This window comes from Onychomys torridus, chromosome 9 (assembly GCF_903995425.1).
Source record: "Onychomys torridus chromosome 9, mOncTor1.1, whole genome shotgun sequence".
Classification (NCBI taxonomy): Eukaryota; Metazoa; Chordata; class Mammalia; order Rodentia; family Cricetidae; genus Onychomys; species Onychomys torridus.
In genome coordinates this window covers 10,386,064-10,499,164 of record NC_050451.1, presented here as the reverse complement: position 1 = coordinate 10,499,164, position 113,101 = coordinate 10,386,064, and the positions used below count along the sequence as shown (strand labels likewise).

The following is a 113,101-nucleotide window of genomic DNA, read 5'->3' as shown; positions in this document are numbered from 1 at the left end:
GTTTTGTTTTGGGATAGGTGTGTGTGTGTGTGTGTGTGTGTGTGTGTGTGTGTGTGTGTGTAAGAGAGAGAGACAGAGACAGAGAGCATGTGGTCAGATATAGATGGCTGGTGTTTTCCAACAGCTCTCCATTTCTTTATCTTTTCACTTCCATCTACTACCACCTCCTTCCAACTCTACCTACCACTCCCTACCCCATCTCCCTCCCATCCTCAAGTCTTCCTTTTTTATTATTGTTAATAAGCCTGAGTCCCATTAATGCAGCCTATGTGTCCACAGATGTGGGGCCATCCACTAGAGCATGGGCTGTAGTGGGTAGCTGTTCCAGCTTTGACCTTGAAACATTGCCCTTAGAGTGACAGGAGGAAAATACCTGCCCCTGGGGATGACCTGCCCTGGAGTGTGGCTGAGAGGGAGCCCCTTAAGACTCGAGGTGCATATTTGTTTGGCCCCTTCTGGATACTTCATGGTCCTGGAATCTGGATGGGAGACCAAGTCGGAGTTCTCTGTTGGATGGTACCTCATCTCTCCTGAATCCTGTAACCAACCCCTATTGGCTGTAAGTTATCTCAGAAATAAAACTCTCTTGATTACCAGATAAAATTATGTGGAATTGCCTCATTAAATACATATATATCTGGCACCCAACATGGGGCTCAAATCCACAACCCTGGGATTAAGGGTCCCATGCTCTACTGACTGAGCTAGCCAGGCTACCTACCAGTGGCCATATCCCCAAAGGAGAGTGAATCTTCCTTCCTCGGCAGCTGTCATGTGCCAGTAGCTCCTCGGCCAGGGGTGGAGTCTCAGGGCCCCTCCTGTCCATGCTGGAATTTTTACCGTCTGGATCTTACGCAGGAATTTCACAGATATAACTACAACTGCTAAGAGTGAATGTGGCAACAGCCACATCTGTCCAGCAGCTTTACATTTCACAACACTCTTTCTACCTGCCAGTTTGTGTTGTCCGTCCACCTACCTCTGTGATGCGCCATGGATAGGGAGAGGCTAACACAGGTTAGCCTACAGCTGAGCACTCAACACTACTCAGAGTGTACACTTCAATCAGTCGTCAGGTTGCATTAACCACAGTCCCCTGCAAAATGGAACTTTTCTGATCAAAGTTGAGAACAGTGTAAATCTATGGACATTTACCTGCCCATTTAAAATGCAACTTCAGAGCATGACTATTTAACAAAACAACAACTGGAGATTTTCTCCTGCAGGGCCCATGATCTCTTCACCCATGACAAGGTTTACAGTACTAGGCATGAAATCTCTCTTGGGGAGCAAGCCTAATAGCCAATCAGAAAGTGGTTGTTTATCCCCATACTGCTGTTTCACCAGTGGGCATTCATTGCCAAGCAGGTCAGTATTGCAGCATAAGTTACTGATGTCATTTCTCCTCCAGTAGCCTCGATAGCATCTTCCTGGCACTATGAAAGTAGCCATCAGTGAGAGATTCCTAGTCAGTCAAAGTTGATTTCTCTGTATCTTATACCAAAAGTGAGTGGTGACTTCAACAATAGGATATTACCCTAAAGTTATGGTGGGTAACTAAGGACAATAGCAATAGACCATGGTCTTTCAGGTACCTCTAAGGCCTCCCTGACCAGTAACTTGTAGGGTGGTATCCCATGCCTGGCACTGATATTTTCACTTCATAATGAAATGGGAGCAGCACCATGTACCATTCTAGGTGCTTCTACTTTTTTTGTGCTTCTACCTTTTAATACATTATATTTTTATATATTATGTTTTATAATATATAAACTACTTATTTTGTTATGTATACAGCAGGCCAGAAGGAGGCACCAGATCATATTACAGATGGTTGTGAGCCACCATGCGGTTGCTGGGAATTGAACTCAGGACCTCTGGAAGAACAGTCAGGGCTCTTAACCTCTGAGCCATCTCTCTAGCCTATAAACTACTTTTTATATATTATATTTTGTAATAAGTTTACAAATGAATGGAAGCACCTTAATACATCCTTACTTTTGGTTAACTCACCTGCTTCCCTCTCTCCTCCCTAGTCCCCCTAATTAAAAAAAAGAAAGAAAGAAAAAAGCCAGCATGGTGGTGCATGCCTTTAATCCCAGCACTTAGGAGTCAAAGGCAGGTAGAACTCTGTGAGTTCAAGGCCAGCCTGGTCTACAAAGCAAGGCTGTTACACCGAGAAATTTTGGCTCAACAAACAAACAAACAAAGACAAAACAAAACAAAACAAAATGGAAGTATTGGAAGATCATAAATTTCCATATAGCTTCTTCATAAATCTTTTATTTGATTATGCCTCTTTCCACCTCCTCTTTTCCCCATGCCCCCTTCATGTGTGGCTGGTATTATTTATCCCTTGTGGCCCATTGAATGCATTTATCCTACTTGTCAATATAAATTATCCCTTCCAGTATCCTGTAGCTGGCTTACTGTTCATAACTTCCTATGATCTGCCATTATTGTGGAAAGTTTTCATTCTCTTTTGATTTTAGTAGATAGTTTTGCTTGGTGCAATAGTTGGGATGGGTAGTTGTGATCTTTTGAAAGTAGGCACAGCAGAACCCATAAAGATGGTGCCAGTTTAATTTAAAAGACAGCCCCTAAAAAGAGAATGTATTTTTAGGTAGATTTTTAAGTAAATATAGCTATGGTTGACAAAGATTAGTTATTTCAAAATACTCATAGGTATACAAAGAAATGATAAAAGTTCAAGATGATGGATATGCCAACTATCTTGATCTGATCATTACTCATTGCACATATGTACTGCTGTGTTTCATCACATCCCTTTAAAGAGATACAATTTTGTGTCAGAGTTTAAAAACAAATACAAATAAATGAGTTCAAGATTATATGTATGTCTTCTCCTTTTCATCCTCCCTTTTCCACTGTAAAGGTTATAAATGACATACACACTCTATTTACCATGAAATAATATCAGCAACTCATCAAAAATAAATAAATATAACTTCTTTATAAGGGACTGATTGATTCAAGGGACTTGAAAATACACTTTTCCCTTTTGTTCAGTCTTCTTCTATACCCACTGAGTTGTTCACTACACCACAACCCACATATCTACATATTCTCATTCACATACCTTTCACAATGGCTTTCGTCTTTTTTCCCTCTTACAATCTTGAGATTTGAACCCAGAACCCTGTACATGCTAGGCAAGTGCTCTACCACTGAGTTACAGCCCAATAACAGAGATTTCTTTTGTTATTATTACATTATTTATTTAGGGGAAGGAACACCCACAGTCAGTTCTCTCCTTCTACCATATGGGTCCCAGGGGGCCAACTCAAACAGTTAGGCTTGGTGGCAATGCTATTACCCACCAACGCATCTCACTAGTCTCCAGTAGTGGAGAAGTATGAGGCTCCCCATGGAACAGAGAAGAGCACACAAATCAGCATTTCCCAGCACTAGGGAAGATGTAAAATTGTATACTATAAATTCTGTCTTCTAGAATTTTTTCAAAGTAGAGACCAAAAGCAATAAATAGAATCAAGGCTTACATTCCCACTAACTGCAGGCAAATGATGGAATTCATAGACGCTGCCACAAGCAGAAATTTCCTCATGATTGTTTTCCAACTTGCCTACGTTTTATATTCTTTTGCATTACAAATCGTATTTGTTTACATATAAAAGCAAACATTTTTCTTCAAAAATTGGTAAGTCAGGAAGGAATACCAGCTTCACCTCAGATCCATTCACCCTCAAGAGAGAAACCAAGGTGAGAAGGAAGCAGGGCTGAGCTTCCAGTTCTTCTGTGAACAAATGCTGTTGACTGTTGGTAACCACAGCCAGGGCATTCTGTTCTCTGTGTCAGTCAGTTTTACGTTGCTTCAACTCCAGACTAACAACTAAGCAATTTCTAAGGGCTGGAGGTTTGTTCAGAATGCTGCAGACTGGGAGGTCAAGGAGCATGAACCCAGCATCTGACCTGGGCTTCCTGACGAATCCTAACAGGGCAAAGGTCAGCATAGGGCAAGACAAAGCCAATGCACCACAAAGAACTCATAACAAGACCACCTCTTTGAAAACTGTAAATCCACTATTCATTAATGCATGACATAGTTATTCCATTCATAAGTGCAGAACACTTGTGATGCAACCATTCCAAAGGACTCACCTCCTCACACATCTGCATAGGAAGCCATCTTTCTAACACATTCAAACCACCTCCATGCCTTTCTCTCCTACGACAGTTAAAAAAAAAAAAGTGAGAGGTCTTGTGGGAAAGATTATCATTTATTACTGAAACTGGTTTTCATGCTGATAGCTACCATCAAATAGCACCCAAAACCCTGAATGGTGAGTTCAAAGTTCAGCGGTCCAGCAGCAGTAACTAACTCAGGATTTCCTGAGAATGATTATTTGAACCACAGCCTTCCATGATCACCAACCTCCTGCAACATACACTCTGGCAGGAGAATAAGAGAAGCAAGTTCAGTATGGGGAAGGCCTAGGAGCCTTTGGAAAGAGCTAGCTCTTCCCTGAATCAACCAGCCCCATTTTCTGAAGCTGAGTAGAGAAATTCCCAAAAACAATCCTGTATAAGCATACAGGGTGAAAAAGTCACAGGACTGAGGCCAGCAAGATGACTCAGTGGTTAAAGGCACTTGCCACCATGCCTGATAATCTGAGTTCAAGCCCCAAGACCCACATGGTAGAAGGAGAAAAGTGATCCCCACAAATTGTCCTGTGACTTCTATACTCATATTGTGACATCAACACACACACACACACACACACACACACACACACACACACACACACACACACACAGTAAATAAGTAATTTTTAAGCATAGGTCTCAGAAGGAGATTTACATCACATACATTGGTCTCTACCTGAACACTGGGGCTACTAGCAGGGTAATCAGGAAGCACCTTGGACTGGCCCCTATCCAGTTCCTGAGCCCTGAGGGACACAGAGAACAGGCTTGGCAGTGTCCACAGACAACAAACTTCTGGGCCATTGAAACCAGATGCAGTTAGAACCACAGGCTTATCACAGAACTTCCAGGCCACAGCTTAGAGTTAAACAAGTATCTTTTTAGGGGTGCTGTTAGATGTCACTGGGCCTGGTGGTTGGTTCCTGTCCCCTCTCAATTTGGAGACAATAAGGAAGACCAATGGTGGTGTGTGTAGCACAGAAGAAAGAGACAGGCTTCAGTATGTTTAAAGAGGCAAGTTATGACATGGGGAAGATAAGTGATAAATGAGTTAACTTATTGGAGGACAGGCTGTTCCTACTTTCTCCTCCAGACCCTCAGAGCAAGGTACTCAATCCTGACTTCACATTAAAGTGACCTGGAGGGATGGGCATAGTGGTGCACACCTTTAAACCCAGCACTCAAAAGGCAGGGCAGGCAGGTCTCTGTGAGTTCGAGGCCAGTCTAATCTTCATAGTGAGTTCCAGGACAGCCAGGGCTATGTAGAGAGACCCTGTCTCAATGAATGAATACATAAATTAAGTAAGTTAACTGGAGGTTTTTAATCCCCAGATTCCAGGCTAATTCTATTGCTTCAAAATCTCTGGCTGCAGGACCAAATTCAGGTTCCTAATGTCCACAAGCATCACCAACACACAGCTAAGGCATAGAAAGAAACTTTAACATCGTCCCAGGGTGTGATTATTTAATCATAAACAATGGCCTAATTTTAAAATATATATATATATATATTTATTCTGGATATAGTGGCATTCACATTTAACCCCAGCATTCAGGATGCAGAGGTAGGTGGATCTCTATGAGTTCAAGGCCAGCATGGTCTACAGAGTAAGCTCTAGGACAGCCAGGGCTACACAGAAGGACCCTGTCTTGAAATACACTCTTCTCCTCCCTCTCCTCCCTTCCCCTCCCCCTCCTCCTCTCCCTCTCCCTCTCTTTCTCTCTCTCCTGTGTATGTGCATGTCATATATGTGCAGGTACCTACAGAAGCCAGTACCCCCTAGAGTTAGAGTTACAGGCAGTTGTGAATTGCCTGATTTGGGTGTTGGTAACCAAACTTGGGCCCTCAGGAAGAGCTTCAAGTGCTCTTATCTATGAGCCATCTTTCCAACCCCTAAAATTTATACAATTGAAAAGAAATGCAAAGGAGATGCTCCTTGCCACAGGAAAAACTGATAGTGCTTAGGAAGAAAAAAAAATAAAAAGCTGTTTTATGCTTAAATCCCTGAAGAGATGAGATTCCTCGAGTGCACTGGTTATACATGAGTGTAAAAATGCATGTAGTTCACAGGAAGATATGGTAAGGTTTAGATGAGACGTGTGGAGGGCTCATGAGGGCAGAGATTCTGTATGTTCCATTCAACATCTAAAATCCTTGCCAGCACACGGGAGGCTCTCTGAGGTCCCCATTCACTAGTGACAGCAGGTGCTAATCAGCTGTGAGCTTGTGTTAAAGATCAGCCTGTGCAACCCAGCAATTTAGCAATCAGCTTGAGCTGTCCCAAAGTGGGGACTGACACAAAGACATCCGCTCAAGTAGTTGGTTTCAAAAGTGATCCCAGGAAGCCAGGGGGGACAACAGAGTAGGCTGGATTGGAGATTGACTGTTAGCATTGGAACTGTGAGTGTTGAAACTCACTCCAAGAAAAGTGTTATTCCAGTGTCCGTTGCTATGAGGAAATACCTGCAGCGTGGTAATAATGTTTAAAAGAGGGCTATTTCTATTTCAGCTCTAGATACTGAATGTCAAAGATCAGATAACTCTAATGATTAGCCCCACACTGAAGACCTGGTCTGTGGCAACTCACATGAAAATAATCACATGCTGAGACAGGAAGCCAGAGAGCAATTTGGGGACTGTGATTGCTCTTCTAAGTTGTTCTTGTGAGAAACCAACTCAGGGTCTCAGAAAAGAAAAACAAACAAACAAACAAACAACAAAAAAAAAAAACCTACCATTCTGAGACCAGGGCCTATTTCTTAAAAGTTTGCTATCTCTCAACCACACTCCAGGTGTTAAAAGTCCAAACACATGAACTCTTAGGGGACACACTCAAACAATATCCAAACTCTAGGAAGGAGCCATGCAGGAATAAAGACTCCTCACTTCATTTTCTGCCCCCGTATCTATATCCCCTGCCCCAGGTGGCTGCTGGCTGCAATAAAGCCAGTGATGCCTTCCCATTTCTTTCTCATTTGATACCTATGGTCTGAGCTCCTGGCACTTGGAGAAATAGCATAGCTAAGGCAGAAAGACCTGACCCCTAAGTGCTTAACGTTCAGGAGTTGGGGGTGGGAGAGTCTGCGCAAGAACTCGCCCCGCACAGCCCTGGAAACAGGTGGGCTGAGGACTATAGCAGGGGCCACCAGAGGCAGCTGCTCCATGCATCCTGAATAAATTAAGCATTAACAGGCGTTAACAATTTATGAAGTGCCCTGTACACCTCAGGAGACAGGCATGATATCTAATCACAGAACAATTTTATAATTTAAAAGGGATTTGATTCTCTTCTCTGTCTAGACAGAAAATAAGCTGAGAGAATGAACTCAGACCCTATGTATTTAAACAGAACATTCTGTGTGTACCTTAAGTTAAGATATGTTAGTCTCTAGTGTAGAAAGTCAGATTAATACACATTACTTTGCACGAAAACTAATTAAATTTTTCTATCTTCTTTGGCCTCTATCAATTAACTGTAATTTAAACTTTACCTGGGTCCTTCCACAGAGAAAATAAAGTACACAGCCAAAGACCTGAAGAGCAAATACAGTGTTCTTAGGGGGCAACGTAAAGTATGAGATAAAAGCTGAGAACCATGGTAGTCTAGAGTTCAACTGATTACAAGCTCTATTATCAAGAATGGTGAATTGGGGAGGGGCAGACAACTTAAAATATGCTGACCCCAATGATCTATTTCAAGGAGATACTAATGAAATTCATATTTTCCAAAGTAAAGGTAATCAGGAAGAGAAATAACTGAGTGGGTGTGCAAAGGGAGGCCCCAATTCTACAATACCATCACTTCCCAGGCTTCGGGGATTTCTTGTTCGTGCAGTACTGGACAAGGAGTTCAGGGCCTGTGTGTACTAAGCAAACATGCATTGAGCTATACCCCAGCCTTTTAGGAAAAATAAAATTCTAAATACTTCTTTAGGGTAAGCAAGGATTAGAAAACAGTGGTCAGAACTAGGACCCAAAGCTGTTCTTGAAACAGAATGGGAACTCCCCGCCCTCCACATCCTGCAGGAGCTAATGCAGACATGAGCAGACATAACTCATTTTTCAGGGCTGAAGAGATGGCCAAGCAGTCAAGAATGAGGATGGAGTTGGTAACCCTGCATGAAGATAGGTGGCTCCAAACATCTGTAATTCCAAACCCAAGGGATCTGATGCCCTCTTCTGGCCTCTGAGGACACATGCACACAATATAGTATAAAAACATAAATAAAAATAAAAATGCATTTAAATTTTTTCATTTTTCACTGGACCCTCCCAGACTCACTCTCTCTTGGAGTTCCCAGTTATACCCTGGGTGTGACTGTGAAAACACTGGCTTTTTGTGATACAGTTACTGTCCCTCTGGTATGAGATAAACCCCCACCCACCTCAGCAGCTAAAATCCTGGGATTTCACCACCCTCTACTAAGAGTAACAACATTACACAACGAGCTGGTTCCTGTCCCTCTGTGAGCAACTCAAGGCACTGTTCTTGGTTTTGGGGTTGGTTTTGTGACTCCAGGAACCTAACCCAGGGTTTTGTGCATATTAAGAAAGCGCTGTACTAATGAGCAGCAGCCCTGGTCCTACCTTACTCATAGATCCTGACAGTCTTCATCTACTGCACACACACTTCTTGCTCAAATCTCCTGTGAAATCCCAGAGCACAAACTTGAATAGCAAACACGTCCAAGCCTCCCAACCATCTCTGAGCTCTGGATGCTTCCTTCTTCCTTCAGAAGGAAACTTCCTTTCCCAAGAGGTATCACAGTCCCTTCCGGTATCCACAGGTGATCCTGAGTGCCCTCTCTAACACTCATGATAAAAGTAAGTGGGGCTTGTGAGGAGGAGGTTTAGTTTGGTTTTGTTTCCAGCTCTCCCTGTTTGCTTGGGGCAGAGGGCAGTTGTTCAGTTTTTTGAAAAGGCTCTCTGTAGTTAGAGTTTTCCTGCCTGGCCCACAGTCAGGACAAATCTCTCTCACCCGCCAGGCCCATAGACGCTCAAAACCAACCACGTAAACACACAGAAACTTACATTGTTTACAAACTGTATGGCCATGGCAGGCTTCTTGTTATCTACTTCTTCTATCTTAAATTAACCCATTTATATTCATCTATACTTTGCCACGTGGCTTGTGGCTTACAGGTGTCTTTACATGTTGCTTGTCATGGCGGCGGCTGGCAGTGTCTCTCCCCCAGTCTTCCACTTCCCATAATTCTCCTCCTCCTTGTCCCACCTACCCTATCCTTCCTGCCTGGCTACTGGCCAATCAGCACTTTATTTATTTTAACCAATCAGAGCAACACATTTGACATACAGAATGTCCCACAGCAGCTCTCACTATGTAGTCCTGACTAGTCTGTGACTCATGTAGCTGGAGTCAAACTTGCAGCAATCCTCCAGCCTCTGCCTCCAGAGTGTTGGGATTACAGGTGTGTTCCATCACACACAGCAAAGCTTGCTATTTAAGGCGTGGTTTCCATTACCCAATTGCTCAATTCACTAACTATAAGGGGTCATGTTAAAATGCAGACTGACCAGCAAGTATGAGTTGTGGTACAGTGACCATGAATAACAAGCCCTAGCTGATATTGAAGTTTCCACCCCTGGATCAACCTTTAAGAAATGGGGTTTGGGGGCTGAAGAGATGGCTCAGCAGTTAAAGGCTAGGCTCATAACCAAAAATATAAGAAATTGATTTAGGGATTTGAAGATAATAAGACAGAGATCCTCAGAGGTTGTACTTTGACTAGGAAAAATAAATGCATTCCTATATTATCAGCAGTACCAAGGAATATATGTATGAAAACAAATACCTAGAAAATGTCCAGAATGTAACCCATGACCAAACTCACATATGCATCCTTAACAGAACAGGTTCTCAAGCCTGAATGAGCATGAGAATCTCCTGGAAGCCTTCACAAGCACAGTGCCTAGCCACACTGCCAGAACTTCTTGTCAGGTTTGTCCTTTTATTTGCTTATTTATTTTGTACTTGTTATTATTATATGTATAATGTTAGGGGTGGAAAAAGGCATAGCAGTGCATGCATGTAGAGGACAGAGAGAAACTTTGTGGAGCTGGTTCTCTCCTCACATTTACATGAGTTCCAAGGATCAAACCCAGATCATCAGGTTTGCATAGAACAAACTGTTCTTTCACATACACACAATTGCAGAGTAGCCCAAGGCCAGCGATATTTGCCTCCTGCTATATGTCCCCTGAAAATATGTTTACAACAACCTTTTGACACTAATTTTTATGCTTTTACTTTGAGTCTACCATTGATTAAAATTGGATTACTTATGGACAACATATATTAGAAACTTATTTCTTACTTCACGCTCCACTTTGCAAACCTGCCTTCATTTAGTATGCTAAAATTACCTGTATTTAAAGTGACTGTTGGTATATTAGTCATGGTTCTCCAGAGGAACAGAACTTATAGAATGAATATAGAAAGGGGACTTTTACAGACTGTGGTCCAGCTAATCCAACAATGGGTGTCTACCAACAGAAGATCCAAGAATCCAGTAGTTGTTCAATCCACAAGGCTGGATGTCTCAGCTGGTCTTCAGTATACACTGGAATCCTGAAGAAGTAAGCCAGTGAAGGAATGGACTTGCCAGGAAGAGCAAGAGCAAGCAGGCAGAGAACAAGCTTTCTACTCCCATGTCCTTCATATAGACTGACAGCAGAAGGTGTGGTCTAGATTAAAGGTGGATCTTCCCACCTCAAAAGATCTAGATTAAAAGTGGATCTCCCCACCTCAAGAGATCCAGATTAAAAGTGGATCTTACCACTTCAAATTCCTTTTTTAAAAATATTCATTTATTTTGCATACAGTATTCTGCCTGCATCCCTGCAGGCTGAAACAGGGCACCAGATTTCATTACAGATGGTTGAGAGTCACCATGTGATTGCTGGGGATTGAACTCAGGACCTCTGGAAGAACAGCCAATGCTTTTAACCTCTGAGCCACCTCTCCAGCCCTCAAAACCTTTAATTAAGAAGAAAAACCCCTCAGGTGTACTCAATCATTTGGGTTTTAGTTAATTACAGATATAGTCAAGTTGACAACTAAGAATAACCATCATGGCATCTAAGTATCAAATTTGTGAATCTCTGGGTTGTATTGTGCTAGATCAGTTGAGTTTAAAATTTGCTATTTGAGCACAGAGGCCCAAGCCAGATGGGGTGCCAGTGCTGAGAGAGGGAAGTAGACATGAGCTCTCATACCTAACCAAAAGCTATCTTTGACAACCACTCAGAATCAAAGTTAGTTTTCTCCAATGGAGTCTCACCAGAAATACAAACCACAATTAAGGGTAGCCCCGTACCCAGCATTAGATGGCTAAGACAAAATGAACTCAATGGCATTTGGGGACATTTTTGTCTCACATTGCTTTGTTTGGGCATTTTTTTTTTTTTTTTACCTTTCTGGTCTTTTGCTTGTTATTGTTTCCAATTTTGTGTTTTGTGGGGTTTTGTGTGTGTGTTTCTAGCACTTTTTCTTTGTTGTTGTCATTTTATTCTGGTCTGTTTGGCTTTCTTTCTTTCTTTTTTTTTTTTTTTTGCCTGCTTATTTTCTAAAGAAAGAGAGAAAGAAGGCATAGAGTTGGGTGGGGGAGGGGGAAGGATCTGGGAGTACTAGGGGATGTGAAATCATGAACAGAATATATTCTATGAAACAAATTATTTTCAATTAAAAAATTGCAATTTGAGTTGCTGATTTGAGTTTCATAAAAAAAAATTGTTAAGTAGCTGGGCAGTGGTGCACACCTTTAATTTCAGCACTCAGGAGGCAGAGGCAGGTAGATCTCTGTGAGTTCCAGGACAGAAAGGTCTACACAGAGAAAACCTGTCTTGAAAAACAAAACAAAAATTGTTAAGTAAATTTTGTCTTGGGTTAAGGACAAATTTTCAACAGTATCTGAAGTGGCCCTTAACATATTTCTGCCATTTAACTATGTATTCATGTGAAACAGTGTTCTCAATGCTGACAATTATAAAACCCAAATATGATCAGCTCTGAAAAAATGCAAATGTTCCACATCTTACAGTATCAAATGATGAGCCAAGATTTAATTATGTATGTGAAAATAAACAAATGCATCAACTCATTATAGAAATTTGCTTTCATATTTAGTAAATGGTATTCTAATACATACTGAAAATTATTTTTTAACTATTCCTGTGATTTATCATGAGTAAATACTTGATTTATATACCTGTTTAATACACCTTATACCCAGGGTCATATAAAAATTTCTCAGTCAAAAAGGAATCAAGAGAAGAAAATATTTAAGAAGCCCTGCTCTAATGTAGACCACAAACAGTCAAACCCCCATATCTTTGGGTTACATGTTCATAGTATCAACCAACTATAGATCAAATATCACTAGGTAAATTAAGAATGTATCTGTACTGAACACATACAGACATTTTCCTTGTCATTATTCCCCAAGCAATACAATTAACTATCCATAGCATTTATATTGTGGTAGGTGTTATAAGTAATCTATAGCTGGTGGAAGTACAGGAAGAATGTGCATAGGTTATGTACAAGTACCGTACTGATTTACAGAGTGGACTTGAGAACCAGCACATTTTATATCTGTAGGGAATAGGAGGTTAGAAATGGAGCCAGTTCCCCAAGGTTAGGGATGGCTAAACCAATCTGAACCTTGGCACAGTACCCCTCCACATGTGGCCCAGGCAATCAAAACCACAGTTGCCCCATTTTTCTCTCTAGTCTTTTATGATACAGCTGTCACCTAAATTGTCTATTTGTTAGCAATTTTAATACATGCAACCATTATAATTATATGCTAATAATCACCTAATAAGTGTCACTATTATTACTGGAAACACCTGTCTTTTTTCATGGAGGATAAAAGAGCTGTTAACTTAAAAACTTAATTTAGTGAGACAAAAAAGGAACAAACAAATTTGCATAAAGATAAATGAAATAATTTCATTTGCAAGAGAATGAGTGGAACTGGATATCATCATGTTAAATAAAATAAACCAGACTCAAAACAGTAAAAACTGCATGTTTTCTATTGCCTGCAGACCAAGGGTTTAAATATAGATGAAAGTAAGCAAAACACACAATATTAATATACTCATGAAAATATCACAATAAAACACATTGTTTAGTACTATGAATATACACTAATTTCCAGAAAGTTCTATGCTAGCTGCCGGGGGAGAAAAAGCATCATTGGTCTTGTCATCACCAGACTTTGCATACTACAATACCAACCAGTCTGGAAAGATGTGCACATTGGTGTAATAGTGGCATCACAGCTATGGGGATAACCAACCACTTTCTGATTGAATTTGAGGCCTGCTCCCAGAAGGGGTTACATGCCTGGTATTGTAAACCTGGTCAAAATTTCCCATGACTGGAGAAATCAGAGGCCTTAGTGGTGGAAACTACTATTGTTTTGCTAAATGATCTTGTCTTAACATGTATGCTATAGTACACCAGGCTGCCCTCAAACTCAGAGATATGACTGCCTCTACCTCCTGAGTGCTGAGATTAAAGGTGTGAAACACCACTGCACAGCTTTGAGGAAGTTTTTAATGTAGGTGTGAGAAAGAGAGTATAGCCAGAGGTATCTGGAAGAGTCCAGAGCAGGGAGAGAAAAGTAATTAGACTAAACATAGCCAACAGACTGAGCCAGTCCATGAGAAGAAAGAGAAGTTGGGAGAGGGAAAGGAGAAAGAGGAGAGAAAGGGAGAAAAGGATACTTAGCGAGAGGACCAAGGGAGAGAGGCAAAAGGGCAAAGAGAACCAACAGAAAAGAGACAGCATGGTCGAAATTGTAGGGTTATATAGGAATGAGAATCTGGGAGAAGGGAAGCCCAAGAACTGGAGAAGTTTAACATAGGGGCAGGGTGAGAGCCAGGATGCCAGCAGCATGCACAGACTCTGTAACAGATATTTGAGATGCTGAGAGAGCCTGGAAGCCAGCAGTCACTTCGATTAGGTACCACAGTTAGCTACTGGCCCTGAGTTTCTTTTGGACCTGACATTGTCAAACTGCCTTCTAAATATTTATGTTTATACCCATGTTTTAGTGGTGCTCTCAACTTTGGACATAGGTACTTCTCTCTGTCGTGGATAACAATTAATGCAGAGACTCACAACTGGTCATGGTGAAAAGCATAAGAAACTATCAATGCTCAGCTGTGAATGAATCAATTGTCTATAATAACCTCACCCCATCCAAGACTCAAGGACCATCACAGAACAGTGAACAAAGAATGTAAGAGCTGAAGGATGGGGAGGAGAACTGTGAGAGGTTGACTTCTGGACATGGCTTGGCTGTTTTGCACATGATCAACTCATAAGATCAAGGCAGTCAAAATTCTACCTCCCTCCAACTGCCCCAAGGACCCACCCTTGATGGAGGACTTACTGATAGTTGAAGTCACTCTCCTCTGAGCACATCCCTTCTGGTAGGTATCCCATCCTCCAGTGGATGGGCCCACATCAATGAAATATGGGCAGCACTAACTGGGCTCAAAATTTATTAATAGCAAAAAGGGAAGGAAATGAAGTTTGAGGGAAACAGGGTGGAGGGCTCTAGCGGGAGTTAAAGGGAGGTTGTTCTGGATGGGTATGACCAAAATCCATTGTATAAATATTTTTTAAAAAAGAAGAGGGCTTGGAGCATAGTTCAGTGGTAGAGATCAGGGATGTAATATAAAGCTCTAGGATTAATGCTTAGCCAAAAGAAGAAAGAAAGAAAGAAAGAAAGAAAGAAAGAAAGAAAGAAAGAAAGAAAGAAAGAAAGAAAGAAAGAAAGAAAGAAAGAAAGAACTTGTTACTCTTTCTCCAATACTATTTTTATGTAGATCCACATTTTGGGGAGTTGTGTTTTTACCTATATCTTTTTCTTTCTGTTTAAACTCTCTTTTACAAAACATTTCTTACAAAAAAAGAGGTGATGGCAACAAATTTCCTCTGGCTTATTGATGACAGGAAATATTTCTCCTTGTCTAGAGAAGTCTACCTTGCTGTTGACAGAAATCTAGTTTAGTTGGTGCTTTGGCCAGTCCTTCAAGGTTGTGTTCACTCTCTTCTTGATTACACGCTTTGTGAACAGAAGTCCAGTGCAATTGCTGTCTTGGCTTTTCTGAGGGTCCCCTGCCTTTTCCACTGGTCCCTCTGGAGACTTTCTTGTCACTGTGGATTCTCTGCAGTATGAACATGATACACCTAGGTGAGGCTTTCTTGGGTCATTTAACATGCTCTGTACTCTGCACTTCCTGGAATTGTACTTTGTCATCTCTCGGTCTGCTCTTTCTTTTTCTGATATTCTAGTTACACATATATTATACCCTCATAAACTGTCCCTCAATTCTCGAGTGTCCTCTTATTTGTTTCAATTTTGAAATATTTTTCTTATCAGATAGTGGTGGTGGTGGACTCTTTTAATCCAAGCACTAGGAGGCAGAGGCAGGTGGATCTCTAAGTTCAACACCAGCTTGGTCTACAGAGCGAATTCCAGGACAGCTGGGGCTACACAGAGAGACCCTGTCCACTTGGGAAGTTTGTGTTGACAAATGCTAAGTTTATAGATTCTTTAGTATGGTTCCTTCTCAGGGGCTCATCAAAGCATTCTTAATTTATGGTATAGTGTTTTTAATTTCTAATAATTCCTTTTGACTCTTATTGTTTCCAGCTTGTTTATATTCTAACATGTTCTTACATATTGCACTGTTTATATGACAGCTTTTATCTTTGGAACTGGCCAGATTTCTCAGTGGTAAGGGCATTTGCTGCCCAGCCTGAGAACCTTAGTTTGATCCCTGGAACCCATATGAAAAGGAGAGAATCAACTCCCATGTGCACACAAATACACATAAAATATATAATGTAATTTTTAAAACATATAATTATAGTTATTTGAAATTTTCTGTGTAATGATTCCAAAATCTGCTTTACGTTTGAATCTGTTTCTGATGATCGTATTTTCAGACCATGTAGTATATTTCCCTTGTTTTACTATGCCTTGTGATTTTATGTTGAAATATAGATGTGGTGAATCAGGTAGTGAGAACTGAGCTGAATGAGCATCTCATGTGAGTGCTTATGGTCACCTGGTTAGTATTTAGGCTCTAGTTAATATTTGGTACAGCTGCTCAGAGCTTCGATTTCCCATAGTCTCTTTGCTCTGTCCCCTTGCTGACTTTAAGCTTGCCTAGGTGTTCCTCCTCAGAGTCTGTACTTGTAGTTCTTTGGTCTAAAGCCTGCTCTTAAAAATACTGATCTTTCTTGGTGTGACACTGCAAAAACTAGGAGATTGTTTGTTGGGGAATATTATTTTGTTTATGTTGCATTTGTTTAACTCTGTGAAGCTGTGTTACTTTGCCTGTCTAAAATACCTGATGGTGTAATAAAGAGCTGAACAGCCAGTGGCGAGGCAGGAGAAAGGATAGACGGGGTTGGCGAGCAGAGAGAAGAAATAGGAGAAATCTTGGAGAAGAGGTAACAGTAGCCAGAGAAGGAAGAGGACTCTAGGGACTAGGCACCCAGCTACACAGCAAGCCACAGAGTAAGAGTAAGGCTTACAGAAGTGGCTTTCTGCTCTTACCATTGCTTTGGACAGGGAGTCCAAGCTCTGAGCTTGAAATAAAGGCTCTTTGCTTTTACATATGGAATTCTGTGGTGATACATTGTGTACACCAATAAAGCTTACCTGGGGATCAGAGGACAGAGCCAGCCACTAAATTAGACATAGAGATCAGGCAGTGGTGGCACACATCTTTAACCCTATCACTCTGGAGGCAGAGATATATCTGGATCTCTGTGAATTGAAGGCCACACCAGCTACATGAGAGAAACAGAGCCAGGCAGTGGTGACATACGCCTTTAATCCCAGGAAGTAATATGGTAGGACACAGAAAGGTATATAAGGCATGAGGAACTCACTCTCTTGAGGCTGAGGATTTAGTAGAGGTAAGCTAGTAGCTGGCTGTTCTACTTCTCTTATCTTTCAGCTTTCTCCCCAATAGCTGGCTCTGTTTTTTTTTTTTAAATATAATACCTTTTAAGATTTATGTTACAGGATTTGGTCTCCATGGTGGTCTTTTGGGGATCCCCACAATCTGGGCATAACATTTGGGGACCTGTTCAGGATCCCGCAAGCCCACCCGGACCACTTGTAGAGCTTGAAGCTGGGATGCTTTGTGTGTCTGTTTACGTTCATGTTTACTATGCTTGCTTTCATTTGGATATCCTTCTGTTGCTGGGCCTTCTGTCCTGATGGATATCCTTCTGTTGCTGGGCCTTTTGTCCTGATGGATATCCTTCTGTTGCTGGGCCTTTTGTCCTGATGGATATCCTTCTGTTGCTGGCCCTTTTGTCCTGTTGGATATCCTTCTGTCCTGATGGATATCCTTTTGTCCTGTTGGATATCCTTCTGTCCTGATGGATATCCTTCTGTCCTGATGGATATCCTTCTGTTGCTGGGCCTTTTGTCCTGATGGATATCCTTCTGTTGCTGGGCCTTTTGTCCTGATGGATATCCTTTTGTCCTGATGGATATCCTTTTGTCCTGATGGATATCCTTCTATCCTGATGGATATCCTTTTGTCCTGATGGGTATCCTTTTGTCCTGATGGATATCCTTTTGTCCTGTTGGATATCCTTTTGTCCTGATGGATATCCTTCTGTTGCTGGGCCTTTTGTCCTGTTGGATATCCTTCTGTTGCTGGGCCTTTTGTCCTGTTGGATATCCTTCTGTTGCTGGGCCTTTTGTCCTGTTGGATATCCTTCTGTTGCTGGGCCTTTTGTCCTGATGGATATCCTTTTGTCCTGATGGATATCCTTCTGTTGCTGGGCCTTTTGTCCTGATGGATATCCTTTTGTTGCTGGGCCTTTTGTCCTGTTGGATATCCTTCTGTTGCTGGGCCTTTTGTCCTGTTGGATATCCTTTTGTCCTGATGGATATCCTTCTGTTGCTGGGCCTTTTGTCCTGATGGATATCCTTTTGTTGCTGGGCCTTTTGTCCTGATGGATATCCTTTTGTTGCTGGGCCTTTTGTCCTGATGGATATCCTTTTGTTGCTGGGCCTTTTGTCCTGATGGATATCCTTTTGTTGCTGCACCTTTTGTCCTGATGGATATCCTTTTGTAAGTGAGCCCAAAATCTGTAAGTACCTGCAGAAGGTCCTTTGGATGGGTTTGGATCCCTTAGGTTGATTTGTATTTGAATTTGATTTGTAAAGACAGGGACCAGCATGAGGCTGGCATCTTCCTTTTGGTTTTGTCTCCAGGTACCAGGAGATCTGTTTTATTGTCTTGTTTGTTGTAATTTTGTTTTTTTCCTGACTTATGAAATCTGTAGGCTCTTATTTTAGGATTTTTGAGTTGGTCAGCTGACACTGTTTCCCTGGGGAAAACATTTTATTTGCCTTTCTGTTGGAATGTCTTGCCTATAAGAACGTGTAACTGTGTGAGAAATGTGGCCACAAGTATGCGTGTTTTATGCCTGGGCTTGTGTGCCCATTGTGACTCCTGATAGAAACTGTACATGGACAGCCTTTGGGGCCAGGTGGCCAGCAGAAGGGACACAGGGTCCCTTTGGTTGAACTGGGATGGACTAAGAGTACTCCTACCTCCCAATGCTTCCTTGCTCTCTGACCCAGAGCACATGCAGTGGAGAAGCACACTGTTGTGGTGCCAAATGCATGCTGGGTGAGCAGCAGCCAGGCAAGGACTGTGGTCAAAGCCAAGGAGTGGCCTATAGGAACCCTTCCTCCCTATCCACACAGGGCCCAGGAGTGACTGCTTCTACTCTGCCATTCTCGTGCACTTGAGAATGTGGAGTATACAACAATCTTTTGTCTCATGCTGATGGGTGGGACTCCCAAGACCTGCTCTGGGAGCTACCCACTAAACCTGGCCAAGGTTTGGCTCCAAGGGTAGAATGGAGTATCGCTGCCTATGGTTGCTAAGCTATGGCAGCTATGTTATAATGCTGTAGCCAGGGCTGCTTTGATCATTTAGATCCAAGAGATTATAAATATTTGTCATCATTAGAGGGGTTGGTTACAAATATTATTGTTTAAAAAAAAACCTACTGCTAGCTTCAGATGTTTCACATTGGTATAGAGCTGATGAAAATTTAGAATTATTCTTGTTGTGGTATATGCATATATTTCTGTTCTTATTTAAAATGTTGTGGCCATAAAATATATTCTATACTACTGAGGGAAACCACAAGAAAGACAAAGTTTCTGTGTTTAAAAAAAATAAGAGAAGTAAAGAAAAAGACAATGTCTGAAGTAAATGTCTAAGGAACCAAAGGACTGGACTGAAAGTACATAGAAGGTTGTAGAAGGCCAGAGGGGATGTGAACTATGCTGTGGTTTCTCGTACCTGCAAATACTGAATTTGAAAGTTAGTTCTAGTTGGTTTACATTTTTTAAATAGCTGATGATTCTTCACTGCAAAATATTAATGTTAAAAATAGATATATACATATGTGTGTATATGGACATGTATGTGACAGATTTCACTCTGTATGTGTGAATGTAAGCTAGCTTTAACTCTGTATATGAATGTAACTTGGATCCAACTGTGAGTATGTGTGCACATAATTATTATTTAGAAAAACATGTTTTAAACAGCAACCACATGGCTTTCCTCCATCTTGGCTGGTGACCTCATCTTGATGTAGGCAGCCATGTGGCTGGCAACCATCTTTTACTAAGGTTATAACAATCTTTTCAGATTAACAAAAGCTAACTTAGAGATATACACCTAAGTATTTATGTGTTTGCCAAGTGTTTAACAGCAAGCTTCTAGAGAATTTAAGTAGATGCTACATGTGTTTAATAAATAAGGTATTTGATAAATATTAAAGCTGCACTTCAATGCTTTTAGACATAAGAACATTCCTTACTCTGGCAGCTAAACTTTGTAATTTGGTAGGTTATAGTCACCAGAAACTGACATGTTCATTTCTTGTGATGCAACAAGACAGTGGCCTAATGAAAGGGCTTGGGACAGCTTCTGACTCCATGAGTCTCAACACTTTGGGGGTTGAAAAACCTTTTTACAGGGGTAGCCTAGGACCACCTGTTTGTCAGATGTGTGCATTGAGATTTATAACAATGGCAAAACTGCAGTTATGTAATAGCAACAGGAAAAATTTTGTAATAGGGGTTACCACAACACGGGGAATTATATTGAAAGGTCAAAACACTGGGAAAGTTGAGAACCAGTGGCTTAGAGAATGTTTCTCCTTACTCAAGGTCTGTTCAGGCTTATGAATGTATGTATAGCTTCTTTGTCTTTGCTAAATTTGTTAAGCTTAAGCTATTTAGATAAACTGAGTCATATAAATGTTTTATATTGATACTAAAAGGAGCTTCAATTGAGAAAAAAATTTTAAGGCTCATACTTAACAGAGATAAAACTACATAGTCCTTTTCCCAAAGTCAGGCATTTAGATAAAGCTCCCATTCCCTCAGGGGCTTGGAGAAAGTTCCAGCTTGCAAAAAAAGGGAGTCACACTCTTTATCTCTGGTACAAGGAAGTTATGGCCCTTCCATTAACATGGCTATTTTGTTTTGGTTTCTTTACTGAACCCATATTTGATAGAGCCTCAATTCAAAATCATTGTTTTTAAGCATACTTATTTTATACTGTTAGAGAACACAAGTAAATAGTCAGTCATCTTATAAATAATCAAGTTTTTTAGTTGTAGTCAAACTAAGTGCTGATGTAATTAATTACAGGGATAAGCTTTACTTAGTCCCTTGCATATGTTTTCAGGGTTAAGTTTAAAACAGGTAACTAGAAACAAAGTTTTTTTATTCAGATATACATGGACAGCCCTCAAATTTTCAGAGATCTACAGAATATGGCATTTAAAATGTTGATTAAAAAGCTGATTATATCAGAGACTCCCAGATCCTAGCAGTGACCCAAGGACTCCAAAGAAGATTACAGGGCACCATGATGTCTCCACCTGGATTATGGCAGCACTGACCACAGGGAGAGATGCCCTGATGCAACACCTGCCACCAGGACCTAGCCCAGACTGTGAACAAGAATCAGGACATTGTAGAATTGATTGCACCCCTTTTGCCTAAATAAAGCAAGATCAGTCTTCCCCATGTCCCTCCTCTACAGCAAAAATTCTCTCTTATGGGTGTGATAGCTAAAGAAGATTGATACTGTTCTAACACTTGTGCCTCTAACATTATGGAGACCTGGGTATGGACAGGTCTTCATAATGTTAGAATTTATAGAATCAGAAGCTGCTTAGTCTGCACTCAAATTTATCCTTCTTAGATCTCTGACAGTATTGATGACTAGGATACCTATAACTTTGTCAGCTTGGCAGCATCAGACAATCAGACAAACCTTCCACAATGCTATAGCCAGCTTGTTAGCTCATTTTTAAGAATGTTTGAAGATATAAAAGTTTAAATAAGTCGCCGAGCTGTGGTGGTGCATGCCTGTAATCCCAGCACTCGGGAGGCAGAGGCAGGTGGATCTCTGTGAGTTCAAGGCCAGCCTGGTCTACAAAGCAAGTTCCAGGACAGCTTCCAAAGCTACAGAGAAACCCTGTCTCGAAAAAAAAAAAAAAAAGTTTAAATAAGTCATGAAGGTTTAAATAAGTGTCTGAAAAGAGGTTGGAAGATATGAAAGTCTATGCAAGTTTTGAGGGTCTAAGAATGTTTTAAGATATATAAAGATCTAAGGATATGAAAGCTTTGAGGATCTCAGAATGATTGAAGATATAAACACAAGTTGTGAAGATAAATGCTTTAAATTATTTAAAAAAAAAAAATGTTTCAGATTGCTTTTCCCTTCTATGATATAAAAGTCCAGAGCTTAACATTCAATGGAGTTCTGATAAGCTGGTAGAGCAGCGACTACTTACTGTTCAGTCACAAGCTCAACATTTTAGATTTATTTTCATTGCCATCTAAATATAAACATAGAAGTGCTTCTCATCAGGCCAAAAACAATCTCTGTTCAATTTATACCTGGCTCTCTGGACAGAGGGAAATGCACATGCTTTTGACACAAACCTGTGGTTTTTGCTAGGACTCATAAAAGGAATGAGTCCACCTCTGCTGTTTTACAGATACCCATTATCTGCTTTGTCTATGATATGGATTTCAGCACAGATTGGTAATACTAATGTATCTAAAACTTTTATGTCATTTTATAAGATAATTTATATAGGCCTCAGAGGATTAAAGGAGTCATAAAACTTAGATCCACTTCACAGAGATCAGAAGGACTCCAGATGAGTACAGTTTAAATTTTCTCCACTTGTCTATTGCTAAGGATGGTATTTTTTCTCTCTCCTGGTCTTGGGACTCCTGTCCTTCCCAATTACTATGACTAGTACTGTGGGCCTAAAAGTTCCAAACAAGTTCATAAATTTTAACTTCAGTTCCTAATTTAAAATTGTCTCACCAGGTTTCACTTGACTGACAGACACCTCCAAGCTTCAGTTGCTGACTACACTGCTCTGGATGACAAGCTCTGGACTTGCTAAAAGCTGATATGGACCAGCCCAGCCAATGTGATTGTTCCCTATCTCTACAGCTGGGTTAGATAACCACATGCTTCTGACAGATGCTGTATTGCCCTGCCTTTGACCAGCCTTTCATACTTTTTAGGGGCCCTGGAAACAATGCCCCAAATCAGCTCTAAGCAGTACCAGAAGAGAATACATCATCCCATGTTCCCTGCCCTGAATGGGCTGAAATACTGGGACAAAAAGGAAACTCCCTGGCATAGGGACAAAATAGCTAACTATAATGCCCATTGACATACCAGGAAAATGGGTTCAGAGTTGTCGATTGATAAATTTATTAACTAAAATGGTTCTGCAATAAGATAAGACACTTGATCTTCCTTGTGCAGAACCAAAGAGGTATTATATAAGATTATAATCCGGTTGTATTCAAAGATCAGAACTACAGGGCCTGAAGCATGGCAATTAAATGCAAGTGTTGCTGCCATAGAAAATTTTTTTAGTTAATGGTTCTTACATCCCAATACCCTTAAATCCCTGAGCAGATAGGACTCATGGTTGAGTCCTATCATTGGTACTTGTGAAGTGGGTAATATGTGGGGAGGTAGCAAAATAGCTTGACCACACAGCTGCCATGACAGACTTAGGGGCCCAGACCCAGCTTCTGTGACAGACTTACTGGCAGGCAACACCTGGATCCAGGAAAAGACATAAGCTAATACCTTCCAAGGATCCATCTAGGGATGGGCCAGTATCTAAGAAAAAGTACCTGACATCCCAAACATTCCAACCATTAGATAAGATCATCAGATATGCCTGAGCCTAGCATACTCTATTTTCCTTTTACAAATACCCCTAGACAAATGTCAGCCAACTGGGGTCCTGAACCCTAGAAATCCCCTCACCCCAACCTCTGCTATGATTAAAAAAAAAAAAAAACCACCCTGTCTGGGCTTGAGGCTCTCTGCTCTCACCACTGCCTTGGTCAGAGAGTCCAAGCTCTGAGCTTGAAATAAAGGCTCTTTGCTTTTACATATGAGTGAAAAACTATTTGTGGAAGTAAGAGAACAGAAAAATCCCAGAGGCAAAAGATAGACAAGGCTAATTTAAAGTTAAGGAAAGCCAGCAACAAACAAGCCAAGGTAAGGCCAGGTATTTATAAGTATGAATAATCCTTATTTATGGAGCTGATTTATTTGGGAGCTGGGTGGCAGGCCCCCCCAAAAGAGCAAAAACAAAGAACAGCAATTGTTCTATAATCTGGTTTAATTTCCTGATAATTTAGTTGTTTTTTAACAGATGCCATGAGCTTCACAAGTGTTTCTCTGACAATTTAACTCCGTGTCCACCTCCCCTGACCATATCACACACAGTTAGATAACACAGAAAAGTCAGAGAAGGCTGAACTGGAAGGAAATTGCTTCCATCATGTGGGACAAGCCCCTGTCAAAATCTCTACCTCTGTAGAGTATTTGGTGTGAAGACTGATTATTTTTTATGATGGTCGCTCTCCTTATGCCAGAGCTACAATAAGACCTTACTTAGGTAGTCAGTGTGAGATTATTTCAGTTGGTTCAGCTTTTCTTTGTGGTAAGAAAAGAAGTAACATCTTCCAAGGTCTTCTTGCATAGAAGATGAAATTAGAGGTCTTTTTGCTGTTAAGCCAAACACAAGAGTTGCATTAAAAAGCTCTTGATAAAGTGAAACATAGCCAGGTGTAGGGGCACACACCTCTAATCCCAGAACTTGCAAGGCTGAGGCAAGATGACTGTTGAGTCCAAAACAAGAAAAATTAAGTTCACGCTGCATTTTAAAACCTAAGCCATAGAAACATTGTCCTCAGAACCTCTATTAGAACATGGACTAGGCATATGAAATCCAGGTTCATCCTCAGCCTCCCTTCCTGCAGAAAGGCCTGTCTTCATCCCCAGCTCACTCTTCTATCTTAGTTAGGGTTACCATTACTGTAATGAAACACCATGACCAAAAAGCAAGTGGTTTGTAAAAGGGTTTATTTGGCTTACACTTCTACATTGTCCATCATTGAAGGAAGCCAGAATAGGAACTCAAACAGGGCTGGAACCTGGAGGCAGAAGCTGTTGCAGAGACCATGGAGGGTACTATTTACTATCCTGCTCAGCCTGATTTCTTGTAGAACCCAAGACCACCAGTGCAGGGATAGCACCATTCACAATGGACTGGGCCCTGCCCCGCCAATCACTAATTAAGAAATTAGTGCCCTACAGCCTGATCCTATGGAGGTATTTTCTCAATTGAGGTTCCCTCCTTTCAGATGAATCTAGTTTGTGTCAGGTTGACATTAAACTATCCAGCCCTAAGACAATACTTTATCATGATTGTATTTGAAGAAAACCAGTACCATGAACAACATGGTGGAAATACTAGAATAGTAAGTCATATTATAATCCCTTTATTACTAAAGACAATATTTATGATAAATTGGTAGAAATAACCTAGGAAGTATCAGTATTAGACAAAACATTTATAAATTTAAAAATTGAGGGCTGAGCAATTACCTCAGTTTTAGAGCTCTTGACTGATATACACAGGACCCTACATATCCCAGGCATTACAAAATAAAAATAAAAACAGATGCTTACATTTAGTAATATGTACAGACCCCCCCCCCCTTAATCGCTGAGTAAATTTTTCAGGTATGTAAATGAAGCTATCATCCATGTTCCAATATTTAAAAGTGTCATATTTGAGTGTCAAGAAAGACGAGAAAGCAGAGAAAAATAAATTAAACTAAGAATGAGGCATACTTTTACCCACATTTCATTCACAAAATGAGAATGTCCAGGAAAGGAGAGACCAGCAGTGAGAACTCGGGTGTGAAGGAACTTGGCCTTGAAGCTCAGATCCAGAGCTGAGCATAGTGATAACTCTTGGGAAAGTCACTTGACCAGTCATCTCTAAGCTTTGGTGTTCTCTGCTGGAAATGGGGGAAACAACAGAACCTGCTAATGCTGTACTACAACTAATCCATGAAAGATTAAGAGAAGAACCTACAGATAGTGGAAAGCACATACATTCAGTAATTGCCATGCCCAGTGTCCATGTTAGATACACTCAAAGTTTTGGTGCCGCACATGTGTAGTCTGTAACTAATACACATTGCTGAACTATTGCCTAACATGGCCTTGTACTTCACACCCTGTTTAGTTTCTATGACTCCCATGTTTCTTCACTCCTTTAAGTGTCTACCTGACTTTAGGCTCTTTCTTTTTATTTTCTATTTTCATTTGTATTTCTACTTGAAATTCTACCTATGGCTTAAAGTTTGGAGAATTTAAGCTTCACTAAATTTTTGTCAGCAGATTCCTGCACAGGACTATGCTTCCCTTCCAACTCTTCCCACCTGGAAGGACCCATCCTGCTCCACCCTGCTCAGACATCTTGGATTTCCAATCCAGTTGTTGGGTGACATTATAATCAATAAGTCCTCTTAAAAGGCAATATGAATAGGTGTGTATGAGAGAGGAGAGGGAAGGGGGAGGGAGGGAAAACATAATTTAAATGTTCATCTTTACACACCTTTTTGTCACTGTGGCAAAATATTTAACAGAAATAGCTTAAGAGGCAAGTTCTTATCTTGCCTCATCCTTTCAGAGGCTCCAGTCCTTGGTCATTTGGCTCTGCTGGTTCTGGGTCCACGATAAGGCAGTGGCAATAGATAGGGAAGAACTATTCAACTTATGGCGGTCAGAAAGCAGACAAAGACAGAAAAAAAAAAAAAAAAAAAAAAAAAATCAGAGACAAAAGACCCACAAGGTTTTGTGCCAGCGATGTACTTCTTTAGTCTAAGACCCACTTCCCAAATTTTCCATCATCTACCAAATATGCCACCTACTGTGGACCAAGTATTGTGCCTTAACTTGTGGGGGACATTTCATATTCAATGAAATACAATTCCCTTTGATTCAGTGAAAAATAAGTCTGTCTGGTGGGGGGGGGGGTTGGGGGGGGGGGGACACGGTGTCTATAATCCTAGCACTTGGGAGACAGAGGCAGGAGGACAGCAAGTCTAAGGCCAGTGGGAGATACCTATCAAATTCCAGCAAGTCTGTGCTCTAATACAAGACCCTATCTCAGAAAAAAAAAAAAATCTCAAGGGGAAAAAAGGGAGCTAGTGGCAAAAAAAGAGAATTCAAAGGGGAGGGGAAATGGTACAGGATGTAACATTTTCCAGTACAGCCTTATTTTTTATAGTGATAAACCAGAAGCAAACTAATGTCCTATAACATAGAAATGTTTAATTATCTTATTACATATCCATGCCATGGAATATTATTCAGTCATTTAAAAGAATAATTATAAACACTACATCACAATTTAAATTAATGCTCATGAGACAAATGAAAAGGCCAAGAACGAAGCAATATAATTCACATGATTGTAATTAAGTAAAAATATAGATGCATGAAGAAATATAAGAGAATATTAAAAGAGGATAGAAACTGTGTTAGTAGGATTAGAGACAGTTTTGTTTTCTGATTTCTACAAAATTATTTACATTGCTTTATAATGAAGAGAAACCTTTACAAATATAAAGTTACAGGTCCAAATTCCCCTTTCAGAATATCTTGTGCTTTTTAGCTCCAACAGTTTACAATCCAGGTTTAATTTCTCATGCTCACATGATAGTCTAGAAGCAAATAGTTTTCTCTAGGTAGAATAAAGGAAGCAATTTTGTTTGTGAAGGAAAACTCTGACCTCCACATTGAGAAACATTATACATTGGCAATATCCTTGCTCCTCGCTGAGCAGGGCATGTGTTTTGAATTGCTTTTCTCCTCTTGGGGATAGATTTGAGCTGAGCTATCCTCTCACCTTTCACCTCACTCTCCATTCAGCTGATGATGAAGTGTTTGTGGGGCCGGATCCCAAGCTTCCTGCTTTGCCTGGTCACAAGAAATGAATTGACTCCTGCACACACGGAGCCCTTGGCCAAATGTTCCACCCAAAGAAGCTAAATTGAGATATACCACTAATGTGAAATGCTTGGAAGTGGTTCTGGACCAAACAAGTGAACACATGCACTGATGGCAGGGTGAGAAGCCATCGAGAGAATTAGCCCTGCTGATGTCTGAAGTATAAATACTAGACCCGCAACCATAGTCTGTGTGTGTGTGAATTCGGAGGGGATGAAATAATGATCTCTTGAAAGATTACCTCCCATCCGAGCACCCCCGTCTCTTTTTCATCTTCTTCAGACCCATTGGAGGATTATCTGTACACACAGTCTCTCCTCTTATCCTCACAGGAGAGCACTGCAGGACAGTCTGCAGCTCACAGACAGGCCTAGTCACAAAATTATCAGAGCAGAAAGATTCAGAGCAAACCACACACAGCCTGGTGACTGACTGTCCTCTTGAAATTTTTCAGAATTTAAAAGCAACATGTCTGAGGACTCCAGCTTCTTGAAAGGGGAAGCAGCTGACCTAATCACCATAGAAAGCTCACAGCTGCCATGCTGTCCATGCCGGCCTTTTCCATGCAGACTTTCCTGAAAGTCAGGGTGCCAGTGTGTATTCCATACTCCACAGACACTCCCTCCCTTGGCCTACATTATCGCACTGGGTGATTTTTCTCTCCTTGTCTTTAAATGTTGGCTTCCTCACCTTGCTAGGACTTCTCTCACTACAAATTTTCCTGAGCAATGTCATCCATTTCCATGGTTCCAGCACCAACTTGTAAATTAATAACTTAAAGATCTGTACTTTTTTATACCAGGCCTCTCTTCTAGACCTTTCTTAAGGTCAGTTTCTTAGACAATCCTCCCTGTACACTCCACGGTCAGCTCAAACTTGCATATCCACAAGTAAATTTACTTTAGTTTCAAAAAAATCTTTATTCCAGCATTCCTTAATCTCAAGACAGAAATCTTGATACCATCTTAGATTTCTCCCTTTCTTGATGTGACCACCAAATTCTCTTGATTCAATCTTAACTGTTTCTCATATTGATTACCTGCATCTTTATTGCCCCACCAATGTTCAAGCCCTTGTGATTTCCACTATTGCAGTCTCTCTACTGTCTGTCTTGCTTCCTTTCAGTCTATCATCCATATCAGCACCAGAGTCATCCTATCAGTCCTCAAAACATTTAGTGACTCTTCCTTACAAGAACCCCAATTAACAAATATAGATGGAATTCTACGAATAGAAAATCACCCTAGCTAAGTTTAGGGCACATGCCTGTGTGCCTAGTATTTAGGAAGCTGAAACAGGAGGATCATGACTTGGCCTGGACTACATGACACTGTCTCAAAAAATTCACAACATAGTATACATTGTCACACACACCCCTTTTATACATTTATTTGTAGGGGCTGTATCATGATGCGGGTGTGCAGATCAGAGGACAACTTGTGGGAATCAGCTTTCCACATTATGTATTCTGAAATAAATCTCAGGTCATTAGATTTGGTTCACAAGTGCCTTTATTCATCTATCCTACTAACCCCATTATTTCATATTTAGGTATGCCACATATAGAGAGAGAAGAGAGGAAGAGAGAGAGAGAGTCCATGATCAGTTTCTTAATTTCCTTAATTTTTCATTAGTTAATATAGGACTAAAAATATAATCCCCGTAATTTTCAAATCCACTGGTGTCTCACATGATGATGTAAGATATTCAACATAGGACATGTCATAGATAAGTAAAAGTAATCTACTCAATTTTACCAACAGTTTAGTCAAAACTTCTGGCTGGGCCTGGCAGCTCATGCCTTTAACCTCAGCACTTGAGAGTCAGAGGCTGGCAGATCTCTGTGAATTCAAGGCTATCCTATTCTATATGTGACCATACATAGGCCAGCCATAGCTACAAAGTGAGACCCTGTCAAAACAAAAACAAAGAACAAAAAAGTAATTTAAAAAAATCTGGCAGGCAGCGGTGGCCCACACCTTTAATCCCAGCACCCGAGAGGCAGAGGCAGGCGGATCTCTGTGAGTTCCAGGACAGCCAGGGCTACACAGAGAAAATCTATCTTGAAAGAAAAAAAATCTGGCAAGTTGTAACACCCTATAATGGTGTACGTCACAAAGCAGAATTTGGAGCTCTGAACTCGTTCATCTCTAAGGTGAGCACTACAATCAATTTCCATGGTGGGCATCTTTCTGCACATTCACGATGTGCATACTCCTGCTCTTCCTCGTCTCATTGCTATCCTGTTTAAATCCTGACATGAAAAATGTACATCACTGTAAGGAAACTGTGGGTGCATACAAGACATAACCTTACCCACCTCCTTAAATATTCCCAGGGATTTGACTTTCCTATGACTCTGAGTGCCAGTGCCTATTCCCGTTACCATAAGACACTTCTTCCCTTGAGTTTCCTCCTCTCTCTTTATTTGCAGTTAGGAAAAGTCACATTAATATTCAGTAGTTCAAATGTATCATCCTAAATTTTACATAATTTCCCATGGGAGAGAATAAATTTTCTTGAAAATATTCCCAGTAGCTAAATGACTTTAATAACATGGCATCCATGAAGATGGCAAATAAAGGTGGTAGACTTCCACCTTGACAAACAGTTGAAATAGCTTTTCTTTACAGACAAATGTTAGCCCTGTTCGTTTCAGTTGATTGAGACTGGTTCATTTCTCTACATGTAAGTGTTGACAATTCTTTGAGTCCTATTGACCTTTAGGTTCCTGGGTCCCTTCTTGAAGGCTTTATAAGCAGATAGGTTAGTAAAGAGCAAAATGAATGCAGACAGATACAAGGAACCAACATTTCTCAAATAAAAGAAACATGCAAGGGCTGGAGAGGTGGCTCAGTGGCTAAAAGCACTGGCTCATCGTACAGAGTATCTGGATTTGGTTCTGAGCACCCACATGGCAGCTTCCAAGCATCTTTAACTCAAGTTCTGGGCATTCTGACCATCTCCTCTGGCCCCTGCAGACACTACATGCTCATGATGTACATATATACATGCAGGCAAACATTCATGCATATAAATAAACCTTTTGAAAAGAAAGGAGTGTCAAATGGCTCAACCTGACTTTATCCTCTCTTTCTTACTTTACAGAGGCAGAGATGAAGTTGACTTCTTTATTTTTTTTAACAGCAACTTGAAGTATCAGAAGAGAAAAATTCTTCCTCAATGAGAAAAAGAGCTACTAGAAGCCAGAAGAACAGGCAAGCAGACAAGTAGGGCCAGAAAGGACTTTAATCCGATAGAAAGCTTTTCTTCCCAGAGTGCTGGAGAGCACAGTGGAACACCCTGCAATTCAGAGCCAGGACCAGACACAAAATTGCTATGATGAAGTCCAACCAGTCGCACACAAGTCTCATGATTGACTCTTGCCTCAGAAATGGTTCACAATCGAGTAAATAATTCTTTTCCTTGAAAGTGCCATGTTGTAGTATTTGAGCCTCTTAAAGTGGGAGCTGCTTGTCTGCTTCCCAAAGTAGAAGTAGAACATAAATACTTCCACACAAAAGGATCTGAATCTGAACACTATTCTGTTTTACTCTAAATTCAAGAATTCCATCACATTAAGTATCTGAGCATGTTCTCAGAATCCTTGCTGAGCCAAGTCTGTGGTGTCATGGGTGTTGTGTCCAAGAGCCCCTGTTTAAATGTGTATTATAAATTTGAGAACAGAGGCTGGAGAGATGGCTCAGTGGTTGGGAGCACTGGCTGCTCTTCCAGAGGATCTGTGTTCAATTCCCAGTACCCATATGGCAGCTCACAACTGTCTATAGCTCCTGTTCCAGGGGATCTAATACCCTCGCACAGACATATATGCAAGCAAAACACCAATGTACACAAAATATAATAAATTATTAAAAACTACATTCTTGAACATGGGTCTCTCATTAAATAAATGATAATGTTAAATATTTATAACAAATAAGTGCCTGGAGCCCCATACAACACACCAGGAGAGGCACCTAAGATATACAGCAGTAAGCAAAGCCATCACAGCCTCAGAGAGTTCTCCTCAGATCTAATTTTAAAAACTTGAGAGCAGGCTCACTCAAAGGAGATATGTAATGAACACAGACTCATGTATTTTCTGCTGATAAGCACAGACATGTGACCAGTTAATAATATCCTCTCTGTATGTAAAGGATGCTGGAAACATAGTTATACGTTTCAGCTCCAAATTTCAACACCCAGCCTAGTTACTAGGGTAATGCTAGGTCATTGTCCTTGTACCTGGATAAATACATAGGCAACTTAATTCTATTCTTACTTATTGTCTTACTTAGGAGAACTGAAATGGAATGTATTCCACCTTCCAGATAATATGTTCCATATGATATCTGCTCAAAAAACAAGAACAAGAAGTAATAAGAGTATTTCTGGAATAGTGTTAGAAATATTTAATAAAAAAAATCTTTAGCCTGAGCATGCTGAGTGTGCATGTTGAAATTTGGTGAGCAAAGGTGGCAGGGAATTTTCAGCCACCTTCCACTGAGTCTCTGCAGAGAAAGCTGCTCTGTGATCCACTGGCAGTGACCTTGGGCAAGGGCCATTTTGGGGAAGTTTTATTGTATCCCCATTTTATCCAATCTCAAAACCCCAGAAACAATCACACAGGGAATGGCATCTATTAAATTCTCTAACCTGACACTGCAAGTTGTTTGTAAAGTCGATAAGCCCCGAAACAGGATAAGACACATATTTTGTAAGGCCAGGCTCAAAAATGAGAATATTAAATTATCAAGAATTGCAAGCGAGCAAAAACAGAACACTTCCTGAGCACAGAGCTCCCATTTCCTTGAACATGTCCCCTGCTCACAGAAATGTTACCCAGCTTCCAAAAAATCTGTGTCATATGCCATAAACTGGCTATACTTCTATATATATATAACATGATTGTCTGATCACTATCATATAGATGATGCATTTACATGATTGTGTGCATGCAGGTGTATGTGCCAAGAACCTCAGGGAATGAATATATTTTTTAAAGAAGGATAGAGAATACTGGCTTATTTACTGTCTTATTGGGCTTGCTTATTTATGTAGTGTGTGTGTGTGTGTGTGTGTGTGTGTGTGTGTGTGTGTGTGTTTGTACGTGTGTGCACGCGCTTGTGTGAATGCAGGTTCATGTGTTTGGGTATATGGGATATCAAAGGACAACCTCAGTTGTTAGTCCTTACGTACCTTCCACCTTTTCTTTGAAAGGATTTCTCACTCTCTTGAAACTTTGTCATACATGTACTCCAGGCTAGTTAACTGATAACTTTCAAGAGATCCTCCTGTCTCCATTTTGCTGGGATTACATGCGTGTGCAACCATGCCTGGCTTTTTGCAATTTTTAAAGATTATCTTCCCCTTTTTGTGTGTGAGTGTGTGTGTGTCTGTGTCTGTGTGTGGTTGTACACATACGGAGTTACATGTGGATACCTGCAGAGGTCAGAAGACATTGGGTCTCTTGGAGTTGGCATTATAGACTGTTGTAAACCACCTTGAATGGGTGTTGGAAACAGAACTCTGGTCCTCTGGAAGAGCAGCAAGAATTTTTACCTACTGAGCCATCTCCCCAGTCCCCATACCTGGCTTTTTGTAAGGGTCTGGCCATCAGAAATCCAGTCCTCACAATTGTGAGGTAAGCACTTCTCTGACTAAACCCCAACCTCACTGCTAGCTTTGTTTAGATCTGGGACTCACAGGCAAAGCTCAAGATCTTTACCTTCAATCTTCCTATAAATTATTTGCTGAACATAAAATACTGCCCTAAGCATAATAATATCAAAAGCTTACACTCGAAATAAAAAATAATATTGAAAATTAAAATGAGGCAATGCCAGATATAATGAAAAGGCTTCAGGGAGGTTAGACACAAAAAATCAAAATATGAAATACTGAAAGAGGCACAGCTCCATTATATTAACAATTAGCGTTCTGTGTTTAACCAGGTGCGATCAGCACATGATTTCTTTGAACTAAGCCTATAGCATAATAGATTCAGAATTACTATAAATAATGTGAGGGCTTTATTTAATGTTTGGTTTTCTTTAAGTGGAATAACCAAGAACACTGAAGATAGTCTCTTGTTGGCAAACCTGGTTGTATTCTTGGTTTTGCGGGGGTTTGTTGTTGTTGTTTTGTTTGTTTGTTTGTTTGGTTGGTTGGTTGGTTTGGTTTGGTTTTTCAAGACAGTGTTTCTCTATGTCACCCTGGCTTTTCTGGAACTTGTTCTGTAGACCAGGCTGGCCTTGAGCTCACAGATCTGCTTGCCTCAGCCTCCCAAGTGCTGGGATTAAAAGCTTGTGCCACCATGGCCCAGCTGGCAGATCTGGTTTCAGTGACCCATTTTAGTTAGTTCAGCATTTCTAGAACATTGCTTGGAGCTATTCTTTATATGGGAAAAATAAATACAATGAAGCAAAAGGCTTGATTGAGAGAAAGAATGCAAAGCAAATGAACATTCACTTTTTTTTTTTTCCAGACAAGGTTAGTGTTTTGCCCACTTTGTGATTTTAAAACGCTCAGCCGGCGCCACCTATAGGAACAAGCAGCAAAATGTCTGCCTTCCACAAACAGGCGCTCTGCAGTTACTGAACTGGTTCAAATGTCACAAAGAAGTGAGTCAGCATTTCGGTGGGAAATTCTGGGCTTCATCCAGTACACAAAGGGAACAGAGCCTAATGAGCCTCAGCAATAAGCCGCAAGAGATTTACAGGAAATGGAAATGTGATTTATTATCAAGGCCACTTCTAAGTCTTACCCAGTTACAAGAGAAAAACAAGAAGAAAGCTTCACAGGTTTGCCAGGAAAGGGATGTTATCAAGTCTTCTCTTATTTGTGTGTTTCTTCTTTAACTCGTTGGTTTTTGTTTGTTTGTTTGTTTGTTTGTTTAGGTTTTTTGTTTTGTTTTGTTTTTACATTTTTAAATATTAGAGGAATACCTACCTACTTTCTGCCAAGTACTTACAAGCAAAATACTCCTTCCTCCAGGAACGTAGGATCTGAGCGGAAAAATGCCCAGAGCACAAACAGTAGAATACAACGTTGGAATTGTCACAGTGTTAAGTTTGGCCTAAAGATGCCTCTGAATATATTGCAAATTTGGCCTAAAGGTTCCTTGTAGGTGCAACTGCACCATAATTTGATGTGTCAACGACATGTATCTTACCCAGGAACAAGTAGCAGAGACTTGGTGAGTCACAAGCAGATGAATTTCAAGGACTCAGGGACAGCCACCTGTGCAAACCAGATCAAAGAAGGCAGCTGTCAGCTTTCCCCCATGCCACCGTCTTTAGATCTCAGTTCTGTTTCTTGAAGTCACTTCTCTCTCTTTGTCTATAAATGTTATCCAGCCACATGGCAGCCTTCAGTGACTCAAAATTCATTCTGCCTGTGAGTCTTGTCTGTCTTCGGAACCATTCCTTGTTAGTTAAACTTTGTTGAATTTAAGGTCTATGGTTTTAATTTTAACAATATTATGAAGTGTGGGGAGATTCTTGTGGCACCAGAAGAAAGTATGCTCTGGAGAGGAAGTCAGCGATACCTCCAGTATGGAGGATCAGAAGCTACATGGAGAAGTCACATGGGAGCTGGACTTTGAAGGAGGATGGCTGTGATGGATAGAGACAAAGTGAGAAAATATACAGTCTGTGTGTAAAGAAAAGCAAACAGCTCAAACTGAAAGTAAGAACAGATATACTTGGGGAGCTGTCCTGGGAGCAAAGTATAAAGAATCCTGGGCTGCAAAATGACACAGAAGCACCTGGTAGTGGAACCCCGGTCTACATAGTTCCCATAGACCAACTCCTGTCATCCTCAGAATGGCCCACTGGAGAACAGTTTCGTGGATAAGAAACAGAAACACAGCAAAGTTTCATCCTTTCTCCAGCATTTCATCACTGAGAAGGTTTGAAGCTTGCTCCTAACCACACTCTATATTGCCTCTTGTTAATATAAGGAGTTTGGACTTAAATTATCTCTTACATGAGGAAAAGCAAAAACCTTCTGAAAAAGAAAAAGGAAATATAGAATTTCCCCCAGAGACCAGGAATGCAAGTGTCATTACACTATGTTCTGAAATCCCTCAATGTTTAAAGTAACAGGTGGCAACATATTCAAGAATGTAGAGGAGCTAGCTGGAGACAGGCTGCCCCAAGCTTGATCTCCACCCTTCTTCGGCCCTAGCAAGTTCTCCACCCTTCCCTGGCCCTAGCAAACTCTTCCAGATGTTCCAACCACAGGTCTTATCTACTGAACTCAGGATGGATGGCTACAAGCATTGCCCCAGTGTCTGCCAATCATAGAGTTGTTTTGAACTCTACTCCCGCTAGCTCAATAGTTTGAATAACACAGTAGTGCCCTTATTCCAACAGTATTACTGGCTTCTTTCTTCCCTTTGCAAAGTGAGGGGTACAGTGCTACCCCTCCTTTCCACTCTCTCCACCCTTGACTTTCTGTAACTTCATTTTCCTTCTACAGCACAAAGGCTGTCAACAACAGTCTCTGTGGCAACCAAAATCAAGACTTCTGTTCTTCATACTCAGTTGATTTTAAAAGCTAAAACCGATAAGCAACCTTTATGTTAACATGACACTAATTTTTACCACAAGGCCAAGTACAAAGGGAGGATTATGTTTCTCTTTTAACCACTCCAGTGTCAGTTCTTGGACCATGAAGAAGAGGGCAATCCTTCCCTCTGAGTGAAATGGGTTCTGGAACATTTCATCAATTGGGTTTAAATATTATAACATAATTTTTCCTCAAATTTAAATCATAATGACTTATGATCTTCCATGAGTTTTATTATGGAAACAGGTTTTAAATTTCCTTTTAGAGCCTTCTGGATTACTGTTCCAAGATGAGGGGCATATGCCTCTGACTTGTCACATGACTGCTATCCTCGATTTGCACTGCCTCTGTGGATTGAATCCCTCCCTCTTGCCCCTTGAGGCTAGGTATACCCTTTTCTCTCAAACTCTTTTTGTGTCCATCTAGACTCTAGAAATCTAGAACCTAGAGAATATTTCTACAGGTGATGCTAGATCCCCCACCAGAACTAAGTCACTTAGAATAGATAGAACAACAGAAGAGACACCAGGACGTTCGAATTCCACTACAGGCACAGAAAGGACTAGATTCCTCCTGTTTTCCCACTGTTAAAACCTAAGCAGCAGCCAGGAGGACTGGAGCCTGAGAAATGCAGTCTGTGGGCCCAGTTTCCTGTCATACAAAGGAGGTTGAGGAGTCCTTCCTAGAACAACTGAACTCTGAAATGGAAAACAACTACATACTCTCTCTCTCTCTCTCTCTCTCTCTCTCTCTCTCTCTCTCTCTCTCTCTCTCCATGTTTTAGGTGGCCCAACCCTTTCCAGACAATCCAGGATGGACATATGGACATGCAATGACTTCTTACATACTCACATGTGCCTGTGAGGTAAATAAATAAATACTTGTAGGTTCTGGGAGTTGCTGCAACAAGAATATTTCTCTCTCTCTCAATCTCTCTCTCTCTCTCTCTCTCTCTCTCTCTCTCTCTCTCTCTCTCTTTGATTTTTCAAGACAGAGTTTCTCTGTGTAGCCTTGGCTGTCCTGGGACTCACTCTGTAGACCAGGCTGGCCTCGAACTCACAGAGACCCTCCTGCCTCTGCCTTCCCAGTGCTAGGATTAAAGGCATGTGCCACCACCACCCAGCTGCAACATGGACATTTTCAAGGTGTCACAATTGTGCCTACAATGCCTACCTTTTGTCACATTCTCTGATTCATCATTCATCCAATACTGAGATCTCCAAGTCACCTACAAACTTCTTTTTTTCTATGATACTTAAATCACCTATCCTGAGGTTACACTCATAACCAACAATTATGTCCTCTAAAATGTGAAGTTCAAATACACTTTGCTTTTTATTACAACTTCATTTCATTGAAATCACCAAATCTAGGTACCTTTTGTTACTGTTGTTTTGTTTTGCTTTGTGAGACATCTGTTAGGTCTCAAAGAAACCTGTTGTGCCTAGGTCGAAAGACTACCACCAAGCTGATATCCAATGCAATCACACAGAGCTTCTTTAATGATGACACAAGCAAGCCCAGGACTTGGCCCTCACACATCCAACCCAATATCCCAACATCCAACACAGCAGGTGGAGGAGGATCCCCTCCCCCAACACTCACTTTAAGGGGTTTATATAGAAAAGATTTACGTGCAGTTTGGGATTGGACGAGGGAACTAGAGGTGAGGTAGTTCTTTGAAGTGTGCTTACTAATGGCTAACAGGATTCAGGGTATCTATAGAGACATAAATTTTTACTCCCTATGTCCTGCTTTTGTTGAACCCAGGATATATACATTCAGATTTATTGTTCCAGTCCTACTCTCCCCTGAGTTCAACTTCTGGTCAGTTGAGCCCATACTCACCATATCTTGTTTTGCCAAGTACAGGATACATAGATTTATTGTTTTAGCCTTATCTTCCCATAAGTTCAATTTCAGGTCAGTTCTAAAAGTGCTGGTCAGCAAACACCTTTAGAGGAGGGGGCTGAGGAGTGCCTCTCAAGATGGCTACTGATTTTTCCCTTTCAACTGAGGTACCTATTAACATATCAAAGTGGATGCTGGCTGCCAGGCTCCCACCAAGTACAAAGTCCTAGCTCCTCAGCACTTATCCCCCACTCCTACCCCCTACCCTAAACCTCTCCAACCCTCTCTTGCTCTTCCCTTCCCTTCTCTCCTCTCATGGCCCAGGTCAGTCCAAGTCAGTCTGGATCCTTCCAGCTGCTTCTGGCTGTACCTCCCTTATATCTACAATAAAAATCTTCTCCTTAACCATCTTTAGGAGTGGTCATGTTCTCATTTTCATTCAACATTGAGCCCAAGTTGACCTTAAACTTGAAATCCTCCAGATTAAGATTAAAAGGTATACCACCAACTTAGCTCTAGAAATCATGTAGATTCAAAGCCTTCTAATCTATTCCCCCACATTTTCCTTCCCTTGTCAACCTCCATCTTGACCCAGACAAACCCACAGTACATTATTATAATCTCTCTCATGAAAACCCTTAATAACTTTGCCCCATTTCACACTCACCTGGACAAGCTCTGTCCTTCGTTAAATCCAATTAAACTATTTAAACTCTTTCAGATGTGTGCTCTACAGGGGATAGACAAGCCTTTAGGGCTATCTCAGAAAAGTATACAATAGAACAAACTTATAGTGACCAGAATAATAGGAATGTCTACCCCCACAAAAATCAACCATTTGTAGCTATTATCAAACTATTTTCTGCATTATTCATAACACTACATAATATTTTTTAAAGCAGCTTTCACAATGTTGCCCAGGCTGGCCTGAAACTCCTGGGTTCAAGCAATCTTCCCATCTCACTTGTAAAAGCAGTAGCCCTACTGTGCCTGGATTTAAAGTTACACAATCTGGATGGCTAAGGAATTACAGCATCACTACTGTGGTGGTTTTAATGCAAATGGCCCCCAAAGGCCCCTAAGGAGTGGCATCATTAGGAAGTGTGGCCTTACTGGAGTAGATGTGGCCTTCTTGGAGGAAGTCGGGGGAGGGGGACTTTGAGATTTCAGAAGCTCAAGTTAGGCCCAGTGGCTCACTCTCTCTTCCTGCCGCCTGCTCATTCATATGCAGAGTGCTTAGCTACCTCTCTAGCACAATGTCTGCCTGTGTGCTGCCATGCTTCCCGCTATAATAGACCAAACCTCTGAACCTATAAGCAAGCCCCAATTAAATGTTTTCCTTTATAAGAGTTGCCATGGTCATGGTGTCTCTTCACAGCAATAGAAATCCTAACTAAGACACTGCTATTCATGTTTTAAGCACACACAGTTACAGCACTTTCATGTTCTGATATGTGGGCCAGAACAAGATTCTGATGGCAGTATTTTACAGTTCTAAACACCCCACCATTCAATAAGGCCAACTAAAAGCTAAAACATTTTTATTATTTGTTATTTTATTCAAAACTAAAAGCTTGATGCTTGAAAATTACATAGAAAATAGTATGAAATGCATGCTTTCTGATCATAAGCATTTATATACCAAAAAGAAACCCAAGACAACATACAAACATAGGATCAAAATGAAAATGATGTTGGGTCTCCTGTTTGACATTCTGAAACATGGCAGGTGAACTTCATCAGGGATATATACAAAATAATTCACTCAAGGGAAAAAACCAATATAAATCCATATTTATAGTGTAATGAGCTCAGAAGCACCTGCTCTAAACCAGTTAAGAAGGCACTATAAACTACTAAACTGAGACACTAATCAATATGATACACCAAGAATGGGGAGAGAAAGTATCACATTAACATAAGCAGATTACAAAGAGAATGTACAAAGGAAGGTGCCCTAAGCAACACTGCATGTATGATGCATGAGGCCTCTTTGGTTCATCTCAAGAAAAATGGCTAAAGCTGAAGAAAATAAAAAGAATCTAAAACTCATAGACACTATTTGTTAGTACTACTAATAAAATAGTAAGAGTTGTCAATCAGATAACCAAGTATTAGTGTTTATAAATGGTACACATTATTTTGTTTAACCATCATAGGAACCCTATGACATATGCATTATAATTATTTTTGGAGAAATAATGTATTAGTTTTCTTGAAATGCTATAACAAAATACCAGTCTCAGTGCCTTAAATAACAGAAATGTATCCTTGTTTTTCTGGAGCTGGAAGTCCACAATCATGTGTAGCAAGGTGGGTGGGTGGGGCCTCTGGGGCAGCTCTCTGCCTTACAGAGAGCATCTTCTCTTCTTTTCATGACCAGGAGAGAGGAAGTGTTAGATGTTCCCTCTTAATGGACACCAGGACCCTCACAGATCCAAAGGAAATGCCACTCCCCCAAATTCTGGCACCCTCCTCTCTACAAATGGCTATCTATTGTGCCTATTAACATACCAAAGCACATGTGGCCTCTAGGTATCCTCCATATCACAACTACCTGTGACTCTTCTCACCCCACCCCTACCCTAATCTTCTCTAGCTCATGGGCTTCCCTCCCTAGCTTTTTATTCCCATATAACCCTGCCATTTCACCCCTGTGCTCTCATGGTCCTCTCTTTTGTTTTCCTCTCTTGGTCTCCTTGGCCTGCATATTCTCTCTCTTCTTCTCTCCCTCTCCCCTACTTCCTCCCCCTCATGGCCTAGTCCATTCTTCTGGCAATGTTTAGTATACTACTTTCCCTGCTCTGGACTCTTCCAGATGCCACTGGCTGTACTCTTCCTCATATCTACAATAAAAACCTTCCCTTCAACTATACCTTGGAGCAGTCATTTCCTCACTTTACACAACCACCAGTAAGTAACTCTAGTTCCAGCAGAACCAATGCCCTCTTCTAGCCTCCATAAGCACCATGTGTGCACATAGTGCATATATATATGAAGGCAAAACACTCATATGCATAAAAGTTTTAAGTAAATTTAAGAGCAGCCACTCTATGCTACAATTGACAGAATGCTTGCCTCACCTACTGTAGTTAGAGTTTTCTTGGCCTATGGTCAGGACAAATCTCTCTCAACTGCCAGTCCCACAGCCACTCAGACCCAACCAAGTAACCACACAGAGACTTATATTACTTATAAACTGTACAGCCATGGCAGGCTTCTTGCTAACTATTCTTATATCTTAAATCAACCCATTTCTATTAATCTATAGGTTGTCACATGGCTCATGGCTTACTGGTATCTTAACATAATTCTCCTCTCTCCTTGTCCCACCTATACTTCCTGCCTGGCTACTGGCCAATCAGTGTTTTATTTATACAGATCGATATCCACAGTAGCCTGCAGGGAAGGACTTGGTTTGATCCCTAGGAGCAAATAGACTGGGTATGGCAATGTATACCTATAATCTCAACACTGGAGCGCTAAAAGCTGGAGGATCAGGAGTTCAAAGTCATCCTCAGCCACATGAGATTCTATCAGAGAGAGAGAGAGAGAGAGAGAGAGAGAGAGAGAGAGAGAGAGAGAGAGAAGGGAGGGAGGGAGGGAGGGAGGGAGGGAGGGAGGAAGGGAGGAAGGAAGGAAGGAAGGAAGGAAGGAAGGAAGGAAGGAAGGAAGGAAGGAAGGAAGGAAGGAAAGAAGGGAAAGGAAAGGAACATCCAGGTTCTGGGGCAGCCAACCAATACAGCCTTTAGCTGAGTGCAAAGTTAAGCCAACAGTAATAGGATGTGGCATTTATTTCTTCCTCACTTGGTCTGGGAAAAAGAGAAGCACAGCTTCCATACTCAAGTTTACATCATACTAAGAAGAATGCAGTTTCTGTGCCCACTTCAATAAAAACCACAATGATCAAGACTCAAGCCACCAATTCTTTATCCTTTTCCCAGTGTGCTCACTTTCCCCTTCTTGCAAGGTGTCCTATCCTCCCTATTAATGCTCCCTTAACCTTACTTCAGGTTTCTCTAGGGTTGTGTCTGGGAAAACCTTTAGGGGAGAACTCTCTAACCTTAAACCCAAAACCTAGGCGCATCTCCAGTTCTCTAAACACACAACTGATTAGCATTTCAAAGGGCCAAACAAGCAGCTGTGTGTTCCCAGCCTCCTGCTGTGCTTATCCAACCACTGAGGATTCTAGGACCCCAGTCAGAATGACTATCATTAAGCACTCCAAGGCAGCATGCCACTGAGAGATGCTCATACATCTATGTTCTCTGCAGCACTATTCACCATAGTCAATCATGGAATCAACTTACTTGTCTAACTACAGATGAATGGATAAAGAATATAGGGTGTACACACAATGGAATTTTATTCCACTGTAATGAACCAAGTAGTAGCCTGTAATAAAAATGATGTTGTATATTGAGCATTGGAATTCATAATTCACATCTTTTCATCTGCCTTAGCACTAACATTTTAGAAGCAGTAAATTCATTTTATACTTAAGTATTTCTCTGCCATCTGTACTTTTTCCTGTATCCTTTCTCTAGATTAATAGTATAATCATCCACACAAATTCACTGCATTCAGAACAGAGTGATTACTCGTCATCACTCTTCCTGACATGCATTCATTTATCCAGTATACCAATGTGTCTGTCATTAACCTCTCTGTCCTCTATTACCTTAATTCTAGCTTTCATCACCTTTTGCTTGCATTATTACAATTAGGATTTTTTCACCTTTTGCTTGCATTATTACAATTAAGGGGGTTTTTTGCATCTTTTCTTCTTCTTTCTCTTCTGTCTCTCTCTCTCTCTCTCTCTCTCTCTCTCTCTCTCTCTCTCTCTCTCTCTCTCTTTCTCTCTCTCTCTCATCTAAACCCTCAACCTCTCCCCACCCACACTGGCTGAAGAAAGCATATCTTCCTTATTATGTGAGCAAGTTGAATCCCTATTTCAAAATGTCTAATATGACAATACACACCTCAAATGTGAGAAAGAAAAATAGGGAAGAAAAAAACTTATTTTCTATACAAAGAAAAAGGTTTAATTAATAGGAACTTTGAGTCATTGACTTTTAGATTTTGTTTATTTCAGATACTGTGAATGTAGGAAAAAATATTTTCAATTGAAGGAACTAAACAGTGACCCTGTTTGTGAGCTACTCAAATTGGGTAACGATCTGAAGGTTAAATTGCTCATCCTCCATCTATGTTGCCTATAGTCAATGTCTTTGGTGACAGTTTTCTCTAGAGTTTTCTTGCCATTTGCCAGGTAAAGAGACAAGAACTTTGATGGTGTCAGACTGTTTCATTACCCATATAATGAGCAAATCACTTTGTCTGTCAAAATTCACCTGGTTAGATGATCATAATTCACAATAAACAATTGCTTAGGAGATAATAAAGGTTCATAAATTTTACATGTTGTTAATTATCCTATTTAAATTAGCAGACCTCTAGGGCTTTACCCATCTTCTTCATAGTACTTATTACTGTTAGAATTCCTAGCCACTCCCCCAGCTACATGACAGCGCATATGCTCTCCAGTAGCCAGGCAAGATGCTTAGTCATCCTAGGGCCTCATGTCCTATGTAATCTGTGAGCTGTGGGATCATGTAACCTGCACCAGCATGATCATGTAAATTGTGAATGAGTGGTGGAGCTATGTAAACCCTTATGTGCATGTTCAGAGGGACAGGGGGTGATGGGGGTGGGCCTATAAAAGCGGGTTCCACCTATTCCTTCTCCTTCTTCCTGCACCGGCATTCCATAAGCCTATGCACACCCTTTCTATTCTTTTTCCTTGATACACTCTTAGAGTGAGTTTTGCTGTGCCTCAAGGCTTCTCTTGTATGGTAAACAATACTACTTAATAAATAACAATTAATAACTAGTCTTCTATGATAGTCAAACTTATAGTCCTGTTAAGTTTTCTAAATATACATAGATATAATTCAATTAGGTAGGTAATCTTCAAACACTTCAAAGACCTACAGAATATGGCATTCAAAATGTTTTAAAAATGTAGACTTTCTGGACAGTGAGACATGTCTGCTCCTGGCAGCACTGATTTACTTCAGAAAGGAGGATGGGCATCAAAGACACTCTATATGGAGTTTATCTTCTTCTTGGCAAAAATAGCCATTTGGGAAAGAAACTGTTCTTGCCTGGACTGCTTAATCAACTGGACATACAGGACCCATAGGAAGGTGACCACTGAACTTTGCTTGACAAAATGGTCCTTCAGGTTCCTGTTTCACAGAGAAAATTGCCAGACATTCGACAGGACACTGAGAAAAGTGACTGAGAGACTCTAGACCTGTGGGCTGAAGACAGATGTCCCAACTTTACAGAGAAACTTTAGAAGACTATCCAGGTGCCAGCTGTCTCTGTCTACTCTCGCAAGACTCCCAAAAGTTGCTTGCATCCTTTCTCCCATTTCTCAGGTAATAGTACACACTTCTGGGGTCTTTGATGTAGTTAAAGACTAGATAGTTATAATTTCCTTAGTTTTTTTTTTTTTAAGATTTATTTATTTATTTATTATGTATACAGAAGAGGGTGCCAGATCTCATTACAGATGGTTGTGAGCCACCATGTGGTTGCTGGGAATTGAACTCGGGACCTCTGGAAGAGCAGTCAGTGCTCTTAACCCCTGAGCCATCTCTCCAGCCCAATTTCCATAGTTTTGATAAGAGATAAGTTAGATATAAAACCTTAGACTCACAAATACAAGATAGGATATCTTCTTTAATTTTGCCAAATACAAATAAACTAGATATTATAAATAGACTAAATATTGTAACTGTAATTCTTGCTTGATAATTGTTTTGTTATATATAATTTTACTATGTTAAAGTCAAAACCTTCCTTTACAAAAAAAAAAAAAAAAAAAAAAGGGAAAGTGCTGTAGATGATTGACTGATAAATAAAATGCTGATTGGTCAGGAGCCAGGCAGGAAGTATAGGCAGGACTAGCAGAGAGAAGAATTAGGGAAACAGGAAGGGCAGGGTGGAGGAGATGCAGCCAGTCACCACAATGAGAAGCAGGATGTAAAGTACCGGTAAGCCACAAGCCACATAGCAAGGTATAGATTAATAGAAATGGGTTAATTTATCATAGAAGAACTAGATAACAAGAAGCCTGCCATGGCCATACAGTTTGTAAGCAATATAAGTTTCTGTGTGTTTACTCAGTTTACCAGTCTGAGCAGCTGTGGGACTGGTGGGTAAGAGAGATTTGTCCTGACTGTGGGCCAGGCAGGACTGGAGAAAACTCCAGCTACAATCAATAGTTGTATATCAAGAAATAACTCTTGGGCTGGAAAGATACCTCAGGCCTTAAAGGATAGGCTCACAACCAAAAATATGAGAGAAATGGCTCCTTTGTAATAAATTACTACACACTGAAGCATTCCAGTAGCCTTCATAAAAACCCTTGGTAAGAGTGAGAGGATGCCAGGGTTGCAGCCATCTTAGAGAAAGGTTGGATAGTGAGCAGCAGGCTCTTGAACAAATTGTTACCAAAAAAAAACAAAACAAAACAAAAAACAAAAAAAAACGAACAAAAAAAACCACCTCACCAAAGGATGTGCTGCCCCTTTGCCCCTAGACCCAGACAATAAGGAACTACACATAAACAAATTCCAGACATTTCCTACCATAACCTAAAGAATATGATATGACATAACTGGCATATAATGAACAAAGCACCAGATATGTCCTGTGGGATGTTTCCTGCTGTTATAGACTATACACCATCGCTGACAGAGGGAATGAGTTTCCTGCATATAAAAATGGGATGTTTAACTATCAGAGGAAATGGGTCTGCTGGTGATATAGATGCGACAGCATAAACTGCCAGAGGATATGGCAATTCTCTTGCAGCTGCAGCTCTCCAATCAGTTCAAAGTAAGCATCTCTAACCTGAAGTAAGCACCAATCCTGAGCTTGTGACTATATAAGGTTGGAAGTCCCCCAGAACCCTAACCACTATAAAAACCCTATCCTGTTGTGACCTGGGGCCCCTCTCACGCCACCACTGTGATGGATGGATGGGGGCTGGGTTTAAACTCTTCGCTTTTGCACTCAAATGGTTTTCTTGGTGATCTTTGGGGACATGCGACTTAAGTGCAACAAGAGGCAGAGTAGCTTGGAAATGCTCTGTTGCACAAGGACAGCCTGAAGCTTGGGGGAAAGGCAAAACCAACCAACAAACAAACACTCTTGAAAGGTCACAAGGCAACAACAACACAAAAGGAAAAACTAGGAGGTAAAACCCTCTAGATTTCACTAATAACAGAATCAAGAATTAGCTTGGCTCTAATCAAAAATTGCCACATTTGTTGAGAATGTTTTTATGGCAATCAGAAAGTCCTGATTTTCAATTGTGGCACTATATTCTCTTGCAATTTCTTCCGAAACTGAGTCTCACTGTGTAGCTCTGACTGTTCTGGAATTCACTATGTAGACTATTGCCATTATTTTCTTGCCAAACCCCCAGAACAATAAATTCAGCCAATGAATACTTAGTTTTCAGTATATATATATTTAAAAAAAAAAAAAAAGTTAGTCATAAAAACTTAAACTTTAGCAGGATGGTGGTGGCACATGCCTTTAATCCCAGCACTTGGGAGGCAGAGCCAGGCGGATCTGTGTGAGTTTGAGGCTGGCTTGGTCTACAGAGTAAGATCCAGGACAGGCACCAAAACTACACAGAGAAACCCTGGGGGTGGAGGTGGGGGGAGCACGGACTTTAACTTTACTAAAACTCTCAAGTAAATTTTACGTATAAATACATTTATACCTAGTACATGTATTTTAATAACAAATGCAAAACACTGATTAGATGGATCCTTTCATCCCATAAATACAAAAGATTTTTGGTCCTGGGCCTTATAATTAATTGGAGGTAAATTAACACATGCAAAACTCACAAATCCCTTAAAATTCACATGATGAATTAAAAGGAGAGGATATCAAGTACATATCACATAGCTCAAGATATCCTGTCTAGCCACAGCTCCACGGGACCCAGCAGTGATGAAAGTCAAGCAATCAACGAAAGTTTGACTAAGTTATACCTCTTAGGGTTGGTAAATATCGTGGCAGCCGCCACGATCATACGATTAACCCAAACTAATTGTTCTCGATGTAAAACGTGTTTTATGATGACTCTCAAATAGAATTAAAATCCAACTTATACGTGAAGATTCATTGTTAAACCTAAATCCAACAACGAAAGTAATTCCAGGCTGGCCTTGAAATCACAGAGATCCATCTGCCTTTGCCTTCCGAGTGCTGGGATTACACCATCACATCCTTCTCTCATTGTTAACAGGGGCCCGCTGACAGTGAACAGAAAGGAAACCTCCGTTGCCCAGCGCTAAAATGGCCGCGTCGGCTTCGCAGCCCACACCCAAAATGAACGCTGACTGTGACGTTTCTGACCTCAAATCACCATTGGTCCCATCCCTAAGCCAAGACCCCGCCTCCCCCACTGCGCCCGCCCTTCCGTCAGAGGCCTGGCCTTGATTGGCTGTTTGGACTATTTGCCTCCTGTCCGGATATTGCGTCACGCAGTGAGCCGCGCAGCTGCGGAGGAGCGGGCAGAGGGAGGTCGCGCGCTCTCGGTTTGGCTGGCCCGGAGGGGAGCCCCGCGGTAGAGGTGACCGGAGCTGAGGTACAGTCCTCCTGGGCAGGGAGCCGCCGAGTCAGCCCCTCGGGCCCCGCGCGGCCCACCTCGTTGGCCGGGCTGAGGGTGCCGTGGGGTGGTGCGTGGACGCGGAGGCTAGCGGTGAGAGGGAAGGACCAGGCGCCCGAGCACCGGTGCGCCAGGAAACCTCAAGAAGGGCCGGCTGTAGTTCGTACAAAACGAGCCCAAGGCCCCGTTTCTGAAGTCCAGAACCCTCCCTTAAATAAGGAGGACACCACGTAAGGCCCCTCGGACTTGGGTCTCCGTGCGGTCAGTAGGCTGAGGAAGCGACAGGTTGAGATGATGTAACGGCATGAAAGTACCAGAAGGGCCCTCGGTTTTTTCTCCCCGCAAGGTCAGATGCCTAGAGTTCTGTGCACTTCATAGTTCCTGTGGAAGACTCTCGGGTATTTTGAAGTAACGGTCTTCACTTTGAAGATCCTGGTTAAGATTTCTTTCTCATTACATCCCCAGAGTTTTAAGGTAAATCTTGAGCGATTTCAAAGTCCCAAGGCTCTGCTTTGGTCCAGTTTTCTTGTATTTACAAATGGAGGAAAAGAGGTACCAAAGGATAGTTAGTTGCCTAAGATTCATCATATCTCATTGGCCAGAAATGTGCATTTAGCATTACAAAAGACTTCCGAGTAGGCATTTATCTGGTACAGTCTTCCTGGAGCTTAGACAATTGGGGGAGAACTGTTTGTTTACCCCGTTGAGGATACCAGGAGTCTTAACAGTAGGGAAACGTAGCTGGGCAATTATGTTTGTTTTGATCGGGTGTTATGTAGTAGTGGAATAAAATAACTTAATTAAATATGTCTGTCGTATCTTAATATTTGAAATATTTACTAGACATTTCACGTGCCTGGCTTCTGTAGATGTCTTTTAGTCTTGTACAGTTTGACCTCAAGTGGTTAATCATCTTTTCCTTGGATAATGTTTTTCCTGTGCTGAAAAATTTCACAGATTCTTTTAACTTTATTCATTGAGTGGTGGTATAAATATCAGTCAACACTACAATTATAAAATCTGTCAGAATTTGTAATTGTGTTAACATAATAACATTCATTCTGCATTGCATGTATCTAATTAAACTGGGATTTATATTGTTGGGTGGCCCATTCAAAATTGGATTTCATGAGTTAGAAGGAACAAGGGGCGGATTCAACATTAAGAGTTAATGAGGCTGCTCTTGTGGGGATTTGTTTTGTTTTGTCTTCTGCAGAACCTTGATTTGTTTCTTCTTTGGTTATTCTATTCCCTTCTCAATTAACTTAATTGTTTTCTCTCTACCTTTTTAACTAGCATTTCAGATCTGCTTAGTGAACCGGTGCGTCACCCACCATGCTGGTTGCAAGGCTCGTGTGTCTCCGGACACTACCTTCCAGGGTTTTCCAGCCCACTTTCACCAAGGCCTCCCCACTTGTGAAGAATTCCATCACAAAGAATCAATGGCTCTTAACACACAGCAGGGTAAAGAATGGTTTTTCAACATGGGTTTCCACCCCCATCCAGGTTTTTTGTTTTAGGATTTCTTTCCTTTTTTGATTGGTTAATTTGTGAGTTGCCTGTGAGATTCTCTGGTTGTGCTTAGCTTACTCTTTAGTGATTACTGTAACAGTGACTAAGTAAAGCAACAGTAAAGTTTCCAGTGAGCGTTCTCCCTATCGATTTACATTATTCCAGTCTCTCCTTATCACAGATGAGAGATTTTATACCTTATGTCTCTTGGAGTTTCTCACTCAGGAAACTGAGAGTAAACATTGGGAAATTGAGTTACATGATACAACAAAAGGATTGTAAGTGGGAACTGTAGTCAGATGCCTAAAACCCAGAGATATTACCGGTTGGTCCAGCTGATCAATTAGTTACTAAAGATGATGTTATCGTTTTTTGCTTAGATGAGGACAAAAATCTGTCAGGTTCTCAAGAAAGACCTATTTTCTTTGGCAACAGGCTTTTTCCTTGGAGACAAGATCTCAAGTCGATAGAACTAGCTGACCTCCAGATAGTGATTTCTCCTGCCATGTGCCGAGATTGCAAGCCAACTAATAGGTCTCTGACTTCTAGCATTTAAATGAGTATACTGTGTATGTTTTTAGGTATGAAGTAATTAAAGAGAATATATAGTAGTTAGAAGTAGATTTTTTTTCCTCTTAAAATAACTTTACTACTACTGGGAAAGAACTAGCTAAATTATTGAGTGCTTTCCTGCACTTCATGAGGTGTTAGGTTCAACCCTCACTGCCTGGGGAATATTGTATAATCATTTCAGAGATGGAGCACAGGTCAACCTACATCTAATTTTAGTTAACTTTTATACTGATACTGTATTAGTGTAAAAAGATCCTCTGTTTTATTGACATACTGTTGGTCTGAATGGTACATGTCTTTTTTGTATATGTCAGGAATATGCTGCCAAGACAAGAGTAAGGATCCACCGTGGGAAAACTGACCAAGGACTGAAAGAGGCAGCTTTGGAACCATCAATGGAAAAAATCTTTAAAAGTAGGTGTAAGTTCAATACTTAACATGAAGCTGCTAGGTGTGTTTAAGAAGTCCATGAACAACTTCCTGAAAATACATTCAAACATTTGTATGTGCATTTTCTGCAAGAAAGGTCACACTTCTAAGGAAATCTGATAATCCAAAAAAGAGTGGTGCTTTGTATTGGGTTTGATATTTGCTGGTTATATTAAGATTTACAGTTTTTAGGGGCAGGGAGACTATTATCATTATTATCTAAAATGGTAGAACCTGTTCAGGAAGTTTGTTTCAGGTTATTTAGAATCTTCATTCAAGCATGTGTTTGTGAATGGCTCAAAACAGATCTATCTTAGTGAAAGCTAACTCATTCAAGCAGAGTCTATGAGCTTTCCTAAGTCCTTTTAAGAGAGCACTGTCTTTTTAAGTTTATATTTATTCATGTGTATGTGTGAGTATCCACTAGGTGTGTGCCAATGCTCACAGAGGCCAGAAGAAGACATCACATATACTGGGACTAGAGCTATAGGTGATTGTATGCCACCCAGAGTGGGTACTGGGAACTGAGCTCAGGTCCTCTGAAAACGAGCAGCTAAGGGCTCCTTAATTAGAGAGTCCTATTTGCAGCCCCTAGGAAGGCATTATCTTAAGTCATTTTGATTCATAGTTTGGATCTTCGCTTCAAAGATTCTGAAACCAGATTGTTAATCTTCCCTAAACTATTTCAACAAAAGCACTGCTACTTAACAATCTTGGAAATACTGGGGAGAGCCCTAATACGTATAATGGAAAGCATTTCTTTCTGATAGAGGCTTGACCACAAAACAGATCATGATTTTCTAGTAACATTCTTAGTGAACAAATTTAAGTTGAAGGGAGTGAGATGTTCTTTATGAGCACCTTTCTCAGAGTTGATAAATTTTCAATATTTTAAAGCAAGAGTGTCTGTCCCTTTGTTGGGCACATAAACATTAATAGCATTTTTCTCTGTTGATTCTGTAGACTCACTTAAAGCTTCACCTGGGTTAATACCTAAGGCACATTGTGGAATGACTGATACCATTTTTTTTAACATTTATTTATTCATCTGGGATATGTTCTTGCTATGTAGACTCTGCTGGTCTTAGATTCATGATTTTTTGCCTCAGTCTCCCAAGTGCTTTAACAGTTACATGTGCCTCTGTACCAAAATGCTCCTCTATTCTTTGCAGTAGTTATTGTACGTTTGTTTCAAGAGTGTCCTTTCCTTCTGGTCTCCTAGTGTTGAGAATTCTCTATATCCCCATGATACTACTGTGAAGAAGCAGTTATGATTTGATCCCTTCCTGAATGTTTTGAATAATTAACCCCAGCACTTTCATTTAGTTGAAATGTGCTGACCCTAGCCTGTGTTTGGTGCTGTGCTTGCAGTTGATCAGATGGGAAGGTGGTTTGTTGCGGGAGGAGCAGCTGTTGGTCTTGGAGCGCTGTGCTACTATGGCTTGGGAATGTCTAATGAGATTGGAGCTATCGAAAAGGCTGTGTAAGTAAATTGTTCCCAAGCAACCATAATCCTTCCTTCAAATAAGGGGTCCCTTTTTTCCCTCATCCTTGAGGCTCTAGTCACTTTCGGAATGCCATGTCTGGTTTTCATTTTTGAATGTGCATAGTTATATAGTCTCTTTCGTTTATTTGTCATAGATTTATTCAAGCTTATATAAGCATCTTTTACCAAGGTTATGCTTTCAGACAAGGAGAAAATGTATTGCTTTTTATCAATGTATGTTTATGTCATTTAATCATAAATAGCTCCAAGATGTGAATATTTATATCATAAATTATTTCCATCATAATTAGATTGAGAACATTGAAGTGATTTATTCCAGAGTCTTTTGTGTCTAACAAATGATTTACTCAGAATTGACACCATAGTTCTGTGAACTAACCTTGTCATGTTTCTTACAGAATTTGGCCTCAGTATGTGAAGGATAGAATTCATTCTACTTACATGTACTTATCAGGGAGTATTGGTTTAACAGCTTTGTCTGCCTTGGCAGTAGCCAGAACACCTGCTCTCATGAACTTCATGATGAGAGGCTCTTGGGTGGTAAGTTAACTACTTGCTATTTTTCTGGGAAAGGTGGTGCTGCTGGGTGATTGGTTGTTTTTGTTGCTTTTGGTATAAAGATCAAAAGATTTCATGAAGTAGTACCATTAATATTTCAATGGTAAAGAACTTGCCTAGAATCTGTTGAACTGTAGGTTCAGTTCTTGATATAGGGAAGAAAAAGAGATTTGCTAAAATCTATATTGTGGGAAATGGAGAGGACATTAAGAATACTGTATTACTCGTTATCAGATGTGTGTTTTAATCAGATCAAAGGAGTTAAAAACTGAACTTAGGAGCAGATAGCAAACAACTTCTGTTTTGTACCCACTTGGTAAAAAATAAAGTAAATGTGCCTAGTGATGATGGCACTTGCCTTTAATCCCATCACTTGGGAGGCAGAAGTGGGTAGATCCCTGAGTTCCAGACCAGCCTGGTCTACAAAGTGAGTTCTAGGATAGTCAGGGCTACAGAGAAACCTTGTCTTGAAGAAAAAAAAAAAAAAACAATCAAAAAACAAAGTAAATGCAAATCCACCTTGAGATCAGTGTGAACTTCCTGTCTCTAAAGGCCAAGCTGTCTGCACTGTCAGAGGAAACAAGTTAACATGGTGCTGCTGCTACTCCTTTGCTTCCTGCCTTACAGGTGCTTTGTTCAGTGGATAGTTCTTTTGTTTTTGGTTGTTTTGTTTTTGTTTTGAGACAGGGTTTCCCTATGTAGCCTTGACTGTCCTGGAACTCGATCTGTAGACCAGGCTGACCTCGAACTAACGGAGACCCACTTGTCTCTGCCTCCCAAGTGCTGGTATGAAAGGTGTGTGCCACCACCGCCCAACAAAGTGGATGGCTATTTCTTAAGCACTTGCTGTTGTGCTAGCTAGCACTGTGTGCTTTCAGGTATGGATTCTGCTCTGGTGGAAGGTAGAGGAAATCTAGAGTGCACCATATTGGATGTGCAATAAGACATAGAAAGTTGAAAGTGAGGTAAAAGTCAGCTGAAAGACTACCTCAGACCATCTGGGCAGTCCTGTAAAAGAGACTTAGTTCTTTTTTTTTCTTATGTGCATTGGTATTTTGCCTGCATGTATATGTGTTGGGTTCCATGGAACTGGAGTTACAGTTGTGTGCTGCCATGTGGATGCTGAGAATTGAACTTGGGTCCTCTGAAAGAGCAGGCAGTGCTCTTAACTGCTGAGCCATCTATGCAGCCCCTGGTATTTAGTTCTTCAGGAGTGTTGCTAGCAAACATGTTTTGTTTCAGAAGAAGACAAGGCCAGTCCAGCAGGACAAAGGAGAAGAGCTAGGAGCTAGGAAGACCTAATGGGTAAAGTGGTTTCCAGTCCCATTCAAGTGAAATTTCAAGTGAGAAGAGATGCTTATAAAGGATATCTTTGATTTCCAAGCTGAGGCAAAGAACCTAACAGAGACCACTGTACAGACTAGGGTGGCAGAAAATGTGATTCTGTTTGAGTGTTAAGAACTAATGTGAGCCAGGCGGTGGTGGTGCACGCCTTTAATCCCAGCACTCGGGAGGCAGAGCCAGGCGGATCTCTGTGAGTTCGAGGGCAGCCTGGTCTACCAAGTGAGTTCCAGGAAAGGCGCAAAGCTACACAGAGAAACCCTGTCTCAAAAAACCAAAAAAAAAAAAAGGAACTAATGTGGGAGACACAAAGCAGGTGCACCAGCTGTGCCTGGAAATCTCAAAATGAGGGATTAAAACACAAACTACACTGAATGTGAGACTGGGTGAGGAAAGAGATGGAAATTAAGTAAACCTGTTTCCCATAGTTGGGAACCCAGAACTGTTAAGTTTGGAATCCAAAACATTTCCTACATTCTATATTCCAAGAGGAGCACTTAAGGTAATATAGACATTACATAGTCTTAAAAGCCATGCTCACCAAGAGGAAAACCATTATAGTACTATAGCCATTTGAACTTAGTCTAAGGACCATACTTATCAGGTGAGTATCCTGACTCTTCTAGCCTAGAGGTTCATGACAAAGAATAGGTGAAGGTGAATTCTGTCTAGGGAAGTCCATTTGAATCAAAGCAAATAGTTTAAAATGATGCTTAGCATAATAAACACAGGAGTATTCTGAAAGAGTAAAATGTACATAAAAATATAATACCAAAGATGACAAGGAAGCTTTATGGTGAGACCATAACCTCTGCATCAAAATGTCACTCTTCTGCTCCTAAGAATAGTTAAGAGAAATGGTTGAGAAAGCTAGGTAAATGTTACAGAAAGGAGGGAAGAGCCTTTTGGAGGTGATACAGATAGATAAGCAGGAAAGCACAGTTTTTCTCTAGTGCCTTTGGAACAGGAGGAGAGACATCTGCCACTATGGGGCAAAGTGCCTACTAGAAAAGCTTCTGAGATGAGTTTAGTCAGTCAGTCAGGTAGTCAAGTAGGGTGGGTGGGTTACTTGCATCTAGAGGTAAGAGCACAGCTTTATGGAATTGGTTCTCCTCTCCTTTGTAGTCTGAGGTTTGAACTCAGATCCTCAGGCTTACCTTTGAGGTTTAGCAAGTAACTTGCCATCTCCCTGGCCTGCTAGGATGTTTTCTGTTGGTTGGGTTGGTTTGTTTTGTTTGGTTGCTTTTGGGTTGTTTGTTTTTTGAGATGGGTCTTTGTATCAGCCAGCCCTGGCTGTCCTAGAACTTAGTATGTAGACTAGCCAGACCTTAATTGAGAGATCCACCTGACCGTGCCTCCCAAGTGCTGGAATTAGTGCATCCTTAAAGGCACGGTGGATACAATTAAGGAAACATTTATTCAGTCCTAGTTCAGTATCATAATATATATAAATGTAGAATGTGGAAAGGTAAAAAGCAAAAAAAGGATTTTTAGAGGAAAATATACAACTAAGATAAGATAAACAACTAGAAATTTCCGTGAACAAGGGATGTGTGGAGCAGTTTGTAGTAATTGTTACTTCATCAGAAAACAATGAAGTAGAATCCATTGTTTGTCAGCATCGGTTTTTCTTGTCCTCCACACAAAAGCAGCTGTTTGATTTTCCTAGGTTTACATCAGGTTGAAAATTACATGTGACAGTAGAGGGCACTCTTGCCAATGTGGTCTGACTAAAGCTGAAATGAACCAGAAACCTAGGTGTACTAGAGAAAAACAGGATTCTGTTTCTTATTCTTCATAGTGATTAATTGTACTTGAGTCTGTGGGCTTCTACTTTAAGGATTTGTTTGTTTGTTTGTTTGTTTGTTTTTAATATGTATTTTCTAGACAATTGGTGCAACCTTTGCAGCCATGATAGGAGCTGGAATGCTGGTACAATCAATACCATATGATCAGAGCCCAGGCCCAAAGCATCTGGCTTGGATGCTTCATTCTGGTATGTTCTGTTTCAAATTCTTATTAAACTGTCTCGTATAGTGTTCACTTTCCTGTTTGTTATTTGTTTGGTTTGTTTTATTTTGTTCAGGTTTTGAGACAGGGTCTTGACATGTGCGCCATACTGGCCTGCAGCTTGCTGTCTTCCTGCTTCAGTCCCTTGACCTTGGCCTTTTTTGAGTGGCTCTTCAGTTGTAAATGACTTGGTAAACCTCATTTTTAGAAAACAGAATTTTATGAAGTCATTGTTGGTGCATTATTGCCAGGCCTTTGCTTTAAATGTATTGGTATTGAAGGTTGGTATTAAGATAGCTCTGAGGTTATGCTGTGAGATACACTGTGTATAAGAAAAGAGCTGAGAGCCAGCAAGGTGCTCAGCTGATAAAGGCATTTGCTGCACAAGCCTGGTAACCTGTGTTCAACCCCTGTGGTCCCCACGCAAAGATAGAAGAGAACTGTAGAGTTGTCCTCTTGCCTCCACAACATGGCATGACGTGTGCCCACACACACACTATGTATACTTATACATGTTTATACAATAGTAGTTTAGAACAAGAGCCAGGTCTGTTGGTGTAAGCCTGTAATCATGCCTACTCAGGAGGCTGATTCAGGGAGATTACAAGTTTAAAGACAGCCTAAGTAGCATAGTGAGACACTATCCTAAAAGACAGATGCCAGGTTTGTAGCTTAGTGGTAATAGGCTTGCTGCACAACGCCCTGTCTTGATCCCCAGCACCATGAAAACTAGGGGAAGCAACTACATTATTTCTGAATTGAAATAATTTCATAACCTGGAATCTTCAGTTGGAGGGGTTCCATTTATGTTTGGTGATTGGCAATAACATATTCCTAAAATAGGTTGTTGTTTTGTTCCTGTTCCTGTAATAGGTTGTTGTTTTGCTCTTTTTTTTGTTTTGTTTTTGTTTTTTTTTTTTTTTTTTTTTTTTTTTTTTTGGTTTTGTATGTATGTGGTTTTGTTTTGTTTTGTTTTTTTCAAGACAAGGTCTCACTGTGTAGCTTTGGCTGTCCTGTGTAGACCCGACTGGTCTCGAACTCAAGGAGATACGCTAGCCTCTTCCTGGTACTGAGATTAAAGCCATGAGCCACTATGCCCACCTCCCCTGTAATTCTTTAGAAGGTTTTTTTGTCAATTCTGACAACTGAAGTTTCTTTCTATGCTCCTTATTAGGTGAGGCAAATCCAGTGCCTGCCTGGGAAGCCTCTACATTTCTGAGTTCCATCACATACTTCCTTTCAGTAATCGTGAAATCTAGTAGTGGTCTCATCAAAATAGTGACCTATACAGACTTTTACAAAGTTACTTGTGGGAGACCAGCTCCCACATTTATTTACCCCAGGGATTCTTGAGGAATGAGGGATAAGAGACTTAGGTAGAAATAAAGAGGGGAGAGAAACAGAAATGCAGGATAGACTCGGGTGGGCCTGGATCCTTATCCACCGGCCCAGAGCTTTATTCAAAAGGGCTTTTTATAATAATGCCAAGGTGAGGAGCCAAGGACCTCCCCCTTGCTAAATACAGCCAAGTGTAGACCCTTCTAAACACCTGGTACTCAGGCCCGTTGTCCAGTCAGCCTCATATGCAGTTCTGCTGGGTAAAGCCACTAAGAAACCTAGAGAGGCTCCAACAGTTACTAAAAATGCACACTACTGTTTGTATTTGAATTGTGACCCAGTGTTGATGTAGTAAAGAATTTGTATAGCCATTGATTGTATAATTATGGATGGTAGGGTAGAACTACCTTAACATGAAATTACTGTACTAACATTATTTAACACAAAGTACAGTGTTAAGATAATCTTCACAGTGACATTATCTCTTTGATGGTCATTTGGTAGATCTCTAACAAGACCTTGCTCTCTCCCCAGGTGTGATGGGTGCAGTGGTGGCTCCTCTGACATTCTTAGGGGGGCCTCTTCTCCTGAGGGCTGCATGGTACACCGCTGGTATTGTGGGAGGCCTCTCTGCTGTGGCCATGTGTGCACCCAGTGAGAAGTTTCTGAACATAGGAGCACCCCTGGGAGTGGGCCTGGGCCTTGTCTTTGTGTCTTCACTGGGTAAGCTGCTATGCTTTGAAGGGTTTGGGTTCCTGAAGCATTAAGATTTATTTTAAAAAGTTGTTCAAAAGATAGACTAATTTGATTGTGTTTATTTGACATCATAAAATCTTAGCTCATGGTTAAGTATTCATTTTAAATACGTCTGAAGTGATCAGCTGACTTAGAAATTACTCTAATGTTGGCACGTAACCCATTAGAGGAAAGGTGATCCATGAGATTGTATAAGCTCCTACTCAAATATCAGATATACCAAGGTAGCTTTAAATAATGGAAACTCTAAGTGCAGTTGCAAGAAATCCCTTTTACATATATATATATAAATACATTCTGTTTTTTCCCCTTGTTTCAGGGTCTATGTTCCTTCCTCCTACCACAGTGGCTGGTGCCACTCTATATTCAGTGGCAGTATATGGTGGATTAGTTCTTTTCAGTATGTTCCTTCTGTATGATACTCAGAAAGTAATCAAACGTGCAGAAATAACACCAATGTATGGAGTCCAAAAATACGATCCCATCAATGCGTAAGTAAACTTTACTGTTACTGCCATATTACATGGATATGGCTTTTTGGTTCTGGTTGTATTAGTTTCACAAGGTACCATCATAGTGAAGTAGCATAAGATAGGTGACCTAAAATTATTCTCCTCAGGCCAGGCATGGGAGGAAAAGGCAAACAGATGTCTTTGAGTTTGAGGCCAGCCTGATTTACAGAGTTACGAGATACTCTGTCTCGAAAACCCAACAAAAAAAAAAAACCTTTTTCAAGGCCAGAGTACTAAAGGTGTGAAGTGAACATGGTGGAGAACTTTGAAGGCCTTGAGAGACTGTATCCTCTGTCTCAGCTGTATATCACTGCTGGTGATCCTTGGCTAGTAGATACCCACCTTCATCTTCACCTGCCATTCTCCCTGTGCTGTATGTCTTTGTCTGTTCTCTTACTTTTTTAAAAGATTTGCTTTATTTTATGTGCATTGGTGTTTTGCCTGCGTATGTCTGTGAGGGTGCCAGATCCCCTGGAACTGGAATTACAGGCAGTAGAAAGTTGCCATGTGAGTGCTGGGAATTGAGCCCAGGTCCTCTGGTAGAGAAGCCAGTAATCTTAACTGCTGAGTCATCTCTCTAGCCCCATTTCTCTTATTTTAAGAAGGCCACCAGACATATCCTATTCCAATATGGCCTCATTCTAACTCACATTGTAATTGTTTCTGTTTTGTTTGTTTTTTTTGAGACAGGGTTTCCCTGTGTAAGCCTTGGCTGTTCTGGAACTTGTTCTGTAGACCATGCTGGCCTTGAACTCACAGAGATCTGTCTGCCTCTGCCCCTGCCTCCCAAGTGCTGGGGGTTAAAGATGTGCTATTACCACACACTTAATTCTTTGAGGACTATATTTACAAATAAGGGCACACAGGATCAGTACTGGGACTTCCAACAGGTTAAATTTTACTACTTCTGTTGGAGTATAGTTTGGGCTCTCTACTTAGAAAACTGATTGCATTGCAGCTGAGTATAGCATTCGGGTATCAGTTACAAGTAGTGTCTGTTAGAAGGCACATAATTAACTGGAATGTTTAAGGAGAGGAAACCAGTTCTGAAAATATTCTTCCTTGTGTTTGTGCTAGAGACATTCAACTTTAGTTGACATTCAATAATATAAAATAGTGTTTTCTCTTTTCTTGGATTCTGCCTAGAGTTCCAGAGTGTCTCTCACATTTTTAGTAATGCTTTCCTTTACTAAAAATAAAAAAATGTTTTTTAAAATGTTGCTATAACACTTGGAGTTTTATAGCAGCTTTCTTAAAGGGGATGAAATGAATATATTCTATTTGAAAATGCCAGACTGTCTTGCAAGTTTTTAAAGGTGTGTTTCTTTGATTTGTTTTGGTTATGCCATTGTCTAACACTCAGGTTTGATCCTCATAGTAGGATTTCAGAGAATACATAATCCTTTTAAAAATTGTGTTCTGCATTTAAAAGATGATTCTTCTTGAAGGAAAACTGAGCATTGATCTAGTTTAGGACTCTAGCTGACTTTTAAACATTGTATTTTTAGTTTCTATCTAATAACACTAGGAATAATGAGTATTATTTTTCCCATTTTTTTTGTACTAAGAAATAGATTGTCATCTTTATTATTAGAGTCACATCTTTCTATAATTTTCTTTTCTAGGATGTTGACAATCTACATGGATACATTAAATATATTTATGCGAGTTGCAACTATGCTAGCAACTGGAGGCAACAGAAAGAAATGAAGTAACCACTTGTGGTGTCTCTGCTCACTAATGCTTGCTTGCTTATTAGGAGCAGATAGTCATTACAGTTTGCACTAGCAGAACTCCTCTGAGGTGTGGAAGATAACCTGTCACCATGTTGAAAATGTTCAGTAATGTCACCCTTCAGGCTTGCTTTTTCTTTTAGAGAATAAACTCAATAGGTGTCTTTCAAATAAGCACATATATTTTTACCTGTCATATTTGAGTAATTTAAAAATGCTTTGATAAGTGTGGGAACTAAATGTGTTACAAGATTTCAAGTTTTTTGTTTTTTTGTTTTTTTAATTTATTGGATAGGTAAAATTTAGCAAATTTGTGTGTCTTCATATTTTGGGGAGATTGCAGATTATTTAAGATCAGAGGTTTTGGTATAGCGATCAGAGAAAGGTAAAAAGTCACCTGTAGTCATATTTTGAATGCTTAGGAGAGCACTGATTATGGTGAGCCAACGAGAGACATCTGAGATGTGGAAACTATTGACCACTGTTCATGGTCTGTGACTGAAGACACAGATTTTTCTTTCCCGTGTTGACTACTCATTGTCAGGATAGTCCAGATTGTTCATCCTTCAGAGACTCCCTGGTGGAATTATGTGTATATGAGTTTTACTGTGAAATCATATTAAACAAATGTCCTTAAAACTATACTCACTATTAACATACTCCAAAGCACGAGATTTGTTTTCAAATATATGGTCTATTTGTAGTTGCAGAAATGTGATGAGTGTTTTCTCAGTGTCTAATTGAAAGCATGCTTGCTTCTGTCATCACTGTTTTTTTTGACAGCTGTCAGGAAAGCCTCTTTGTGGCTTATGCTAAGATTGGGAGCCTTTTTTCTTCTAAAACTGTTGACTTCCTATGTTCCTTCTCAGGTAAAGCATGAGCAAACAAAGCCAACTTAGTTGACCTTGGGAAAGATTTGACTGGAACTACAATGGGGAGGCTTTAGCCTCCCTTAGCACTTTCTTTCCATGTACACCAGTGACATGTGTAAGGTTTTGATACAGGTCAGTTATGCGGGGGTGAGGGGGCTTCAGTGTAGTCTGTATGAATATATACACAATTGCTATTTTTGAGAAATATTTATTACAGTAATCAAGAAATGACTCGTTTCATCATTTTAAAGTACACAGAATGCTTATTTCTAAAATAAAAAATTCTAGCCAGATGGTGATTTCTGTACGTTTTTCTCTCTGAAACCTCCACCCCACTGGAGTCTTGGGTAAGAAAGCAACCTGGGCTTTTGCCCCTCAGTACCTACTGCAGTCTGGTAAGATGGGGAGACTTGTGGCTGGGTGGCCTGTCTCCATTTGGATCTCAACTCAAATTTTCACTGATTTCTTAATTGATGTGGGACAAAGTACCAAACCCAATTTCCTTGTCTGTAAGATGGAGACATCTACCCTGTGGGGTTAAGGCTAAACTCAGACAAGGTTGGGCATTGTCTGAAATTTAGCTGTTGCTGCTGTTTTTGTTTTTTTCCCCTTAAGTAAAAAAGACTAAATGCCTAATTTTTGTCTTTTAGTCTCCATAAAGTTTCACTGTCATTTTAAGTTTAAATCTTAAACCACCTAATTGTTTTCAGTTGCAGTTTAGAGCCCAAAGTTTAATCCTTCATTTTGTATAGTTACTCAATAAACAACAGTATGATTTCAACAGCGGTGTCAGGTAGAAATTGATAAGATCAAGGGTTCTTTTGCATGTGTGAGTATGCACATGTCATGGTGTCCTGTGAGCCTGTGATGATCAAGACAGCTTGAAGGTTCTCTTCCTCTACTATGTGGGTCATAAGGTTTCAGCTGAAGTCATCAGGCTCCGTAGCATGCACCTTTTACTCACTAAGCTATTTTGCCTGCTGTCAACTGTTTTACTTTATGATAGTATTTTATAGCACCTTCATTGCTGAGACAGTGAAGATTGTAAAATGAGTTATATAAAATGTGATTAGTTACGCAGTGATTCTGAAATGGTAATGTAAAAACCTGGTTTCTTGGATCTTGATATAATCTTGGTGGATGAGTAGGTATTTTCCTCACAGAATAGAATTGACCTGCAAAATAATAGATTTTCGGCAAAAATGGAAGTTTTGTGTCACTTGAAATCTTAAGTTATAACAAATAGATGGTTAAAAATCATAGGTCCTTGGGATTGCTTAGAAGGGTTTTGTTTTTTAATTTGTTTTGGCAAAGCTTGGAGGCATGTAATTGCCAAAGTAGTGTACATCAATTTGTTCCAGTCAATGGCAAACATGTTTGTTCTGTGCTTGGGGATTTTTGTTTGTTTAGTATTTGAAAGTTGTTTTTGTTTAGTTGTTTGGTTGTATGGTTTGTTTTCAGTATTTGAAAGTTTTATACATTTATCATAAACACTCACTCATTCTTCCCCCTAGTGCCCCACATCCTTGTGTGCTCCCTGTCCCTCAGTCCCCTTTTTTGGTTAATAACTCAGAGTCCATATGCATATGTCCCTGATGGAGAGTGACTCCCTCAGCTGCCATCAACTACAAACAATTTCTAGGAGGGTGGGACCTCAGAGGTTCCTCCATTCTGGAGTTTTGACTGGATGTGCAGGTAGTCATATGCTGTGAGTTGATGTGTGTAGCAGCCATGTTCAGAAGTCAGCATTTCAAAGCACTCTTTCCTACAATTCTTAATTGCTATAGGTGACTTGTCCACAGCTGAGCACTCAGTCACTTAGACAGTCAGTACTTTAGCCAATTATGAGTCTGCAGCAGCCACTACCCACTCCAAAGAGAAGCTTCTCAGCCAGGCATTGGTGGCACATGCCTTTCATCCCAGCAATTGGGAGGCAGAGGCAGGTGGATCTTTCTGAGTTCGAGGCCAGCTTGGTCTACAGAGCGAGATCCAGGAAAAGCACAAAGCTACACAGAGAAACCCTGTCTCCAAAACAAACAAACAAACAAAAAAAAAACCAAAAAGCTAAAAAATCTCTATGACCAAAGGTGAAAGCAATGTTAGGCTATGGGTATTGACATACATATTTGGAAGTTAACATGACATTTTACCAAAACAACATTTTATTCCCTAGGGTTTATGATCTCCTAAATTAAAAGTTATAGTGCCAAATATGAAATCCTTCCTGAGGCACAGACCATATCCAATCAGAAAGCACTTGGTTACCTTGGTTACCTTCATAACCTTCATGGAACACCTACCCACAAGTCAGTATTGTAGCATTCAGGGTCTAGCATCAAATACAAGCAGCAGCCTGCTCAACACCTTCTGGCACTATGTAAGTTAGCCAGGAAGGAAAGTATCCTGGCCAGTTTAAAGTTGATTTCTGTATGTCCTGAGCAAGTGTTTTGTAGTGAGCAGTGAAGAGCAATGGCAACAGCTTATTTGGGGTGCCTCTGGGCCTACCAGACCCATAACTCTATATCCGTACTTGGCACTGAGATTTTTGTTTAAACATGCCTTCTGGAAGCAACAACATCTACTCAGTTTTGTTCAAGTTCCTTTCATATGTTAGCTTACAACTTAACTGGTTTCCGTAATCTTCATGTATTCTTAGTTTTGTTAGCAACTCTCTTACCCTCCTTACACTGATCACCCTATGTTTATGTAGTCCCAAGAATCCCCTCTCCCCGTTTTTCCTGTAACCTGTATTCTACTGCCCCGTCTAATGGAGCTTTTTTCTTTGACTAGAAGATCCTAGATTTCCATACAGCTTTGCCATGTCCTCTTCCCCTTGGTTGAGTCTTCTGCCCGCCATATTCCCCACCCCCTCCATGTTTGAACCTTTCCACCACCTCTCTGCTTTGATTTTACCTGTATTTTACTAGCCCCTCCCTTAAGCATCCAGTCCCAATGGCTCATTTCCAGTTTCCTAGTTAAACCTTCAGGTTAAACATTAAAAATAAATAAATAAAACCGAAGCAAGGATTCACATATAAGAGAAAACATGGCTTTTGTCTTACTTTACCCAAGTAACTACTTTCATTTTGCTAGTTCCAATTACATGCAAATTTCATAATTTTGCGATACTTCTGAGTACTACTTAATCATTCATTGGTGCCATTTCCTAGCTACTACGAATTGAGCCTCATTCAGAACTGCCAAGATCAAGATATAAATGACAACAAATGCTTTCAAGGACACTGTTAAGTGTAAGCTAGTAGAGCCACCCTGGAAATCAGTCTAGGGGTTTTGCAAAAGCTGGACAGAACTACCATAACCTAACTGTATCATTCCTGAGCATATTCCAATAGCACTTTACATCCTACTGCAGGGAAATGCATCCATAATTGCCTTTACCTTTTTTTTTTTCCTTTTTGCATTTATGTATACAGTGGTGTGCCTGCATGCCAGAAGAGGGCACCAGGTTTCAATCTTATTGTAGATGGTTGTGAGCCACCATGTAGTTGCTAGGAACTGAACTCAGAACCTCTGGAAGAGAAGCCAACCCTCTTAACTGCTGAGCCATCTCTCCAACCAGCCTTTACCTATTTTTAATAAAGGTTAGAGAGATTGCTCAGCAGGTAACATGCCACAGAGCCTGATGACTTTAATTGGATCTCTGGGACCCATATGGTGGAGGGAGAGAACAAACTCGTGCATACTCTATAGCTTCTACATGTGTGCCTATGTGTCTTTTTTTAAGGATGTGGGGCTTCAGAGAGCATTACAAGAAAGCACAAGTCAGCTCAGTTACGTTCTGAAAGCATGTTGAATAAGTTGATCTTGGCAATGTAGAATGACTGAGTCTGAATGGTGAATGGAAATTGAGATCTTTACTGGTTGATGTGATCTGTGTTCAAGATTATTAAATTTGGTAGTCCTTGAATTCTTGGCACCAACTGGAAACAAAGAATGGCCTGAAAGCTTGCAACTGATCACCAGTAACCAGGAGAGGTCTAATAGTGTCAAAAGAAAGCAGTTGGCCCTGCTGACCTTGGAGCACACAGTGCTTACAGCAGAGGTGGAGAATTTTAAAGTCTTGACAATACTGTCCTTCAGATCTTGAGTCACTCCAGATGTCAGCACACCTGAGTGACTCATGAATCACTCTTAGGGGGTTGGTGTGTCTATTAGACACTCTTAAGTAATAGTTGGAGCACAATAAGTAATACTTAAGTGACTCATGATTATCCAGAAAATAAAAAAAAAAACGAATTATCCATAGTAATTTTAAACGAGTGCTGAGAAGTCTTGGTACTTCTGGGAAGAAGAAAGTCTGACCTCATATCCACAGGCAGCAGGTGGGGGAGGGGGTGCTGACCTACTTAGCAGAGAATTCAGCTCCACCCCAGGACCCTATCAAATCCTGCATGGTTTTGGAAGCTGTAAAGTCTGGAGGACTCTACTTGTGCTCCAAGTCAAGGACTGCCACTCCGGGTGTCTCAAAATAGAAGTATAATCAGCGAACTTGTTTAAGTAGAATAATGCATCCTAAAGCTGATATGGGGCTGGGGGTACCAAGATGACTTGCTGGGTAAAGGCACCTGGTGCCAAGCCTGATGACTTGAGTTTGATTCCTAGGACCCGTATGGTAGAAGGTGAGAACCAACTCCAGTGAATTGGCCTCTCCTTTTCATACAGGCATCACAGCTCATACACGGGTGCATGCATGTCCCTACACACACACACACACACACACACACACACACACACACACACACAAACACAGGCACAAAAGTAACATACTAAACTACAAAAATGAGATTTTTGTTTTTCCATTGATAATTTGAGTGAGGAAAATAGAGAGTTTGATATTTTTTAGTATAGCTCACTTGCCCATGGATAGTATTTTATATGTATGAGTGTTGTGCCTGCATGTATATATGTGACCCATGTGTGTGCTTGGTGCCCTCTGAAGCCAGAAGAGGATGTCAGAATTCATGGGACTGGGATTACAGACAGTTGTAAACTGCTTTGTGAGTCTGAGAGTCAAGTTTAAGTCCTCTGGACGAATAGCCAGTGCCCTTAACTGCTGAACCATCTCTCCAGTCCCTGGGTAATATTTAAAAATGAAAATCCATATATGAGAGACATTGAAACACACTTGATAGGGAGCTCCTGGAGAAATGGTCAGACCCACTGCAGTGCTGGCCTTAAGCCTTCAATCCTCCATGGCCTAGCATTCTTTGCTACCCTAATTCCTCCAGCTGAGTTGACTTTACCCCAGGACTGTCCATCTCCAGCAGCTCCACACAAATCTCCATTCTGTTCTGGGTCTTCTAGTGGTGGGGAAGCAAGGTGACACCTTCTGGGAAGGCTGCTATTGAGTAGCAAGGAACAGAACACACCAACAGGATCCATCCTGAGCCTTTTTGCAGCCCTAAGCAGAAACCCTTGTCCCTCTAGCTCTATCTATACCCTCCCTGCCAGTTCTCACATGGGCTCTACTTGTCCTCACCTTTATTAAAATCCACATATGCACTGGGTAGTGGTGGTGCATCCCTTTAATCCCAGCACTCTGGAGGCAGAGGCAAGTGGATCTCTGAATTTGAGGCCAGCCTGGTCTACAAAGCTCTAGGACAGCCAGGGCTACATGGAAACACTGTCTCAAAAAGCAAACAAAACAAAACAAAAATCCACATGTGCAAGTGTTGTCTGTCTCCTATGTTAACTGAGAAGGACCTAAAATTCAGTGTGTGTGTGTGTGTGTGTGTGTGTGTGTGTGTGTGTGTGTGCGCGCGTGCCTAGTGTAGCAAGAGAAAAGGTGCCTATTAAAGCATTTTTTCCATTTTTCTTTATTAAGAAATTTACTACTCACTCCACATGCTATCCACAGACCCCCCCCTCCTCCCTCCTCCCACCCTCCAGCCCTCTTTCCCAAGCCACCCCGCATCCCCACATTCCCCCTAATTAAGGTCTCCCATGGGGAGTTAACAGAGCCCAGCACACTGAGCCTAGGCAGGTCCAAGCCCCTTCCCACTGCACCAAGGCTGTGTAAGGTGTCACACCACAGGCCCCAGATTCCAGAAGCCTGCCCATAGACCAGGAACAGATCCCAATCCCCCTGCCTGGGTGCCCCCCAAACAGTTCAAGCCAAACAATCGTCTTCCATGTCCAGAGAGCCTAGTCCAGTCCCATGGGGAGACTCCACAACCACCAGTCCACAATTCATGTGCTTCTACTAGTGTGGCCGGTCATCTCTGCATGTCCTCCCATCATGATCTCTATATCACTCGCGTGCAGTATCTCTCCTCTCTCATCAATTGGATTCCTGGAGTTCAGCCTGGTGCCTGGCTGTGGATCTCTGTATCTGCCTCCATCGCATCAGATATCTTTTAACACGGGTGGCAGTTGAATACTATTTGGAGACTGGTTGTTATTGGAAAAGAAAAAGCTAGCCACCCCATTTCTGGATATATATCCCAAGAATGTGAAGTCAATATGTTGAAAAAATATTTGTGCACCTGTGTTCATCACAGCCCTGTTCACAATAGCCAAGGTAGAGAAGCAACCTGAGTGTCCATCAGTGACTGAGTAGAAAAAAGGTATCTGGTATATATGTCCAACATAATCCTACTACACCTTGAAAAGGCACAGGGCTGGGCGGTAGTGGTGCAGGTGGATCTCTGTGAGTTTGAGTCTAGCCTAGTCTACAGAACAAGTTCCAGGACAGCCAAGACTACACAGAGAAACCCTGTCTCAAGGGGGTGGGGATAAGGCACAGAAACAAAAGGAATGTGCGCTCTTATATGAACTCAAGCCATTAAACTCAAGCAAAGCAGCAAATGGAGATGGGCTGTTTCCATCAAGAGCACAGGGACTGGCATCCTAATTTCAACACCAACTTGCAGTGGCCGTGGAAGAGCAGAGAAAACAAAAAAAGTCTTCCTGCAAGCCTCTGTGAGCTGGTAGAGAACATGACATTCAGGAAACTTATCAATGGAGGAAACCTGAGAGTAGCTGCTTCCATGGAAAGTCAGGGTGGCCCCAGAATCAAGGCTGTGGGACAAGTATCTGGGGGCCCAGAGGTGTGAGTTAATAGTAGGACGATTCACCACAGCAGTGAGAACAGGCCAGGCCCTTGTCAAGGGCAAGGACTGAGGGAGCACCTCCACAGCCATACCCCAACCCCACCACATACACCATCCTTGCTATCAGCTTTGTAATGTCCACAGGCGGGCAAGACCAAGTGGATAGAATGAAGGCATGTGAGGAAGTTCAGTTCAGGTTAGCTGTAAGTAATTAAAACTATCTTGTTGGCTTCCTCCCCACTGTGCACGCACCCTGGAACTCTGAGGGAGAACAACAGCTTTGGAGACTGACAAACCTAGTTCCAGGGGAGAGACCCTCATGACTGCAAAGCCAATTGAAACTTTACATCCCCCGGGATCAAGTAGGGAAGGAATTCAGTGCAGAGATGAAAGCCTGGGACCTGGGGCCTCTTGTCACCCTCCATTAGTTGCTGCTCTGCAGTTGGCCAAGCACACAGGAGGAAGAGTCGTTTCTGGTCAACCACAAGGTCTATAAAGAAAAGGTAGGTGCTGCCTGAGGTGTGGAACTCAAGCCAAAGAGTGAGCAAACTGGGTGGGGAGGCTGCAGGCAGCTTCCTCCTCACTCTCAGAAATGACAAAGTTGATTTGAAATGTTTTTTTTCTTTCTTATAAACCCCCCTTGTTTTAGGTGTGTCTCCGAGAGATTCTCTTCTCAGGATGGCCGCCAAGTTTTCAAAATCATCCTTGGAAACCATTCAGATTTGGGTATTTCTTTTTTCCATACTAAAGTTGCATATGCTTGAGACTAACAGGCATCCCCATTATACTTCTCATTTTCACCTCTCAGCTCAACATGAGATTTTGAATATTCTAAAAAGCCAGAGGTGTTTCTTCCTTTTTTAAAGTAAGAAGTTGACAGTTATCTTTGAAATGTTAAAAGTAAGTGAAAATCAGAGAAGAGTCATTGTCCCTTGGGCTGAGCTTGGAGTTTATGTTAATACCCTGTACTATTTTAATTTACTTCAGTCAGTTTTTGTGAGCATTTAAAAAGCAGGCAGAATCCCAACATAGGACTCAATTCTTCCCCTGAAACTTATGACCCCAGGAAAACCTGCAAATGTGGGAAGTGTGTGCGTGTGTGTGCGTGTGTGTGCGTGCGTGTGTGTGTGTGTGTGTGTGTGTATGTGTGTGTATGTATGTATGTATGTATGTAAAAGCCCCCAAGATAGCCAATTCCCCCAACCATTAGCTGATACTGTCCTTGTAGCTTTTTCCTGTGATAAGGAACAAGCTGTGCTAAGAACCAAAAGCCCATTTCTGGTTCCATGATGGAGTGAGGAGAACTCCCAGGAGAAGGATGGCAGCCTGTCCCAGGGGGTCAGAAGGCCCAGGCAGCCCTTCCCTAAGCAGTCTACGTTCAGCAATAACACTAGAGCTGGTGCCCAGGAACGAGGTGGGCAGCCACTGTTGGAGCAAGGTGTGCATTCTCTAGAAGTGAAATTACAAGGAAAAGAACAACTGCGCTAGCAGGAAGGTAAGTACTGGCCTAAGGTGACCTACAGTCCGACAGACCAGGAACCTGAGCTAATTTCTGTGAGTGAACTAACTGAAGTATTTTCACCCTATAAAAAGCATAGGCTGCTGGTCAAGAGGGCCCTGGCCCATTGGTTTTTTGCACAGAACCATTTGGGGCACAAGTCTTCTCTGGCCTGACTCTGTCAACAGGGAATGTCTGACTTGTCTGTTCAGGGAGTTCCTGCAGGCTGGCCCACCTGGCAACACTTCACATTTCTTCTTAAGTCAGAGTCAGCTGCTACCCTGTGCCCACCCATATGGAGAGCCCCTCCCACACATGTTGCTTGCACTCTTTTGGCTGGAAGGACATTGCATGCTTCTCGGTCTTTTACCCCTTAGGTTCTGATCTGACCATATGCAATGCAGTCAGTTTTCCTCTTAGTTTAATCTCTTCTGGGCAGAGCCTTAATCTTCCAACCGTCTCTGGAATGACAGCCTGACCTAGGGCCTGGTGGCCAGGTGCCTTCAACTCTCAGCACAACCAAGGCATTGGAGAGACCTGTACCACCCTCAGCTGCCCAGAGATGCCCACGAATCACAAGGATGCCACAGGCCCACAGTGTCTGCCCTGCTCTTCTTTTGCTGTGTGGGTTCAGGCCGTTTGTCTCTCAGACCTCTGCAGCTGGAAGGAAAGAGAAGTCTGAGAACTAACAGTCAACACCAGCCACCATCACCACTGCAGTGGCCAGGAAAGCTGGGAGAGAAGATTCCTGAGCTGGGTCTGGAAGGAGGAGCAGGAGCTGGTTCGGGAGTCTAGGGCTTGGGTAAAGGCTCAGCAGGCTGGGTGGGAGTTGTCCATCCACTATCCCTCATAGGCTGGAGATCACCTGGCCCTTTTATCCTCAAGACTAGGGCCTGGTACTTGCTGAGATGCCCATACAGTGTTGTTAAAGGCCCCTGGTGCTTGCCTTGCCCAACAGGAAGCTGTCTTCCACTCACTCCCTAGGCTTCATAGACTGTTCCTAACAGAAAAAGGAACCCTAAGTGTCCAGCCATCTGTCTACCCAACCAAAAGACACCAGGCCTCTCTTTTTCGTCTTGGCCCATATAACTCCTCTGTTGTTCAGGAAGCCCACCATGACCTGACCTACCATACCAATCCACTGCTCTACCCAACCTTATCTACTCCATCTCTGCACAGCCTTCTCTCCTTCCTCCCCCATCTGTTAGACAACACCTTTCGTGGGCCTTTGGTATGGGATGGCATAGTGTGGCAGTCACCTCTTTGCACAGCAGTCTCTGGGGCCAGGCACAGTATTTTTCATGTCCTTGTAGTTTTGCTGACATCCCAGTGAAGGACCTATGTCTAAGGGATGGGTGACCTAGCCTCCTGCAACTGTGACACATTCTCTTACTCTTCCAGTCAGATTTTCCCCAACATCATGTCAGGCTGACATGCAGCACTTTTATCTACACACCTTGCCAATTGCCCACCAGGGGCTAGCTGTGGCCCTCACATAACCTCACAGTGACAGAAGTGCCCAGCTTGGTACAGATGACTTCTGGAGCATGTCATCAGGCAGCTCTGTGTCCACTTCACATATGGACAGCAGATTCAGAGACACTTAATGACAGCAAGTTCAAGATAACACTGCTGATAAACGTGAGAGAAAGGATTTAAACCTAGGCCGTTTGGCTCTCCCTAAGGCTTTGCCTTTGGTTTTATGGCCCCTTTCCCAGCCATATTTACAAGAAAGCAGGAAGATCTGCATTTGATGGAGTTATTGCTGACTCTAAAAGTTAACGTTCAACCCTGGACAGTGGCTTTTCCCTGCATGAGAGCTTCCTTCTATAACCAGCTCTCAGGGCTGCACATTTCCAAATCCCTGCAACAAGTCATCTAATCCCCTTGACTTCTTGAAGAGCTGGTTTTTTTTTATCCTGCTGGGAGGAGACTTCTAGGGCTGAGATGCCTTGCCTATAGGGAACGCCTCACTGTGTCACTATAAATGTCTTCAGAGGCCAAAAAGAGGCCTTCTGTGTCATCGCTCCCTCCCTAGCTGTGAGACTCCAGCTACTTCACTATGAGACTTCTAGCCCTTTCCAGTCTGCTCTGCATGCTGCTCCTCTGCTTCTCCATTCTCTCCTCAGAAGGTAAGGCTGTAGTGATTCCATGGTCTGGGAAGGTTCCAAACAGGAACTAATGGGGAGCAGGTCCCGGCAGACAGTCCTGAACACTGGAAAGAACTATGCAGTTACTCTATCCAACACAGTACCCAGTAGGTAGCTTGGGGACTTCAGGCTTTATATCTTCCTACGTGCAGTCCTGTATTCCCAAACACGCTGAGGGCATACTGTATAAACTAAGGGTTTGGCATGAGATGTATAAATTAAGGGTTTTGACACCAGGTGGATAAACTGAGGGATTTGGTATCCGATGTATAAAGAGAGGACATGACCACTCCAAGGTATGGTTGAAAGGAAAGTTTTTATAGTAGATATAAGGTAAGTATAGCCGGAAGTAGAGAGGAAGTAGTAAACTGAACATGGCCAACAGAATGGACTTGGTCGTGGTAGGATAGATGGGAGAGTGAGACAGGAAGATAAAAAGAGTTCCCAACAAAGGAAACCAAGAGAGAGGAGGCCAGGAGAGGAAGACAAAGGAGAGGGTCTGGCTGAAATGGCAAGGGTACATGAAAATAAGAAGCTGGGGAGGGAAGCCCATGAGCTGGAGGAGTTTAGGGTTGGGGCAGGGTGAGAGGAGCTACTAGTAGTTGTTCTACTGAGAGCTTGCAGAGCCTGCATGTGCTTTGGTATGCTAATGGGCCCCACAGACAAAACTAATAAGGAAATGGCTCCTTTGGTTGAGGAAAAGTGCAATGGAATTCCGGGGAGTGGAGTTTCCTTTGTTACCTGACACCTGTATGAAGCTGCTTTCTCACCCTGCAAACACAAATCCTCTCTGAGAGCTACTCACCTGAGTCTGGACTGGGAAGTCAGGGAGTCTCTGTTGCCACTTGTGTTGTGTTGGGGACAAAGTAAATGAACAATTGACGATCTGAACTTGAGTACCTCAAATCCTTATGGAGGAAAGCTCCATAGGCAGATGGAATGGGGTTATGCACGATAGAGGGTATGTGTGTGGGATGCTGCTGTGTGTTCAGATGTGGGGAACATACATGATCTTTTATCTCCTGCCTTTAAGATTCATTTTATTTATGTGTCTATGTGTGGATATGCCACATGTGTGCAGATACCCTCAAGGACCAGGAGAGGGTGCTGGGTTCCTTGGTGCTGGGTTACAGGTGGTGGGGAGTCACTTGAGTTCTTGGGACCAAATCTGGGTCCTCTAGAAGAGTGATAAGAGATCATAAAGCCTGAGTCACCTCCCCATCTCCTTATTAACTTTCTTTTTCTTCACTTTAAAAGCTGGGTAGCCGGGCGGTGGTGGCACACGCCTTTAATCCCAGCACTCAGGAGACAGAGGCAGGCAGATCTCAGTGAGTTCTAGGCCAGCCTGATCTATAAAATGAGTTCTAGGACAGCCAGGAGAAACCCTGTCTCGAAAAACAAAACAAACAAACAAAAAAAGCTGAATACTGGAGCCTTTTTCTCTTACTTAACCTCCAAATAATTTTTTGTATCAATAGTTATGATGATTTTAACACTTAGTAGACATAAAAGGTTTTTTAAAAAGAACACCCCTCACCATATTACTTTATCACTCAAAATACTGATGGTTGCCCTTAGTCCTGTACAGCATCATCTCTGAGTAGTAGGGTTACAGGAAGCACTTTGTTCTGGTGGTAGTCCTACCTCAATCTGCTTCCCCCATCTCTCCCCAAACCCTGCCTGACCTCAGAAGCCCACCAAACATGACTCCTCCCCCAGTGATGCTCAAGACCACTCGCACAGGGTATTTAAACTGCCTCCTAGAAAACAGACTTGTGGTTTTTCTGTCTCTCTTCCCAGTCTCCTTTCTGGGGGCCAGAAGATAATCCAGGAGTGCTTTGCCCATTAAGCCTGGGCTTTTTCTTAATTGGGTTTGATTTGGCCTGATTTGGATTGCTGCCTCATAGATGAGGCTTATGGGGTGCAGAAACTTTTCACACTTGTTTTTGGTTAGTTGGTTGGTTGGTTGGTTGGTTTTGTTGCTCAAGTTTCTGTGGTGAAAAGGTCAGCACAGCCCACAGCATGACTTTTATCAGACCACTATTTTTGGATTGTTTCAAGGTCACCAATAAGATTCTAATGGAAGAACAATGAGAATGAATTCTTTAACTGTAAACCTTCCCTCCATTCAGGACTGTGTCTGGGAGCTTCAAGCTATGGCATTACTCAAAAGACAAGTGTTGCCAACCTATGAGTGTTCATCCATGAATTCATGTGCTTGGACACACTATATGAACATAGTTTAAGCATAACATAGGTTAAGCATATAGTCACAAAAGCTTTGTGTATATAAAATGTTTCCTGTATTGTTTTCTTAGACTAAAGATCTGGTATATCAAGTCAGAATTCATGTCTCAGTGTAAAGACATTTCTCCTCAGTGCTATGCTTTTCTAAACAGCATTATGAAAAGGAAACATCTGCAGGGCACAGTGACCTCCAACATTGTCTTTATCTCTGAAAAGTCACACAACATAGGCCCTAGCCCCCAGCCCACCTCATCCTGTTTGTTTGTTTGTTTGTTTGTTTTGGGCAGTGGTTGTTTGTTTTTAATAAATATTTGTTTGTTTGTTTTTCTTTTTTTTTATTTCTCAACACAGGGTTTCTCTGGGAAGCCTAGGCTATTTTTGCTCTGTAAATCAGTGTTGCTTCAAACTCAGAGATCTACCAACCTCTGCCTCCCCAGTGCTGAGACTAAAGGAATGTATGACCACTGTTCAGCTTTTAACAAATATTCTTGAACTCTGGGTCTTCTCAGTAGAAGCCCTCCTGGTCATATCCCGGTACAGATTAGCCTGATGGTGGCCCTGGCCCACTAATTGGAGGATCTGTACCCTTTTACTTCTCAGGGAGAAGGCATCCTGCCAAGATCTCAAAACCCAAGCATTGCTGTAACCTGGTTTCTAGATCCAGACTGACAACCCAGAAAGGTAAGGAACCTCATCCTGTCTGGGCTGGGAGTGGGAAGATTTCTAGGTTGGCCATGGGACAGGCCAGGTTTGTGATCTACCCCAACCAGTGTCTTGTGGGCTCTAGTACAGATGACCCACAGTAAATCTCAGTCACAGAGGTTAGAGTTCTCTGAAGAGTTAATGACTTAGCCATTTAAAACTGAACATGTTCTGAAAAAAACTCTTAAGAATGGCATAGGGCCCAGGCATGATAGCACATAGCAATCGCAGAACTAGAGAAGCTAACAAACCATGATGATGAATCTTGAGACCAGCAAGGGCTTACACAATGAATTCAATGATCAAGGGCCTGGGATCTGGCTCAGTCAGTGGAAAACTGCTTGCTTAGAAAGCTCAGGGTCAAAACATGAAAAAAAAAAAAAAAAAAAGAAAGAAAGGAAGGAAGGAAGGGAGGGAGGAAGGGAGGGAGGAAGGGAGGGAGGGAGAGAGAGAGAGAGGGAGAGAGAGAGAGAGAGAAAGAAAGAAAGAAAGAAAGAAAGAAAGAAAGAAAGAAAGAAAGAAAGAGAGAAAGAAAGAAAGAAAGAAAGAAAGCGGGTCCTGTGTTCAATCCCTATTGCAAAAAAAAAGAGAAGAAAGGAGAAATGTGGGGAAGCACCCGTCCCTGGATGGGAGGCCTCATGGGAAAGATTAGGAACCCGACTGCAGATGATAGAGAATAGGAAACTGGTACAGAGGAAAAAGCAGGCATGAAGGTGTGGTGTGGGCAAGCAGGAGAAACAGACAGGGGAGCTATAGGATGGGAGGTGCCCAGAGGATTTGCAAACCATAGCCCACCTGGAGACCTAAAGCAAGACCTGTGTGAAAGTCTGCAGCCAGTGTTAGAGTATGTGGGTGCAGAGAACTCCAGGAGACTAGACAGTGCCGGAGATGTAGACCGTTAGGTACCCTGAGGCTCAGTTTGACAGCAGCATGGCCATGCGGCCTGAAAGAGCCAAGCTGCCCTCTCCCAGACCCGGGGGACCTGACAATGGGTAGTGACAAAGATCTGGACACCAGGTCTGGATCTCAAAGCACATAGAACCCAGGAATGGGACTCCAGGCCAGCCGCAGGCCAACGCTCTGAGCTGCTGGCCCAGGGTGGGGGGTTAGGATGGATGGAACCTTTCGACTTTTGTACAGAGAGCCCTGGAGCTTAGAGCAGGCAGAGATCTGTGGGAAGGAAGGCTGCAGAACTCAGACCAGACATGGCCTGACTTGAACTTAGGGCCTGTGTCTCAGCTCTCTGTAGCCCCAGTGCTAATTCTTGGGAGCCCAAGGCTCCAGCTCCCCTTGTTGCTGCAAGCTGTGGCACCTGAAGCCCACGACCAGCTACCAAGAGTGCTGTCTTCCAAGGACTTCCTGTCTTCCTGTGAATGAAAAGGGAGGCAGAATCAGGAAGACAGGATAGTTCCAACCTTCGTACCCCTGAGAGGTTGTCAGCCCCTCCTCCACATTGCCATCACACCCAGTCAGGGCTGGGTAAAAATAACCACTTCTCTCACACATGCCTGTGAATAACCAAGTGTGAGGCACCCGCCTAGGCAAGGTGGAGGGTGAGTGAGCACTGGCTGCCAGCAGCTCTGCTTCCCATAGGAGCTTGTGAAATAAGGTGCAAATGTAGGGGAGAGAGATGCCAGCTCCCCACTGAGGGTGGCTTGCTGGAACTTGTCCTCACCTCTAGCCCCTCCCTGCACAGAGGCACAGAGGCAGGAAAGAGAAACAGGGGGGGGGGGTCCGCACACACACTACACATGCCCATATACCCACACAATCATACAGATGCATATGCAAGTACATGCATGCAAACACATCCACACCACATAATTACACACTACACATGCCACACCACATCACACATGCATCTATACACATACTGTATATCATACATCTAGAGTCACAGACACACAAATACATGTGAATATACCACCTATTACATATATATAGCTACAAATACTATATACATATAGACATACAAATACATACACACACATATATATATACATATATATATATATATATATATATATACACACACACACATACTATATACAGATATGCACACAAACATATGCACATGTCACACACAGACGTAGGCACATAAATGCACATATAGACTATGTACAGAGGCATGTATAAACACATTTACCACACTCTACACACAGCTCCTAGAAATGTAGAACATGGCCAGATACACTTCTTGTGTCCAATACAAGAACAGCCTTTTGTTGGGTGCACAATTCTATGGGAGAATGAGCTAAGTCAGGGATCCTGTATTGAGACTGGGTTTCCATTTGAGGATATATTTCAAAAATTCCATGGCAGAATTCATGAGCAACTTAGAACAAGAAGACTTAAGCAGGCATCTTTACTGGACTTTAAAGGCACATAGTTGCCTTTAAAGCCTCAGACCTACCCCAGGGAGATCTTGTCACGATTACACAGATTGGGGAACTGAAGCTCAGAAGGACCCAAAAACAGAGCTAAACACCAGCATCTGTGGGTCTCCTGCACTAGAACAGACAACCTGGTCTCTGGAGAGAAGTTTTCTGCAGAATGTGAGCATGAAACCTCCTGGAAGGGAAGTGCCCTTGGGGGTGGGGTCCCAGCTCCAACACCTGCTGGCTCTGTGCTCCTGAGCAGGCTCCTCCTCCTCCGTAGTGTGTGGCTACAGGATCCAGCTTGCTGGTATTGAGAAGTCAGTAAGGTATGTCCACAGAGCACATGACATCGGTCAAGCCCATAACACGCTATAAACCTGTCTTGCTGTCACAATGGAGGAGGCTGGGCTTCCAGGGCAGATGCACCCACCCCAGAGCTCATGTGTAATGTGGATGGAGTTACATGGCACATAGGTGTTGTGTATGTTGAATTTGTATATGCATCTATGTACGTGTGTGTGTGTGTGTGTGTGTGTGTGTGTGTGTGTGAGAGAGAGAGAGAGAGAGAGAGAGAGAGAGAGAGAGAGAGAGAGAGAACCTCTCCTTCTTCCAGCTTCTCCTTTCAGTCCTGACTGCTGCTGATTACCCAACACCTAACCCAGAGAACATGTTTGCCCAAGCTTGATGCTTCCACCCAGAGTCTCCCGGGACAGACCCTAAGATCCAGAGAGAAGAAAAGAGAAGATGAATCAGGGTGTTGGGCAATCAACACAGGATTTCAGGGTGTTCTGTGTTCCCATAATCTCGCCTCCTGTACCTGCTTCACAGGCACGAGAGCACAGCCTCCACTTTCCATGAGGAAGGAAACTGATGCCAGTGAGACAGTAGAGGCACCCAGAGTGGCTGCAGCTCATGCCAAACCTTCCCTGAGCTCTGCTTTGGGTCTACGTGCTGGGCTAGGCCCACAGAATGACCCAATGTGCAAGGTGTGGGATTCTGGGCAGAAGTGACAAAAACATCTTTGAAAGTTAACAGGATAAATGACTAGCAGTCTGGCTGAAGTGAATGCACTTACCAGTTGACTAGGAGATGGGACAGGGTTTCTTAAAGCAGGCTTACAAACTGTAGAGCGAGCTACGTGGCAACACTGTCTAGGCAGCACTTTTGAAAGGAGCATTCAATACACTGACGCAAATGGTCTGAGTCAGACTCTTGGCTTCTTAGATCCCTCCAGATCAAAGTCAGGAGCTAGGAGCCTTTGTGAAGCCATCTTCTTTCCATGTGTCGTGAGGTCACCAGGGGAAGCTCTTAGGAGGCTGTGAGGATTTGCGCCACACTCCCTGTTTCAAAGCTCAGCAAAATGAGTTAATCCACAGGGAAAGGCTCAGGGTAGAAGTCTGCAGGACCCTCCCACGCACCCCCCCCCTCAGACACACCAACACTGCCCACCATGCATGCAGCTGTCTGTCTTTAAAAAGGGACTTAACTACAGTGGTAAAGGTCACCTATTGGGGAAGAGGGGCCACTTGAGGGTTCCAGGATAGCAATACCAGGGTGGACACAATGTATAGACCTAGAACAATAAACTCTAGGAAGGAGGCGGTGGCCAGTCTACTGCTGGGCAGTCCAATCAGAGGAAACAGTTGCCTGATCCTTGTAATTATGTTCACTAGCCTTGGCTACATAAGAAGCTACCCTCAGCTTGGGAAACCAAAGCGGTAGGTATAGTTCTCAGTGAGTTTGCATATCAGATAGGCATGTCTTTCATCATAGCCAATCACGCTCATTTGTTTGTTTGTTAGCTTGTTTGCATATTTGTGATAGCATAATAGGGTGTTATTTGTGATGGCTGCATGTGACTGAGGATGAATAAGGTACTTAAATTTGGGTTTTCATTAGTACTTACATCCACTAACACTTTTAATTGTTGAAATAATCCTGAAAATTATCTACAGTTAAGGGTTCTTATTTTACGGATGAGGCGGCCAAACAACAGAGACGTTTCAAGTTACTTGTTGAAGGTCTAGTCAGTTGAAAGCTGGTGAGTATTTCAGGCTTTGAGTCCAAGCAATTCAGCCTCAGATTCCATGCCACGGACTTCCATACCACAATGCAGATAGGAATAAACCTGAAACACAAAGAAAAATAATCTCATCGCCATTACTTAATAACACTTCCATTCTCACTCAAATAACACTTGCTCAGTGTTATTTTAATTAGTACTAGGAAAGGCCCTTTAGGTTCTGCTTATTTGATTTCTTTAAATTCTAATGCGTAAGAGTGAGTCTTAATCGTGTCTTGCTCCTTCTCTTCACTCTATTCTATCTATCCTCTTCACTTTGCCTTCCCATGCCCCTCCTCCTTCTCTGCTGTCACTCATCCCCAGGAAACCACACGAGGCACTGCAGACCATGCAAAAGCAAGCCACCATCCAAGTCATGGGTAGTACCTGGCGCTCTCCCACAGGTGTAGAGCTCCTGAAGCCTGGCTCCACCCAGATGAGACCTTCATGCCCAGATGTGGAGACACCGGAAACCTTGACTTGCCCCCTGCCAACTTTCCTGGTGGCAGTGAGCTGTGATACTGGGAGGCTTCACTTCAGACATCCAGGAACATTCCAGAATTCCTAGACCTGGTTCCAACGATGCCTCCAACCTTCGGAGTCACTATGAAGCCCACATGTCTTCATGGCTCCACAGGAGTGAAAGCCAAAGACTCCTCCTGTGGGAGCTACAATGCCAGAGACTTCCAAGCTGGCCAGAGTGCACAATAGCAAGACCTCAGTGTGATCAGCCAGGACTACAGCACCTTGGGCACCCACAGACAGCCTCACATTCCTAGCATTTAACCAATGGTCTCTGAACCAACTCCTGTAACTTCCTAATTACATCACCGAGAGAGCACCCAAAATAATAAATAATAAATTGGCTATGCATCAACAACCTTGTCTGACAAAATAATGTGGCCTGAAGTACAATGTTATGCTAAAAGGAAAGTGTCTGGAAAAACTTGGTGGCTACTCCATCACAGGACAACCTGACCCTAAGAAAGAGAGAGTAGTTAGGTGTTTGGGTCCCACACACCAGGACACAGAGCCTAGTCATGTCCAGGTTTCTCTGTAGGCTTGACAATTCAATTTTCTGTAAACTAGAAATGATAAGAAGGATCTACTTAGGAGCAAGCAGACAGGGTTAGGATCCCTGCAAAGTGCTCGGCTTAGAAAGGCTCAGCAGACACCACCCCCCCCCCAGCAGTGTTTATCACCACAGCAAACACCCCCCCCCCAGCAGTGTTTATCTCCACAGTGAGCAAAGGGCTCAGAGGAGACAGGTGGCTCAGGTCTAAGAGGCTTGTCTAGTAAAGCTCCCTCTAGTCGGATCCTCCAAGCAAGGTGAGAAGCCCCCTTTCCTGTACTACTCCCAGACCTGAGTGAGAACCCCAGGGCCATCAGGTGTGAGGCTGTTAGGCAGGGCATCCCTGAGGACAGCCATGCCCAAGCAAACCAGAGCTAGTGGCTTGTCAAGGGCCAACGTTCCACCTCCCTTTCATAACTGTTCACTCACTCACTCCTCCACTTACCATTCCCAGGGAGAAGAGTGGTCAGATTCTGCCCTGGGTCCCAAGGTTCAAATAACATGGTCTCTGACACATGAGTGGCTGCCGTTGCTGCGTTGTAAGCACAAAGTGAAGAGCAGGAGGTGAAGTGTAAGAGTAAAGCAAAGTGGGGCTGGAGAGATGGCTCAGAGGTTAAGAGCATTGGCTATTCTTCTAGAGGCCCTGAGTTCAATTCCCAGCAACCACATAGTAGCTCACAACTATCTAGAATGAGATCTGATGCCCTCTTCTGGCGTGCAGGCAGAACACTATCTACATAATAAATAAAGAAACCATTTTTTTAAAGAGTAAAGCAAAGAAGATAAGTAGCTGAGGTATGAACTCAATGAGAGACAGATAGAGAGGGACATGCTGTGCATGGGAGAGGTGGTCAATGGGCTGTAGCGTGTGTACTTCACTGTGCATGGTAAGTGTTGGTGTGGCATGTAAGTGTAGAGTGTGTATATGGCCCTGTGTGTTTTAGGATGATGTAGAGGTAGGAAGATTTGAGAACTGGAGCAGAATTCATTAACTAGATAACTGTGTTGTGTGCCAGAAAAGGAGCAGAAAATGAAAAGGACTCAGCATGTCCTTGGATTTGCCTTGAGGACAGGAAGGATAAGAATAGGGTAGAGCAGGAGAAAACGCGGGTAGCCGCAGCTGGAGTGAGCTGAGGTGACAGACTACAGGAGGCAAGAACAGGCTTTAGGGTGGCACTGTGTGATTTTAGGCTTCCCAAGCTTCCTGGGCAGTGGAGGATGCGTCCACAGTCCATTCGCGGTACTTTCAGACCTTATCAGGAGCTCCTTGTGTCTGAAACTACCTCATTGACAATGGGAGGTCTGGTAGCTTCTCTCTGCCATCCTTATATCCCCTCCATTCTCCCTTGAAAAAAGCAAAGACACACATGTATAAGACTTCATACATGTACTTGGATCTACTAGGAGAAAGAAGATAAGAGTCCAAGGACAAAACCCATGCCATCCTGAAAAGGGCACAAGGAAAGCACACATAGAAGCCTCAGGGTCCCTGAGGGAAAGGGACAAGTTAGTTAACATTAATAAATAATAGAAGGACACAGCTGATCCTTGGGAAAGAGAGCAGCTCTTAGGACAGGGGGTTGTAGGGACTGCAGTATCCCAGCTCAAAGCTACTTCCTGCAAAAGGTTACTATGAAGGTTAGCCTGCTAGGGATACCAGCCCCAGAGGAGCCCAGTTCATAAGGACTTAAAAAGGAACTACGATCTGGCACCTGCTCTTCCCCACCCAAACCCACACCTACCCCACATATGTCCTTTCCCCAGGGAATAAAAGAAATCCCAAGTCTACTATCTAGCTGGAACTTAGCTCACTGTCAGGCCTCACCAAGGCCCAACAACCCAGGAGGTGGGTGCTGATCCCCACAGACCAAGCATCTCCTTCTTCTTTCACTGGCTTCCAGCATCAGCACCATGGGCTTTTAAACATTCCCAGCAGTGAAGAGCTTTGAAGACAGGGAAACAAATTAATGTAGTTACTCATGCTTAGGGAGAAAACCCAAGCATATAGAAGTGACTGTAAAATAATAAGATTACAAGTCACATATTGGTGGCCTTTGTTAGCTCCTTGAAGAATCTAGGCATGTCATCTCAGGCAACCCACTCCCCTGTAAACTGAGATGTTCCTGGTTTTAGTATTAAAAGTCTTACATTCCTGGAAATCTCTAAGTTGTGGGTAAAGTCATGCAGATGAATGGCAGCCCTTCTAGCAGATCTTGTACATTTGAGGGCAGGGAAGCCTCTTTAAGGAAAAGAACATTAGGGTGTAAGTATGAGATTACAGTTCTAGAAGGACAGGTGAATGATCGAAGGGCCTGAAGTTTATAGCTTCAGTAGTTTTGTGACTGTGTACCTAAATCACAGAGAGTTTCAACTTGAAAGACAGCACAAACCAGATATGACTCCAACCTCTGCCCCTCGTTGACTGGGTGAGCCTATGTAGTGGTTTGAATAAAAATGTCCCCTCTAGGCTCTTAGGGAGTGGCACTCTTAGGAGATGTGTCCTTGTTGTTGTAGATGTGATCTTGTGTCACTGGGGTTAGGCTTTGAGGTTTCAGAAGCTCAAGCCAGGCTCAGTGTGCTGTGGGCTGTCTTCCTGTACGGTGTGAATATGTGTGGCTCCCTTGGCTAATAAATAAAGCAGCACTGGCCTATGGCAGGGCAGGATGGAGCCAGGCAGGAAAATCCAAGAGTCATGGTGAAAGGAGAGTCAGGGAAGATACCGAACTGCAGTCCAAGGAGCAACATGCCATGAAATATGTGGCAATACATAGATAAATCAAAGTGGGTTAATTTAAGATGAAAGAGGTAGCTAGCAAGAAGCCTGCCATAGGCCATACTGTTGGTAATTAAGATAAGCCCCTGAATGATCATTTTATAAGCAGCTATGGGACTTTGGGGCCGGGTGGGACCAGAGAAACTTCTGCTACACCAGTGTCACCCTCTCTTCCTGCTGCCTGCCAATCCAGATATAGAACTCTGGGCTCCTTCTCCAGCACCATGTCTGTCTGCATGCCACCATGCTCTCTGCCATGATGACAATGAGTTAAACCTCTGAACTGTGAGCCAGCCCCAATTAAATGTTTTCATTTATAAGAGTTGCCATGGTCATGGTGTCTCTTCACAGCAACAGAAGTCCTAACTAAGACAGTCTAGGTAAGTTTTTTCTTGGCTTTAAAACTTTCCTCTGTAAAGCATGAGCAATCACACCAGAAAGACTGTGCAGGCTAAATGAGACACATGGTTGAGAGTGTACACACACACACACACACACACACACACACACACACACGTTAGGTGGGCATGTGGACTATACATCTTCTCTGTCCCTCTCCAGTGCAGGTCCATTAATTGAATGGACTGACAGCAGAAAAGTCAGAGGCCTGAAGGAGCCTCTTAGGGAGGAGATGGTAGGCAAGATTCAGAGACAATCAGATCTTCTTAGCACATCAGCAAGATTCCTGCTTCAGGAACTCTTACATCTGAGCAAGCTCCAGCAAACCTATCTTGCATGCTCTGTGTGGGACCTGGCTTTGTCCCAGGATTTTGAAAAGCACAGATTCCCAAGTACCTGTGTAATGTGCTGTGCACATTTTCAGCCAAAGGCCCATCAGAGTCCATATAAAGGCCTTTGGTCAGACTTAACCTGGAATTTGCAGCACTTCCTAGGTGTCCTGATTCAGCTCCTCCCTGCTGCTCTCTGAATCCCTGATCCTTGCTAAGAGTTGATCAGGGAGGCCTGGCCCAAGGGGTATAGGTGCTCTGCTTCCTTGAAGTACCTTGCGAAGGGAGGATGTGAGAACTCCATGAAGCATATGGAGGTTCTCCTTTGTCTAAGGGCACAGCACCCCATGGGCCGCTTTGAAAGCAACATGGTTTCAATCTTTGCCTTACTTCTCACCCCTCCTGATGAATGACCCAACACGGAGAAGGGTACAGGGGATATCTCCGCTCACACCTAGTGTCAGAGAAGAAGAGTCCAAGCCAGGAACGCTCCTGGGCTTTCCTGTTCCTACTCCGTTTCGATAATATCCTCTCTGCTCTTGCTCTTTTGGTCTAACTCAAAGCTAAAGGGTCTGTTTGAATTGCCAAGGCAATGCCGCTTTCCATCGCCCTTTCTTTTCCCTCCACGCAGACCTCTCCGCCCTGGAAGAGGCTGGGCTATTTTCCTGCTCACTGTTCTGTTCATGAACGCTTTGATTAGAGAGGTCTGATCCCCTGAAAGCCACAAAACAAGTTAAACAAGGCAGGAAAATTCCTGCGCAGCTGGAGCCCCACCAAACCACGGGAAACCCTGAATTTCTTGTGGCTTGCTCAAGGTAGTCTGGGGCAGGCACCAGTCCCTCTGCAAAGCTCCACCTCTGCACCTGGCGCTCCTGGGTTGCTAGGGCACAGTGGGCGTGGTAGGAGGGAGGCAGTCTTGTCACGCCCTCCCGCCCGCTGCTCTAAGCTGGTCCCAGTAATTGGTCTCATTAGTTCTCTGACCGGAGCCATCCCACCGTGCAGATCCCGGAGCGCTGTCATCCGCTTAGCGCCCTCGCACCACCCGCGCTCCCTCCCTGCCACCGCTGCCGCCACCGCCGTCACCTGCATTGTCGCCTCTGCTCTCCTCCCGCGCCCAGGGCATGCTCCGAGGTCCAGCACCCGGCCTAGGCAGTGGCCAGGCTCTCGACCAGTCTGCGGAGACATGAGGTGCTGCCTGCGGGCCGCCCTGGTCCTGGGGCTGCTGCGCATTTACCTGGGTGAGTGGCGAGGGCCCGGGAGGATGGGTGTTGGCGCTTCCTAGGGAAACACGGAGACTGAGGCTGCACTGTCCAGTTGCAGACTATGGGGAGAGGGCAGCCTTCCAGCTGCGAGGCAGGGCGATAGGACACTCCATGGGTGCTTCTCCAGAGGCTGAGAGGCGGCATCCCGGCAGACTGGGATGTTTTGGCTCCTGGAGGCTAGGGGGCTGATTTACTGGCTGCCCTGGCAAGGCAGGAAGTGTGACCTTGGCCGGCACACTACCCCTCTTCGAGCTCTTTGATGGGGTGGGATTGTCCTTCACCTTGATTCTAGGTGCCTGACATAAAATGTGTCCCTGAAAAGCTTGAACCTAGCCCAAGCATACCGTCACCAGGTACCCCAGGGAGGAAGTCCCTGCAGAACCCCTCTTTCATTCGCTGGGTCCAGACAGCGACTTTGCTAGTGTGAAGCTCCCTCGAGGTGTCTATTTGTCTTCATTCTTTTCCTAGCCCAGGCCAACTTTGCCCCTCACTTCTTTGACAATGGAGTGGGCAGCACCAACGGTAACATGGCACTGTTCAGCATCCCCGAAGACACTCCTGTAGGTAAGAAAGTAGCCTTGGCTGCAGCCATCCCGGGTCTCCGAGGGAGTTTTCCCAGGGGAAACTCATCTCCCTAGAACTCAAGGGCAAGACTCATGACTCCTCACAGCCTATGGCACACTGGTGCCACATGGTATGAGCTCCCATGGGTTCTCTGTTTGTACTCTGAATACCCCAGGGTAACAGCAAGGAAGGAGGCCAAGGCTGTCATGGTGACCTAAATTGGACCCCTCCTGGAGACCAGGATGAAGACTTAAAGATGGGGTGGGCTGACTCCCTCTGAAGCATAGTTGTGAGGTGCCTGCTACTTTTTAGGGTGTGACCTTGAGCAAATATATTTACCTCCACAAACCTACTTTAAAACCACCCAAGAACTTCCAACTAAGAGATGTGCAGAGTAGCAGGTAGAAGGAGAGAGGGAAAGTTAACACCCTGTACTTTACCTTGTCAAGGTTTACCTAGCTCCTGGATATTTCTGAATTCAGAAATCCCCTAAGAGCCAGACCCTCCTCCAAACAACTACACTTTACTCCTGATCCCAGGGACCCCTCCAGCTTCCGCTTCCCAGAGAGAATTCATTCCAGGCAGAGGGAAAGTCACTACAGTTAGACACCTCCTCTCCAGGCTGTATTACAGATGGCAATCTGTAAAGTGGCTGGTAATAACATCTGATAACTTTAGAGACTTAAGATAACGCAGAAAGCAGCCAGCAGGGGTGAGGCCTGGTTGGGCTGTCGCCATGGCCCTGAGTATTTACAAAGGAATCTCTAGCTCTAAGCATCTGATATTTTCAGGAAAAGTTGGGTCCCAGGTTCCAGATATTCCCTTTGTCTCCTTCCAGGTTCTCATGTGTACACCCTAAATGGGACTGACCCCGAGGGAGACCCTCTCTCCTACCACATCAGCTTTGACCCCAGCACTAGAAGTGTCTTTTCTGTTGATCCTAATTGTGGAAACATCACCCTGGTGGAAGAGCTGGACAGAGAGGTACAGGAGAAAATTGGGGCTATTGCTTCTTAGTACTCGGAACCTCTGTGCTGCTCTCTGTGGGAGAGGGGGTGAAGGAGGGGTGATCCCTACACTCCAGCTCTTCCCCTAGACCAGTCACACTAGCAAAGATTTCTTTAACCTCTCAATGGCAGCTCTCAGCCTTGCTTGTTTTTAAAGCACATTCGACTAACAATCACAGCAAAACAAAATCAGTGCTTTGAAGTTTCTGAAAGAGCCCCCCTCAGAGTAGGTTTTTAAGCCTGACCTTGGAGGAGCCTCACAAACCACGGGGACTTCCGCAGGCGAGGCGAGAGAGGGGCTGAGAGAGTGAGTGCATCTGAGTGTGGGACACCCCTGGTTCTGGGTACTTCTGAACAGCAGAATGATGGGGAATAGGTGCCCTTTCTCTCCACTTGCCTACATAACTCAGCCTTGGCCCTGGGGCTATGGCTATTTCTGGTAACCACAGCAAACCCCACTGACCACAGGTGAGTGGAGAGGACAGGAGGGGCACTGGGGGGAATGACTGCTCTCAGCACTGTGGTGAGGATTTTGTAGTGGAGGCAGACTGCTGCCAGCACACTGCCCTGCATATCTATAGATCTGGTGACCTCCTCAAAATGCCACCAACACTTAGGGACACTATGAACATGGACCACTGCCAAACCCTGGACTTTAGAGAGGTGCAGAGAAATAGGGGAGGGGAAGGGAAAAGAGAAGTGAGGACCACTCCTCTCTTGAGTATGCCAGAGTTGCCCCTCCCCTTTCTCTAGCAGGGCAACATCTGTTGGAGACACAAGGAACCCTCTGCATCTATAAGAGCTCTGGACACACTGAGCCCTTCTAAATAAGGTCTCAAGCTTGGCAGGGGGGAGCTTCACAGGCCTTGCACACTATCACAGTCTTGTTCAGCTCCTGGGCTCCTCAAAACAGCCTTCTCTGACAGGGCTACAGCTTAGCACAGCCTCCAGTCTAAGCTGCTCCCAGCTTGTCACTCAATCTCTTTGCTTCACAGAAGGAAGATGAGATCGAAGCCATCATCAGCATTTCCGATGGCCTGAACCTGGTGAGTCAGCCTTCATCATCTATGCCTGAACGGGGCATGATTCCTCTTCCAGCAGTGGCACTCCCTGAACAAAACAAGCCAGGGACCGTGCAAGCCTCTCCACATTTAAGGGCACAGTCAGGCTATAGGTGAAGGAAGAAAAGGGATAAGCGGAGATCATGGCCTCCCAGCTTCGCTTCACATGGGTCTCACCTACACCACACATCTTCTCAAACCTGTCTACTCATTCCCCATCTGCCAGCTTCTGCTTCTGGCTCTTGGCCCGGGGGAGCCAGGTGTTCTCTCTCACTTCTCCCCCACTCCCACAGCCACTACTTTCTGCCAGTCACTTCGGTGTGGATGTGGTTACAACAGGCCCCAGGGGCTCCCTGACCACCCAATCTGCATTCAGAGGGCTGTCAAGGCTTTCACTGTGAGACATAGACCTGGCTGCTCTCCAGTTGTGAAAGCGCTGACAGCTGGCCCTCCCGTCCCTCAGGATGAAATCCAAGTTGCCCTGCAAGGCCGCCCTGTCAGGTACCATCTGCCTCTCCTAACTCTTCTCCCCCATCCATCCTGCCAACCATCCAGACAGACTCTCGGTCTCTGCTCTGAATTCCTTTTGTGTCCATCTCTTCTTTCCTTTGCACATTGACCCCAGCTTCCTGGTTCATGGTTCATTTCTGCTCTTCCCTCTGACAAACTTGGGCAGGGTTGGTACCTCTAGTTTCAGAGGCTCCCAGGTGTCTACCACCACAACTCAGGATACTTGCAGGACCTCTGGCCACAGCATTCAGCATGAAAGACACATTGATTGGTAGAGGTCACAGGCAAAGACTTTCTCAGGTGGTTCTATTTAGAGCATTGCTCTCAGGACTGTATATTATATCGCCATTCTAATGGTATCTCTATGTGTTGATTTCTCCCCATGTCAAAGCCACTATGGTCCCTGAAAACGTCCCGTTAAATAGTCCTCTGTCTCTAGGGTGAAACGAAGTGCTTGTCATCAAAGGGTTGCTGAACAATATTTGTTGCATGAATAAACAAAAGCAGGATGGAAAGGAGGAGACAGAGACAGAGACAGAGAAGGACAGAGAGAGAGAGAGAGAGAGAGAGAGAGAGAGAGAGAGAGAGAGAGAAATAGTAGAAGACATCTTTTCAACCTCCCAAGGTCTTCCTGCTCCTGCTCCGACCCTGACTCTTCTGCTCCTCAGGTGGCCGAGAAAGCCGTGATACTGGTGACAGACGCCAATGATGAGGCGCCCAGGTTCATCCAGGAGCCTTACATTGTGCTGGTTCCAGAGGTGAGTGAGGGGCCCCAGGCAGGGACAAAGCTCCCACAAGGGTCCCTGGCCTGATCCCAAGGCTGCCCCTATGACTTGTGCAGAGGACCAGAGCCCTGGGTGTAGTATAGCTATCTGTTACTCACTGCACCCGTTTGCTATTTTTAACGTAATTGTAACTGCTTGCTTATTGTAGAAATGTTAAATGCATTTTAAAGTCATTCTCAGCCTCCTAGTTTGAGATTTCACTAGATTTCTCTCTATTTCCTTTCAATATTTTTCTGTGTGTGGTTATAGGGTTTTTATTCTTTTTGTGTGATGTAACTGTGATTCTTAAAATATGCTCTCTGTATCCTGTTTCTTCATTTCATTACAATGTAAGAATTTTGTTATTTTGATCCTTCATTGTCAGGCTTAGGTAATTAGCATCATTTTGATAGCTTCTATCAAGTGAACTGCCATCATAAACTGATGGAACCCAAGAATCCATTATTTGGATATTTAAGCTTTAAATTTCTACTGTCACAAGAAACATCAACCTTTAAGCACAGCTTGAAAAAGTATTCACTTGTTTATTGTATGTGTATGTGACTGTATGTGTACCATGTGCATACACAGGCCAGAAGAGGGGGTCAAGTAGTAGTTCCCTGAAACTGGAACTACTGATGGTTGTGAGCTGCCATGTGGGTGCTGGAAACTGAACCCAGGTCCACTTCAAGAACAACAAGGGTTCTAAACCACTGAACTATTTTTCCTACCCCACACAGACATGATTTTCCCCTTTAATTTTCTTTTTATTGTTGTTTTTCACTTTTTTGTTTTATTTTTCAAGACAGGGTTTCTCTGTGTAGCCCTGGCTGTCCTGGAACTCGATCTGTAGACCAGGCTGGTCTTGGATGCAGAGATCTGCCTCTGCCTCTTGAGTGCTGAGATTCAAGCATACACCACCACCGCTGGGTTTCCACTTTTAATTTTGCTTGTTTTTGAGCTAAAGGTGGTGACACACCTCTGTAATCTTATTACTTGGGAGGCAAGAGTAACACAAAAACCAAAAGGTTCTGGTTTTTTGTTTTTGAGACAGCTTCACTATGTAGAAAGGATGGCTTTGAATTCTGCTCCTCCTGTCTCCACCTGAGACCCTTAGTGTCCAGGCTGGGAGTACAGTTCCATGGAACAAAATTGCCAGTAATGCTTGGGGCTCTGAATTTGCCCCCTACTATAAAAAGAATCCTTAAGATAGAGTGAAAAAAAAAATGAAGTTACTGTACTGACTTGCTCACAAGAATGTTTTATTATTTGTTTTTATGAGCGTAAGTGCTTTTCCTGAATGCATATCTGTGCACCGCATATGTGTAGTGCCTGAAGAGATCAGAGTTACAGATGGTTATGATCTGGCATGTGGGTGCGGAGAACTGAACCCGGGTCCTCTGAAAGAGCAGCTGTCACTCATTTCTTACCTTACCAAAGTACTTTACTAAAAGGTCACTTTGTTTGTCCTCTGCTCTATGATGCAAGAGAGCAATTGTCTCCATCCTGATGGTTTGCTAAGGGGCCACTCAGGGAGTTTTGTGGGTAAAGGTATTTGCCAACAAGCTTGACCATCTGAGTTTGATCCCCAAGACCCACAAGGTGGAAGGAGAGAATCTGACCTGCATACTAGAGGCTGTGGCATGTGTGCAAGTACACACACACACACACACACACACACACACACACACACACACCTCAGAAAGCAGGTCTTCTACATCAGTGATGGATTTTTGCTGTAAACTGTCCTCTGGTGATCCTGAATATACCCATGTTTATGGGCTGTGTCATTGTTTGTAAATTACAATTTCATATTTAAAACCTTTAGCTCTTAGTTTTGGCTAAGTTGCCTAGTTTGTACCTCTCACTCCCCCTTTAGGACAGCCTCTCTCTTCTTGGCCCCCCTTCCCTCCCTTTCCCATGTATCCACTCCCTCAGCTCCTGTCTGTCCCTGTCTCTCTCCGTTCTTGTTGCTGAGTGCTTTGTCACCACTGTTCAGTCACCCTGCCGTTCCCTCTGATCCATGGCCCCCACGCCTCTGCTTCCTGCACCATCCTGTCACTGACCCTTTTCTGTCTGTAACCCCTCAGAACACACCTGCTGGAAGCAGCATCTTTAAGGTACACGCGGAGGACAAGGACACAGGCTCTGGAGGGAGTGTCACCTACTTCCTACAGGTAAGATAGGACACACAGATGCAACCAGGGTCTTGAGATGGAGAGGACACCTGGGTGCCCTCCATTTCCATCACCAGCTAGCATGTCCCCCATGCCTGCCAGTGTCTCTGTTCTCAATGGTACCCGACAGGGATGAAGACCAGAAGGAGACAGATGACCTCTTCTCCTAGTAGGCCCAATTTGGCTTCCTCTAAGATGGCCTAGACCCTCTCTCTCTCTTTAGGATTATGGGACCCTCAGCTCTCTGCTTTTCCCACCCTTTTCCCTAAAGAATTTCTGGACACTTAGCACCCACGTAGGATGTAAGAAATCCATTTAGGACTCAAACGGTCTATAGGAAAAAAAAAAGAGAAGAGACCATGCCAAATAAGATAGCTGGGGTGCTCCAGCCCCCACTCTCATCCCTCTATTGCTGTGTTGGCAAAAAATGGGGGCTTCTCCCCTGAGCCACTGCCTTCTCCTGCTCTCCCAGGAGCCTCTGTCCATCCTCGAATGGCAACGGCTGCTGTTCTTTGTAACACATCCTATTCTTTCCATATTTGCTCACCTGCCCTCAGATTCTCAAGGCAACACAGCCTTGTGGCTAACATGACAAGTTCTAGAGAAATCCTCTGAATTCATAAAAACTAGAGAAGAACCCTTCCAACCCTTCCCCCACAACACACACTGACCACTCACATTCCTTCAACATGTTCCTTAACTCTTCTGCTGGGAGTGAGAAGCATTGCTTGCTCAACCATCATGAGGATTAAACATGTGTAAAGCTCCAATTGCAGTATCTGGAGTCTATTTATTTCCTGACCTTCCCCAACTGGAAGAGCCCCTGAGCACCTTAGCAGAGGCAAGTACTTTTACAGCCTGTTCCTGGTCACCCACCATCCTGTCAGACACTACTTATAATCACCACAGCCATTTTTACCTGGTCTGGTTTGAAGGTCCACAGATCTCTCTCTTTCGCTACTACACTTAAGACCCAGCTTCAACCAAATCAGAACACTGTGAGTGTTTCTTCCTGCTACCAGCCTGCAGGCTTTGCTGGGAGGGAGAAAGCTGGTTTTGCCTGAAGGTACAGAAATCCTGAGCAAAGCCTTTGTTGATGGAAAATTCTGAGTTCAGACAGGCAAGACACTTGAACTTGGAATCTAAGCCTGGGAGCTAGGGTTCCTGGGATAAAGGTCAATGACTCCTTCAGTTGGTAGTGTGAGAACTCCTGGAATGGCCTAGGTGCTCCCTGAGTTCAGCTGCTCCCCAATTTTACAGAACCCACACTCCTCCACGTTCACCATGGACCGCCACAGTGGTGTGCTGCGTCTCCAGACTGGAGCCACACTGGACTATGAGAAGTCGAGGGCTCATTTCATCACTGTGGTCGCCAAGGTAACAAAGATCTAGGGGGAGCATCCAGTGGTAATTTCATCCTTTGCTAGGTTGGAGCTCAGTGAGGTTCTATGAAGGAGTGGGTATTTTCAAGAGCAAGAGACACAATGTGGGCAAGGCGGGGGAGGGGAGGGCAGGAGGCAGCTGCTTGGAATCTTTCCTGCCTGAACACATTTTCCAGGAAGGCTGGTGTTTCTAGGCTAGAGGGGCCACATTTCCTTCTCGTGGATGTCATATGACTCCCTAGAAACTTAAGTTAGGTCCCTTCATGAGGGAGGGAACCATGACACAGATATGTATCCCTCTCACAACCTCTGGCTCCTCTCTCTCCAGACAGAGTGGCTCATGCTACCCTTTCCTGCTGTGTGATCAGCTGTCTGTCCTCTCTGAACTCGGTTCCCCAAGTGCCAGCTTCTGAAGCCTAATGAAGTTCCTTACTTCAGTTTAGGAAGCACATAGTTGGGAGTTGGGAATGAGGAGGCTCTCAGCCAAATCTTTTGCCCCAGGGAGAAGGAAAACCCAGCTGTCCCATTAGACCTACTGGGTTCTTTAGCAGGAAGCCCCCTTTCAGATCACAGCTTGACTGTAAGCCACCCTTCTACATCCTGTACCAGGAGGACCCATGTCACATTCCTGGGACTCCATGGCCGCCATCATAGACTGGACATACGGAAGGTTCTTAGGAGCTGCTTGAGGCTTGGTTCTCAGCTAGGAATAGGAATTTCAGTCTGATTCTTTCTCCCTGGCACTAATCACACATAGAAAATGTACCTGGAGAGTTAATCCTGTGTCCAAAGAAACCAGTCAGACACCTGACACAAAGCCCCCCTGGGGTCATTTCTTTGGCATGCCCAACACCACTGAGAAAGGAGAAGGGACTCCAGAGATGCAAGAACAAGTAGACACTAAGAGGGGCCACGTGGCTTCACAACCAGGAGGTGGTAGGAGTATATTAAAGTGGAGCCTATCACCTAGAGGCCAGCTTGTCTTCACCTTCCTTCTCTGGCCTAATTCCTCCCCAGGATGGTGGAGGCAGGCTTCGAGGGGCTGATGTGGTATTCTCAGCCACCACCACAGTCACCGTTAATGTGGAAGATGTTCAGGATACAGCCCCGATGTTCGTGGGTACACCTTATTATGGTTATGTATACGAGGACACCCTTCCGGTGAGTGGCTGCACTGCCTACCCAGTGTTCCTTGTGTGACTCCCTGGGACTACCCTGAGGATGGCTGGATTCACCCCACACTAGCCGGTCTCCCCTCTGGGAGGCTGGCTAGGAGTCAGTCAGGAGGCCAAAAGTTTTTGGAGACTAATGCTTTGATCCTGGGGCCAGGGAGTGGCAAAGTTCATTCAGGTGGTTCCTTCAGCCTTGGGAGGACAGGTGTGGAGAGCCCTAAACAAGTCACAGCAGGGTCACCTTCTGGAGCCGCCCAAAACCTAGTCCTGAGAGCCATGATGCCTCCTGTCCATGGCGGGGCAGTGTTGGGTTAGGGGAGACACCCCATCACCATGGCCTTAGACAGCGGCTCCTGTTCTCCAAGGGCTCAGAGGTGCTGACAGTGGTTGCCATCGATGGAGACCGAGGCAAACCCAACCACATCCTCTACAGACTCTTGAACGGTAAGTGAGGGTAACTCTCTGCCACATCTCTGATTCTGTGCAACTGGATTCTGGTTTCCTCACCTATGGGACCAGGATGATAAGAAGCTGGGGGTGGGGCATGGGGGCTAATCTCCTCAGATGACAACTTTGCTCTGTGCTTACTTATTATTACATCCAGTGAGAGAGAACACCACAGGGTCCCAAGAGAAAATGTACACTCTTTTTGCCCCGGACATAGCTGCCAATGGCATGAGTAGCAACATGTCTCCCACATTCCGCATTTCTGTGTTTTGTTCTTGTTCTTTTCAGTTTGACTGGGGCAGATGACTGAACGACTTAGATGCAATGATGTTGTGGCATTTCTGTAATACTAGGCCTGTATGTAGAAAACAGGTACAAGGCTGATAGGTATTGACTACTTCTTGATTTTAGTCTAAGTCAGATGACTCTAGAATGTTCTACTACAGCTGGACAGCAGTCAAGCAGGCCACAGTGTCCCTGGGGTGGGCTCCATGGCCTCAGGAAACCAGGTCAGCACACCTGAAGCCTGATCCCAGATGAACTTACATCTGTAATGCACTACTCTTCCCCTAAGACATGCTGGTACATAGTCACCTTCCAGGAATTCAAATAAAAACATGCCCATAACCACCAAGACATCACTGTGTGGGGCTACTTTTCCAGGTGTCTTACCTGCCCACCACCTCTGAAACTGTCCTCCAGTTACAGTACGCTCATCCCCCATCCCACATCCCTCTCCTCTCCTTTACACCCTCTATCTCCTGTACCGTCTCCAAGCTTCTCTCTGTCCTTCTCCTCTTCCCTCCTTCCATTCTCCTCTATCTTTCTTTCTTATCTTCCTCTCTTCTTAGTTCTTCTTGTTCCTTTTACACACACACACACACACACACACACACACACACACACACACACACACTTTTATGTAGAAGAAAAAAGCACATGGGATGGATCCTGAGAGCTGGACAAAAGTTCAAGTCCAGATCTGTACTGGCTGAGGGACATTAGACAAGTTACTTGGCCCCTCTGAGACTCAGTTTCCTCCTTGGCAACACACAGATGGTTGACAGGAGGGTTACATTCTATAAGGAGCTCTTTGTGAAATGTCAGAGGAGTGTGTGGCATGACTCCCACGCTACCTCCTATGACCTCGTGCTAAACTGCGCGATGTTTTTCTGTGACAGAGAGTGATGGAGTCTTCAAAATTAATGAGACATCTGGAGCCATCTCCGTCCTTCAGAGCCCTGCCCAGCTCCGGAGAGAGGTGTATGAGCTTCATGTGCAGGTGACACCTATTTGCTTGGCTTATTCCCCACCCCTACTCTTCAGTCCTGGAGAGCAACAAAAACTGACGAGACCCAAGGGCTCAGTCTGGGGAGGGGTTGAAATGTTACTCCAAGGAGCACCTACCCCAGGCTGCAGCAAACACTTGCAAAGAGAAACATGAGATCACACGCAGGGTTACTGAAAATGCAGAGGGAGCATCACTCCATGGGCTTGAGCCTGGACTCCATACAAATCGAGAGAGCTAGATGTATTGTAAGCAGCAGTGAGCTAGCAACATGAACACATACATTACTTTTGCTCGGATTGTGCATGTGGTCTGACCAGCTGCCTCGAGCGCCTATTTCTGTAACTTCCCAGCAGTGACGAAGTGTCCCTGGGACAGTGAGCAGGAGTAGACCCCTTTCTCTCCCAAGATGCTTTGAGTCCGGGTGTTCTGGGACAGCGACTGGAAGAAAACTAGGACAGGCATGGAGGGAATGAGATAGTCCCCTGAGAGGATGGTTGAGCCAGGAGAGGAGCTGCTGGCAACATCCACCACTGCAGAGCCTCAGAGGCTAAGGGTGAGGAGGAAGTGGGGAGCAGGTAGAAGAAATAGCGGGGACTGGAGAAGTCTATGAGAATGTGCCAAGAACTGACTCACATAACCAAGGAGCTGAGCCCTCTGACGCGAGGATGGTAGCTCCAGATGCGGTGTGGAAGTCTGTGTGAAGAATCTAACTGGGGATGGGTGAGAATTGAGTGGGGTGGGAAAGAGAGACAGCATGTAGGAGTAGGCCTACAGACAGGTGTGGAATGGGGTCTGGGAGGGTCATTTTAGAGCAGTGGTTCTCAACCTACAGGTCATGACCCCAAAGACCATTGGAAAACACAGATATTTGCATTATGATTCATAACAGCAGCAAAATTATAGTTATGAAGTAGCAATGAAACTAATTTTATGGTTGGGGATTACCACAACATGAGGAACTGTAATAAAGGGTTGTAGCGTTAGGAAGGTTAAGAACCACTACTCTAGAGCATCTTTTTAGAAGTATAACATACTCATCCAGCACAGGAAGGAGCCCCTGGAAAGGGGATATTTGTCACAAGTTCCGTGGGAGTGTCTATGATCACCCAGTCTTGGCTTTACAGCCTGTATTAGTTAACTAATGCTTCATGAGAAATCATCCCAAACTTAGTCTCCTAAAACAATATACAAGGGTAGGGAATCCAGGTTCAGCTTGACTGGATCTTGGATTCCAAGGTCATTCACATAGCTGCAATCAGAGATAGTCAGGGCTGGGATCTCATTGGAGGCTTGGATGGGGAAGGACTGGCTTTATGGCTCACTTGGTTTTTGGTATGACTCAGCTGTTTACTGGCTGTTGCCTATGGGTGGCTGTTAGCTTCTTATCTCCTAGCCTCTCTAGCATAGCTGCCTGCTTTGCGAACGCCTTGGGAAAGAGAAAGGCTGCTAGCAAAGTGAATTATAATCTCTAGTAATCTAACCACACTGCCAGTCAAAAGCAAGTTTTCAGGTCAGGCCATGCTTAAAGAGAGGAGTTGCAAGGGTATGAACACCAAGAGGAAAAGTTATTAAGCCCAATAACAGTCTGCGTGCCACACGGCCATAGCCATCGGTTCCCATCCTAGGTGACAGAGGTCAACTCTCCAGGAAGCCCAGGTGCTCAGGCCATGGTCCCAGTCACCATCAGGATTGTGGACCTCAACAACCATCCTCCAACCTTCTATGGAGAGAGTGGACCCCAGAACAAGTTTGAACTATCTATGTATGAACACCCACCCCAGGGGGAGATCCTTCGTGGACTCAAGATCACTGTCAATGACTCTGACCAGGTGTGTGGCTGTGCCCTTGAAATTGACTGGGGTCTGTGTCAGTGCTCAGTTTCAGTGAGAGGGTCCAGGCAAGTCACATATAAGTAAGAGATGATGGTGCAGCTGAGAGGTAGTGGAGGGATGGTAGTCAATCCCATACTATTTGCTTAGACATCAATAATCAGCTGCAAAGTAAAAGGCAGTCAAAGAATGGGTCCTCTGCATCTGACCTGACTGCACGTCTGTAAATGTCTTTGCCTCCTCCAGAGCCAGGCTGTGCTTATCTTTTACCTTGCTTAATTGTCATGCCCTGCTAATCTGATTCTTAATCAATTCACCATTATAGAGAAAGACTACTCACTGCTTAGGGTTAAGGGCATGTAAGGGCTCCTCAGCTAGCACAAATATATAACGTATTTCTATTCTTATTTATCTTCTATTTCCTCTCTTCAAACTCCATTGTCTAGGGAGCCAATGCCAAATTCAACTTACGGCTGGTGGGACCCGGAGGCATCTTCCGAGTCGTGCCACAAACTGTCCTGAATGAAGCCCAAGTCACCATCATAGTAGAGAACTCAGCCGCCATTGACTTTGAAAAGTCTAAGTTGTTAACCTTCAAGGTAGGTGGGGCATTGCCCTGCCCTGAATGGGAAGGCAGGGCTGGGAGTAGGCTATCTCACACCACTGCCTGAATTCAATGTGGGAGAACATTGTCATTCCCAGGCCTGAGTGGTTCCACTCCTTTCCCGCAGAGTCTCTGCCCATCCTGTGGGCATGTGGACAATAGGAGGTAGGTTGGGGTGAGGGGGGACATTACCTCGCCCCCAACACACACAGCTTCTGCAAAGTTCTCATAGCCTCATTCTTACTGAGGTACCAGCTTCTAAACCACCACTGGCTAAGGAATTTGAGAGCTGGGGAGTCAAGGGCATACTACCACTATAGTTTGCTGTGTTAACAGATGGAGAGAGAAACTGTGTGATTAACAAAATACAGGTTTCTCATGTGCCTTTAACATTTGTCATCTGTTCCAATAACAACCTTCACAGAAGTGGGGAAATACATTTTTGATGTCATTTATAATTATTTAAAACTATGAATATGTATAAATTATTTCTGTCATATATCAACATGTGAGTAATATATTAATTAAAAGGGAAAATAAGTACTTCAATAATATTATTTAACTCATCATTATTTATAATTCTATATACACACAGAGTGTGTAGCCAGCATCATGATAAAAAGTGAACTACTAAAAGTCTTTGTCTGAAGTTTGGAGTAAAAAGTAAAACACAAATAAAACACAAATGTCATCAACATGATTTAGCTCAATGTTTGGAATGATGCTATTCCAGACAAAGAGGAAATAAGAACCAAAAATTTTAGGAAGGAGGAGCTAAAAAGTATTATTATCTTCTTAGAAAAAACTCTAAGAAAAATGATTGAAAGACTATCATAAGTAAAGCAAAGTCACAGCACAAAGTTAGCACTCTACTGCAACAGCTTTCTTAGGGACTGAGAGGAGGTGGAAGAGAATGGGAATGCAGTGGAATAAAAGACACTTTTGCAAAAGTAATTAATGCAACATTATTAGGAACTGCCTTAATGGGAAACATGCAATACTTAAATGAAAAATGCAGATATTCCCGGTGGTATCTAAGGAAGGCAAGGCTAGGAAGGTGTTCCTGCCTTCAAAAAATGCTAATCTCCCTAAGTTGGTTTGTTGTTGTTGTTAAGACAGAACCTTGTCATGTATCCCAGGAGGATCTGGATTTCACGGTATAGCTCCAACTCACAGTCCTCCTGCCTCTGCCTCCTGAGTACTGGGATAATAGGCACGCGCTGCCATGTCTAGTCAAGCCAAATTACCTCTGACCTAGAATTTCCTTTGGTGAGAAAACTTGATAGGATTATACTGGTTTGTATCTGGAGAAATCAATTTATCAGAACAGCTGGAAACTCGGATGAGAAAGGAATATGTAGATCTGTAGAACAGACAACCACAGTAGCGATCCCAGGCCTGGGTACAGTGGAAATGGCAAGAACACTAGAAGGGCAGACTCACAGGGAGAGGAGAGGAGGGACTGTGAAGATGGTAGCAGGGATGGCCCACAGGGAGCCAGAGTAAGCGCCGGATGCAGGCTGGGAGTGGTGACACATGGCCATAATCTTAGCACTCAGAAGGCTGAGGAAGAAAGCTTGTCAGTTAAAGCTGGAATTTGTAGTAAGACTCTGACACCAAAAAATGCAATGCCACAGCAACAAAAGACAGAGAGAGGAGCACACAGTTGCAGGACCATTGGGGGGGATAGGTGGTAGTGGGATCTTAGTGGGTAGCTGCCCTCCCAGTCAAGTGTGTTTCTCCATCTTCCTCCAGCTCCTGGCTATTGAAGTGAACACCCCGGAGAAGTTCAGTTCCACAGCAGACATTGTGATCCAGCTTCTGGACACCAATGATAATGTCCCCAAGTTCACCTCTCACTACTACATTGCCAGGATCCCAGAGAATGCTCCAGGGGGCTCCAATGTGGTGGCTGTCACAGTAGGTTGGGGGAATGGCTCACAAGGCCTATAGTCATTAGCTGTGATCTTTTTGTTTGTTTATTTGTTTGTTTTGTTTTTCAAGACAGAGTTTCTTTGTGTAGCCTTGATTGCCCTGGTACTAGCTTTATAGAGTAGGCTGGCCTCAAACTCAAGAGAGATCTATCCACCTCTGCCTCCTGAGTGCTGGGATTAAACATGTATGCCATCACTATCCAGCTGTTAGCTGTGACCTTGAATAAGCTCTTTGCCCTCTCTAACTTTCTGATTCTTTACTTAATGATAGTCTGTCTTTCCTCACTGTTATATACCTGAGGCCATATGAGGAAAGGGTCTTGTATCATGGCAAAAGGCACCGTCTCTTATAATTTGCTCATAAAGGATTATCTCATTCCCTTTGCCATGTGTTGTAGAAGCAAGTGGTGAGGCCAGTTCCTGCTAGTGATCGTGGAGATATATGTACAAACGCCAAGCACAGGGCCTGAGGTTCACTCCCCTCTCCTCCTCAGTTATGACAGAAGAACAGATGTCTTCCAGACATAAACCTTTTTGGTTTGCTCACATTTGCTACCTCCTTGAAGACAGCCAGGGCACAGAGCAACCCCCAGGCTACTTCTTCCCCAGCGGGACACACTCCAGGCTATGCCAGCTTTCCATTGCAAGCTGCCTTCAGCTACAGGAACTACCACTTGCCTCACCACAGTGCCGGTACCATTCATTAGGGTCTTCTTTTTTCCAGGCTGTGGATCCAGATACAGGGCCATGGGGCAAAGTCCAGTACTCCATCTATGGAACCGGGTCAGACCTGTGAGTAGATCCAGAACACCAGACAAAGCAGTTTATAAGGCTCTGGGTGAAGGGAGCCCCTGCTTAAGCAGGAGGGACCAGTGAAAGGATAAGAGCCAGCTGAGGGAGGTAAGCATCCCAGGGTACAGGGTAGAGAGGGGCAAGGAATGGAAGGAAGCCCTGGAGAGCCTGAGGCAGAGATAAGGGAGGTGACTGGAAAAGAAGAAGGCCTGGGGTGTTGGTGTTGACCTCAGAAGGCAGGTAAGCAGGGATAGGATGGGGTGGGAGTGGGGCCAGGGGTAAGGAGGACAGACTGCAGTTTGGATTGTTAAGCTCCATAGTTAACGGCTGGATCTGCCTCCTAGAGTCAGATCATAAGGATGGGGCAGGAGCAGGTGGGATGCTTGCAGAAGCTTCCCGATGTCTCACTGAGGACTTTTGGATGCATCTTATTACTGCAGGGTGTGTGTGTGTGTGTGTGTGTGTGTGTGTGTGTGTGTGTGTGTGTGTAGGTGTAGGCATGAACATGCATGGACAAGTGTGCATGAGCAACTGTGCTTTCTGCTTTCTGTGTCTGATAGATTCTTGATTCACCCATCAACTGGGCTTATCTACACTCAGCCCTGGGCCAGCATGGATGCTGAGGGCACTTCGAGGTACAACTTTTATGTGAAGGCAGAAGACATGGATGGGAGGTACAGCCTGGCTGAGGTGTTTGTCACTCTCTTGGATGTCAATGACCATTACCCTCAGTTTGTACAGAGCATCCAGGAAAAGACAATGGTGCTGGGAACCCCAGTGAAAATTGAGGTGGGTTTCAGAGGCAGCTGTGCACCCCTGACTGGGCCATGAGAATTTAACTTAAAATCAATGCATCCTAATAAGGGCACTAGGCTATATGGCACTATCCACAGCTTCTTTTCCACCCCAACTGGAAATCTTCCCTAGGAAAGAACACATCATCAATGAAACACCTGATGCTACAAAGCATGCTTTTCCACCTATACACTATCTTCTCAATGCAGAAAAGTCATACATTCTGAATCCCAACAGACATGCTTTGAATACCAGATATTCCCCTTCTACCTCATCTTGGACCAGCCACTTGGCATCCAAGCTTTCATCTTTGCATGTATAGTAAGGAGTCACCAACACCCACTCCACAGATTTCTGAGGGTGGAGCCTCATAACATCTGGTAGGGCCTAACGTAGACCATGGCTCAGAGTAGCACACACATTCAACTCTATATGCTCCAAATAGGATCAGACTCCTTTCCCATCAACCCAGAAAGCCCAACTTTATATACTGATTTATTTAGCTGATATTCACAGACATCTTCTCCAAGTGATCCTCTATCCCACCCCCAACCCTGCCCTGCCCAGGCTACGGACCAGGATGCAGAGGAGCCAAACAACTTGGTAGACTACTCCATCACCCATGCAGAGCCAGCCAATGTGTTTGACATTGATGCACACACAGGAGAGATCTGGCTCAAGAATTCCATCCACTCCTTGGAAGCTCTACACAACATCACACCCAGTGGGGACTACTCATGGTCTCTACAGGTACAGGCCAAGGACCGAGGCTCTCCATCTTTCAGCACAACAGCCTTACTCAAGATAGACATCACAGACACAGAGGTGAGTACAATGCTGTGGTCAGGAAAAGGGGGCACAGGGAAACTTGTGCCAAAGGATACTGAGTCCTGTCAAGGACTTTCTGTGAAATCAAACCCCTAGCCTTGGGAATCAAGTTGAAATTCTACCTTCAATATTAGTAGTGTGACTCTAGGCTTTCTAAGCCTCCATTACCTCTCTTGTGTTAGAAGGTAAAAGTAAACTCATTATATGTAGTTATCAGCTTGGTGTCTGGCAGGAATTCATTAAACACGAAGTTCCTGGTTCATTTTGGTTTATGGTCCTCCCTGTAACCAAAGACAAGCGGTATTCTGTTATTTCAAGGAAAGATTCCAGGAGTTTGGAATCTGCAGGAGGCTACTGTGATCTGTCTCGGTTCATTTTGCCTGAGGTTCTCAAAGGGACGCCTTGGTGCAGGATGTTTAAACCTGTCAGGCGTAGGGAAGCTCACACAACCACTGTCCTCCAGGGAAGAGGAGGAAGCAGTGGACACAGGGTGTGGCTTTCTCTTCCAGACGCTGTCCCGAGGCTCCATGGCTGCCTTCCTGATACAGACCAAGGACAATCCCATGAAGGCTGTGGGGGTGTTGGCTGGAGTCATGGCCATTGTTGTGGCCATAACTGTCCTCATCTCCACAGCCACCTTCTGGCGTAACAAGAAGTCCAACAAGGTCCTGCCTGTGAGGCGTGTGCTCCATAGACGGCCCAGCCCTGCACCCCACACAGTTCGAATAGAGTGGCTCAAATTCAGGAGAGCCAAGGCTGCTACCAAATTCATACTCAAAGAGGATCCTCCCAATGAGAACTGCAATAACAGCAGGGCAGGAATCACAGTGCCCCCCAGAGCTCCAGCTCTACCACCACCCCCCAAAATGGCATCCAGTACAGTGGCCCAACAGACAGTGCCTACTGTCTCTGGATCCCTCACCTCACAGCCACCCCAACAATTACCCAAGCCCAAGCCCTTAGGGGGCCCCATTCAGTCCTCTCTGGTCTCTGAGCTCAAGCAAAAGTTTGAGAAGAAGAGTCTAGACAACAAGGCTTACTTCTAGAGTGTGTGCCATGATTCTTCTCTTCCCTTCCCCCAGTACTGATCCTCAAGGTCACTTCTATTTTGTATAATGTTGTAACCCCATATACAGGGCTCTGCAAAGGGCTTTGGGCAAAAGAGTACTCAGATGGGATGCAGTTGGCAGCTACAGGCCCGCTACCCAAATCCTTGGCACAGCTACAAGGCTTTCTATTCCTCAGAGACTAGAAGCCCACAGGGAGTCAAGTCCGTGTGTTTCTACTCACCAATCCTAGACCCCATAGACATTGGAACCCCACTGGGACCTTGTCATCCTTAGTTGAGAAGTAGGGCCCAGACCACAGGTGACAAGACTGACAAGGATCTAGATCCTGAAGCTTCAGATAACAGCAGGTTAATGGAGGTTGGTCCTCAGCTAAAGCTGAAAGTCCGTGAGCTCTGTGGGCTATAGAAAGGGGCCAAAATGCTCTGAAAACTCATGCTAACTATTTAACTAGATGCAATAGAACTTGCATCTAGAAAAGACTGTGCTCCAAACATGTAAGTGTAAGGTGAGCTTTTCTAAGAGTGAGAGCAGATGTCTCCAGGCTGGCTTGAAGAGACAGGGCAAGACGGTAGTTGGATATCAGGCCTGAGCTCAGGGAAGACTTATATGTTGATCCAGTTCTTCTCAAATCACATGACCGTAGAGATACTGTTTAAACTCTAATTGTCTTCTTCCTTGTCTGTAAAATGAAGCAAGTAAACCCTAAAAAAAAAACAATGACTCTGAAGGCTTTCACCAAGTGCAGAACAGCATGATTACAAAGTATTTGTCCTAAGCCAGTTCTCTGGCTACACTTCATCCAGAAAGTATTAGCCCCTTCAGCAGCTCCACCAAGTGTCCCCAGGAGGGACTATACTGAGACTGGGGACAATCACCGTCCTAGACAGCCACAGTCTGATCATGGATTTCCCTGGACTCACACAACTTTCCCTCCACAACTGTCATCCCTCACCCCATGTCACTCTCAAAGAAGCAAAGTCAGGCAGTAATATCCAGTGCAAGTCTGTTTTGCTGACACAGAGAAATGAGTCTCCCAGGGTGCTTTGCTCCATGAACACAGTGGATCGTAGCAGGCATCTAGTCTGAGAGCTCCTGGTCCACACCATTTTTCTCTAGTTGGGACACACACATGTGATAATCTTACAGGAGAGAAATCCTGCAAGCTGCCATGGTTAATACACAGAGGTTCTGTTGTCCTCTGAAGAACTCTTTAAGGAAATTTAGATATGTACACTCTGTGAAGCCCTCTAGAATTCCGAGGTTTCTGATGTGATCAGATTGTATGAACATGTGGCTTTCTTGTTCTGTGTTCTGAGGTGTCACACAGATGTGCTAGTATGCAGAGTTCTCACCTGTAGATCTGCAGTCACTGGCCTATGCAGTATTGAGGTATGTCCATAAAAGTCCAGCTGGGAAGGCACTATCTAGCCCATGTTTCAGGAAAGTGCTGGGCTGGATCATGTTTCCCACTCCAGGGAGTTCATCCTATAATACGCATGTAGTCAAACTCTTTTGTAAGTGGTAAATAAAATCCATCGTTCAAAGGATAAACTGACCTCCTGGTTCTCTTGTATTCTGTTTACTGACTTGTGGAGACCAATATCACTGACCCCATAGCTCATTCAGCGGGGGATGCTATTCATTACCTCCATTCTGACACTGAGGGAGACTGAAACATTTTGTCTAAATTGTCTGTCTACATCTTAATTTCAATACCTTTGCAGACCTTGTCTTGTCCTGGACTTAAATTCTATTTTTTTTTAATCTAGAAGGATCCAATCAGGATTGCTTGTAGGAAGAAATAGGTGTGAAGCATGGGCTAATGACCCCTAAAGCAGTCCAGGAGGGGCAGGATTTGTAAGGTCTCAGGTGGGCATGATGCCAGAAAAGCCGTTTATTTCTGGCAATGTGGTAGTAAAGACCTTTGGACTGGAAGTTTTGTTCAGCACTGTGGTCCTTAGAAGGAAGATGGGTTTGTAGCCAAACTCAGGATCTTGACCCAAGGAGAGCCAGTCTTGGAAATGATCATGGAAGGGGAAAGGGCCTAGTAGCCAACATCAGCCACTGGAAGAGAGGAGGATAGAGTCAAACAAGACCAGAAAACGTGGTCAGCACTGAAGAAGACCCTGTCAGTGGGGTGAGGCCTCCAAGACCCACAGCATGAGGAAATGGCAAGCTGAAGGGCAGCCTACTCTAGCATACTGAGATAGGTCCAGATCTAGTCTGCCTTGATGATAGGTTTTCAAGTCAGTAGGTGGGAGGGAGACAGGAACAGCTACTGAGAATACTATCTATTGGTTAAATTATTAAGGCCACTCCACATAGTTAAAAGGGAGGCTTATTTTGTGAGGTAACTTACAAATGAAGAGATAGGTTGTAGGGTCTGGCAAAGGTATCACGCAGTCCGGTGGTGTTCTCTGGAGAACTCTGCTCAGTCTACCTCCTGCATCCAGTGTCCCAGAACCAAGAGAGAGACCTCCTCTCCATCCTGGGTCTTCAGCTTCCTCCTCTACCCCGCCTTGTGGGCGTGACCATTATTGAAGCCTCAATGGGGGTTGGAACTTCCAGGCCAGTGCTGGGATGGCTATCCACTACAACTATCCTCTTTCCAAAGCCTACTAATGGAGCATTAGCCTCATGTGCAATCAGTAGGGGTATCTGAAGCCATTTTTCTGTCCCTGTGAACTTGGACTCAGGTGTATATGTGTGTATGCAGGTACACTGTGGGGGATACCCATGCATATGAGGAGATCAGAGGTCTCTCTTAGATGTCTCCTTCAATTACTCTCCACCTTGTTTATTGAAAATGGATCTCTCACTTTTACCTAGACTAGCTGGCCAGCAAGCTCTAGTAATCTGCCTATCTATCTGTGCCTATTTGGGACTACAAGCATGTTCCATAATGCCTGCCTGACCTTTTTTTTTTTTTTTTTTTTAATGTGATTCTGGGGATTGAACTCAGGTCTTCAGGCTTGCATAGCAAGCACCTTACTGACAGAGCCATCTCCTCAGCCCTCCAAGCTCAGACTTTCCCATTTTATGAAATAATAAGGTGCCTTTGCAGTTTGACAGTCTTAGGTGTGAATACAGATTTTGCTACTTATGTGTGAATTTGTGCAAAAGACCATGGTTGTCTGGGCCTCACTTTTCTCATCAGCACAGAGTGCAAAGGCTTATTGCTGTGAGGGCAGCAGGAGCTAATATATGCAAACACCTAGCATCTGCTTTGTAGCTACCGGTAGAAGCTCAGTTGCTATTCTGAGTTGTGTAAGGTGCATTTGAGGATGGCTTGCTGTGGCCCACATACAAGAGCACATGTCCTGGAGAAAAGGACCTTTGTCCACAGCCTTACACATGGATGGTCCAAAGAGAAGGGAGTGGGACAGGTGGAAAGAACTGGAGGAAAGCAGGTAGGCACCCTACAATCTATCTGAAACTTGGAGCCTTTTGGCATCCTCGCTCCAAGCAAGAGCTGAGGATGTGGGACTTTGTCCTGAAGCTGCTCTCCCTCAGAGCCAAGCTGGCAAATGTGGTAAAGTGTGGAGATGAGAAAACTGTCCTCATTTCTCAAGACCTTCAAGTATTTTGTCTACTTAAACAAAGGTGCTTTGTTGTTGATGTTTCGTTGTTGAGATAGGAACTTACTGTGCTGATCAAGCTGGTCTTGAACCCATGGGCTCTAATAATCCTCTTGTCTCAGCTTTCCAAGTGTTTGAGACTATAGACTCCACAATTGTCACAATGGGAGCTTTGCGAGAATCCAGACTCTGAAAACCTACCATCGATGTTACATCAGTTGTCAAGCAACTTCTCTGATGGTTATCAAGACTCTTCATTGGGAAATGGACTGAGATAAGAGAGAGGATGCCACAAGAGGACTAAGGCTATACCTGGTATATGGACACACAGAGGCCCCTTTAGGAGGATCAGGAAGAACTGAGGGATGGGGCTGGGTGGCTACTCTAAAAGACTCAGTTTCTAGCATGAGATGACAACGTAATTTTTTCTACCTTTAGTACAATAGTGCCTTATAGAGGTTCCATTGCTGCAGTGAAACACCATGACTAAAAAGCAAGTTGGGGAGGAAACGGTTTACTTGGCTTACACTTCCATATCACTGTTCATCATCAAAGGAAGGCAGAGCAGGAACTCAAAGAGGAAGGAACCTGGAGTCAGGAGCTGATGCAGAGGCCATGGAGAGGTGCTGCTTACTGGCTTGCTTCACAAGGCTCATTTAGGCTGCTTTCTTATAGAACCTAGGACCACTAGTTCAGGAATGGCACACTCACAATGGGCTGGGCCTTCCCCCATCAATCATTAATTAAGAAAATGCCCTACAGGTTTGCATCATATGAAGGCATTTTTTAAATTAAGGTTCCCTCTTCTCAGATGACTTCAGCTTGTGCCAATTCTGTGTAAAACTATACAGCACAAATAGGGAATTTCCATTTAAAAAGCTTTATTTCTTCTTCTCAGAAGGAAAAGAAAGAACCTAAAGAAATAAATGATGATTAATTTCAATATCAGTGTTGTCATTAATTCTTAAAATGTTATTTGACCTGCCATTGGTTCTCAGTACATCCTGATGAGCACAGTGGTTGTAGTAAGGTTAGGCTCCAACTCATTTGTAGAACAAGAAGATTCATCCTCTGTAGACCAGTGCCCTGACACCTGGTAGACAGGTGATGGGCAAATCATTGAGTTTTCTGAGATCAAGTTTCTTTACATACAATAAAAATTATTCTGCCATTCTTTGAAGGATAATACATATGAGATATCCTGTGTTCTGTAGAACTGAGTACATACAAAAATAACATTCATTAATTTCTAGCTACTGTCAGGTATAATAAAATTACCAGTCTAATAAGACAGAGCTCTATTGGCTTTAGGTATGTGAAGATAAATACTGTGTTCCCTTTTTTATGTCTGAACTCCCTCCATCAAGTTCCTTGTTTAGAATACAATGGATACTCAACAAATACTTGTTCAATAAATGGGTGGAGCCAAGTTGTTCTCTCATGGAAGGTTTGTTTCAGGGACTAGATGTGTTGTGGGATATTTGTACACTACGTGAAGGTGTATTGCTGTGACTTGTGTAATTAAAAGCTGACCTGCCAATAGCTAGGCACAACGTATAGGTGGCACTTCCAGAAACAGATAGGACTCTGGGAAGAAGAAAGGCAGAGTCGCCAGTTCTGCAGACACAGAGAGGAGACAGAAAGAGCAGGATGGGTAGTACATGACAGAATGTAGTTAAATAAAAATGGGTTAATTTAAGTTATAAGAGCTAGTTAAAAACAAGCCTAAGCTAAGGCCAACCCTTCATAATTAATAAGTCTCTGGGTCATTATTTGTGGGTTAGTGGTCCAAAGATAGTCCAACAAGAAAGCTTGCTACATGGAGGTCCACCCATTTCCATTCCATGGTGGGTTGTTAACTGTTACTCTCTTTTTCTGTCTCCTCAGTCCCCTCCATGACCCTGTGACCCTCACCATCCTCATAGACTGCTGGAAGATCTTTGAAAGAGCTATCTTTGCACTGTGGTCTGGCTTGGGGGCACCTGAGGGTTTTCCTGTGAAAAGAGTCACAGCATAAACACCACTCACTACAATTGTATGGCCCCTGGGCAGCCCACACATAAGCACCCACAGGCAGTGCCAGGAGCACAGCACACAAGACCACAGTAGCATGCAAGAGGCGCTCACGACCCTCCAGCCCACCACTATCTTTGCCTGTCATGAAGACCACACACTGGCCCTGGCCTGGAGGCTGATTCCTTAGGCTGAGGCATGCTTTATATTTTGTAGCAGGGAGGAGGTCATCCACAGCATATGTGTTGATTCCAGGGCCTATGTGGACCACTTTCTTCCTGAAAGCTTCATCAGTTTCGATGTAGAGGGTGAACCACTGCTCCTCTGGGATGTTGGCCACTGTGAGCCACTCCAGCATGATGCCATGTACTGTCTGCTTGACCACCCGTAGGTCAACATAGGCACTGCCCTCTGAGGAGATGGAAAAAGAATGCAATCCAGGCATAGCTTGGGCAGGCTGGATGTAGAGTGAGATGACAAGGGAGCTTCTGCCAATGGAGTTGAAGGCCATACAAGTATAATTACCACTGTCTATCAGATGAGCTGCTGGAATGACAAGCTGGGACAGAATGGTATCTTCTGCAATTGATGAGGTCAACACTAGGTGAAAAGAAGAACAAACAGGCTGTGCATTTCTTTGACAGATAACTGGGAAGTTCTAGCAATGTTAGGTCTTGTGTTAAAAGGATGGTTACTATTTATTAAGCATGTACCTGTGTCAGGGGCTATTTTTCTAGAAAGACAATGAGGGTTGGAGTAGCTGATTAACTTTTCCATGGTTGTTCACAGACCACAATTATATGGAGCCCATTCTTCTATCTAAGGAGGTCATATTCTTTTAACATTAGTAGTACCCACTTTGGCCTTGCTGAACCTAATACCATGGCTTAAGGTGATTTTTCAAAATGGGGTGATTAAGAGATATTGTGAGCTCCAAATGAATTCTTACTTCCCAGATGTGCCTCAGAACCTGGAAATCAAATACCTGGCCTCCTGCCTCTTTCAAGTACATGGTCCTGGGCAAAGTGCTTAAGTTCTCTTAGTCTCAATCTCCTTGTCAAAAAAATGAGATGTCATGCACTCCACAAGTTTTATAGAAAACGTCAGTAAGTCTTACCTGTTACTATTTCTGGGAGGCTAGATATAGCACAGTATTAAGAATAATTATCATAGGGCCAGCAACATACCTTAGCAGTTAAGTATTCGATCCCTAGCACTCACATGGTGGTTCATAGTTAAATTTAACTCCAGTTTCAGGGGATCCAATGCCCTTTTCTGGCCACTGCCAGCACTAGGCATGTATGTGGTTCACAGACATACATGAAGGTAAAACATTCCTTGGGCAGCTTAGTTTTATGTCAACTTGACACAAGCTAGAGTCATTGGAGAGGAGGGATCTTCAATTGAGAAAATGTCTCCATAAGATCAAACTGTAGGCAATCCTGAAGAGCATTTTCTTAATTGGTGATCAATATGGGTAGGACCATTCCCGGGCTAGTGGTCCTGGGATCTATTTAAAAAGTAGGCTGAGCAAGCCATGTGGAGCAGGCCAGTAAGCAGTACCCCTTCATGGCATCTGCACCAGCTCCTGCCTCCAGGTTCCTTCAAACCCTGTTTGAGTTCCTGCCCTGACTTCCCTCATTGATGAACAGTGATGAGGAAGCATAAGCCAAATAAACCCTTTCCTCCCAAAGTTGTTTTCATCATGGTGTTTATCACAGCAAAAGTAACCCTGACTAAGATACTATACACATAAAATAATTAAATAGAACATTTTTAAAACAAGCAATGGTAGAGCATCTCTGGAAACATTTCTTGATTTTAAAAGAAAACTACAATGATGAATCATGTCCTTCTCTGCTGTTAGCATTTCACCCCCAAGTCCACAGGGTAAGATCAAAATCAAGAGAAAAGTGAAAAATTCAGTCAATTGTGTATTTTTTTTAACCACCTGGGGGATTCATCATTTATAGTAATGGACTTGGTTGCACCCCTCAAATTTTACTCCATTTCAACTGTTCTAGACAGAGGAAGAGTTAAGAAGCTATGAATGTCCTTCCAGCTCCAGCATGCTCCTGGGGAGCCCGTGCCTGGCTTTGGGAAATGCTGAAACCAGCTCCAAGAAAAGAGGTGCAATATCAGGTCCCAGTTTTGGGCCCCTGGAAGTCATTTCCTTCCCATAGGCCCTTTTATAATTTTGAGCTAATATTGAAGCAAATATTCAGTTGGTATGTAGGACTTGCTATCCTTATCTTATGGGGACCACTCAAGGGGAACACCACAGGAGTACATATGTAACAATGCATATTATTGGCCCTGGACTCACTGAGTTCAAATCTCCAGGGCAGGACCTCATAAATATTATTTCAAATAAGCACCCCACATGATTCTTGTGTCATATGGTAGAATAAGTTCTAGTTAGAAATTTTAGAATTCTAAAATGTCAATATTATGCTCTTTGTCTAGAAGGTTCCCCCAAAATTTATTTGTTCATATGTAATACTATTAACATTTACATGCTATATAAAATCATCAGGGCCAGTATATCTGTTTACATATGAGATCCTCATATACCCACTTTAAACAGTGCTGATAGTAGAATGCTATCTTGGACTCTTTTTTGTTCTGAATAGTTAATGCACATATATACCTATCTTACTTGCACCCATCCTTTATGACAGGCACAGTTTAAACCTCTGTAATGAGACAGTGTCACAGACACACCTCTACACTGCCTCCCCCATATATTTCCAGAGAGTACATGTGGCTTACCATCAAATTCTCTCCACGTGCTCAGAGGATACTTCCATGCTATGCTTGGTGAGGGACTGGCTTGTGCCAAGCATTGCAGAGTCCCATTCTTTCCTACCTGGATAGTGATGTTGGCAGTTGGGGTTGAGATATTTGGCTTCATACAAACACCAAGCTCAGTCTCATATAAAAGCTGTCCTGCCTTAGAGACAGGGCCTTGGCATATCAGGTAAGAATTCACCAGGGTGAATGGGAGACCAATGGACTTGACAAACTGAGCAAGCCCCCTTAAACGACAGTCACATAACCAGGGATTATTGTGCAGTGCCAACACCATTCTGGAGAGAATTTCAGCTCCACAACCATGCTTCTGGCGTTTCTGATAGACTGGCCAGTTCAAGAAGACACCCTTGGATACAACTGTCAGCCTATTGGAGGATATGTCAAGGTATGTCAGGTTGGCTAGGAACTGAAGAGCCAGTTCAGGGAGTGCATCAATCCTGTTGTGTTTGAGATCCAAGACCTGTAGGAAAGGGGTGGCATGGAACGCTGTCCATGGTACTGAACGGAGGTTGTTCCCCTCCAGTCTCAGCTCTCTCAGCTCTGGCAGATCCTCCAAGGCGCCTAGATGGATCACAGTGACATTGTTAAAGTTGAGCCAAAGGTATTCCAAGGTACTCATGTTGGCAAAAAACCCCTGGGGAAGTTCAAATAAGGGTGAGTTTTCAATTCTCACTTGCTTGAGTTCTTTGGGAAAGTTGCCTGGAATCTTTCCCAAAGACATAGACATGCACTGTAGACTCCTGTATAAGAAAGAAGAAAACTTTGATAAGCATCAGGGGACCTAGAAGTGGTATTGAGTGGATATCATTATTAGACATGGGGATTAAATAAAAAATAATGAACTTGAACTAAAAGTGGTTGACATTGGTAAAAACATTCTGCTCAATAAACTTCAGAACTACTAGAATGAATCCCACGGAGATTTAACTGATTTCCCACAATCTCTAAGCCCGTGTCACTCCATATCACTACAGAAGACAGCCTACTCCCCCCTCACCTCTGTCACCCTCTGGAATCCTGTCAGCACAGCGCACCTGCCAAAACTCTCCTCTGAGCAGGTACACCCTGGCAGACAGAAAGACTGAGCTGCATGTGTATCCCAAGAGACCAGAACTTGCAAGAAACAGTAAAAAACAAAAGCCATATTTATCTGTAGGCAATACCCTGTGTGTTTTGAGTAGGTATGGTCTCAGCTTCTGAGTAGCAAATCCTATTATTGGTAATCCATGAAGATGTAGGTCAGCACAGCAGCACTAAAGCCCTGAATGCTCTGAGGTCTCTTACAGTCCAGCTCCCAGGCTCAGCTAAGCCCATGTGGAAGGAGTTGGGCCTCTTAATTAAAGTGAGAAAGTCCTCCAAGCTCTGGTTCCTGAGTTTGAAAAGAGAACTATAATAAGACATCAAGTTCTATTTTGCTTCTACCTTCTCTCAGCCTCTTACAAAGAATCTAGGGGAAATGATCACATGTTGCAATCCTGAGCACCACCACTCAGGACTGGGTCAGAATGCATCTCATACTTCCTGATTCACAAACACCAAATTCTAACTATTTTCTTGAAGTGAAAGCAGATGATGAGCAACAAAGCAATCC

The 113,101-nt window shown here is 43.3% G+C and overlaps 4 protein-coding genes across 5 annotated transcripts; 3 read left to right on the top strand and 1 right to left on the bottom strand.

Annotated features, from left to right (window-relative positions):
- Window positions 1–47,643: 47,643 nt before the first annotated feature.
- Ghitm (growth hormone inducible transmembrane protein) lies at window positions 47,644–61,226 on the top strand. Its single transcript, XM_036199516.1, has 9 exons — window positions 47,644–47,771; window positions 49,089–49,256; window positions 50,192–50,291; window positions 51,678–51,789; window positions 52,212–52,353; window positions 55,600–55,708; window positions 57,595–57,783; window positions 58,136–58,307; window positions 59,954–61,226. Exons 2-9 carry the CDS (start codon window positions 49,128–49,130, stop codon window positions 60,036–60,038), a joined length of 1,038 nt encoding a protein of 345 aa, XP_036055409.1. The 5' UTR covers window positions 47,644–47,771; window positions 49,089–49,127; the 3' UTR covers window positions 60,039–61,226.
- A 10,066-nt stretch (window positions 61,227–71,292) lies between these two features.
- C9H10orf99 (chromosome 9 C10orf99 homolog) lies at window positions 71,293–79,882 on the top strand. Its single transcript, XM_036199566.1, has 3 exons — window positions 71,293–71,636; window positions 74,502–74,582; window positions 79,368–79,882. Exons 1-3 carry the CDS (start codon window positions 71,567–71,569, stop codon window positions 79,451–79,453), a joined length of 237 nt encoding a protein of 78 aa, XP_036055459.1. The 5' UTR covers window positions 71,293–71,566; the 3' UTR covers window positions 79,454–79,882.
- Window positions 79,883–84,443: 4,561 nt separating this feature from the next.
- On the top strand, window positions 84,444–104,631 carry Cdhr1 (cadherin related family member 1). 2 transcript variants are annotated; one of them, XM_036199181.1, is made up of 17 exons: window positions 84,444–84,854; window positions 85,347–85,442; window positions 86,281–86,426; window positions 87,445–87,495; window positions 88,689–88,778; window positions 90,875–90,961; window positions 92,222–92,338; window positions 93,361–93,504; window positions 93,881–93,959; window positions 95,144–95,244; window positions 96,879–97,082; window positions 97,529–97,681; window positions 99,442–99,606; window positions 100,345–100,412; window positions 100,973–101,201; window positions 101,775–102,032; window positions 102,545–104,631. In XM_036199181.1, exons 1-17 carry the CDS (start codon window positions 84,800–84,802, stop codon window positions 103,079–103,081), a joined length of 2,580 nt encoding a protein of 859 aa, XP_036055074.1. In that variant the 5' UTR covers window positions 84,444–84,799; the 3' UTR covers window positions 103,082–104,631. The 2 variants fall into 2 exon arrangements, with proteins under 2 accessions (XP_036055074.1, XP_036055075.1); XM_036199182.1 differs by lacking the exon at window positions 85,347–85,442.
- A 3,874-nt stretch (window positions 104,632–108,505) lies between these two features.
- Window positions 108,506–112,674, bottom strand: Lrit2 (leucine rich repeat, Ig-like and transmembrane domains 2). Its single transcript, XM_036198639.1, has 3 exons — window positions 112,545–112,674; window positions 111,469–112,250; window positions 108,506–109,296 (listed from the first exon to the last, which is right to left on the bottom strand). Exons 1-3 carry the CDS (start codon window positions 112,652–112,654, stop codon window positions 108,539–108,541), a joined length of 1,650 nt encoding a protein of 549 aa, XP_036054532.1. The 5' UTR covers window positions 112,655–112,674; the 3' UTR covers window positions 108,506–108,538.
- Window positions 112,675–113,101: the final 427 nt, after the last annotated feature.

What these genes read in the sequence shown, in the direction of transcription:
- Lrit2 (XM_036198639.1), bottom strand. Translation starts at nt 112,654, where the DNA reads ATGGCTTTTGTTTTTTACTGTTTCTTGCAAGTTCTGGTCTCTTGGGAT. An exon ending in TCAGAGGAGAGTTTTGGCAG is followed by an intron (nt 112,251 to 112,544) that starts GTGCGCTGTGCT and finishes TTTCTTATACAG; the next exon opens with GAGTCTACAGTGCATGTCTA. An exon ending in CACGTGGAGAGAATTTGATG is followed by an intron (nt 109,297 to 111,468) that starts GTAAGCCACATG and finishes CTTTTCACCTAG; the next exon opens with TGTTGACCTCATCAATTGCA.
- C9H10orf99 (XM_036199566.1), top strand. Translation starts at nt 71,567, where the DNA reads ATGAGACTTCTAGCCCTTTCCAGTCTGCTCTGCATGCTGCTCCTCTGC. An exon ending in CTCCATTCTCTCCTCAGAAG is followed by an intron (nt 71,637 to 74,501) that starts GTAAGGCTGTAG and finishes TTTACTTCTCAG; the next exon opens with GGAGAAGGCATCCTGCCAAG. An exon ending in CAGACTGACAACCCAGAAAG is followed by an intron (nt 74,583 to 79,367) that starts GTAAGGAACCTC and finishes ACTCATCCCCAG; the next exon opens with GAAACCACACGAGGCACTGC.
- Cdhr1 (XM_036199181.1), top strand. Translation starts at nt 84,800, where the DNA reads ATGAGGTGCTGCCTGCGGGCCGCCCTGGTCCTGGGGCTGCTGCGCATT. An exon ending in GTGTCACCTACTTCCTACAG is followed by an intron (nt 90,962 to 92,221) that starts GTAAGATAGGAC and finishes CCAATTTTACAG; the next exon opens with AACCCACACTCCTCCACGTT. An exon ending in TATACGAGGACACCCTTCCG is followed by an intron (nt 93,505 to 93,880) that starts GTGAGTGGCTGC and finishes CTGTTCTCCAAG; the next exon opens with GGCTCAGAGGTGCTGACAGT.
- Ghitm (XM_036199516.1), top strand. Translation starts at nt 49,128, where the DNA reads ATGCTGGTTGCAAGGCTCGTGTGTCTCCGGACACTACCTTCCAGGGTT. An exon ending in GGAGCTATCGAAAAGGCTGT is followed by an intron (nt 51,790 to 52,211) that starts GTAAGTAAATTG and finishes TGTTTCTTACAG; the next exon opens with AATTTGGCCTCAGTATGTGA. An exon ending in TGATGAGAGGCTCTTGGGTG is followed by an intron (nt 52,354 to 55,599) that starts GTAAGTTAACTA and finishes TGTATTTTCTAG; the next exon opens with ACAATTGGTGCAACCTTTGC.